Source organism: Ochlerotatus camptorhynchus, unplaced genomic scaffold (genome assembly GCF_037179485.1).
Source record: "Ochlerotatus camptorhynchus isolate MF236.1 unplaced genomic scaffold, CSIRO-AGI_Acam_v1.1 ptg000324l, whole genome shotgun sequence".
In the NCBI taxonomy this organism is placed as follows: Eukaryota; Metazoa; Arthropoda; class Insecta; order Diptera; family Culicidae; genus Ochlerotatus; species Ochlerotatus camptorhynchus.
In genome coordinates, this window is record NW_027040812.1 from 5,220,050 (window position 1) to 5,364,228 (window position 144,179).

Below are 144,179 nucleotides of genomic sequence, written 5' to 3' on the forward strand. Positions count from 1 at the left end.
CGTGTAAATTTGTTATTCTAGTGTCAAAAGGACGATCAAGTACCATCCTCAGCACTCTATTCTGAGCGACCTGGATTTTGTTCCTGTGAGTCTGTGCACATGATTTCCACACCGGAGCTGCGTAGAGGATCGCAGGTGCTATGATTTGTTTGTAGACGGCCAGTTTGTTCACCCTTGAGAGGCGGGATCTGCGGCAAATCAGCGGAAACAGACACCTAACCAAGGCAGAACACTTGACTACTGTTTTCTCTACATGCGAACGGAAGAGGAGCTTTTCATCGAACAACATCCCGAGATAGGTTACTTCGGCGGACCACTCAACCCTTGTGCCATCCATGATTACAGTACAAGATGGAGCCGGTTTCAGTTTGGGCGATTGCCGATGGAGGAACATGATCGCTTGTGTTTTGGTGGCATTGATTTTGATTTTCCACGTGGTGGCATAATCAGCGAAGGCGTTCAGGCATCGTTGAAGTTTGTTCGTTATTTCGCGAGGCATCCTTCCTTTGACGGCTATTGCGGTATCATCTGCGAACAGGAAAAACACGCAACCGTCGCCGAGGGGAGGAATGTCGGAAGTGTAAATGCTGTAAAGCAAGGGGCCCAGCAGACTACCTTGCGGGACTCCTGCTGGGATCGAAAACGTGTCTGAGAGACAACCATTCAACGATACCTTAAACGACCTTTGCTGGAGGTAGTTACGGATGATTTTAACCAGATGTAAAGGAAAGTTGAAGTTACAAAGCTTGTACACAAGTCCATCATGCCAAACATTGTCAAACGCCTTTTCAACGTCTAACAAGGCCATGGCTGTGGACTTGGATACAGCTTTGTTACTTCGGATGTTATTCATCACCCGTACTAGCTGGTGATTGGTGGAGTGCCCCTTTCTGAACCCAAACTGTTCCGGAAGGAGAATGTTATTTTCCTCGACAAACTTGAGCAAACGATTGAGAATGAGTTTCTCGAACAATTTGCTCAGCGCTGAAAGGAGGCTGATTGGTCTGTAGCTTGAAGACAATGTTGGATCCTTACCGGGTTTGCGGATCGGTATGATTTTTGCTACTTTCCAGATGCTTGGAAAGTAGTGCAGTTCCAAACATCTGTTGAAGATAGCGGTTAGAAGAGACTGCACTTTCATGCTGAGTCTCTTCAAGATCAAGTTGAATATACCGTCAAACCCGGGAGCCTTCATGTTCTTGGTGCATTTCAGCGCTGAGCAAATTTGTTGTACTGTAATCATATCCGCCGGAGGCACGACACAAGGGGAGGCATCTAGGTTTTGAACGCATTGCGCAACCTGATCATCGAGCGGACTTTGGATAGTCGAGCCAAGCAAATGCGATGAAGCGACATGCTTGCCGATCGCATTTGCTTTCTCCTGTGGGGTAATTAAAAGCCGATCGTCATCATTTTCGACTTTGAGAGGTGGAACGGGTTTGGGATGATTTTTCAGGACCTTGGCTACCTTCCAGAATGGTCTGGAGCGGTCGTCCAGATTCTGGACAACACGCCCGAAACTTTCATTTCGGAGTGAGTCCATTCTGGAAGCAATCTGCCTGTTCAGATCGGCCATTTCACGTTTTTTGCCCAGGTCTCCAGTCCTCTGAAACTGGCGTCTACGCACATTTCTCAATCGAATCAATAATTGGGTGTGGGAATCAATAGCAACAAACTTACCCCTCACAGGAACTTGTCGAACGCATGTCTCGTCAGCCTCGGATATGGCCTGTTGGAGTCCTTCCAACGCCCGGTCGATGTCATCTACGGTGTCGAGCAGTGGATTTTCATCGATGTTGCTGTCTACCATTCGACCGTACTGCACCCAGTTGACATGGTGGTAGTCTTTACGCAGGCAGCCTCTAGCAGGAACCACGTTGACACCGACTTCAGTCACCACCGGTTGGTGGTCGGAGCTGAGATCGTTGTGCGCCTCCGGCTTGGATAGTCCGATGTTTGACAGGAAAAAGTCTAGCGTGGAGGGATTTCCCGCCGGAGAGATGAAAGTTGGTTCGTCCGGAAATTGCACTGTGTACAGTCCATGTTGTGCGTGGTCGAACAATAGACATCCGTTTCGGTTCCTCTGGTAGTTCCGCCAAGCTTCATGGCGGGCGTTCAGGTCGCCCCCAACGATGAATCGGGAGCTAGTACGGGTGATGGCGGTCAGGTCCTTCTTAAATTGGATTCCTAATCCGTTGCTTGCGGTACACTGGCGTGGGCAGTAAACAGCGATGAACCGGACGTTTCCAGTTGGTGATTCCACCTCCACACTAATGGCCTCGATGATAGAAGTGCGGATGTGGGGCAGAGTGCAAAACTTGATTCCCTTTCTGACGATGACCGCTACACCACCCCCCCTGGAGCTGGTGCGATCAAGCCGGATAATGTTGTGGTCAGGCAACCAGAAGCTGTCACCGAACTTTAGGTGGGTTTCGGTTAGAAGACCCACGTCGATGCTATGCTTGCGGAGGAAGTCGGCAAGCTCAATCTGTTTAGCTCTTACAGAGCAAGCGTTCCAGGTAGCGATGGTTAGCGGTTTAGACACCATATTGGATGATGAACTTACCGAGCACTTGGATCTGTTCGGGCTTATTGCGGCACTTACGTAGAGCACCGGTCATGTTGATAAAAATCTCCATCAGTTCGTCTGCTGAGAACAGATCGGGATTGTTTGTTTGAGCTGTTGGTTGCCTCCAGAATCCAGGGGGGGATGGAGAGCTTTGTCCAGCAGAAGATCCAGACGTTTCTTGAGGGGGCGTGGATCGCACCCTGGGATTCGCTTGTTCACGAAGAGGTGGAAAGTCCTCTGTCCTGAAAGCCGGGGCCTTGTCCTTCCTTCGTGCTGGTTGATTGTTGGTGGACGCTTGATTTCGGATGCGCTTGAAATCCTCGCGTTTAGGGCACTGCTTGTTGGATCCTTGGTGAGCACCACCACAGTTGGCGCATTTGGACGCCACAGCTTCATCCGCAGCACATTCGGAGGTGGCATGGTCTTGAGCGCAATTTCCGCAGCGTGGCTTAATGTTGCAGTTGCGGGTACCGTGTCCGAAGTTCAGACACCGCTGGCACTGAGTCACATCGCGATGGCCGCCACGGTATGGCTCCCAGCGAACGATGATGGAATTGATGGACCGGATGGCTTTCAGTGCGTTGAGCGTCACCGTTCCCTTCTGGAAGTGTACCAGGAAAAGGCTATCCGGATACGCCTTCACATTCTCGTCTCTTCTTGTCATTCGATACACGGCACTTGGGGCCAGCTTGTACCGGTCCCTGATTTCTGATTCGATAAACTTCGGGTCGAAGTTTGGTAGGCCCCTGATGACGACCTTGAACGGCTTCTCACCGGGAATGTCGTGGGTAAAGAATTCCACCTTGGAAGTCCTCAGGTGGGCGACGACCACGTCAAACTCCGTTTTGGTACGGAGCATCACTTTAGTGCCGACTCTGCCCAACTTGTATTCGGCTTTAACACCCAGCGTCGCTAGATCCGCAATGAGCACATTAAGATGGGCATTTTTCACTACCAATGGAGGTAGCTTCACTTTTGCCGAGCTCATTTCGGCAGTATTCACGGTTTCGGCAGCGTCACCGAAATCTCCAACATCGCTGTTGTTCGTCGCAGTGACATCGGACTGGCCTCGATTCTTCTTCCTCTTCTTACTGCGTTTTTCCAACACAGCTGGCTGGATATTCCCATCCATGGGGAGAACAGCAAACCTGTTCGAGGTAGGCACACCGGAGCTTCCTTCTCTGGGGTTCTGGACCTTCGCCGGGCTTCGCGACCGATGCTTCCCCATTACGGGGCACACACACACGCACGACAAACCGCGAAAGAGAGAGCGCGAACACTATCGCAATGAACTTTTCAAACAACTCGAGAGAGCGAGCTAACACCGAACTGAACTGCTTGACGATCAAGCAGAGAATCTCGACCGGACCCCACCACACACGGTGATTAAATGAGCACCGTTTAGTGAGGCAGGTTCGAATTCGATTTTTAAATCTGTGTTAGGGAATGCGCTGTTTGCAGGTAATCGGTGATAATTTTTATCACCATTGCAACAGGTGGACATTGTGTATTTTTCAATAGTGACTTATTGAAAGTTAATAAAGTGTTCATTGTAGCAATTTGCCAGATAAATTTCCAATCGTTTGGCTTGTTTAGAATTAAAATCCATCTGCTATTGACAGAGTTATATGTATGTAATCAACACCTGACCTCTTTTCGTAATGCGGTCGAATTTGATTTTCTGAAATTGGACCCCCAATATGTTGCCGAAAGACGTAATCCTACGTAAAAAATACTCTTTACCAAATTTATGATGGTCCTGAAAAGGACCGTTTTCTCGTGATGGTTGAGTAATGCTGATTTATTAGGGTGTTCAACACGGATAAGGCTGGCGAGCTGTATGTTATATGGAACTCACAAACAGGCTGCTTTTTCATGGTATACACAGTGTGATATTCAATAATCAATTAATTATCTCAACATTTAGTGGCAGACCATTCAAAAATTTTGGTAACATACACAAATTCTATAATTAATATTAATTTCCTATGCCGATCGAAACAAACATTATGAGCCACTACAAGGGTGACTGAGTAAACGAATCGTGCGAATCGAAATGAAAACCGAGTGAAAACGAATTGCACCAATACATTCAGGCCTACAATTCCACACCTTCTATAGACCAGGTTGAGCTTTGATATTTAGCTGCTTGCGGGAACTGACATCCGATTGATAACCTTTACAATATCCAAAACATACTCCTTAACAAATTTGTGGTGGTCCTGAAAAGGACCGTTTAGTCGTGATGGTTGAGTGATGCTGAGCTATTGGGTTGTGGTTGGCGAGCTGTTAATTGTTTGGAGCAAGGTTGACACGCTTGGCATAGATGACCCACAGCTACTCACGAGGAAACTGATTTCGATCCAGCGGCTTCTTCCTCCTTCTATGAGTGCTCATGTGGGTTCTGCAGCTCACTGCTTGCACGCTGCCTTTCGTGGGGTACGCCACACGCTAATTACTGCTGCTGCTGCTGACGTTGACGACCGGACACCACCACACACGGTGATTGAATGAGCACCGTTCAGTGAGACAGGATCGAATTCGATTTTTAAATCTGTGTTAGGGAATGCGCTGTTTGCAGGTAATCGGTGATAATTGTGATCACCATTGCAACAGTTGGACATTTGTGTATTTTTCAATAGTGACCTATTGAAAATTAATAAAGTATTCAATTTAGCAGATTGGAAGATAAATTCCCAATTCTTTGGCTTATTTAGAATTAAAATTCATCTGCTATTGACAGAGGTATATGTGGTCAAAACCCGACCTATTTTCGTCCCGCGGTCGATTTTGGTTTTTTGAAATTGCACCCCTAATATGTTGCCGAAAGACGTAATCCTACGTCAAAAAACTTTTTCAAAGTGTTACGTCTGTTTGTCTGTGATCATATCATCGCTAGTACCATTGAGTGGATTCAACGTTGCTTGATCGTTCCATCCAGCCAGAACATCATAGTCAATCAGATATTCTGCTTCTGGTTCATCCGTATCACCCAGGGTTTGTCCAGGAGAATCATCGCAGTCCATTTTCTTTCCGCTTCAATTGGAATTTACTATTTATGGGAGAAATCTTGAAAAAGAGAGACCTCCTTCAGTCTTTGGAATTTGTAGAAACAGATAACAGCGCCAAAAGGATTATGACGAGACAACATTGAACTGCAGCCTTGGAAGTTAACACGCACACCAACATCTATGCATTTACGAGCCCACACCACTGAGCGGACGGACGGTACAGCGCAAATCAAAACACGAAGCGGAGTCATCACTTATCGTCATCACTCAGCTTCGGCAGCTTCCGATTGCGTTTGTATTCGCAGGCGTTGACAAATATCTTCCTATGTTATACAATAGGAAAGTATTCATTATCCAACATATTTTTTTAATTGAATGTGTGCTGCGTTGACTAAGGAAGACGGCATTTCCAATGGCTTGTGTGTGTTATTCTTCATGGATAGTAAATGTTTTTCCATGTCTACTTATATGCTTATAAAGATTATATTGTGCAACAGCGTCGCAAATAATCAATCACTTTTAGAGATTTGCTTCTTACCGGTGATGATATTGGAAACTCTTTCACTCCAAAGCAAAACATATTACAAGCCCATCATGAAGCGAGTTTGCATGTGTGATTGTTTTCTCAAATGTTTCTGTTGCGTATAAACTGGTAGGGTTAACTACCCCATTTCCGGCCTATTAAGCACTACCCGCACTTAATCTTTCTTAATCTAGCGTAGTTTAGCACCAAACGAAATGTTATTATTACTTATGGCTTCCACATTTATTTACCTTTCCGTACGTGCCGTAAGATTTGATAAAGAGAAACGAATCGTTGAGATATTTTCAATAGTCTAACACTGCTTCTTGACGCCAAACTCGGCCTACGGATTCTAAACTCGGCCTAACGCATTGAAACGCCAATGAATTCACTTCGGCCTATCGGATGAAGATAAAAATTGATTCGGTCGGAGCGCTTCTTTTGTTTTTGGGAATAATGGGTGCAAACCTTCATATCACGCGTTCTCATTGACTTCGTTTGGTAGCTTATTAACTAAAGTATCGTACCAAACGCATAATAGACTTGTTAACTCTGAAATCATGGATTTATTTGAAGTTTTCTGCTCGATAGGCCCAAAATGGGCGATTAGGCCGAAGTAGTTCTCTACCCTAATGAATGAAAATCGGAGCAATCACAAAAGAGTGAGAGCCTTGCTATCGCAATATAATGATGATGACATCGAGGATGCTATCGTATAGCTACGCTTAATACCGTTAAACCCTACGCTTTGGTCAGATAGCGTATAGGGCGTCGTTGTGCCAATTTGGTCGTGGCACATGACTAGACCAACAATTGAAATACGCCGAACAACAAAACGTAAACAATGGCTTTAACCGAAAATTCCTCGATAATCAAAACACATCGAAGCAATCTAACACCATGATAGAGCAAACTTCCTTTATTGAATGGCATGGTTAGTTTGCGTGGAAGTGGTTTGATTCTCGAAGAATTTGCGTTTAAAGCCATTGTTTACGTTTGGTTGTTCCGCCTATTTCAATTGTTGGTCTAGATTTCGAGTATGAGAGAGTGATTGCAGTTTACTCAAAAGTGCCTGAGTAAAATTCAAGTACTTTCGATGATTACCCGTAGATGTTACAGTGAAGATATAGGGTAGAGAACTACCTCGGCCTAATCGCCCATTTTGGGCCTATCGAGCAGAAAACATCACATAAATCCATGGTTTCAGAGTTAACAAGTCAATTATGCGTTTGGTACGATACTTTAGTTAATAAGCTACGGAACGAAGTCAATGAGAACGCGTGATATGAAGGTTTGTACTCATTATTCCCAAAAACAAAAGAAGCGCTCCGACCGAATCAATTTTTATTTTCATCCGGAGCTAGAGAACATTTATTAGACGTCTAATAAAGCATTTTATTAAACCAATTGAAAACAGTCGAATTAAAGCGAATATGTATGTGCAAATTACACTTATTCAGTTTGTTATTGGATCAAACTTCTGGTTCTGAATCAGGAAGACAGTCAACGTTTATAAAACTTTTAATAAGTAAATTAATCATATCAGAGCAAACGGCGGAATAAAGGCGCATCTATCGATCTTAATGAGCTTTTTTCAGCACTTAATTCGACATCCTGTTTATTCTGCATTGTACAGTGTTATACAGCATCTATTCAATGTGTATGCTTATTTGTGACTTTGAATTGTTTGTTGGTGTAAGCTGATTCAAATAGTAAATGGTATTAACATTGAGCTGTCCAAAGTTGGGCGTTGTTGAACTTGTGGTACTTGCACAACATTTCATGTGAGTACCAAAGTAACCATATAATCACAAAATAGCTTAAAGGTGTGGGTTCAGAGTGGGACAATGTCACTGAGATATGGTTAGTTGGGTATTCAGATGAAACTATTAGTTTAAAAAAACTAATCCTGGTTGTATCTCTTTTTCGTTTGCATGTAACACTGTTTGATATTACTAACCGCACCGAGCCTTCATTCCGGGTGGTGAGCGAACCTGAAGAAGAAGAAGACAACAATGAGCCCCTTCTCGGAACGAGTGTTTTGTTAGTGGACTGGCTGCGATTCAAGGTTGGAATCTGTGATGATAAGTATCACATAAAAGGTAAAATAGGTAGCATCATCTTGATCGAAATGTAAGTATTAGTGACAATAATCATAACTAGATGATATGCAAATTTATATGATAGGTACCTGGAACAACGTTATTTAGACATGCGCATTCAATCACGACGGCATCTAATTCTGCATTTTAAACCTACCCAACCCTTTTCCTTTCTAAAATCCCTGAGCAGCTTTTTCGCAGAACTTTTTTAACCCCCATGGGTAAAGATGCTGTGTTGCTCACTCCTCTCCTCTTCCCTGGTGTACTTAGATGGTGTGAATATTCACATCGGTGACATGGCCCTGACCCCCTTGTACATCATAAAATGAAAACTCTACGCTTAATACTGTAAAATCTACCATGATTTCAGTACCGTTGACTATAAATATAATCAAATTCACTACCATTCTGTCAAAACTACTATGCTTACTCAAACGGCATAGTATTTGTGATAGAAAAAAATAGTAAAATTAAATGAATTTCGTGTCTGCAAAAATCTATTGGTGGGAGTATTTAATTTAAACCATCAATATAGTATTTTTGCCAATGGATTTTGTTTCTGTGTAGACAGAATTCAAACCTCTAATATGGTAATTTTGACAACAAAGTTATTTTCAGTGCAGCAAGGTGTGAGAATATTTTTGTGTGACTAAAATGTTTGAGCTAAAAGGAGTCTAAATGGGTGCAACATTTGCGAATCATACTTAATCCATATTTTAGTCACTGTATATTTTCAAATTATATCATATTTTTTTTTCATATTTTAACATGTATTTTTGTTAGAGGGACCTTATTGCCCTCATCTACTTAATTGGTTTTAGTTTACGGTGGAAAGTGATGAAATTACATGTGTATACACTCAGCGTGGAAAAATTTCTAGAACACCAATCTTCAAAACTGGTTATTTGCCGAGTAATGACCCGATTTTAACAGCCTCTTTTTTTTTTATATTTTCTAATGGTCTACGAAAACCATGCGCTGTTTCTTGCACCAAAGTATACCTTCTAACAGGTGACTTGAAGATGAATGAGAAAAGATTAGGAATTAAGGTTGTGAAATTATTGAAAAATAAAAGCCTGATGCGTGGAGGGGGTGACACAATCGGGTCAAATGCATGACGGATTTTTTGCCTTTTTACACCGAGTTATTCCAATAAATGGGGAGCTGAGTTGGTATGCTATCAAGCTTGATTTCTTGGACTTCCCGTTGGTTGGTTGTGCTTGTCCTGGAGAACTCCCATATCGTATGATACCGCGAGTGGATATGTATCTTTCTGCTGCCGCCATTTAAAAGAGATTTCGAAGGATTTTCTTTTGAAATTTTGGTTGCGAAAGCAAACACCAAAACCATGTTATTTTAATCGTATGATTTTTATTCCGTGATTCGTGATGTATCAGTTCCGATGAACACACCTGCATTAATGTCTACAAACATGTCTAAGGTGATAGTTATATATTAAGTGGCTCTCGAAGTTTAGTTAAACATTTACACAAACGCCATACTGATCAACGGACAGAAATAAACGCACAATGAAACATAGTTTTCCTTTTCTCGCTCCGCCAACGGTATCGCAATAATTGGAACTAAATTTTTAAAACCTCTTGCATACTTTTGGTTTACAATTACAATTTACGGGTGAGTTGAAAATGCCTAAATAAAATATAAACCTAACACGATGAGAAATTTCGCACAATGGTTCACTTGTTTCGATTTGAATCCTTTGTCGCGTGGCTTGAGCTTCCCAAGCAATAAACTTAAACTACGAAAAATTATCGTTTTTGTTTTCTAAAGCACGATTAAACCGATTTCCAAAAATATAAGGAAATTTTTTGTAAAAATACTGAAACAAAATCATCAAAATATATATATATAAAAAAAATCTAATCACATAATCTTATTTTTTTCCTCTCTCCGTAGTTTCTAAAACGTGATGATTGCTGACCCCAACCAGTCTTCTTAAATTCCGTTGCTTTGACTACATTCTACTTTTTCATCAGTTGGAGCTACTGCAGCAGCGGTAACACCATCGATGGGCTCGGTTTTTAACACACTTAAGCTGTCTTCGGTTCTAACAGGACCATCATTTGGTTTACTATCTGTCAAAGCCGAACTGTCTGATGGTTTACAGGTAGCTTTTTCCTCAGAACCTGCCAGTTCTTCGGTGACGCTGACTGTTGGATTATCTTCAACGAGCTGAGGCTGGGTTGTTTGTGATGTTGATGTATCTGGGCGGTCATCTTTGATATCTGTCAGTGAGGCTTTCTTAGAGTCTATTAGTTTCTCAGCCACAGTAATGGGATCAGAGTCCAATTCGGTTTGGGTTATTGGTGAAACATCGGAATCAAAACAACACGAAGGTTCCATTTTTATATCTATTATTGATTTCTTTTCAGAGTCCGCCAGTTCCTCAGTCACACCGCTTGTTGGATCAGTGTCCAATTCATGTTCGGCAGTTGGAGAATCATCTGCCTCAGTAAGACAGGCAGGTTCTTCTCTCGTATCTATGGGTGATTCTTCTGCAGAATCCTTGGGTTCCTCGACCATATCGATTAAGACAGATTGCGGCTCGTGTGCTGGAGAAGCACCAGGAGCGTTATTTACAACCGGTTCTTCCTTAATATCAACCAAGGATTCAAGTCCAGATATGTCCATGGCTTCTGCAATGGGCTGTTGTACAGATTCCTTGTCTGTATCATGCTTCAATACGGAATCTTCCGAAAGATCTAGAGGCTTCGGTTGCGGCTCGTGTGCTGGAGAAGCACCAGGAGCGTCACTTACAACCGGTTCTTCCTTCATATCAACCAAGGATTCAAGTTCAGATGTGTCCATGGCTTCTGCAATGGGCTGTTGTACAGATTCCTTGTCTGTATCATGCTTCAATACGGAATCTTCCGAAAGGTCTAGAGGTTTAGGTTGCGGCTCGTGTGCTGGAGAAGCACCAGGAGCGTCACTTACAACCAGTTCTTCCTTAATATCAACCAGGGATTCAAATCCAGATGTGTCCATGGGTTTTGCAATGGGCTGTTGTACAGATTCCATGTCTGTATCATGCTTCAATACGGAATCTTCCGAAAGATCTAGAGGCTTAGGTTGCGGCACGTGTGCTGGAGAAGCACCAGGAGCGTCATTTACAACCGGTTCTTCCTTAATATCAACCAAGGATTCAAGTCCAGATGTGTCCATGGCTTCTGCAATGGGCTGTTGTACAGATTCCTTGTCTGTATCATGCTTCAATACGGAATCTTCCGAAAGATCTAGATGCTTAGGTTGCGGCTCGTGTGCTGGAGAACCACCAGGAGCGTCACTTACAACCGGTTCTTCCTTAATATCAACCGAGAATTGAAGTCGAGATGTGTCCATGGGTTCTGCAATGGGCTGTTGTACAGATTCATTGTCTGTACCATGCTTCAAGACGGAGTCTTCCGAAAGATCTAGAGGCATCGGTTGCGGCTCGTATTTTGGAGAAGCACCAGGAGCGTCATTCACAACCGGTTCTTCCTTCATATCAACCGAGGATTGAAGTCGAGATGTATCCATGGGTTCTGCAATGGACTGTTGTACAGATTCATTGTCTGTACCACGCTTTAATGCGGCATCTTCCGAAAGATCTAAAGGTTTAGGTTCCTCTATAATGAAATTATCAGGCCATTTCGGTTCATGCTTGAAGGTTATGGTTTCCAACGAATTTAAATCACCATTCAATTCAGTGTTACATACTGTATCTGTGGGTTCTGTAGTGGATTGTACAGATTTATCTTCTGTAGCATTTGGTTCCTCTACGACGACTTTTGCAGTATCCTTAGAACTGGCTTCCTCTGTCAAATCATCTGTCCAGATCGGTTCGTCTTTGATTTTCATGGCTTGTGAAATATTAAAATCACCATTTGGATTAATGTGATGTAATGCTTCAAGTGCTCGTGTTAAAATCTTAGAAGGAATGGATAGATCTATGATGTCTGTTGAAGGAAGAATGGAGTTTCCACCAATCAATTCTAATGCAGGGTATGCGGAAGTTGTATCTTCCGGGGAAGCTGGCTCATCTTTAACAGCTACAAGCGACGGAGTAGCATTGCTGTAGTCCATAACATTCTCGCCGCGATGGAGGTCTTCGTCGGCTCCGGACAAGGCTCGGATAGCATCGCTGATCATTTCCAGTTCCGATTTTTCCATAACCGTTTGTTCCACAACCTGGGTAGGTTCCATTTTCAGATCCAAATGAACTGGTGATGTATTGCCTATCGGTTGCAAACCGGAAGTATCCATTGGTTCGCTTTCTCTCCAAATAGGTTCGTTTTTTATTTTCATCATCGAATCATTCATGTTGCCATCGGGATTATCTGGGTCAGGCTTGATTTTCTTCCATCTGGAGCGACGGTTTTGGAACCACACTTGCACCTGTGTAGATAACATAAAAAGAAATTTATAGTTCCGTGTCGGAAACATCAACCTTATAGACAAAGGGTGGGACAAAATTCAAATTCCAGTTCCAGTATGATTTCCGGGGGCCTTCTGGGTCCTAGAAAAACTGTGTAAAATTTCAGGTCGGTCGGTGGAACTATATTTTAGCGCCAGCGATTTTAATTTTACATAGGATTTTCTATGGAAAAACTTACTTTTTCAAATAAAAATCTGGTGAGATCACCCATTGTCCACTAAAAATAGATCAACCCGACCATACCCTAGGAAATTTTACAAGGAAACTTTTCTACGAAGACCGCAAAACGATCCGACGCTTATGGAAAAAGTCATTTAACCATTACTGATTGCTAACCAAACGAACTGCTCATTATTCTTTTTTCTAGCAGCACTGCCAGCTGCCGCCTGCTACTGTCTACACAAAGCAGTTCAGTCAGCATGGCGGAAAGCCGATATCATGCGCAAAGAATCTTCGATTTTGATGAAACTTTACACCGGTTTCCGGTATAGTACAACAATTATGTTTCACGGGGGTCATTTGAAAACAAGCGTGATTTTTCACAAGGGTTTATTTGCTTTGGCGCACAATTCATTCAAACCTTATCAGTCGATGTACTGCGGCAACTGGCAGTGCTGCTAGAAAAAAAAGAATAAAGAGCAGTTCGTTTGGTTAGCAAAACGTAATGGTTAAGGGGGTATTCCCGATCTTTTTTTTCAAAAAATCAAATTTTTGTTTTTCACGTTTTTTTGTACTTTAGACTATATACTTTCATCCCCCCAAGCCGTTTTCCGATCAGCGAATTCGGTGTCCAGGCATAGCTGACTAATGGTAAGAACCCCCAAATGGTTTTAACTAAAGTCAAAACTTTAAACGCGTTTTTCTCGGAACCACATTTTTTTTTATCGGGCGAAGATTTTTCTCAGAAACTATAAGAGATATTGACTTGAATCTTTGCGCATTTTGTTCCTTATTAAATTCTTTGGAGCTTCTCCCACTTTCAGCCAAAAATATTAACATTTAACATTGTTTGAAGCACCTTAAAGCTGCAAAAAAGCGGGCTAAAAATCGCCTGTTTTTTCATATGGCCGCCATTTTGTTAATTTGCAAGATTTTTTGCTGCCAACGGGAGAAGCTCCAGAGAATCTTATGCAGATTATTAATTTCATCACGAAATCTGTTTCAGATGAAGCCGTTCCAGAGAAAAGTCTTCGCATGTCCAGGCGTTTGCGGCGAACAGGGGTCTGTTTGCCGCCATTTTGTGACGTCAATAATGTCTTTTTTTATGTCGAAAAAAATTTATTTGTAAACTTTAATGTTCAATAAACAATAATCCCAAAGAGTTAGGCGCATTACTATTCATTTTCCTTGAAAAAAAATTAATTGAAAAACAGGCCGAAAAAAGGCAAAAGATTGGGAATACCCCCTTAAATAACTTTTTCCACAAGCGTCGGATCGTTTTGCGGTCTGGAAAAAAAAAAGTTTCCTTGTAAAATTTCCTAGGGATTAGTTGTGTTGATTTATTTTTAGAGGACAATGGGTGACCTCACCAGATTTTTATTTGAAAAAGTAAGTTTTCCCATAGAAAATCCTGTACAAAATTAAAACCGCTGGCGCTAAAATATAGTTCCACCAACCGACCTGAAATTTTACAATGTTATTCTAGGACCCATGAGGCGCCCGGAAATCATACTGGAACGAGAATTATTATTTATTTTTTTCATACATCCGTGTCCCAGCCAGACAGCCGCCATACCAACCTGTGTTTCAGTGAGCTTCAATTGTGACGCCAGCTGGCATCGTTCGAGAAAGCTAAGGTACTTTTTATCGGTAAATTCCCGCTCCAATGTCTCCAGTTGCTCGGTTGAGAAGTTAGTACGTTTTTGTCGGAATTTCCCGTTTTCGCATTGGATGAGTTCCACTTTCACGTGCCCGTCTGCGATCGGTACGTCTGGATCTAGAAGAAAATGGAAAGATTTGTTGGAGTTGTTGGATATTAGGGTGATGATCAAAACCAGGAGGATCGTGAGCCTCAAGACTTCTACCCATGCTTGGCATGCACAGTTGTACACACCAACTGCTCATTTGGTAATAACTTTTCACTCAGATGTTGAAATTTATTTTTCTTTAAAGTAATTGATAGATTAGGCTCATAGTTTACTGTAGATATACGAAGATTAGGTAAAGCTTAACATTTGAATCAACACTAATCAATTTAACACTTAAATTCCGAGATATGTAGTGAGCATTTCTCACCTCATTTTTACAACGCAAAAACAAATACAGTTTACTACTAGCATTAAAATCTACTTTTTTTACATATCTATAACAAGCTTGCACTCTATTCTATCTACTGCTTCAAAAAGAACTATGTTCCGTCAACTGTGTGTAAAGTTATTAGCAAATGAGCAGTTCGTGACCAAAACTGTGTATGCCAAGCATGCTTCTACCCACCCGAGATCCATCCGTTAAAATTCAATTCGATAGTGATTTTCTATAAGAGCCCAAGATGTAACGGTTAATAAAAATGACATCTTCCGTCCGGGGGTTTTTAAACTTTTTCATTGAAGGAGCACTTTTTTTTTTTTTTTTTTTTTTTTTTTTTTTTTTTTTTTTTTCCTTTTGGTTTGTTTTTTCCGTCGATCTTGTTTTCCGTGCTGAGCACCAATGCTACCGACGTGCCAGGAAGGCAGCTCCCACACCTGGTCCCTACCTATCGACCCATCAACTCATGAACCGGGGACCAACGGCTTTACTTCCCATCCGAAGGAAGGCGTGATCAGAGATGTTATGCCTCAGAACATCCCGGCGGCGCCGACTGGGATTGAACCCAGGCCTGCTGGGGTAAGAGGTAATCACGCTTACCACTACACCACCGGCGCCGTTGAGGAGCACTTTTAGACAAGCAAAATATTGATGGAGCACTGTATTTGGAATAGGGTAGGAGACAGTACTCATTTGACATAATGCCGTTTGGTCTTATGGTCTTCTTCTTCTTCTTCTTCTTCTTCGCATTTCAAGCTAATTGCATATCGCATATTAGCTTATTGTGTGCTCTCAACTTAGTGTTCTAGATGTACTTCCACAGTTATTAATTGAGAGCTTTTGATGCCTGTACCATTTTTGCATTGGTATAATTCTGTGGCAAATCCAATCATACTGCTATCCAGCATGGTCTTGCTTTGTAGCTGTGCCTTTACCGACTGAGCTAAGGGAGGCCCCATAATGGTCGTTAGGCTATAAATGGGGCGCAACGTAGCCTCACTACTTATTTAACAAAGCAAACTATCATTTGGTTTGCATTGAACCTGTGGATAGTGGCAAACAAATAAATTTATAAGTGTATTATCTAGGGTCTAGGGTCTTGCCCCGTGTCCCATTTTGCCCTACTTTACCGTATTTAGTATGTTGAACACAAGGAGGGAGAGTTAAAAATTAAAATAGTTGTGGACATCATTTTGAAATCACCGGTAACCATCAACACTAAAATTTCCATCCAATATTTGCCTTTTCAAGATATCGTTTTAAAAAGAGGTCGCAACATCGCAAAGATTTCACACATTCGCTCATTTAAACTACATCTAGAGGCTTACCGTCAGTTTTAGTCTCTGCATCGACTGTTGTGGTTGTTGTTGCTGTTGCTGTTGTTGTTGTTGTTGGCGTTGGAGTGGTCGCACCTGATTTATCATTCGATTTACGGGCGCCGTTACCGCTCTTTGAAACCCATCTAGTGGTAGACCATGGCGAGGTAAGACCAGCTTCAATCCGTTTATCCTTTGCTCTTCTATTTTGGAACCACACTTTAACCTATAGTTCGGAAGACAAAAAAAAATAACTAAACATACAACAACCAACGTGCCAAAACCCTCCTACTCGTACCTGTAATTCAGTCAACTGAAGTGTTGTGGCAATTTTACAACGTTCTTTGTAATTCACAAATTGTTGGATTTTGAAATCCTTTTCTAGTTCCAACAACTGATGCCGATTGTATGGGGTTCGTTTTCGGCGTTGCTTGAAGCGTTTAACCATGCCCTCGATTGTCATCTTTTGGTCATCTGGTTCCAATTTGATTTCCCTTTTGATATCCAGTTCATCGATAGGTTCCGTTTTGATCTCTCTGATGATATTCAACTCATCCAAGGGCTCGGCTTTGATTTCATCCTTAATGGTCAGTTCACCGTTTTCAATACGCTCCGGTTCAGGCTTATTCTCGTCTTCCGATTTGACTTCCTGTTTGATACCATCCGGATCTAAAAATGTATGTTTGTAAGTAAACCGTTTTCGAGCATGAATGAACGATATTCAACTAACACATGAACATAAAAAGTTTTAGTAACATGACAAATAATGAGAAATGCACAATATGAACGAAACTTACACAGTATTCTATTTTCCATGCTCGCAACGATTCCCAACTCCCAAGAAAAGGTTTTCTACGAAAGACTTGACGTATTGCGGCTAAAAATAGAATCTGTTTCCACTTTAATTTATCCAACTGTGATTACACAATTTGCTATGATCAACACAAATTTGTCACGGTACTAGTACTTAGAGTCGACACATTTCATCACACAATCTAATCAACCCTATATTTGAGATTTAGAAAATGTCTGACGTTTTATAAGAAAATCTGTCAGGGATGGTATTCAAATGTAAACCCTCTTGAAGGATACCACTATTTAAGGTGATGCATTTTAACAGATGAATAAACAAATATTATTTTATGTAGTGTTAAGATCTAATTTCCGTCATACTAAGCGAACAGGCACCTCTCTCTTATGTTCGGGTTTGAATAAATAATGGAAATGTTTCTATCAAAGATGACTTCTAAATGTATTTACCTTTCCATACATACCGTTAGACTTGATACAGTGTAACAAATTGTTGAGATATTGATAAAAATCTAACATTGCTTCTTGACTCCAATATTTCGTCACAACACATTGAAACGCCATTGAATTTTGTTCGGCATACGAATGAAGGGAGAAAAGATTGATTCGCTAGGAGAGCTTATTTTTTACTTTGTTTTTTTAGCATTTGAAGTGAACTATCGTACCGAACGTATGATATTTCTGTTCGATATGACGGAAATGGGCGCTTATGCCGAAGTAGTGCTCTAGCCTAGTAGTTATACCTATCAACAAAAAGCTTTGAAAGAATAACATTAAAACGACTACCGACTGGATGTGATATTCCGTCCAACGAATACGCCCGGATACATTATTTACTTTCTTTATTCGTATGTATCTCATTTAGTCTCGAATTATAACGCTTTGGAATTTATCAGGTGATGATCATACACTATCTATTATGTCGAAAGTCGTTTTAAAAGGTTTTGGTATGTTAGCAACGATTTTTCGCAGAATTTGAATTCTGTTTTCAACAGAATGTTATGTTTTTGTCCCCAATGCATAATTTCTCGCGCAAGAATAATTTAAAAAGTTCCAATCAATAGAGAAACCGATGCCTATATACCGAATGACCTTGAGTGACATAAACCAATTTCCAATGTAACGGAAAATTTTACATCCAATGTAATTACGAAGTCTCCTTCTCTGAGACCAAACCGACGCGAGGTCAAGAATCGTGTCAATCCTTCACTCGCGCGTATGAATACACTACAGAGCGATCCGCGCAGGACCGATTTTCGATATTGTTAACGCAATATGTTTTCACTCTTTTAACTGTACATTACCTACCACGTCAATGGAAAATTGATTTAAAACCGCCACGTGTTGATTTGCTTTCTATAATTCAAAATGGTCTCTCAAGCGTGGACCATTCACAACAACCGCGTATTTGACTAGCTTCTTCGTTCTTCACATATTCTCGTTTCTACCAAGCAGTATTTCGTTTCCAAACTACTTTCAACGTAGACCACGTACGCAACCCTGGACGGCGCCGGCTCCGTTTTCGCCAGGGCATTACATCTACAAGTAGAAAACCGAAGGAACGATGCATTCACACCGCCGGGAAAAGTTCGAATCAGCATTGTTTTAAACTGCCAAACAGTTGAAAGGCCACAAACTTATTAAAACACTTCGCTGCTTAAAGGTTGGAAAATAAAAAGGACATGCTACCACAGCGATGAACTACGTATTATCGTTAAAGTTTAAAAAATAATAATGTGCAAAAATGAGTGAGTAAAAAAAAACATGAACTAGGGATAAAGGGAATGAAAAATTGTAGCACTACAAAATCGACGACGGCATAAATAATTCAACATTCTTTCAACACTTCCAAGTTATATAAAAAAAAATATTAAAAGGCCTAATTAGCTTCAAACACCGAGTTATTGCAAACCAATCTTATGTGCTGTTGCCTGGTCGGTGCCTTTTTGCCAAAATTGAAATTTTCAGTGAACATGGCAGTTACCCATATTTTCATAATACTGGATAAACTGAACATCATAGGAAATGTTTATTTATAGTTTTGTCATCGATTTAACCGTAAACTACGTTACCTATTCTTAATCCTATTTTTAAAACATTCTTAGAAATCGTAGTCATAATGAACGCCAACATCGTTGAAGGCTTCCAGGCAAAAGTTTAGTGAGTTGTTCTGATCGTAGGCGGTCCTATGTGCAGATAGGGGAACTAGGGGCAAGAAGGTCACCCGCAGCAAGAGTGGCACCCTCAATATATTTTGAAAATGAAGCCATTTTTAATGCTAACTCACCATGAATCTATGCATGGTATCCTTATGAAGCATCATAGAAAGATCTGTTCGAAACGAACCCTTATAAAAAAAATACCATACCCGAACGATAACTCAACTGATTGAACTATTCCACAAATGGTTTGGATGATACCCTGAACGCCATTAAGCAAAATAACCATACAAATTTTATTAGGGAAGTCTTAAAACAAATACAAAAAATCATTTTGTGTTGGTGTGTTGAAAGGCGATGTTTTTATAAGAATAATGCATCTGATTTTCCTAATTCCCAATTTATTATTTTCACTATTTCTGCAATGAGACGTCACTATTGATGGTGGATTGAAACATTAATAACAATACATTATGAAATGTTCATTAATTGAAATTTTAAAATTAACTTTACACGGGGCAAGAGTGCCACCCCTACATTTATGCATAAAATTATCCAAAAATATTAAGAAAATAGCACAATTTGGCATTTATGATTCCGATATGCATTGTTATCGTGATTTTTTGCAAAACAAACTCTATAATATAGTAAAAAATGCTTTCCATTTGAATTCTTTGACAGCACATGGTTTTTATGTTTTGTATAATCTGTTTCACTTAATTTTAGGCGAATGGCCTTTTTTCTCCATAAGAGTGGCACTCTTTCCCCGTAGCATGTTTTAGAGCAGACGTGACATGAAATTTAAACAAAAAAAAATGAAAGGGTTGTGTCCTAGACACGACCGCAGTATGACGTAGAACCTATCTATCTATCTATCTATATCTATGATACATGATATATGCATTTAGGCTAACATCCGACGTCCCTCCTTTTTACATATTTTGCAGAAAAAATAGATCCAAAGTCCCTCCTTTTTTACATATTCTACATAAAACATACTTTCTAAGCCCCGCAACTGACAGGATTTCCCGCCATTTTATTATGAATGAGGGCGGGGCAGAAATTTTCTTTTGTGCAGAATATGTAAAAAAGGATGAACTTTGGATTATATTAACATCCATACATATATTGAGGTACCAGATATGTTTTACAGTCAGTTGTTGGTAATTCATCGAGTGTATGTCTCCTGTTAAGCAATATTTTTTTGAAAATGTTGGCTCTGCATGTAAAAAATTGTTTATCCATAATTGTGGTTGGCTTAAAATTTATTTCCCGGAAAAAATGATCGTCAAAGTTCATGTCTTTTTCGGGTTATGTTAAGGGGGAGGGGGAGAAGTTGTTAAGGGGGAGGGGGTATTACATGCACGTTTGTTCAAGTCTCATTCCTCATTGTGGTGGACACGCCGTGATCCACCTTTAGCCGCTGACTTAGTCCTGCTTGCTGCAGGACCTAGTGCCAAACCGTCCGAAGCGGTAATGAGCAGAGGCAGGAGAGCAGCGCTGATTTATATCTTTTCAGGTTCAAGCAGAATGATGTGCAACCAAGTGGTATTCGTTTATGATTACTGGGTTTGAGAAAAAGGCTTATTTCATGAAAACAGTGATAAAATTATCATTTGTACATTTTCTAAAGTTTAATTACAGAAAAATTGGAAAAATATTTATTTCAGCAGGTTCCTAATGTAATATCCTATCGATTAGCGTATTTGGATTTTAATTTCATCTATAAACGACAAAGTTACAAGCGTTCAAAACCTAACACTCCTTCACCACACATATTTTTTGATTTGCATCCCAGTATAGTCGACAAAGACGTAGTTCTACGTCAAAATCATTAACATTTTTTGTTGAGGTTTAATTTCAATTTCATGAAGACAATGTTATAAACTTACAATTCGGTGTACAAACTCGTATAAATATTCACAGGATCGCATATATCAACGGACAATCGTTAGGGTTACCTTCTTACCCCTAGTTCCCCAACAGCAACGAGGGGAGATCTCCTAATACTAGTTCCACGTGATCGTTAATTCTCAATTTGGAGTCAATCGTAACCCCCGGATTTTAATGTAGAGATAGTGACAGTAGGACCAACCGGTGAACACTCGTTTTTATTTCAGTTACCATGGAGACGTAATTTGTGATTAGCCCTAGTCCCTTTCAAATTGTATCATTATTTATGAACGGCCTTATGTTTGAAATGACGTTTCACATTCATCTAGTGATGTCCGATTTTCATTCGAATAATCGTTTAATCGATTAACGAACCGAAAAGTAAACTATTTATAATCGGTTAGATCATGCCGATATAAGCATTAACATCTCCACAGGATCATCACCGATCGTTTCAAACATGTGCTGCACTCTCATTGGTGGAAAAATGGCAGCACAGCGAACAAAAAATAATCGATTAGTTGTTAATCGAGTAATTAAAAAAGTGGGACATCTCTTATTTTGGTGTGATTGTTTTGATAAAAATGAGCGCAAAATTTCATCTCTTCCGAGGGGGCAGCAAAACCACAAAATTACCTTGAATACGGGGGGTTCTCATTGGATGAAAGGGACCGTGAAAAAAGACACTACAATAGAAAGTTTTTCTTCCGACAGTTTCATCTTAGTATTCATCTTTGGTAGGACGCTCAAAAAGCAATAGGACGGCCTTGCCATGAACGACAGTAGAGCAGGAGTTAACTGAGGCTTCTGTTGAGTAGGAAGGCATTACTTCCCATTAGCCTAATTGGTCAAGACTAGGATCGGGCTGAAGACGGCGGATCCGACACGTACCGACATTTTTAGAAATCGTAATCAATTTCTTCCGCATTGATGGAGGAGGGGAGTCGAGCTTACTGTTACATAGGGGAGAATGGAGGGGGAGGTGTAATGGGAAATGTTACATAACAGATTTATTAAAGTGAAAAATAAAATTCAAAATTCAAATTTACTGTTAAGTCCAGGCACTTGTATGAAAGCTTTGTTTCCATGCACGGGAAAAAATCCGAACTCCGAAATGAGAAAAATAACTCATGATTTCATGAACACAGCGTATTTTCATGTTATGAAAATACACCATGAATAATATTCATGATATCATGAGCAACTTTTGCGTAACGCAGCAAACATTCCCAAAATTATGAATCATCAGAGTTGAAATCATGTGCTAAATTCATGGGTTAAACTGTTAAGCAAAAAATGTAAAAAGAACTAAATAAAGCATCAGACTGGATTCGAACCAAGAACCTTGAGATCCCTAGACCCATACTTTGACCACTAGACTATCAGTTCTGGTATAAGATGGGAGGCAAAAGGCGTATAAAAGATACCTATGTAGTGCGGTTTATGAACACGGTTTGCCAAGTACGTGTAACGCTTGTAGCGGTCTTATTTCCTCTGCATTATGAAATCATGAATTTACATCCCGAAATCAGGAGTCATTGTGACGATTTCATGGGATGGCAAGCTTTTTCATTTCATGATTTTTTATTCATGAAAATGGAATCGGATTTGTTTCCGTGTGAACTTGATACACGCAAACCAAAAATCTATTACAATGAATGTTAGTTCCATTTCCTATCATCCTCTGTATATGAACATCGCAGCGAATGTTAGAAGTTGACCTTGCAGGCGATGTAATGGTTTTTTGCCTTTTTTATTTCGTGTTCTGTCTGTGCTTTCACCTACACAAGCAAGCATTTGCCTTGATTTTTATGTATAACATGGTAGAACGACGCACACCCTTGCCTCGAATCTCTCCAGCAGAAAAAGCATACGAAGTCGAGTGTGAGAGGAAATGAGCGCTTCTTGTTTGCTTTTAGGCTATCCTTATTCAGAAGCATGGAGAGAGCAGTGGAGAAAGCACAGGTCTGATATACGCAACGTTCGTTGTTCGAGTCCAGTCGGCAACCTTTTTCCTATTTTTTTTCGACATAATTAATTTACCTCACTAATACTTAATACACTCTACATTTTTCGGTCTCCAATTTTCTTGCATTGGACCGCAGCTAGGTATATCGCATCCTCGGTTCATGCGGTCTCCACTTACATCCTCTGATTATGAATCCCACATAATTGTAAGCGAATCTTACATCCACCGGTTGGGTGTATGATAAAATAAACTATCTGTTCCCGGTAACCGCAAAATACCCAACAATGACTACAAAGTAAGCATTTTCGGGGGAAACTGGGACTATCCATTAAATCTATATATATATATATATATAGTAAAATGTTACCCATATATGAGTAATTACAACATCAAAAATAAGCTAATAGTATTCATTTGTGAGTAACAAATACTCATAAATAGGTAATTTTTTAACTCATTCAATGGGTAGTCCCAGTCTCCCTCGAAAATGCTTACTTTGTAGTCAATATCGAGTATTTTATAAACATTTTCGGGTATTTTGCGGTTACCGTTTGAGTGCGATTTTTTTTACTATCTTGAAATGGTTCGAATAATATCTGTAGAAGACTTCTATCTTCTCAACTTAGTACTCAAAATGATGATTTGAGGGCGTGAGTTCCAAAGTTGGAACGTCATAACCCTATAAACAACAAAAAAAGACTTTTATTTTGGTGACTCTAAACCAATAGATCTATATAAGCTTAAAAATACTTAAAACCGTATAAAAAATCTGAACCAGTAAAGGGTGATACGGTCAAAATTTGGTCAATATCAACTTGACGTATTTCTTTCAATTTTGCATTTAAAAAACCTGAACACCCCTCATTTTGAAGGTGTGTGTGTGTAGAATGTTGCTCCCATTTTGATTTTGGAATTCACTCTTCAGTTGTCAAAATGCCGTCCAAGCAAGAAGAGCAGCGTATCAAAATTTTGCTCGCGCATCGCGAAAATCCGAGCTACTCGCACGCAAAGTTGGCAAAATCGCTAAAAGTTGCCAAATCAACCGTTACAAATGTAATTATGGGGAACGTTTGTCGACAGCCAGGAAGTCTGGATCGGGGGGAAATCGAAAACCGGAAGCCGCTGAGACGACAAAGAGAGTTGCCGGTAGTTTCAAGCGACACCCTAACCTCTCTCTCCGAGATGCCGCAAATAAGCTGGGTGTATCGTCTACAACCGTGCATCGAGCCAAAAAACGAGCCGGACTATCGACTTACAAGAAGGTAGTGACTCCAAATCGCGATGATAAACAAAATACGACGACCAAAGCGCGATCCCGGAGGCTGTACACGACGATGCTGACGAAGTTTGACTGCGTGGTAATGGACGACGAAACCTACGTCAAAGCCGACTACAAGCAGCTTCCGGGACAGGAGTTTTATACGGCAAAAGGAAGGGGAAAGGTAGCAGATGTTTTCAAGCACATGAAACTGTCAAAGTTCGCAAAGAAATATCTGGTTTGGCAAGCCATCTGTACCTGTGGCTTGAAAAGCAGCATTTTCATAGCTTCCGGGACTGTCAACCAAGAAATTTACGTGAAAGAGTGTTTGAATAAACGTCTGCTGCCTTTCCTGAAGAAACACGGTTGTTCCGTACTGTTTTGGCCGGATTTGGCATCTTGCCATTACGGTAAAAAGGCCATGGAGTGGTACGCCGCCAACAACGTGCAGGTGGTTCCCAAGGACAAGAACCCTCCCAACACGCCAGAGCTCCGCCCAATTGAGAAATACTGGGCTATTGTCAAGCGGAACCTAAAGAAGACCAAAAAAACTGCTAAGGGCGAGCAGCAGTTCAAGGCAAACTGGCTTTCTGCGGCGAAGAAGGTGGACAAGGTGGCTGTACAAAATCTGATGGCAGGGGTCAAGCGTAAGGCCCGGCAATTCGGATTTGGAAAAGCGGAAGCCTAACTGAATATTTTTCCTGAATTTTATACTAATTGAACTTGAAAAAGAAATTTAATTTGATTTTTTAAATAAACGATTTCACCGATTTACACGCGTTTTCCCTTGACCAAATTTTGACCGTATCACCCTTTAAATCCGTAGCTTACAACATGGCATCCTCGTCGGGTAGGGAAAAACTTTCCCTATCCGATGGTTAGGTTGGTCTGTGTGGACGTGCTTTGAATTCCTAGAAATCATCGATAGAAGTCATTGTTTACAAAAGTTGTTTCGCCCTAATTCCAGCTCTATCTAGGTTTCTGCTTTTTCAAACAATCACTTCAATCGACGATTTGTCTTAACTGCTAACTCACCAACGCAAACAAACACCATCATCAGGTAGAGGAACCTTTTCCCTACTAGCTGGTGTTGTTAGTTTCTGTGAGTGAGCTAGCAGTTGCCACAAATCGTCGATTAGTGATTGTTTACAAAATCAGATACGTCGATTTGAATAGGTACGCTTGAGTTACTACATTTATTGCTTCTGAATGTTGTCTGTCTCCTCTTCCTCTTAGTTTTTCACATAGTCACTGACAGACTTGATCCTCAAAAAACCTTCGTCAAAATCTCATTCATTTTTTCGTCAATGACAAAGATTCACCTGGTAACAAAAACTGTAATTTCGTGCATTCTTTGTCAGTTGAAGGCGTAGATGATTGTTCACTTTAACGACTCCATGTAATTGTTTTGATCAAGTCATTTAATTGGCGTTGACGGCACCGCCAAAAAATCGTCTGTTCTAGCAAATATTGACAGTTTATTATGGGAATTTTCAGTGGAGTGAAAGAATAGTACGAAGTCCGCCATGTTTCACGCACAGTCTGACGTTTGCTTATGGATTTTACTAGAGTCGGTGTATAATGAGTCACGCCAAGAGAAAAAACAGTTGAACTCGCATCACGGTTTTCGAAAGAATCCCTTTCTTTTAACTTGGCAACAGAGGACTTCTGCATCAACTTCAATGACTTCTAGCAAGGAAAAAAAATAACGGCTGTAGTAAATCATTATATCAGTGATTTTGTCGAATTATCTTAAGGCAAAATAGTAGAAATTGTCATTACTGATCATTACAAAACGTATCGCATGACAAATGTAATGCTCACTGCGTGTATATGATCATTTCTTCGGTTATATTTAATATTTAATTGCAATACCTTTCGTGGACCTTTCATAGCATCGTAATGCTTGTTTACTTTGCACGATAGGTAGCCGGTTTGACAGTTCAATAGGTAGACTTGGCTTCACTCTTGGCGTGACTCATTATACACCGACTCTAGATTTTACCATTGGAGTAAAGAGCTACAGAGTCGCCGTCAACGCCAATTTCGATACAATTTTAGTTAATAAAAAAATCTACACATATTCGTCACTGACACCATTGTTACTAACAAATGACATGGTTTGCCTTGACTAGGCATAAACAATCAAATACATTCATTTGCTTCTAACTTTTTTCATAAACAAAATTGTGTAGAATGATGTATGAAGCCTTTGTAGGTTTTGATATTAGCTAAAACTTTTGTCAAAAACTCAAATCTGTATCTCTTATGCATGACGAACTAGAACGGGTAGAACTTGTTATTGGTTTTCAGTCAATGTAATTTACATTCACTGAAAAACAAAGATGGGCTCTGTTCGCTCTGGTTCATTATGCATAAGCGATACAGATTTGAGATAATGACAAAAGTTGTAGCTGATACCAAAACCTACAAAAAAGTAATTCTCATTGAAACCAGGCCGTCATTGACACATGGTCTTTAAATGTGTATTTAAATATATTCGCTTGATTGGTCGAAACTGAGGTAGAAACAGGTATAATTTGCATTACATTGCTGATGTATGAAGTCAATAATATGAAGTTGCAATACGGTATAGAAACGCCTATAAATATCCACTATTTGGAATATATAGAACGTACAATTGTTAAGGTGGCACTCTTGCCCCACTCGACCCTACTATCGGACCTATGCGCCTTATACAAAGGTGACACACAAGGAAGAAGTGTTAGTTTGCTTACTAAAATGAACTATAACGATTGTATATGGCAAGTTTTGCTATTATCAATGCTCCTCGTGTTTATTCACTAAATTCACATCAAAGATTGATCACTTGGGTAGCTAATCAATTTGGCCAGACATTTGTGACCAGCATACACTTTCCAGTCGTATGAAACAGGTCCAAACCAAGGAGTGTTTATTATAGCTATTTACCATATACAACAAACTAACACTGCTTTCTTCTGTGGCACCTTTGATTATCCGCCTTAGACATGGACAGCTTCGTCGTCCGAATACTTATGGCAGCAAAACAAGCAGCCCACGCATAAGCGGGAAAATTGGTCCCAAGGCGGTACCATGGTGGTGCCCTGAGGTAAAGGCGGCTACCAAACAACGAAGGAAAATTACACCTTTTTGACGATAATCCGAGAAAAAAAAACTTGAGGCATTACAAGCTTTCCAGGAAGCTCGAACGAAAATTAGTGACGCCAAAAGGCAATCATGGAAAACCGTCGTTGTCGAAATCTCTCAAATCGACGACGGAATTATGCTCACTTACCTTACCTTACTTACCAGCCTGCTAAGGTCTGGATGTCCACTGCTGTACAAAGAAGTCGTCTCCATTCAACTCGATCCATGGCTGCACGTTGCTCGTAGATGCACCTTGCCCGCTGCGCGCCTCTTCATCTCGTTTCAGTCAATTCGTCAACCGTAGATGGTACACTACACCTTCCGTTCAAAAACACCGTTTGTCCTCCGCAAGCCGTAGCCGTAGGGGCCTACCGGTCTAATCAGTGTTTTGTAGATAGTCAACTTCGTGGTGCGGCGACGGAATTATGGTAGTCCGTTTATACATTGCGAAGCAAGCGCCACCATAACACCAAGGTAATCATGGGTTTATCTGGTCTAACCGATGACCCTGCAGTAGCTGAAATATTGGCCCTACACTACAACGAAAAGTCGGCAACCTTCAGTTACTCAACAACATTCCAAAAGGTGGAGGGCAAAGTGAAACGTAACTTCTCTATCCCATCGATAGAGTCATTGTTTAGAAAAGCTGTTAAGCAAACCCCACACGCATCAATATATTGACGCGAAGGGGAATTATTGATATTAATATTGATGATGTGAATTCAGAAATATTGTCAATCTCGATATATTGACGTCAATATAGGATGTATTGACAATACGATTATTGTCAATAAAAGTAATCGTGTGGGGTCCACTTTAGGCCCTAATTCCAGCCCTATCTAGATATATCATACATATAATAATTATTCAATGGGTATTTTCCAACAGATCATAATAAAAAAGCAGTAATAGGGTTAACTACTCCATTTCCGGCCTATTAAGCACAACCCACACTTAGCCTTTCTTAATCTAGCGTAGTTTAGCACCAAACGGAATGTTATTATTACTGATGGCTTCCAAATTTATTTACCTTTCCGTATGTACCGTAAGATTTGATAAAGAGATATTATCAAAAGTCTAACACTGTTTCTTGACGCCAAACTCGGCCTACGGATTCTAAACTCGGCCTAAAGCATTGAAACACCAATGAATTCACTTCGGCCTATCGGATGAAGATAAAAAGTGATTCGGTCGGACCGCTTCTTTTGTTTCTGGGAATTATGGGTGCAAACCTTCATATCACGCTGTTTGATTGACTTCGTTCCGTAGCTCATTAACTAAAGTATCGTATCAAACGCATAATTGAGTTTTTAACTCTGAAATCATGGATTTATTTGAAGTTTTCTGCTCAATAGGCCCAAAATGGGCGATAAGGCCGAAGTAGTTCTCTACCCTATTCCAAAACGACCATAAAATGCATTTTCCCAATTACGGTGTCCATTCAAATCCAATTTTTCAATTCCAGGGTTTTTCCCGGTTATTAAAAAAAACAACTCATACATCGCCCCTGCTTTAAACAGAAAAGGCGGGAAAAAATAACACGAAAAAGTAGAAAAAAATATCACTTCAAATCATCAAAAACGTTTCTTCTTACATGGCGTATTTCCAACTTTCAACTCTATGATGCATCTGGTTGTTACACCTTGCACCAGAACTACGAATTATATCGTTTTAATATGCCAAACGTATTGAGCCTGTAGTATCTAGTCACGCCCGATTCATTTGAAATGCATCCGATTGATAGTTCACGTGTAAACAACGAACAAAAAGAAGACCAAAAAATCTCCGGGCGTAATTCTACTCTCACAAAATTTGCGAACGAAGAACCAAGGCGGAACAACAAACATAAAATCCCGAGGGTGTACTTCCACGGCGTATCACCAGTGTTGGCAGTTCAAAGGGTGGAAGATCCGGGGGGTAATAACATGTATGAAATTATCAGGGCGTATGATGTTTTCTTCTCGATTTCACGACAAAGAAAACTTTTTTTGAGTTTTTAGTGATGCTTGATGATAGATTACACTATTAACTATATGTCAAGCTTATAAAATCATCCAGAAAATGGAAAGTCGTGAAATAGGATTAATTTTTAGGTCATCAAAATTCAGAAGCGATTTTCTCGATATGGTCATTTTGGAATTACGCCCTTTTCAAATGTTAGTCTAGAGTTGCTCTACAATACGTCTTCTTTGTTGCCAAGCAGGGCTGGAAAACAGCTCAGAGCGTTAGCAAGGAAACTTTGTGCATGCATCTCACAACACTCGACAAAGAGCGTGTGGTTCTCCCATTAAGGGGGGAAATACAAGTACATTTTTTTTATCGTTTTTTTTTTATATTTTACTTGTTCAAGAAATCATGTTTTTACACAAACCAAAACTTTAAACGCATTTTCCTCGAAACGGTGTTTTCCAAATTGGCGGGAAAGATCACTCAAAAAGTTCGAATCCAAATGACTTGAACCCTGGCGCATCTTAAAGGAAATAGATTTTTACTCTATGTGAACCACTGATATCATGAAAAAAATAACAATAAATAATTTTCAGGTCTGCCTAAAGTGGAAAAAAAAAAACAGTGAAAAATCAACTTTTTTTTCAGATATTTTTTTCTAAATTTTTAAATTGTTTTTTTTTTTTTTTGGTTTTAGAGGTTTACATAGAACAAAAACTTTTCTGAATAAGGTCCAATTGATAAAAGTAAGTTTTGTCCATTTTTAAGGTCTCTAGAACGGCCGCCAATTACCAATCCCCACTGGAGGCGACTTCCTTCCGATGTGACCCCAAGGAGCCACAGAGGTCACACACCAATGAAAAAAATCTCAAATGTAGAGGAAGATTTAAGCAATTTAATGCAAAAAAAACCCCAAACGTTTGCGTTGTTTCATTTGCTTACAAAAAAAATCCGAAAATCGTCGAGTTTTTGACGTGTTACTTGTATACCCCTTTAACATATGCAAAAACATCTTTGAACAAACTATATCCCCTCAATGTTTGAGAAGCTATTAAAAAAGCGCATGTAAGAACATGTAAGAAATTATCAGGGCATATGATGTTTTCTTCTCAATTTCACGACAAAGAAAACTTTTTTTGAATTTTTAGTGATGCATGATGATAGATTACACTATTAACTATATGTCAAGCTTATAAATTCATCCAGAAAATGGAAAGTCGTGAAATAGGATTAATTTTTGGGTCATCAAAATTCGGAAGCGATTTTCTCGATATGGTAATTTTGGAGTTCCGCCCTTTTCAAATGTTAGTCTAGAAATCTCATCAACTTCGATTTTGAGCTGATTGAAACTCTATCTCTGTCTCGTTCATACCGTTTGTTTAAGCTGTCTCGCTAAAAAAGTAGCTTCGTAACATGATATATCTCGCTCACTACTACACTCGGAAAACTGTAGCAACATATTTCAAACCCAGTTCTTCCAATGACACGAAAAGAAAAAAAAATACTCTGTAAGCTATCGTGGTAGGAACAACGGCAAAATTGTTGTTTGGCCGTGCGCGAACAGATTGCGAGTGAAAAATAAGAATAGATTTTATTTTTAATTTGAGGATTTTTGATACTTTACCGAATATAGTTAAGCAGGGTTAATATCCCTAATGTCGTCCAAAGTGTCTCTAATATTGCACCCATACATACATTTCGAAGGAAATCACGTTTTGCCAATTTTTCACTAGCAACCACCATTTGTGTATTGTCCAGATGACGCATTGTTCTAAGAAAAATTGAAGAACAGGAGATTTTCATCTATGAGCCTAATGTTTAGATCCATAGCCCAACATTAGAGCCCTTTCCCCTATACGATATAAAATTGATTGATTCCAAGTTTTATAAAGATTTAAAGGATTCTTCAAGACCAAAGTATGGCCAACAAAAGACTATAATAAAACCAAAATTGGTGCTTGGGGGATGGGTATATATGATCTTTCCCGGTGAAATTTGGGTTTTCTCGCATTTTTCCCGGTAAATCCGAATTCCCGGTTTTTTTTTTCCGGTTGAATCGACACCCTGCAATTATGCTAAATGGCAGTTATGCCAAATGGGCGGAAAGGGCTAATATCCAGGGTTCATTCTATATTATACAAAACGGACTTACATATTTTGTAAGATCAGTTTGCACACTGAAACCCATATAAAGCAGGGGAAATGGCTCTAATGTTGGCCTATGGATCTAAGATTGGGCTCATCACTAAAAATCTGCTATTTATCAATTTTATCTAGATGAACGCGTCATTGGGACGGTATTTATGGATATTTTTGGTAGCTATTGAAAATTTAGTCGATTGCTGAATTCATGTATGGGCCCAAATTAGGGGCATTTAGGCCGTCATTACATCCATTTCCCCTGCCACTCGAAACACATATTTTGTATTTCAAGATAACTGCTTTCCATTGCTCAAGAAAATTGTTCTATGTTATACAGGTCTAAGATTATTTAGAAATGGTTCATGCTGGTAAACGTTATAGAATCGCTGGCATCCAGGGAAATGTTATCGCAGACCGTCCTGCGGATGAAGCTAGAAATAACGACGCACATGAAATCCCAATACCAGCCATGGACGCGATAAGAGAAGTCAAACGTACCAGCGATGTGTCCACCGTTGGCTTTGGTAAACTTTACGGAACGTTAAGCTCCGCTAGGTACAAGTAGCATAACATACACACTTAGATTTTTTTGCCTAGATGGGCACCACCGAGCAGCTCGGCAATCTATTTTGCTGGATCTCAGTGAAAAATTTGCCGAAATTCAGTTAACAAACGGAAATTTTGCCAAGATCTCGGCTAAAAAACATAAATTTTGCTGAGATCTCAGTAAAAATAAATGCCGAGACTGCTCGGTGGTTCCAATCTCGGCAAAAATCTAAGTGTGTAGCATATGCGATTGCACAAATCGTGTGTGTGGGGGGGGGGCTATGTAATACATCTTGCAGAAAATATCGTGTGTTGCCGTGAAAAAACACTTGGGATTAGTGCAGCGTGGTCAGTGAATTTTCATTTTGAAAATCCCGATTTTTTCCCGGTTTTTCCCGGTTCAAATCTTAAAACTTCCCGGTTGTTAATATGCAACAAAAAAAAATGAAATTTACTGAACGGATAAAAAAAATGTGATTTAAAAAGATTCCCAATATTCTGGAGCTTGAAGTTTGTGTAGAGTCTAAAACTAGAACTTTTCTTCAAAATTTGTGATTAATAACATGCTTTGTGATGCAAGATTTGGAGAAACAATAATTAAAATGTGAAATTTTGAATTTTTTTTCAAGATCACAGATTTGAAAAAAAAAACATATATATGAGCCGTGGAGTCATAATTGTCACGCTCTGAGACTTGGAAGCATTTTAAGGGTTATAGCAAATTACATAACAATCTGTAGAAACTAGCTGACAAACCCTCGATTTTTTAGTAAAATTTAAAATAAATCAAAGTGTTGATTACAAACAAGTATTGAGAATGATTCCCACACAGTTTTCGAAGGAGAAGAGCAGATTTTCAGAATTATTCTGACATGAAATCCTTAGAAATTGTTAGTTGAATTTGGAAGGATTTCTTTGGAGAAGAATGCAAGTTCTAAATTAAACTGTTAGGTAATTAGTATATTTAAAAAAGAGTTGTGAAAAACAAAACTGTGCAGAAAATTCCTACGTGATTCTGATGAGATTTGTATGGGGATCGTGAGGAAAATGACAGATAAATTTTAAGAATAATTCCAAGAGAATTATGATCAGAATTCAACAAGAAACAGAGTTCTTAGAAATTTCTGGCAATAATTTTAACCCTAGTGCGAAAGATTCATCACATAACTCAAACAAAATTGATAGCAACAAAATTGCTGATAATTAGAAAGAAATTCTTTAAAATACTCCAAGGGGTTTCTAAATTAATCTTCGAAAGATTTCTGCTGTTTTGAATAGAGTTAAACAAATGTTTGAAGAGATTTTCAAAGGAATCAAAGTCTCCGGATAGGCTCAAGGAAATTATATGAAGGATTCCAATTAAATTCTTAGAAGGGGTTGGAAGGAAATTCCTAAAAGAATTCAACGGTAATTATTGCGCGGAGTGGTTTCTGGTTTATTTCAGAACAATTTCAAGATAATTCAGAGCAGAATTCCAAGTTAATTCTGGAATTCATATCATGAGAATTTTGAACAACGAAAAATTAAAACCCCGGAAAAGAATAATTCAGTTTCGGTTTTTACAAACATTTGTTTTCAAACTACAGCATCTTTAAAAAAAATTTCTTTTAAGGACCATGCACTTTACATCTGAAATTGAAACGACAAAAATCAATTTGCAATATTGCTGAGTGATTAAATTCTAAAAATAATAAGACGGTAAACTGAAGAAAATTATGCAGCAAATAGAGTAAGACATTCATTTGCTAAAGGATCACTCTGTTTTAATGGTTTATTCTGAAATTCTGATGTAAAAATTTGTTCCTATGATATGATTAATTTATTTTTCCCGATTCTCTTGCAGAATTCCCGGGTGTTTCCCGGTTACTTTTCAAATTCCCGGATATTTCCCGGTATTCCCGGTTTGCTGACCACCCTGTTAGTGGTTTTTCCCACACATCAAAATTTCCAAAACAAGCACCGCATTGTACACCTGGCCACATCCTTACAATAGCAGAGGATAGGAAGGAAAATTAGTCCAACATCTGCTTAAGAAGGTGCAGGGAACCCATACTACCGTAATAGATGTCTCAAGAGGGAACATTTGTGTTAATAGCAATGCTGAGATTTATCATTGACATTGACAGACTTTCGCGCGATATTGACAAAATTTGTCGTCACATAGTCACTAACAGACTTGATCCTCGAAAAAACTTTCGTCAAAATCTCATTAATTTTTTCGTCAATGACAAAGATTCACCTGGTAACAAAAAGTATAATTTCGTACATTCTGTGTTACATTATTGTTATCCAAGCAGTTCAAGACGTAGATGCTTGTTCACATTAACGGCTCCATGTAATAGTGTTGCTCAAGCTATTTAATTTCGTTACAATTTTAGTTAATATAAAAATCCACTCATGTTCGTCACTGACAGCATTGTCATTGACAATTGACATGGTTTGCCTTAATTGTCAATATCACCGTGTGTTGTCGAGATTTTGCAGCACTAGTTAATAGGGAGTGGATTGTATTTAGGAATCTCTATTCGGCAATAAAGTAAAGATTATGTGAAAATGGAAATTAAATTAAATAAATACAAAAGGAAAGATCTCACCATAATTATCTTCATTAATCCTGTTTCCATGTTTTCGAAGCTGTTTCATGCATCATTCTTGCCACTACTCTACAGCACGCATTTTTTTTATACCGAAGCATTGAGGCCATTAACCACTCTTTTCGCCTGCGTTCCTTAATTGTAAGCTAACTGCAGGATTCGCATTAGAATGCGCTGACCCAAGACGGTTTTATGACAGGTGGGCAGGAACTCACAGTCTCCCAGTGTTGGTGAGTTCTTTGCCGTTAATGTTCACGAAAAGTTCACTATTTTGCTATACAGAAATTCAAAACAAAAATTTTTATCTGCGGATTTGAACAGTTTTTGACCTGTTTCATACTACCGGAAGGTGTATGCTGGTCACAAATGCCGTGCCAAACTGATTTCCTACTCAATTAATCAATCTTTGATGTGAAATTCGCTAATAAACACGAGGCGCATTTCTTATAGCAAACATGCCATAACAAAATGGGCATGGTTCATTTAAGTAAACAAACTAACAGTTCTTCCGACTGTGGCACCTATGTATTAGCCGTCTCGGCGCTGACCCTCCTGCGCTGAGTATATCTTATCACCAATACCAACTATTAGAAAACATTGCACCTCCGACGCAGGCATTGAGCGCTTCTGCTCACAAACACAGTCAAAAGAGAGAAAGGTACAAGGTACCACTAATCCATGGATTGACAGCGGGAACCCAAACAGGCCCTAACCCAGCTGAGAATTGTTATCCTGGTCAAAGGAACAGGTCCACCTGAGGCGAATGCTGTGACACCGTAATCAACGTTCGCCATATCTTACTAAACTGCAGCAATTACCAAGGTTATCGATCAAAATCCAACATTAACTCTTCAAAGTCTTCAAACAGTGTTCCGAAACAAGATACAAGAAGACAAAGAAAAAAAACTTATAGCTTTCTTGGAAGAAACTAATATGTACGGTAAACTGCAATTATCTTCTTAGGGGTTGTTCATAAACTACGTAGACAGTTTTTTGGGATTCTTGGCCCTTCTCCCTGCGTAGACAATTGTCGTAGATAATTTTCAACAAATTTCTAGTAAAAGGGAGAGTAGGCTGTGCGTGTGTTCGATCTGGCCATAACCAGGCCAAGGAGACAATTTCTAGTTCCTCATTCTAGATCCCTATTAACAATGTGTTATTGCTCAAAGAGTTAATGTTCCGGAAATTTTAGAAAATATAAATTTTTATGCTCCCACTCGCTCTCTGAGGATTAGGAATTTGTTTTACATTAACAATCAAAGAACAAACTATGCTAAAAATGGGCCTTTGAATAGAATTATGACCTGCTATAACGCATATTCCCAATCAATTGATGTAACAATGAATAAAATAACACTAAAAAAAGCATTCTTTTCAAGGTTAGCCAGGCAATAATATTTAAGACATAGTTAATAAGCATTCATTGTAATTGGTCTACGATTGATTGACGACATAAATAAATAAATAAACCTGAGAAGCTGTTCCAAAGCAAAGTAGAACCTCCACGAGGCATTCCATCATTAGTTCCATCATTCGTTGAGTCGCAGCGTTGAACCTGACTATTGGCCACGAAAAGATTTGCCAATGCACATCAAAAATGGTCCAAACATTTGTTTATCTCAAATCGAAGGAAGACATAACGCGCAACTACCATAAACCGGACTAGTTCATGTTGATCTTCGTCAAGCTTCGTCAACAATTTGGACTTCTACATGTCAGGCAGCCTTCAGGTTCAATTGGCTGAACTTGGTGAGTTCGTTCCATTTTGTAAATTTTTATTTTTTCAAACCAGTAACGGGAGATCACCTTTTTGTGGTGCGTTACTGGTATAAGATCTACCACCGAACCCTAGTCGTGACAACTTCAAATTTGGGAATCAAGATTTTCCAGTAATCAAAGGATCACATTTTAGTCTTGATAATAGTGACAAGACTCGGGTAGTGTCCACTGCGCCGTTCTGCATTTCTATATTGTATATTTCAAATCAAAAATATTGTTTATGTTCATAGATTTCGCATAATTCTTTTCCCTTTGTTCTTCTCCTTTTCCTTTCCCTCTTCTTTTTTTCAGAAAGCGAGTAATCGCGCAATAGCCATAAAAGGCTAGGAGAAGAGTTAGTGCTCATGACCAGAGTTGGTAACGGTCAGTTTGGTCAGTGACGTTTGACGAAAACCAAAAATAAATTGTCGCGCTGCAAAAACCATCATTTCCATACATCCTTCGTCATTGACGAAGAGAAGCCGACAGTAATCCCTTTGAACAAATCCTATCGCATTTTTTACCATTAGTTCTCTTTTTTGTATCATGCATGGACAAAAAAGTAAATACCATCGAACGTGCATGTGAGCAGACTAATAACCACACTATGAGCGCTTCTTCTTTTCCTGTTTGACAGATAAAACGAGGGGTTAGTGGATTTTCCTATGTTTCAAGGGGTGAATCGATTAGCTTGGGATCTTTCTTGCCACTACTCTCCAGCACGCATTTTCTTTTTATACCGAAGCATTGAGGCTATTAACCACTCTTGTCTTAGAGTTACCTCTATGCATAAATGCTGCACAGTAGGCCTGGCCGTTTTGATATGTGTGACGCATCTTCGATGTGAAACATATATCAAATAGACAAGAAAAATGATGTAGGTATATATATATATATCATTTTCCAGGATGCTTTCAAGCACTGGTTATATTGGTGTTTGATTAGATAAAATTAAGAAGTGTCTCTAGTAAAAAAAAATATCAAAAATGTGATAATTATTCTCATCCGAATAATCCTAATCTGACATGGGATTCAAAGGTCGTCGAATTAAAATGTGTGAGGGAAATTAATTCAGAGCTTAAAGAGCCATTAATTCAGAATTTATTATCAATATTACGAAAAAAAAAACAGATTCCTTCAACTAATGTCTTCGTCTTCTGCTTGTTTTCTTCAGCTTCTTTAGTTTGTGTTTATTCTGATTTCCTTCTGGAAAAGTAGGTACAGAAAGTTTATATACTTTGGAACACATTTTTGAATGAAACTTGAGCAAATATTCAAATCGGCGTACTTTTGCAAATAATGGCTCGGGAGGTCCATAATTTATTGAAACTGATAACTCGCCCACGCAAACCAATGCCACCGTCAGGAAGGAGACATTTTCATCTACCTGATGGTGACGTTAGTTTGCGTGGGCGAACTACCAGTTTTGATAAAGTGACGTTTGAGGCCATTGTACTTCCGTCGATTTAAGTATATTGCCGAGAAATGAAATATTAGATATGTTAATAACTATCGGGTTAAAGTAAGAACTTGCCTATTAACCAAACTGCTGGCAAGCAAAGTTCTCATCTCAACTTCACATCTCTGCAAAACTGACATTTTGTTCAAACGTCATATATATATGCAACTACCTTACTCGCTGTGCTGTTCACCACACAGAGAAGATGCATATATTATGTTACGCTCTAAGGACTGTGCAAGATTCATTATCGCTTGTGTTGTCAATAATTAATATTCGTCTTCATTTTGGTGGCGATTATTTTGAGAGTAAAATACAAAATGATTATTATCATTTAAAATAAATATAACGCTGAAGAACGTGTCGTGTGGGTTTTTAAACACAGATCGATGGAAAATTACCTAATGCTGAATTGATGATAATATCGAGGTTTTAGGCTCTGGGGTCGACAATAATAATTTTGTCCAAAATGAATTTGATTATTTTGCTTTTGAGGATCGCTTCTCTAATCAAGCACAATCATTGATGTATAATGAACTCATTTGTTCATTTCGCTCGTACGTGACAGTGAAGATTTTCACAAACGCAATGCATCTACCCTGGGTTGAAGCTGTGCTCCTTGCGTATGATAGTAAATGATAAAAACAGACACAACGCTGAAACATAATTCACACAAAAATAGTTATTGAGTGCAACAACCTTTGTTCATCTCAACAAATCAAACAAACAACTGGCTTCGTACGAGAGAATACATCGCAAAAAAAAATACTGGAAGTAATCAAACGACTCGAACGAAAATATTGAAACTTTACAAATCATTTTAACATTAGAAAATATTGTAGCTTGAATTTGACTAAAAAGTATAATTAGTAGCTTTATGGAGACCGGTTTAAAAAAAGTGAACAAGACACTAGAAAGGAACCTGCTACCAGCCATGGATTGTTCATGTGCAAGAGGCTTGAAATGTTGAAATTATGCATTCGATTGGAAATGAATAAATACGGGTGCCACACTTTCCATCCCTTTCCAAACCCTCATGGACAACAATGCTTAGTCTGTGATGATCTTAGATGACGGAACAAAAAAAGAACAACTTTTACAAGCTGGGAAAGTAATGCGAGGGCTATATGGAAAGATGGAATTCTTCCAAATTGCATCGATTAATAACAAAATTTGGTGTCTTGTAGAAACAATCGCTTTAATACTAAAACAGGGTAGCATTTCTGATCTCTCACGATTTTCAATGGTATGGAACATACCCGGGAAACGTGTCGCATTTAGAAGATTTAATTCAAACGCTTACGTCACCGCAAATGGTACATGTACATTTAGATGCTACAATCACTTCATCATAGTTTGTCATTCTTTCATCGAAAGAAAACTAACTTCTATATAGGCTTAAGCTAACCGATAGTTACAACTGGTTTTTCAGAAGCCAGTCAATCTGCAGTCTACTAATTAGTTGAAGAATAACATAACTTGCAAACGAACAAACAAACGTGTGTAGATTTAAATAGTTTAAAGATAGGATGGAAGGGTAAGATTGGTAGGTTAAAAAATTGAAAACACTGACAAAATATATGGCGTAACCAACCAACTAGTCTAATGGTTGTACTCTACTAATCGTTCATTCAGATAAATGTTAGGATTATTTGACCAAACGAAGCCGGTGCCGATGTTGTTAATGACTGGTTGCAGCTGTTCATGGGTACTATTAAAGGAGGTCAGCATCGTCGTGGTGGTTTCGCACTCGGTCGAGATCATTGGGGAACTTTGGATCACTGTTTCCTCATAAACAAGTGATGGCTGGCATGGACCTGGTATTTCGTTGCCTGCCGCGTCAAAGTACCGGAATTGTTGCATCTCTTCGAAAGGTACTAGCTGAGGTGGTTCTTCCGGCGGTTGAAGCAATTGCTCCGGTGGCTGATGTTGAATATTTAGAAAACTATTTGGCGTAATCACGACTGACGACAGTACCGGAACATTTTTTGTTTCACGAACGTTTGTCGGCGGTTCTGGTTCCGGATGTTTTCGAACAACGATCTGTATCGGTCCAGCAGAAGTCTCGATCGTTCGACATTTCACAGTCTGTTCACTTTGGATAGGTAGCACTGTGTTTGCAACGACTGAAGAAGGCCTTAGCGGTGGCATCGACAGTTCGTCGTTGTATCGATTTGATTTCGGCTGCTTTGGAGCTTGTTCGACATTTACCAATGGTTTTCTTTTACACGTCACTGGAGTCGGTATATCCAACCGCCGTTGATTATTACTTTGCAGGAAGGCATTGAACGCACTCATATAGTCAGTACTTGGTTTGACCAGAGTAGGAGGCTTGGGCACTTTTACCGGAGGAGGAATGTACGTCGATGTTTGGTACGGCAGCTTTTCTACCTTGCGTTCACTTGTTTCGCATTCCATTGCGAAAGGTTTCGTGGTAGACGTTACATTTCGTGAAATAAACGAAGGATGCTTCTTCACCTCACTCTTATCGATTTGCTTCACCACCAAATTGGGAATACTGCTGATTTTCCTTGCCAAACTACTGTCTGATAGAGGCAAATTAAACGGCATCGAATTCTGCAATACATTATATGGTTCCCGCTTCGAAACTTCACCCGGACGATTTATCACAGTCAAAGTTGTGGACTTTGGCAGAGACAACTTAGTGTCACTACTGCTGACCTTTGTACTTCCACTGCTTTGACCACCGTCGCCATTGACATTCTCGGCACCGGCCTTTTTGAGATGCGGAATCTTACCTTCGAATTTTTTGTGGTGCTCCAGAATTTTCAACTGCGGCGGGAGTTCTCTCATCAGCTGGCTCTTAATCTTTTTCATTGCCGGCGACGTTCCATTGCTTGACTTTTTGGGCGATCGATTTCCGCTGCTCATGCGATCTTTAATCCTGTCGATTGCTTTCTTTTTCGTGTCCGGAGGGTTTCTTTCGCGTTGTTCTATCTTTTCCAGGCGATCGCGTTCCTTCTTCTCCATTCGCTCATTCTTTTCCCGTTCACGTACCTCATCGCGAGCTTTCTTTTCCTCTTCACGGCTTTTGCGTTTCTCTTCGAGCGTGGCTCGCCGCTCCAAGCGTTGCTTTTCTCGCTCAGTCTTGGCTGCCTGTTGCTCTTTAGACAGCCTTTTTCTAGGAGATGATACTCGTCGGGATTTGCTTTGTGACGAGTACCAATCGTCATCGTAGTCGCTACCTGCTCGCTTCTTCTTCTTCCGTTTCTTGCTTTTAGAACTAAATTCTTCACCTTCGTCATCATCTTCGGAATCGAACGGATCGTACGAGGAGGACTTGAAACTATCCGAGCCGGCATCGGATTTACTTGGTGACGCATCTTCTACTTCTTCTTCTACCTCATCGGCCACCAGTGCACCACTCAGGACCATCTTCACGTCGTCTGGAATGTGTGGATTGTTCTGTATGTCATTTAAATCCAAGTCCGGATTCTTTTCCTTGAACGACATCTTCCGGATATTTGTAGTTGCAATGTTGCAGGCTTTCTTCATTGGCGTGTGCTCACCTTCTTCCGTGAACGATTCGATTCCTTCGTCTTTGTCGCAATCTATTACGCGTGGTGGTGGACCCACTATGTGCGTGGAGTCCTCCGGATGAGGACCGAAGTCCGTCCCATTCATCCACGCTTCGTACTTGTCCGGTTGGAAACGTTGAACAAACGTATCCATTGAGATCTTCACCATGTCAGAACTACAGTAGCACTGAGTAGCTCGCTTTCCGTATTCAATCCACCGCGGTAGCGCAAAGTTGGTCGATTCGGCACAGTTGAATCCATGATTGAAGCCAGCATGGTACCCGAAAGGAAAGGTTATCATGATTTCGTTCTCTTCCTGGGTAATTTTATCGAATGGGATGTTGTGCTGCTTCAGGATCTGCGGACTGATGAGGGTCATTTTGTGGCGCAGGTACGCCGCACATGTTTTGAAACTCGCCGGAAAGCAACTGTTGGCTAGTTTCTCCAGCCTACGTCCATGTTCCGGCGGGACTGCGTACCACGTCTTCGGTGCACCAAAGTGAAGATAGTTGATCGAGTACAGATCCATGTCCTCGGTATGCCATGCAAAGGTTGTCTTCCACATGCCAAAGTACAGGTAGGCAGTATTGACGCCATCGATCGAGATACCATAGTCCTGATTGACATAATCGAGGATGGTTCCGAGCCGGTTGATGTTCCAGATCTGGACAATAAGGAAAAGATTATATTAGAGGTGAGTGTTACTAAGAATGGGAGTTGTAATAATCTTACATTGCAGTCTTCATCAGTGACGCTTCCGCAGACATCGGCACCATAGATCGGAGCGACGTACGTAATGTTTTTCCAATATTTACGTTCCAGATCCTCAAAGTCGAAGTGTTTTGGAGTAGCATACCTGGGATTGTTGATAAATGCGGTTACACATATGCATCGGAGAAATTTGTTTGAACATGCGATAGAACTTACCGTTCCGTATTGGCCAGTTCAGAAAACTGTTTCACAGTAAGTGCATTTTTCTGAATGTTGATTTGCTGATAGAGGCCTTGCTTTCCAGCAACCACCTGACAGATGGGAGCCGGGATGGTTATATTGAGTTCATCGAGATCGTAGCCGGACTTCCGAGGTTTCCATTCCGGTGGTGGAATAATCTGATAAAAAGGCAAAGAAAAACAAAAGGAAAATATTTAAAAATCAAAACCAATGGGTCGGTGGAGCCATCGATAACAGTGGAATTAAAAAGCCGGGATTTATTGATAAAACAAATACATGTTCCAAATACAAGTTGTACACATCACTCAATTGCTTTATTACTTTTGTCTTTTACTGGACTTAAAATGTGATTATTTTTTTTAGAAAACTTGTCGTTCATTAATAGGAATACTGCTCATGCTAATAAGAACAATAATTTAATTTTTCAGGATGCTACACAAAAATAACTGCCATATTAAAAAAGAGTGCCGCGAAGAACCATAATTTCACACGTCATCTAGCTCCGCGCATTTTTTCAAATTTGTAGTGTATTGTGATATTTTTTAAATTTATATTTTTCATATACACTAATACAATAATAATCAACTGCTAACTATCTAAGTTTCTAGCTTGAGCTAGAAACTCAAAACATCCTCATTAAGATATGGTTCAGAATATTTCAAAAAGGCGCGAAATTAGGGCCTTAGCGGCTGTCATAAGCTACGTAGACAATCGTTCATAAATATTTTTTTAATTTGTATGAACCGTAGACACCGGCGCTTTAGGGATCAGAAAAGGTGAATTGTCATATTCATATTTACCCATAAAGCATGGTTAAAAAAACTGGAGACAGATATATGTTATGAGTTCGTGTTGCCAAAAACGAGAAGGCACTGTATTGCAAAAAAAGTTGAACGCAAAAAAAATTAAAAATATGGGGCTTTCCTGTAGCCTACTGCGTTACCTGACTCATAACGAATATTCTATTTGCGGGAATGTACATACAAAATTTTGAAATCATGTTCCAGCTAAATGAATTGGTTAATCGCGTCCAGCAAAACTAAGCTTAACTAAAAAATCAGTAATATGAAATATTTTGCTAACTGTAATGAAATGTGTTTTGTAAACTGTATGATACTTCAAAATCAGGCCAAGATCTATCTTTCGCTCTTTCACGATTTTTGATTATTGTAATGTTCAAGAAGTGTTCGGCTATCAAAATATCAAGGAAATTACGTAAAGTGCTTTTATCCCTCACCCAGGATAACCCATCACAGATTTTTCAAGACATGTTTTTTTTATGTAATTGTTTAAGAAGTGCAGTCAAATTTAACGAATAACTATATGTATTATTTATGCCTATCACTATTCTATATGGAAGAGTAATAAAATATGCGTTCCAAACATGAGATGTAAGTTTCTTAAAAAAAAAGAAAACAATCGACATTTGCTGGCCTTTGGCATTGGCCTTCCGTTTTGCTGGATCATCAGAAAGGTATTGTCAATTTGGCATTGGTCTAAATTGTATATTTTGCTGGATGGATTGCTGAACTTTCAGCTCGGCAAAATCCACCAAAATATTGCTAGTTTCCAGTGATCAAAAATGGGTGTGTATACCTCGTCTAATTTAACACAGCATAATGAACGTTAAATTAGACGAGTTTTGGTTTTCCCCGGATAATACGTATATTCGATACAAGTGAGTAACACAGTACTGCCGTGTGACAGCAATGTGACGTAATCGCCAAACTATTCATATTATGGTTAAGCAGTTAAGCAGTTTACTTTAAATCAATATTAATAAACCTATCATGCAGGAAACTGTCGTGAAAAAAAAAATATGTTTTTTATTTAATGGTGTTGTACGAACGTCACTTTGCTGCAAAAACAAGATTTCAAATCGATATTTTGCAACTTAGAGACGTTCGTAGAAACAAACTTCTCCATGATGAATAATGCAAATGATGCTTTAAATATGAAAATCAAAAAAAAAATCAAAATTGGTCACAGTGGCGTATACGTCACTTTGCTTTTACTCGACAGAGTAGCCAATAAAGACACAGCATATCATGTTCGATTCCAGGTCCGGACAAAATTATTCTGTGAGTAAGAGTATGTATCATTGGCCAGCCATAGAATATAATAAAGAACACTAAGATGATTGATGAGAGGTGTAAAGTTCCAATTGGGACGTAATAGCCAAAGAAAGCGCTACGCAATGATGCAACTTGATCAGTGCGCGCAAAACTTAACATTATTACACCATTTTGAATACCGTTATTTCATGATCACAAAGATAATCGATCAAGTGTAGTGGTAAGCGTTCTGAGGCATAACATCTCTGATCACGAAGTAAAGCCGTTGGTCCCCGATTCATGAGTTGATTGGTCGATAGGTTGGGTCCAGGTGTGAGAGCGGCCTCCCTGGCGTCGGTAGCATTGGTGCTCAGCACGGAAAACAAGATCGACGAAAAACAAATCAAGGAAAAAAAAAAGATAATCGATCACGGATAATAAATATCGTCGTCATCGAAAATATTTGTGTGATTTAAAAAAAAATCCGCCGCATTTTGCTTCCAATGAAACAAATAGGCGAGAATGGAAGCCAAAACAAACACAACAAAAATGTAAAATGCCAGAGTTAGCAATCAATGCGAAGACAATTAGGTTATGTTCCGTGCACTGAATGCCGGCACTAACAAAAACAATGACACAAATAATATTGTCAGTTTCATCCATAGGTATATCAAAATGTAAAAAAGTAACATTTACATTTTGTTTATGTAAACAAACAAACCGCATGTTGGTCCATCAACACTGACATTCTTGATAAAATAAAATGGTATTGTAAAAACAAACAAACACTACCATGGGTTTGTTTACATTGGTCTTCACACCTAATTATGCAATAAAACCTATACAAGCACCTTGCCTGCTTGTATTGGTGCAAACGACATCAGCTACTGTCAAAATCAGCTGATCGAACCCATTTTGATAGTGTACAACGTTCATTTTACATTATAGTGACAACATCCAAATTTAAATGCGACAAACCGGTAGCTATTTCAAAATGGCATAAAATCAATAAAACCAACTAGGCATTCATGAACAAGCCATGCGCCCATCATTGGTGGTGGCTATTACACGTTTATAAATACACATCTACACGTTTGAAAACGTTGCACTCTCTATCTGCCGTCATCCATTATTGTAGGTACAGTTTGTACACCATCAGAAGCGATTCAGTGATCGTAAAGGAGAAACAAAAAAAAACAGGTTGAGACGAAGTACACAATCCACGCGTCGGTATAGGCTTTTTCGTCCGGAGAAACCATTCCTCGCACTGTGTGTTAAAATATATATACCGCCGTGTTCCGGATAGCCAAAGAAAAATAATGTACAAAAACAGGTTAATGTAAACACAAACGGAGAGACAGAGGCCATGTGCTCAGTCGGCAATTTTCGTATATGAACCCGAAGCGAGATGGCGTCTTGGTTCGTGTTTAGCCTGTGTGAGCTTATTATGAATACGGTAACAAGATGAAATTGATACAAGCGATCGAGCGACTGGCGAGCAATGTAGGTACGATTGACGATTGATACCCAAGTAGCTACGTCGAATGGCCGTTTCGCATAAAATTTCAATAGCTAACCTCACTTTTGCCTTTGCTTTTATTCTTCTTTCTTCAAGCGAGTAAAGTAAATAGAACCGAATGGGGGTCAACACAAACCTGCCAGAACTGTCAACGGTCGTTAGGTGCTGTGAAATTTGGGTTATATTCAGGGAACGGAATTCAAAAACTGTTGAGGGTTCAGGACATTCGCTGTAGCCATTCAGAATCATGCAAAAATGGAATACAGTAAAAGGTGAACACGAAATGACACACATAAACAACTGCAACTTTTTAACCACGTTACCAAATGATGTGACATTTTCAGTGATGATTTATTAGTCCATATTGCACAAGTAGTGTAATTTTTATGATGGTCTAGGAGATTTTTTTTAACCCGGATAACAGTCGAGTGAACTGGCAGCTCTCAAGAAAAATTGTAGTCCCAAATTTGGCAAAATTAGGCGAATATTATATCTCTAAATAGTGTGCAGTTATTCAGATATAACACTTCCCAATTTAAATAAGTTGAACAAAGAATATGCCAAATTAGTCAAAATTAGTTTTAAAAAATGTACTTTTTCGCAACTGGACGTCACATATGAAAAGGGCCTATGTCCAAAATGTAATAAAAACAAAAAAAGGAATTTAAAATTTTTCCGCCACTATTCAATTCATTTATATTGTTCACAATAACAATAGTAACTGTATCTCAGTATACAACATCTAAATATGCGATAAGTTTTCAAAAATATATGAAAATCGATAGCAATTTAATTTCATAACTTAACATGCCTTTTTGTTAATCTTTCAATGGATAGGCCCTTTTTGTTAAGCCGTTGGGCTTGTCATCAGAAATGGTACGCCATTTGCTAAACTTTTTCGCAACGTCAAATAAATCCAAAAATAAATTATCGGCCCTACCTCAAGCAGCAGGGCCTAGCCTTTCAATCATCTACGTCATTAGGCTTATCAATGAAATGAAAAAAATGAATAGTTCAAGACCAACAATTAAAATGGCCTCAACTCCATTTTGTAAACAAACCATGTAAGGCCATTTTCTCACAAACCGAAACCTACATTCGCAAACCTAAACCACAATCGGGTAGAGGATAAATTCCTCTACCTGTTCATTATGTTGGATTCCTTTGGCGGACTTCGGTTCGCGAGAAAATGGCCTTACAAGGTTTGTTTACAAAATTGAGTTGAGGCCTTTTCAATTGTTGGTCTTGAGTTGGCCGTTTTAGTCAAGCCCCCGGCAAGGTGACGGATAACCTTTGTTTTACGTACCCACTTGCAAATAGTAGATGTCGCCATGCTTGGCATACACAGTTTTGGTCACGAACTGCTCATTTGCTAATAACTTTGCACACAGTTGACAAAACATAGTTCTGTTTGAAGTAGTAGATAGAATAATGTTTAAGCTTGTAATATGTACGTAAGAAAAAGAAGATTTTAATTCTAGTAATAAACTGTATTTGTTTTTGCGTTGAAAAAATCAAGTGAGAAATGCGCGCTGCACATCTCGGACTTTAAGTGTAAAAATTCATTGGTTTTGATTCAAATGTTAAGGTTTACCTACACTTTGCATATCTATAGTAAGCTATGATCCTAATCTATCAATTACTTTATAGAAAATCAATTTTCAAAAACTGAGTGAAAAGTTATTAACAAATGAGCAGTTGGTGTGTACAACTGTGCATGCCAAGCATGTATCCCGACCAACCATTTCGTTACATTTCTTTAATTTTCGATATATCGATCTTCAAAGACATTCATATGAAAAATCGATAGCGATCGTCACCATTTAATGAATAAATGTAAAGATACTAAAAGCCTGATCGTGAATTATTTATAAACATCTTTATCAAAATGTTGCTACTAATCGTTACCTATGTAAAAATATCGACTCGTGTTGCCAGATCAAAATATCGATTTCTCTTGTCAGATCAAAATAACAATACACGGTACTGATATTTTTGGGGTATTTTTTTTGTTTATCTGCATAATTGCTAGGTTTCGATCCCGTGCCATCTAGGGTGTGCTGATTTCTTTGTTGGTAGCTAATCCTCGGGTCTATAGCTGCTGATGATGTATATGGTGTTTTGAAATAGATGTACAATTTTTTCAAGCAAAAATTCAAAATTTATTTGTCATATCCATAACCAAAGTATCAAGTTCCCTCATTCGGTTCAAAATGCCGAGAATTCTACCACGCTTGCTATCGCTGATTCTTAAGAAATGGCCGAGAGCGTATCGAAGTAAACTTAAAGAACTATAATGGCAAACATTTGTATCCTCGTGGCCATCGATCAGTCTTCCCATTAATTTTCCGGCAGATCATGCTTCTCTCGATGAAGAACCAAATTTGTCGATAACTAATATAAACATTGCCATCTGTCATCTGGTGTATCAAACTCTCTTTACCCAGCGATGCAAATCGATAACAAGGAGATTATAAATGTGCATCGATGGCAATCTTTATTGTTCTTTGCCAAAGTTCAACGTTACGATGGTATCAGTATTCAAATATGTTTAGATGAATATTTATAAAGAAAACTATAGTCCTTGTGACACATCGAAATTATAAGAAATTTAGTATGGCATCTTTATACATTACTATCATGCGACCTATAGAGAAATTATCTTAAATAAATGTAAGTATCGATCAATAAAGTTTTTTAAATATATTCATCGAAATCAAAGAAACTTGAAAGTAAAGAATTACCGACATTAATCTTTATTTTTGTGTAAAGAACTTTGAAGAAGTTTCACGAATGGCTGGTCGGGATGTCGCTACACAACGTAAATGAAGGGATTGTCCTTCTCTGCCGCAACGGTATTTCTCTATATGAATCCATAATTTTGTTTCACCATGTGTGGATTTCAAACAACATGCAATAATGCCATTTGAAAAGAGTACGATTTTCAAGGTGAAATGAAATAAATCCAGACGAATTGAAACCGATTGATGGTGGTTCGTTTTCATATATAATAAAATGGCAATACTTTGCATTTGCATTTAAGACCTTCGACAGATGTACACAGAACACTGTTGTACCATAGAGGAAACTTTAAGACCAGAAGAAGGCCCCGAAGAAACGTGCTTATCTTTTTGGATCAGCCCTGGTACTATCTTCGGTCCCAAGCTAATCGATGCACCCCTCGAAACATAGGAGAATCCACCAACCCCTAATTTTATCGGTCAAAATTTCATAGCGAATCAAAACAAACATTGTGTAGTACTAGAATTTTGACTGGAATGGGGTACGTTAATCGTTTTGCTTGGGACCAATAGGCAAAAAAAGTTTCATAAACGATTATGAATTATGATTATGTGTATATGAATGAAAATCAAAACGACATTTCTCGCTGGCATCACTAGCCTTCCTATGTCACTAATGTTAATTTTGACGTCGGACGTTACGCGTCCCACACGTTAGGCACGTGTTAGGCACGCGACAATAAGATGAAATTTGAACTAAAATGTTATTTCCACATTCGCCCTATTCAGATAACACTTCTGAAATTCGTGAGTTTGACAGAACCACCAGCACCAAATTTTCGGGGTACACAGGAAATATACTGGATTTGTCAAGTTGCCCCCGAGTTGGTTTTAGCGTACGGACATATTAATGAATCGGCAAATTTCTTTGATCGGCCCATTCGAAAATCGAGTTATTTTTAATGATTTCTATCGATTATTAACTTTCCTCCACGATTAGTGCTATCAAGCGGTGCTATAGAATGATATCAAAACACGATTTGTTTACGTTTTGAACATAGGTTTATTTCAAATTTTACTCTAGAACTTTTTGTTTTCCTGATTGGAGAATGGGTATAAGCATATATAGACTAACACTAAGACCAGGGGGTCCCAAAGAAACTTGCTCAATATTTTGGCTCAGGAAGTACCAGACTTTCAGTGCCGTTCTACGCATAACTGTCCCATGTTCAAAATGTTGTAAAAGAGAAAAGCGCAAAGGTAAATGCTTCGAACGAATTTGATAACAAAGATTAAATCCTCAGAAGAAAGATTTGTGTATTTGCTCATTTTTCTATGCGTTGCTTCCACCTGAATCAGTCAAGCGCAGCGCTATTGAATCTGTCGCTTGGATTCTGGCAAAGTTGTCAGTCTTCTTGATATGATGTCTTCGATAATATGTTATATCACCGAAAAATATGACAACTCGAAAAGCAGAACTGTAGCTTCATCCCTGGACGATTGAATTTAAGCATGGGACTGATATGCGTTTACTTTGCTTGATTGGACAAACGGACTTGATGTTGGTTTCACATTTGTCATGATCAAAGTCCGTAATTTTATCACGTAGATACCAATTGATAGTGGATAGCGTTGTTATCTCAAAATTGACGAAAATCCATATGAGCATTTCCAGCTAAAAACGCAAACCGGTTGGACATGAGTGTTTCCGATTTCAACGAAACATTACTCATATGTTTGCTGCTGCCAATTGTTGTATTTTTCATTTAAATATGATTTGTTTTTCTTCACAGTAACTTTTGAAAAGGGTGTATTAAAAAAAATTATTGTATTTTTTTCAAAAAATCATAACACGAAAACTATTGATCTGATCAAAATGACATCTGGAAAGAAGTTATAGGTAGTATAATCTTTATGAATAAAATACACTGAAATAAAAAAAAAACTTGGTAAATTAATATTAAAAAAAAACAACGTAAAACGTTGATTATATCAAAACAACCCCCCTTTCAATCATAATACATTTTTTATCAAGAAAACTGCAGAAATGTTCTAAAACTTTGTGAAAAATGTTACATGCTTTTAAAAAATCTATATTTTTTAAATTTTTTGTTAATTTTTAAAGTTTATGAAATTGCGTTATTTTTTTTTGGGTTGGCCTGGAAATGCTCATATGAAACTGGTATGCAATTATAGGCAGTTTACTACCTTTAAAACCCTGGAAAACCGGGAGCCATCATGTAATTTTATTTCGCCTGAATATCATCATTACTCAGGGAATTTAAAATTATTCTTACTAAGGATATTTTAAAGAAAGCAATGCATTTTAAAATACAAACATTAAATTTTCTTCGATGTTTTCATTCACACATTGAACTCTATAGATCAAGAATGGATTATTCTTCAATAACAAATACATTTTAAATATTCACAGGCTCGAAATGGTTTTTTCTTTCGGTTCTGCAGGGCTGATAGCAGTGCTAAGCAATAATAATAGTGAATTAGTGACTAAAATCATTTAAAAAAGTTAAAAAGTGTTAAAAATCATTTTAAAAAGATACCAAAATGTGACTTAAACATGATCAGATAACTTCCAGAAATAGAATCATGCGAATTGATTTGTCAGTCATCCAAAAAAGGTAGACATTGATTTCATCTCTGTACGCATTCGTCAAAAATTTAAAGACCTTGCACAACTAGATTAAAAACTAACAACACTGTGTAACACGACGTTCAATAACAGAGATATATTTTTTTTTTTTTCCTTTGGTTTGTTTTTTTCCGACGATCTTGTTTTCCGTGCTGAGCACCAATGCTACCGACGTGCCAGGAAGGCAGCTCCCACACCTGGACTCTACCTATCGACCCATCAACTCATGAACCGGGGACCAACGGCTTTACTTCCCATCCGAAGGAAGGCGTGATCAGAGATGATATGCCTAAGAACATCCCGGCGGCGCCGACTGGTATTGAACCCAGGCCTGCTGGGATGAGATATTTTACCATAGTTGAAATTATTATGGTCTCCGGAATTAAAGTCTAGAATAAATCTATTTTCTAACACGTCACGAAAACTATTTTAATTTACTCTGCAATGCTTATTAAATTATTAATAATTCTTGCTAGGAATTGCCATTTCAAAATTCTCCTGAAAATTCACTTGGAGTTCACCTCAGCATTTACTTAATACTATCCAGAAATTCCCATGGAATTATCTTAGGAATATTTTTTGTAGTTCTGCTAGGAAATTCCGAAAATTCTTCGAAATACTGCTGGGATTCTCCTTGGAATGATTTGGAAAAATAACACCGGAATATCGTTAGAATACTCCTCGAAATCTACTTGAAGTTTAGCCCAGAATTTTCTAATGATATTCCTAAGAAATCCGTTGGAAGTATTCTCAAAATTCTAATCGAATATATGTTGGAATTACCGTTGAATTTTGCTCCTTTCCTTGGTATTCAACTCACAACTATGAAATTCTCACCTGAAAAATTACTTGCAGTTTTGCTTAGATTTCACCACAACATTTGTCAGAACCCTCTTGAAATTTTTGACCGAATTCATTTGAGGTTCGATAGTAATCATACTCATATTCAGTTCTCATCCTATGATTTCTCCGGAAAGTCACATGGAAATATGCTTCGGATTCTTTTTGTCCCAGAATCTTCTTTAAATTATCCTCAGAATGTCCTCTTTTGTATTATCTTGAAGTTTTCCTCAGAATCAGTGGCGTTTCCTTAACCTCAATCTACCTGTGCACCAACTCTCAAACCATAAACAATTATCAAAATATTGCTTGCAATCGATAGATATCGAGTAAACTAGAAGATTAAGTGTATTTTTCAGTCGATTCGAGTATGAATATGGTATTAAATCTGGCTTTGAAAGCTAGTGCACAGGTAAAAAGTGAGGTTACGGAACGCCACTGCTCAGAATGATCATGGTGTAATTCTCCTTCTCAACCAAAGTTTCTCATAATTCCTCAAGAATTATAGTCAAAAGCTGTTATGAATTTTCATTAAAATTTGTATTGAATTCTACTCAAGGTTGCCTTGGAGTTCTACTCAGAATTACCTACAAAACTAGAGTTCTAGGACATTGAAAATGATCCAAGGGTTATTTTATGGACATTGACAAGAATAAAAAATTAAACTCATCAGGTAGGTACATGAACTTGGTGAAAGGTGAAATTTTAGAGATGTGGATTCAAATTTAACTTAAACCAATCAGTAAATCAATTATCTATAACACCAAAAGCTACTTATTGATGAAGTGTTCGATTTTAGTTACAATAAAGTTTTTATGTATTGTAACGAAATAAATATTTCACATGGGAATTTGAGACTGTTCAGTTATGGGTAACAATTTAAATTCCAACTTGCCGTATTTCATTCAAAAGAATTTATTTTTATAGAGTTCATCTAAAATAAATTCGAGTTTATCGCTGGGAGTGCCTGAAATTTTCTTTATAACAGTGCAGAAATTCTCTGCAGAACACTAAAACAATCATCAAATTCGTCCTTAGATTCTTTTTGAATTATAAACTTTTTAAAGGAATCCGCCTCCTTAGAAATTCCCATACTGTTCACCTCTGAGTTCTTATAAATTTTTAATCTAAATTGTCTCGGAGTTCTCCTCTAAGTTCTACTGAAAATTCACATGGAGTTCTCCTTAAAATTATCTGAAACTGCTTTCCAAGTAGTTCCTAGTCCAAGTTGTACCCAAGAAATTGTTCACATGGCTACTTTAAAAAAAACACTGATCTCACACAATTGACTTGGAGTCATCCCTAAACTCGCTAGAACTTTTGGTCCGAAGTACCTTGGTAATACAATTCTCTAGAATCTATTCTAAAATCTGTTCAAAACTGCTTTGGAAAAAAGTTCTTTTAATAGTTCTTCAAACTAACTGTATCCTGAAAATCTAATCTTGAGATTTTTTAAAGAAGAAGCACTTTTTTTTCAATTTGGCATCGAAGTTCACGAGTTTTTCCCGGTGACATCGAATTTCCGGTATTTTCCTAATCCCGATTTCCCGGTCACCCTAAATAATGCAGTTGAATCTGGACTCCTCAAAGGTGCGAAACGCAAATAAAAGTGTGCTTTGATGATGTATCGTCTTGGTTTCTTCTGCGTACTTTTTCGTTCGTTAGTTTAATGAACTTTCAACTAAGAATAGTGCAGTACTGTTACAATTTTTTAAACGATTTTTACATTGCAATTCAAGCGGGAATGGCGAAAAAAGTGACTTTAGTGACGTTTTGTCGAAAATAGGGACTTTTTAGTGACCACCTTCAAAAAAGTGACAAAGTCACTAAAAAGTGACCCGCTATCAGCCCTGGGTTTTGAGATATGCACATTTCCCACAAGTTTTGAAATTGCACAGATTTCATGGAGTTTTATTATAATTTTTGAGAACCTCATTCCAAGGGAGTTCTAGGAAGAAAATCTTTGAGAAAAACATCAAGTGGAAGCTGCTTTCAAGGTAGTTCTGAGAAATTTTAGATTTCATGTGAAGCCTGAGATAATTTTGAGTAGAATTTCAAGAAAACCGTAAATGGAATTCGAAGCTAATTTTAATGAAAACTTAGGACATTCTAAAAGTTGCTGCCACCACCGCTCAGGATTTATGCCGCCTTTTTTCCGACAAGTTTGCCTATGTATTCATTAATGAGATACTAACTGACGACCATATTACTATATTACCCTGGCTGCCGAGAACGTTCCAGAAAATGATCAAACGCAGGGTGCAATTGATATTAACGCTGAGATGATTTCCAAGCACGCGACTCTATTCAAGTCTTCCTTCAATCCTGTACCTGATAGAGTTTCATCTGTATTTTTGAAGAGACATATTGTTAGCTTGTTAATTCCGCTCCATAGCCTGTTCCGCATGTCTCTTTCCAGTGGCATATTTCCATCCTGCTGAAAATTTGCGCACATGTTTCCCGTCCACAAAAAGGGAAGGAAACGATCTGTGGATAACTATCGAGGAATTACATCGTTCAGTGCCGTTACGAAGATATTCGAGCTAGTGATTATGTTGCCGTTGCTGTCCCATTGAAAGCAGTATTTGAGTGCTGATCAACATGGGTTTACTGTCGGCCGCTTTAGATAGAGCTGGAATTAGGGCGTAACAGCTTTTGTAAACGATGACTTCCCTCGATGATTTCTAGAAATTCAAGGCTCACTCAAGCAAATCAATGTCACCATCAGGTAGGGGAAGTCCTTCCCTACCCGATGGTTATGTTGGTATGCGTGGGCGCGCCTTGATTTTTTATAAATCATCGAGAGAAGCCATTGTTTACATAAGTTGTTAGGCCCTAATTCCAGCTCTACCTAGATCTTACCGGTCGCCAACTAAAGGTTGCCATAGGAGATTGCAGATCAGCTAGCTTCTTCGGCACATCAGGTATACCTCAGGGAAGTCATCTGGGACCGTTGATTTTTATACTGTACTTCAACCACGTGCATCTGGTCATCGAAGCTCTTCGGTTATCATATGCAGATGACCAAAAAATCTTCCTACGAATCCGCTCGATTGCTGACTGTCACTTTCTTCAACGTCAGCTGAATGTATTCGTTAGTTGGTGCAATTTAAACAGAATGGTAGTGAACCCAGCCAAATGCTGCGCTATTACGTTCTCACGAAAACAACAATCGATAATATTTAGCTATGACCTGGTTGGCTCGACAATCGAACGCTCGAATCAGGTGAAAGACTTGGGTGTGATCTTGGATTTGCAGCTATGATTCAAGCAACAAATTGCATACGTTGTCGATAAGGCGTCAAGAACTTTAGGGTTCTGTTTTAGGATAGCTAAAAATTTGCCGACATCTTCTGTCTAAAATCTCTCTATTGTTCGCTTGTTCGATCGACGCTTGAGTATTGTTCAGCGGTTTGGAACCCAACTACAACAACAGTGCCAAGAGAATCGAATCTGTTCAACGTCGCTTTCTTCATTTTGCGCTACGTAGATAGCATTGAAATGATCCGTTTCGATTACCCAGTTACGACCTAGCCGTTGTCAACTTATCGACCTAGAACTTCTCCGGACTAGAAGAGACATAAGCTGAGCCCTAATCGTGGCCGATATCCTGCAGGGAAGGACAGATTGCGAGGCTATCCTGAAGACAAATTGACCTGAATGTTCAACCCCGACCGCTTCATAACAACCGTATGCTAAGGCTGCCTCTACGACGCACAAATTATGGAGCAAACGGAGCGATTTGCGGACTGCAGACTTTCATCTCACCCATGATGCGCTTCGTCGAAAATTGTCTTCCGTTTTTCGCCGGTAGGAGTAACGGACTAAAGATGTTTTTCATGTTATGACAAAGCTTGAATGTATATTTTGCGTACTATAATTGATAAGGTTAATATCATTGGGGCTTCATCCAGTTGATGTAGTACAACAATAAAACATCATTTCGACTAAATGAGTCTTTTTCGTAATATGAAATATTAAAAACTATCGAATAGGTCAAAATGTCCGAATTCCAACACAAACTTGGTTCATTGCTTCTAGCGAACAATTATGCGAAGTTTCATGGAATTCTGAGAGGTAAAATCTAAAATTTGTTTATTTTTTCGCTATTTTGCGTACAACTGCACTTTTAATTTTGATGTTTTTCAGCGATTATGCGTCTAGGTCCATATTATTATTTTTTTCTTTTTATTCAATAAAAAAAACACTTCTTTCGTATTTCGCAACTTGCTTCCTAGCGCTAGCAATTACCCACGGCCCATACAAATTTTAAAAATTGTGTATGGACAATTGTCTACACAGGGGAAGAGTGGGGGGGGGGGTCAAGAATCCCAAAAAAAAACTGTCTACGTAGCGCCCCTTACTATAACTGAAAATAGTTTGACTTACTCAGAAGTAATTCAACTGCAGAAATGAGAAACTTGAGTTTGATATAAATAAATTGAATCACATCCAGCTGAATGTCGATTGTAAATTAACTTGTATGGAGAGGAACTTCAGACATAATTACATTTTATACAACTATTCTTGCGTATTGAAGATCGTTATAATATGGGCTGTCATCGGAAGGATGTGATGTATTGGGGGGGCAGAGAATAACCACTTACCTTAGCCAATCCAGCCCGGTGAGCACCCTGCGACTCGATGTATTCGACATACTTGGGGAAATTCTTGAACTCTTCCCACGTTGGTCGGAAAACCTGAATTTTCGCACGCAGATCTTCACCCATGGTACTTCTTCTTCTTCTTTTTCTTCTTTAATTTTTCACTGACGGTAGGTAACAGGTAGGGTTGTATGCTTCAGTTTACTTTCACCAATCACATCTACCAACACTAACACTAAGCTTGCAACCGAGCTCACTGGCGTTGCTGTCGGTTGCTTAAGGAAGCTAGTAAAGAATCATAGTCCTGGAAGATAAGACGAAAAAGATGATTTCAAATTAACTGCCCGTGCTCAACGGTAAGGTGTATAGGAAACAAATCGAAAATGGCTGCTTTTGTGCGTTTTACGTATTTGCAAGCTTTTGGGAACAGGTCCTAGAGACAGGTATGCACATGAATTCTCCTGAAGAATAGACAGAACTAGAAGATTGTTACACTTGGACACTTGGAAGGCATGTAGCGGGTAGCGTGCCTATAATTATGTTTTATTGTTTTGACACTTATGTTGCCATAAGTGGCGATGGAAACAGCTTGGACATAACACATTAGACAGCGAACGGGAGGAGGAAAAATCGACGTCCCAATTAAATTCAGATTTTTTTGCTTACAATGCGCTTCATCGTTTTTTTTTAATGATTGAAATGTCGGTGTTCGATTTGAAGTTTGTGATGCTTCTACTAGTTTCAGAACAATAACAAATTTCTGCAATGATTGTTTTCAGGGTGAATACATAAATACCAATTCCATACATCATTTTATTTTTTTATAATTTTTTAAATAAGTTACACAAAAATCGGATATCGCAAGATCAAAATACGAATAGAGAAAATCGCGTGTACTAACATGGAGTGTATGTTAACTACTTTTGATACAATGGCAAAATCTTTGGCATTGTTGTAAAAAATTGGCATTTTACATGTGTTTGTAAATTTTAGAGTTAAAGAATACTAGGACTCACCATTTACCGGTATAAAAATATAAATAGAAAAAAAACTAGCTCTAATCAAGCCTTGATTCAACTTCCTCTAGCTTGGTGACAGATAGAATCTTTGATCATCGGCGAAGCAATTATCACAGTTTACTTTGTTTTTCCAAGAAAGGGTTATGGACGGTTTCGGCCACCAAAGATCATATTCCGAGCACGGGTTAGCAAGCAAGCAAGTCTCGACAATAATAAAAGTGAAACGATTAAAAAAAAGATGCTCTGATGTAAGTAAATATCATACTGTAACAAATGAGCGTTGAGAGTTGTTGTTTACCATATGCTTATAGCGGATTCGTTTTTTTTACCGGAGTTGGAACCCAGAGCGAAACCGAACTTTTGTCAGTGTGAAAATCAACATGAGGTAGGTTTTAAAAACAAACGATCAAACTGACGTTTGTCATAAAACAAGCAGACCCGATTTTGATACTCGATCTAAGTTGGAACATTGCCTATCGATGACTAGGTAGGGTTAATGACTTCAATATCTTTTCCACAGAAGAAAACATTGTTTCAGATTTTTTTTTTTAATTTAATGATTCAATTTTTAGCCAGTTGGCTAGTTCATCTCATCGGTTTCAGAGCATCGTTTAGTCAAAACTGAGCGCTTATGGACTTTTTTTTTATCGCCTGACGATAATAGGTAAAAAATACTACCGAAGCCGTCATTTACTCTACCCGATTTACTTTTATGGGTACAAAACGGCACAAACCTTATCTATACCAAGACAATATTTATATGAAAACAGAGAATTGAGCCCAAAGATGTAGGTTTAACTGAGAATATCATTAAAATTACCGTTCAATAAATGGTACTTGCAAGAAACGTGAACAACTTATGCAGTAATCTCATGTTTAAACATGATGCGCCGAAAGCATGGAAAGGATGTTGATGTGAGCTCTTAGTTTTTCACAATGCATATCTTTAACAACTCAAATGATTACTCCATTTGGCGTATTCATTATAATAACCATGCCGACATTCAGTACTCACAATAAACATCCTTCAGTGATTAATTTTATAGACGCAATAGAAAGTGCTACTCCTTTAGCGACAGTTTAGCAGTAATTACGATACATATGCCAAAAATACAAACAAAAAGAGCACCATCAGCACAAATCAAAGTTACACTTTTCCTTCGCCGCCCTGCTGCACAAAAGCACTATATGTCAGCCAGAGCCGTGGCCTACGTGACTAAATAGCAGGGGCTGAAAGTCACTTTTTCACTCGCTTCTTCCGCGCCGTTATCCACTCCCAGAATCCAAATGCTTGCACCGCAACCTCCGCCCACGACAGAACATAAGCCAATTACGACACCTTCGCCAAAATCTGCTTCGGAGTTGCAATCGATCCCGGCCTGAATTTCACAATTTTGATAATAAATTACCACAGCACTACGGGATTTCGAACGAAAAAAATCACAAAAAAAAATAAACCCAAGCTGGTAGACACCGATCGCAGCTATAGAGCAGAGCAACAACACACGCACAAAATGGAGGAGCTTCAACACGAAACTCGCTTTTCGCTGAGCTCAACATGGCCTAGGTGGAAAAAATTAAAATTTCCCAAAATTACGCACCTTTTACGAAGTTTTACATATTCGACCGAAACTTAAGATATTCACCATGATTTTTTGCTATTTTTTAAACGTTTCAACGACAATTTAAGCTGTTTTAATCCATTTTCTTCACTACAGAAAAAACTTTCATTTCGAACAACACGACGAACGAATGACGGACCGTACCGTACGCGAGAGATTTTTCTTCTAATCTGCTCCGTTGCTGAACGGACGCTCGGCGGTGAACCAGGGGATTTTGCTGCCTCTCTCAGGGTGCGAGAGCAAGATGGCGATCCAGGGTGAAGCTACGCTCAGAAAGAGATGCAAAACGAAATCGACTGCACTATTGCATACGATGCAGCTAGCTGCAAGTGAACTTTTGGAAAATGTCAACACTGACATCTGGTCTAGATAACTTTAATGCGATATTTTTTCAGCCTGTATTTATATCACGGAGAAACGAAACAACTCAAAATTAGGCATTTTGAACTCGTCTTGACACCTACACTGAGCATAATTGTGTAGTAATTCGTGCAAAAACCTATATTTTTTCCATCAGCCCGAAAAAAAAAATTATTAGGATAAAACCTCGGATAAAACATCGATATCGTGACTGCCTTCAAAAACGCTGTACAGACTGGAGAGTTATAACATGTTATTTATAGGAAAGTTTGAACATACTGAGAGGTAAGCACATATTATCGGTAAGAGACGTGTGTGTGAGAAAATTTGCGAAAAAATCTAAGGGCACCGGTGGGATTTAGATTTTTTTTAGAATTGGCCCATAGATTTTTTCGCAAATTTTCTCACTCACACGTCTCTTACCGATGATATGTGCTTACCTCTCAGTATGTTCAAACTTTCCTATAAACAATTAAATTGACTGCAAAGTCGCTAAACCGTAAATCAAAAAATATAACATGTTATAACGGTTGTCAAATAATTGCAACACAGAAACCACCATCAAGATAGCGCTATAACATGTTATAACTCTGTAGTCTGAACGTACTATAACACCCCAATGGGTCTGGGTTCAATCCCAGCCGAGGTCGGTGGGATTTTTCTGAGGCATAAAAATCTCTGGTCACGTCTTCCTTCGGAAGGGAAGTAAAGCCGTTGGTCCCAGCCCATGTGTGTTGTGAATGGGTGCGATATCCTACGCAGGTGTGGAAGCTGCCTTCCTGCACATTCGATTGTCGTCAATGGATGGTAATCGATGTCCGTCGGTGATTGGCACTAGATTGCGGAACAGAGACCGACGTTATATAAAGGAAAGAAGAAAACATCGATATTACAATGATTTCTCGTTGTTCTCGTTGCTCCACGCACCGTTCAGGAGGAAAAGCACAACTTCATAATGAATGGGGATTTTGTGCATTTGTGATCGACCGCGCTGTGGTTGCACTTCATGATGGCGTTCGCCAGGGTTGCTTGAGAACTCGACCAATCCGGTGGAGGAACTTTACGATTTCAGCGGGAACATTCGCACTTGCTGTCCTTGGTGGTGAATGCAGTCAGCAGCAGATCCTCGGCCGGGATACGGGTGGGATATTGAAGAAGTGGAGAATGCGATTTTTGCTGGCCTGGGAAGCGATTGTTCTTGGAGGCGCTGTAGACCTTGAAGCTGATCGAATTGTCCATGTCCGGGTTGATGGACTCTGACAAGTAGTTCTGCTTGGAAAATGCAATTTGAATTTTGCTACCACCATTTCCATTTATTCGATGTTGTTCAAGTGCTGGATGCTGCGTTCGACTGGTTCAACTACGATGGCGTCTCCCATCTGGACCATGGCGGTACCCTCGTTGGTCTTCAAGAACTTTATCCTGACCGAGATCCTGACAACATTTCTATACAAGCAGAACAGATTGAACAGCTTATCGGTGTTGGCTGTGTTGTTATCGATTCCGTAGACCATCATCACTGCGCCCTGTTGCTGTGCCGGTTGAATGAAGTTGACTGGTCCGTTTCGAGTCAGCGGTGCGTCCTTCATCAGTCCGACGTGTGTTCCGGCCGGTGTTGGTTTCCAGTTTTCCGACCGATGATACTCGGGCGGTGCAAATCCGTTTCCTCCGCCGGCTCCCAGAAGGACTGGTTGACTACTGATTGACGTTCGTTGTGCGGGGTCGGCCTTCCGCCGAAGATGGAAGGATCGTGTAGCAACGGAGCTCGTCCGTTGCAGTGTATAGTCCCAACGGGAGTCCGTGTCGTTTTTGAAAACATTGAAAAACAAAACAAAAACAAGAGCTGTTAAAATACCGGGTTGCCAAGCAAGGCATTATTCACAAGCAAATAAAAGTCAGTTCAATGACTTCTTGGCACTGCCCATACAGCTGCGGCACACTGAGGTACACCGAAAAAAATGTTGGCGCAAAATTAGTGGGTAGAGTGACCACCCCTTGGGGAGAAAAAATAAATTTCGATTTTTAACGATGCAATGCTCAAACCGAGGGGCTGTCATCTTGAGTATTTTTGATTCATCTACCGGACTTGAAAAGGTGTATTTTGTATTTTTTTCGTATATACATATATATATATGTGTATTTTTAAGTTTTGTGTATTTTTGCCTCGATTTTTGCATTAAAGTGTATTCAATTCATTATGATATGTATTTCGCGTGTAAAAAGAATTTTCGAGGTATTTTTGAATATTTTTATTCGGGTGTTTTAATTTCAACGTGTACACATTCACGTATTTTTTGTGTATTTTCCAAAGTGTTTATTTACAATTCAGCTGATTTAGGAAGTCCTCGGCTCAAACAATCAAAATTAGTGTGATGAGATCAAATTTGTTCGGGAAAAATTACTTTCTTTATAGTTAAGATGCTTAACAACCCCCCTTATTTGCTGAAAATTTCTCAAATACCATGATTTTCATTGTTGTGAACCATGAATTTCGTTGTTACTTTATGGTATTTGTCAAATATTTTGACTGTAAATATCATGGTTACAATGACAATGTAAATCATTTTATTTTATTGAATTTTTTTAAGGGATGGCATAACCTCGGCATAAAATAGTTAAAATTACGACAGTTCCTACACAGCCAAAAAAAAATGTAATATCGATCAACGTAATTCAAGCTGATGTATGAAATAATGATGTAATAGCAAAACGCAGATACAATATTACATCAATGGATGCAATTTTGTTCGCAAAATCGATGTACATCGTACAATGTGATATTACACAACCGATGGATTGACCTGGTTGCAGCAGTTTCGATGTAATATTCAACAACTTTTTTTGCTGTGTAGATAATGGTTGAATCTTCCATAGGCATCTTCTAGGCATTGGTTGCCAAGGCAGTTTGTTTTGAATCCGCTTCGCTCTTATACTATACCCTCTCTAGTATTCTTCTTTAAATCTGAAAAGATGCAATGGAAAACATTAATTTGTACATAGAACAAAACGTTTATTTTACTTTTTTAATTGCATCTTCGATTATCGGTAATTTTTACCGATATCTAGGTATTTTTTACCGACTTTAAGGTATGTGCATCTTAGCGTGTATAAATTTTTAAAAGACATCGAAATGCGATGAAGCTGGGTACGCACGGCCAATGAGAATAACCCCTTTTCTGTGATACCCATTAGTAGAGTCGGTGTATAATGAGTCACGCCAAGAGAAAAACAGTTGAACTCGCATCACGGTTTTCGAAACATTCCCATTCTTTTCACTTGGCAATAGAGGACTTCTACAACAACTTCAAATGACTTCTAGCGAGAGAAAAAATATTGCGGCTGTAGTAAATCATGATATCAGTGATTTTGTCAAATTATCTTAACAAAAATAGTAGAAATTCTCATAACTAATCATTACCGAGCGTATCCCATAACAATTTAACGCTCACTGCGTGTTTATGCTCATTTCTTCGATTATATTTTATATATTATTGCAATACCTTTCGTGGACCTTTCATAGCATCGTAATGTTTATTTACTTACACCGACTCTACCCATTAGAAACATCCTGAGTAGAAGTTAATGTCCTTTATGGAGATTGCTAAAGTGTGATTGTGTCAGTGATTTGTTTTCATCAGGAAAATTTACCGCTATGAAGTTTTTTTTCTTGTTGAAAACATTGCCCTTTTCTCGCCACCCATATGACACCAACGCAAACCTTTAACATCACCGGGTAGGGGACACTTTCCTCTACACTGAAAAAAGTTTTCATATAGTTTCCATTGGAAACGCACATGATATTTTTCCAATAACAAAATTAATGATTTTTATCTGAAATTCAAATAACGTTCATACGATCACATGAATTGTATATGACAAATCACATAAACTTCATTGGACACATAAGGTTCATGTGATTTTGTGATGCTATTCCCAATTATGAGATCACATGAAAGTTAAGTGAAATTCTAATGGATATTTTCCATTGGAAATGTGATTTATTTTTTGAGTGTACCCTTTTGCGTGGGCAACACACTTAAACAGAGACCCTGAGTTCGGTAAATAAAATTACCGTCTTAGATCGGTAATCTTAAAAATTACAGATGTTTCGGTATTTTCTCGCTATATTGCTGAAAACTGTAAATAAAATTACCGAATTTCGGTGATTTCATTTCAATTCAACGAAAACGGTAAAAAAAAATACCGGCAGATCTGTAAATAAGCTTAATCACTGACTTCGGTAAAATATTTTACTGAAGTTTCGGTAAACAAAGCGTTCCAATACCGAATTCGGTAGCTTTCACAGCGAGAAACGTCAAATCCGCCGTAATGTGTTTTTGACCTTTAAAAAAAAGTGTGTAAGTGGAAACTGTTATGAAAAACAAAAAGTGAAATGATGTTACATTGTTTTGATACAGCGCTCCGTTGACAAAATTGCAATATCTATTACTTGTTTTCCTTAGATTGTACATATTTTTAATTATTTCAGACAGCACATCTTCGGTTTCGAGAAATTTTCTGATTTGAAACTCTAAGTTCATTAAGATTAAATGTGTAGTTTTGATGTTCGTGTCACTTCCTGCTTCATCGATACTACCGTTTTTAGCAATAAATACTCTCGGTTTACTGAAAAGGTCCGCCTCTATAAGAAACTTAAAGAACTTGTGCTCTGTATCAATGCAATTAAACATTGAAGACACGTTTTGTAGATAAACGTCTGTAATATACTGTGTTTGTGGGTCTCATGCCTGCAAAGGTACTATGGAGCGGATCAGGTTTTCAAGGTGACTATATAATTTCTTGACGCTAGTCTGGACATCAAAAACATCCTTCCGTGTTATGTTGCGTCGCTTGTGGAGGTCAAGCACGAAGTTCAGTGCCATGGGGTCAATGTTTTGTAATGACTGAAGAATCTCACAGCTAGCGGAAGTCATTGGTCTCCTTGGGAAGGTACTCCTGCATCTGATTCCTAGGATTGGAAAGATATATATTATTAGTGATGTTCAATAACTTGAGGAAAAGTGGAGTCGGTCGAAATATTTCGTGGGGGGTTTTGGAACAGTTTTTTTTTCTCGATGTTTTCCATTAAAAAAAAACTCGCCATAGATGGTTCCATCGTGATATCTACCACAAACAAAAAGATCATCATCGCTTACCGGTCTCCTGGCTGGTCTTCCCGTCCACCGGATAGTGTTATTCCGAATTCTTCGGTGGTCTCTCGTCCTACAACAGTTCCTTTCCGACAGAAAAAAAAACCCACACCACACCTTGCACCGGACAACAATTCAGCAGCAGCATCAAGGCAGGATCAGCCAGCGCCAGCTTCTACGGGGCAGCCATGGCAGGCGGACAATTTTATTCTTCGCTCCCTGTCCGTCCGTACCCTAGCTGTTCACTTTGCAATCGGAATTGCTTGTTAGCTTCTAGCTGCTTTTTATCTTGTTCTGTCCGTCCGTCGGACGAAACCCCACGCACACCACACACACTCTCGGAAGCTCACGGATAGGAAAAAAATAACCAGCCAAAAAGCAGCGGAGAAAGGCTAGCACTGCGGTGCACTAAAATGCACCTTTTCTGCGGTCACACTTGGCACCAGCTGCTTCCCGCGGCTTCCGGCAGTAATTTTGCACCACTTTGCGACAGTTTTTCACTAATTTTCACCAATTTTTCGATCACTGGGAGCCACCAAAAACTGCGAATGTTGCCCCTTTGCTCAGTGCGCGTTCATCCAGCTGCGAATATAAAATGGCGAAGCCAAAACGCAACGGGAAACTGGAACGATATGAATCGCATGACAGTTGTTGTATGATTTTCGTCATGGGGCTAACTTGGATGATTTTACTTCATTTCTGTTCTTGAATTCATTTTTTGTTAATACCTTTCAAAATTTGAACGGTACTTCATTAAGTGGTTGATGTTAGTTTCTTTTATGATATTTATGATGAATCATCCCATTTAATGTCAATTATCAGTCAATCGGGTATCTCATATTATTTTCGATGTTAATGAAATCGGATAGCTCTGAATGATTAATCATGCAATGACGACATGGTAAATTTGCTCAGTGTATAAACGTCATTGAGTAGAAGTGACTCTCCCTCTCTCTCTGAGCTATTCTCATTGGCCGTGCAACATATTTTTGTTTACTTTTTTTTGTCCGGATTGATATTATTTCATGGTGGTGTTTCCTTTGGTATTTTTTTTTTTGTCTGCTAAAGCAGAAATTTTATAATGAGTATACAAAACTCCTCAAAAATAGAATTGTGTCGATTGTGCTTAACAGATGAAGGTGTCACTTGTCCTATTTTTGCGGTAGGGGCTTCAAATCTCGTCAAAATAATCCTCGAGTGCACCTGCATTGAGGTAACTTTGTTGACAAAACATTCACCCGAAGTTCAAATAGAAACACGATTCACACATTTGTGTTCCATAATATGTTTCGGATTTCAGATAGAACCAATCGATGGAGTACCATCAAACATCTGTGAGGTTTGCAAATCAAAGTTAGTAATTTGTTCACAATTTATCAGGCAATGCCAGAAAACTCAGGAGAAAATTCGAAAGCTCTACGAGAGACACTTTGAGTCACAGAAGTGCCATGATCCAAACCAGGAACTGGAAATTGAGGAAATCGAACTAATCGAATATGCACCAGACCAGGAAGATTTGCAAAATGAAACTAATAATGCCGGTTGGGCCAAAACACCTGAGGCTGAGGAAGTTTATTTGGTTGAGATTGTTAAACAACCACATCAAAAAGGTACTGAAAAGGTCGTTTCTGATGAAAAAAAGATTCAGGTTTTTAAAAACGACTGTAGTGAAGAATCGGATAAACCTGATGATACCATTCCCGAAGAAGTCCCATTGAACAGTAAACAGAATTTACCAACGTCCACACATACTTCCAAAAACCAGAATGATTCACTGCCTATTGATACGGTTTCACAAAGTTCATGTGAAGGATTTAATCTTGACCAAATGAAGGATAATTCGGTCATTATAAATGAAGGAGGTATCAAAAAATACAAAAAGAAATGCCCCATTTGTGGAGTCTTGCAACAAAATTTGAAGCAGCACATGAACGTACATTCTGGAGCTAGAAAACATGTTTGCGCATTTTGTGGCAAAGCATTTTCCCAAAGGGGCAATCTGACTTGCCACCTCAACATCCACACAGGATATAAACCCCACAAATGTGATCAGTGTAGTAAAAGCTTCGGGGACCCAACAGCGCTTAAAATGCACAAAGTAATCTAATCTTATCAATTTTTCTTTTATCATGAATCATAATTTTATGATTTTGAGTTTCAGATTAATCACTCAGATGAGCCCAACTTCGAGTGTGATTTGTGTCAAACTACGTTCAGGTTCAAGCATTCCCTACAAACCCATTTGCGAAGTCACAGAAACGAACGAAATCATGCTTGCAGCTATTGTGATATGGCTTTCGTCACTAGGTATGTCATTTGTCTATTATAAAGTTAGCAAATTTGGCCTAATCCCGGGAAACATTTCAGCTCCTCTTTGAAGAAACACATACGCACCCATACGGGTGAAAGACCGTACAAGTGCGATCTCTGTACGAAATCCTTTATCTGCGGTGGCCATCTACAACAGCATAAGAAAACTCATTTTCGAGATAATGCGTACCAATGCGAGAAATGTAAAACTGCTTTTAAAACTAAAGCAACACTGAAGCACCATATGGAGATTCATGACATAATTTCATGCGCATTGTAATTTATCAATGAAAATTAAATGCTTGAAGCATTCTTTCACACGGATCTGTGTTTTTTTTCATATGATTACCCTTAACCATAACAGTTATAATGAGCAATAAAGAGCCTGAATTTATAAAGAGACATCTTATCCATTTGACAGGTCTTCTGCACGATTGGAATGACTTTTCCTATGACTTTGACAGACAATCGATTGTTCCAATTTTGACATGTCGCCTCTTTATAAATTTAGGCTTTTTAATGAGCAATATCAGCGCCGGCCGCATCCAAATGCAGGTCAAGGAATGTATTGACGTGATACTTGCTTCGCTGGATTTCGAGAAACCCTCTGCATTTGCACGAGAAATCACTGGGATATTGGGTAAAGGCGTCAGGATTGTAGCATTGTTCGTTTTGGCAAACAGTACGCTGAACTAAAGTAATTTGATGAAAACAAAAAAGCAACTAACGAATGTTGAATGCGAAGGGGCTGGAGATTAAACCCATGATCTGCTCAGTAAGCACTCCATTTATGATCGAATTGTTGTAGTAACTATTCCAAGCCGGCAACGACGACGAAAAGCACGACAAAACTCTCAGAAGTGCCATGTGGCGCACATTAGGATCGAAAACTGTAAGATTCTAATTACGGTATACTGGACACTACAGGGCTGACAGGGGCAGCAGTACTATGTCAAGCACCTCAACGGTAATACAGCAGAAAACGAAGGTGGCACGGCAACAGACCTTGGAGCACGCGCAGAAGACGACAGACTACCGGCCCCTGATCTTCAAGAAGTTGAGGAGGAGATCGGTCGACTGAAGAACAACAAATCAACTGGTGTAGATCAACTTTCAAATGAGCTATTAAAATGCGGTGGTGAAGCACTGGCTAGAGCGCTGCACTAGGTAATTGCCAAGATTTGGGAGGAGGAGATATTACCGGAGGAATGGATGGAAGGTGTCGTATGCCTAATTTCCAAAAAGGGCGACAAGTTGGATTGCTGCAACTACCGCACGATCACACTGCTGAGCGCTGCCTACAAGGTACTCTCCCAAATTGTATGCCGCTGTTCATGTGACAGGAAAAGATGAAGGCCCCAGCCCAGGTTTCGAAAACATCTTGAAAAAACCTCATACATATGAGTTCTAGATTCTATGATTACCTGGTACTGATTTTCAATCAGTGCCTTAGGCTTGGTTACTTCTCTAGTGCTGATAGTTGCTCAGTCCAAAGTCTCCTTCCAGCTACAGACCTATCAGCCTGCTCTCAGGGTTATCAAAGCTCATTTAAAAAGCGATTTACCGATTTATTCTGACATCTGCCGATAAAAAAAAAAAAACATCTTACTCGAGTCAGTTGGTTTTCGACAAGGTCGGACGACTACTCACCAACTGACTCGAGTAAGCAATACTCTCAGACGGAACAAACCCCACACACATCAATATATTGACGCGAAGGGGAATTATTGACAATAATATTGATGATGTGAATTCAGAAATATTGTCAATCTCGATGTATTGACGTCAATATATTATGTATTGACAATACGATTATTGTCAATAAAAGCAATCGTGTAGGGTCCACTTAAGACATCTGCCAAGGCATTGTTGGACGTTGAAAAAGCGTTCGAAAATGTCTGACATGATGGGCTACTACAACGAAGATCATCCAAAATTACCTATCAGGCAGGACATCTCAACGGCATCACTTCTTATGCCTTCAACATTGGCGGGAGCGTTGCGCAAGAAAGTATCCTTGCGCCCATCCTCTTCAACTTGTTCATCTCCGACATTCTGGCTCTCCCAAACATGGAACATTGTCTCTATTTACATCATCAGTGTTGACGAGGAAAACAGTTTTTTTTTTTATTAAATAGCAGGCGGCACAATCGTCATCTACACGAAACGAAAATCAATTATTTTATTCATGTGTTTCACTTATAGTACGTTCAGACTACAGAGTTATAACATGTTATAGCGCTATCTTGATGGTGGTTTCTGTGTTGAAATTATTTGACAACCGTTATAACATGTTATAACTCTCCAGTCTGGACAGCGTTTTAAACGCTGTACAGACTGGAGAGTTATAACATGTTATAACGGTTGTCAAATAATTGCAACACAGAAGCCACCATCAAGATAGCGCTATAACATGTTATAACTCTGTAGTCTGAACGTACTATTATACATTTTTGCCAAAACATCAGCCTTATACATTCCATAGAGTTCTCTACCACCGTGAGCAGTTTCACTAATACAAGCGTTTTACTGGTTGAAAATAAAACAAACCGCTGTCAAGTCGAACACTTTCACAGCTGATTTCGTGGTTGAAAATAATAATAAACAAATCGATTTTACAGGGCTACACTAGCAACGTTGTATTGGTGAAATCTTGCGGCAAGAAGTCAATAAGACAAACCACCCAATCGCCAAAACTTAAACCGTCTCCCTTCTGTACCGTAATAATGAATGGTACAAGGGTCGAGTGGTCCGCTGTTGTTACTTATCTCGAGATGTTGTTCGATGAGAAGCTCCTGTTCCGCTCGCACATAGAGAAAACGCTAATTAAGTGCTCCGCCTTGGTTAGGTGTTTGTATCCGCTTATTTGCCACAGATCCCGCCTCTCAAGGCAAAACAAACTGGCTGTCTACAAACAGATCATAGGCCCCGTGATCTTCTATGCCGCCCCGGTGTGGGAATCGTGCGCTCAGACCCACAGGAACAAAATCCAGGTTGCACAGAATAGAGCGCTGAGGATGATCCTGGATCGTCCATTCGACACAAGAATAGCAGACCTCCATCAAGAGGCAGAAATTCCCAAAGTAGATTCCAAAATTGAGGATATGACAACCAAATTTATCCAAAAATGCAATCTTTCTGAACATGCTTTAATAAGCAATTTGTACATATAGTAGGTTAAGTTTATATAGTAGAGTAGGTTAGTTTTAAGCTGTAAATAGGAGTATTAAGTAGTTTCTATTCAAATTCTAAAAACAAAACGAACCAATCCCACCAAGGTGGTCGACCGTGTACTAAGTCTAAGACAGAATTTTGCCCATACCTAAAGATGAAGAAAGCAATTAAATCACGTAGAAAAATGTATATGGTAATCATCCAAGTTGAACTGAAATAAAGATCATTTAAACCGAAAAAAACGGAAAAGCAAGCCTCAGCAGATAGGTGCTGACCATCGGTAGGGGAGAACAGTCCATTATGCACCCCCGGGGTAAAATAGCGCCATGCGGGTTTTCGTTGCTTTCCCATTACTAATTCTGGAAATATCATGTGCCAGAATGTTAGTTCAAGCACTAAACTAGCAATGCTGATTGTTAAATTCACGAATTGACAATCGGAAAGCTATGAAAAACAGCGCAGGGCCATTTTACCCCAGGGTTGCGTTTTGAACCATCCTACCGTAACTTTTAACACCAAGGCTGAAACGGGGCGATGTGCGGTTTCTATAGGTGAGGAGGATGTAAGCAAGTCGACTCTTTCGTTCTCTCGGTTTCGAATGCGTTACGTCACGTCTGTTGCTGTATAAGAACGCGATGAGAATGAAAGAGTCGACTAGTTTCCTTGCACCTTACCTGTAAATAGCGCACATTTGACTCGGTATGTCAACACGGTGAACTGTTTCTTTCTTTTTCACTCCACCGAAAGGACCAATGCCGCCAACGCAAATACATGCGTCTTTCCTAATTCACAGACTGAAAAAAGCAAAAAAAAAAAACACGATCATTATGACAATGATCATGATCTGATCACGGTTGTTCATCAGTTGTACATAATCCGAACAACACTTATTAGGTTTTGCACCGTCGGGGTTAACCTCAATCTGATGACAGTTTAGTGGTACTGTTTACGTGGACTTAGCGGATTTTTTCTTGGGTGGATTTTCTCGATAATTTTTCAGACTGCAGTGAGATGTAAACCACACTTCTGCACTGTCCACGAGCAACATCCTTTCACCGCGCTGTTCCTCGACAATTTTCAAGTTAAAATTCGGAAATTTTAGAATTTGTTTTTTCGAAAAAACGACTAAGTGCTTGTAAACAGTACCACTGAACTGTCAAAAAGGTTCAGCCTATTAACACTGAGTTCATTTGTGACGTCACGCTGCAGAACCTAATTATACTTTATACTCTTCTTCTTCTTCTTCTTCTTCTTTCCTTCACGGAGAAAAAATACTACCCAAAATTTGAGTTCCTTTTACTTAATATTGACTTCAGCCTCTCACTTGCACTCGTTATTGTTGTCAAAAAAGGAACGAGAGATTCGACCCAACGATATAGTTCAGCCCAATAAGTTACTTGTGAGTAAATTGCATATTCTTAAATTTGCGTGAATTAAACTTAATTTTGGGTAGAATATACTTAAGAGTAGGTAATTTTTTTGCTGGTGTTAAATGGAAACTACTATATGCGATTTACTCAAATTTGGGTTATTGGGCTGAACCCCGGAATTGAGGGAAAAGTACTTAATTTTGGGTTGTTTTTCATCTCCGTGTTTATTTAACGTCGGTCTCTGTTCCGCAATCTAGTGCCAATCACCGACGGACATCGATTGCCATCCATTGACGGCAATCGAATGTGCAGGGAGGCAGCTTCCACACCTGGGTACACGGAAACGAATTTTGTTCATTTAAATCAAAAATATAAATGTTCGTTCCTTAAACATATTAATCATTCAAAGTAAATTAAAAACATGTTTGCATAATGTATTTTTGAAATAAAGTCAAAAGCATTTTTATTTCAACAATATATAATATGAGTAAACTAGTTTTACCGTGTCATTACTCAATTTTTTCTTCTTGTTTACATTTGGCAGAATTTAGCTCCAGCTATTGACGAGTGCACGGATGGATTTGAGTTCACTCACTCGACAAAAAGTGACACAACAGCGGGGCCCTGTTTACTAAAAATGAACATATATGTGTTCATTTTTAGTAAACAGGGCCCCGCTGTTGTGTCACTTTTTGTCGAGTGAGTGAACTCAAATTCATCCGTGCACTCGTCAATTCCTCGGAACTCAACCGAAAACGACCGGCAGGCGGCGAAACCGAAGTCATCGATCTGGAAACCCATTTAGGCAAGCATCCAAATAATGTTCCAGCTCGACAAAATCAGCGGAACCCGAGGCGGAACAATTCAACGTCACTCCATCATTTTGCCGATCGGCATATGAACCACCCCCAGACATCGAAAAAAAAAAACGAAAGCCCGAAATGGATTCTGATGCTGTGAACCATTTGCCGAGTTAAATTTAACTCGTGGTTAAAAGTGACATTTCAAAAGTTATTTTCTATGTTCGAAAATCCCCGTGCTGTCGTTCGACCGGTTTTCGACCCACGGTTGTCAAAATTTAACTTTTTGTCTGTCAGAAATAACAATGCTCGAATAGGGTTCATCGATAACTTTCCATCTGTCAAATTTTAACCAAAAGTTAAAAAAAAAATCGCCAAATGGTTCAGAGCCTGAATCTATTCCGGTTCCTTTCCCGTAGAAATAAGCCGATACCGTGGAGGCACCATATTTGATCCCGGACCAAGATGCCACCACTCAAAGACCAACCTTAATCGACTCCGAAAAATAGCTGGAATTTAGATGTCCTGTCTGCAGATATTTTTTCGAAATGTTTTGTTTTATAGCGCATTCAAATACCTTTTAAAATAATTCAAAAACAGGTATGCTTGTTTTAAAAATGAACAGCATGTTTAAAATAAATACATATATTTTTGTTCCCATAGTTGTCAAATCATTCAAAAATATTCACGTTTATATTCAACAAGAATATTTTTTAAATAAACGTAGCATTATTTTTATTTTAAACATCGATATCACATGACTTCTAACATGAAATACGTTTGAAATGAACCTAGTTTATTTTTGTGGCCAGAACAAACTGAGTTTACGTTTAAATTTAACTCAAATATGTTTGTTTCAACGATTAATTTTTCTGCGTGTTATATGCTTCATTTTGATTTGGAATAAATGTTTGAACTATGGCTCGAGATTTCCACTGTGGCGTGCTTCTACATATTGTGACATACCCATACGTATTTTTGTGTTGCGACATAGTGGAAACGTTTGAGCATAGTTGGAGCATATACCCTATATAATTTAAAAATCAGCTAGGAATCTAACTTAAAAGTGAAGCATTTTAGTCACTTGAAGGTGTCACCTGGGTCGAACTAAGATATAATAAATAGGTATAGGTCAAAATCAAAAGTACTTGAAACACGTTTAATTTTAGATTACAAGCACAAGTGCAGGTACTTAATAAAGCATGGGTTATGATTGATTAGGTGCATTAGAGATTTCAATAATTTATTGAGATATCATAATCATCAAATGAACTTAAATAAGAAACTCCAGAAAGTCTAATAACATTAAGTTGATTAACAAAAGAACTATGATCCGGGGGTTCGCTTACGGAGGCAACTAACCTTTAAAGTTGTAGAATAAATTATCCTAATTAGTCTTTAACTTCAATAAGAAAACGCAAGCAGACCAACAGCATTAAGCAGATTAAAAAGGAGAGGAATAGTTTAGGAAATAAGTAAAAGTTGAGATATGTGACAATTAATAACTTTTAATCTTTTGTAGGTATTGTTTTCCTCTGAGTTTATTGTACTCGATTACTATATTATTCTCTCAATACGCGATTTCAATAGATTTCTGATATATGCGGTTAAAGCATTTGAGTTAACTTATTTCTTAGTGTTCAAGTACTTACATGTGTAAACATCAGTCAATGTTAATCTATGAACTAAACCCTACGTGACTGTAAAATCGATCTTTTCTAATGTGGTATTGATGCATGTATAACTTTTCGCGGCTGTCGGATTCAACGCGCCTACGTCTACGGAGCTTACGCAGAAGTGATTCGCAATTCGGTAGAGTTCTTCAGAAGTTTTTTTGAGCTTATGTAGTTTAGAATTTATTCGGTACGGTCGCAAATTTTGAAATGATTGATTCGTGCGGTAAAATAATTAAATTGAAACAAAGCTCAATAGTAAAATAAATAGAATATCTAGGGAGGAAACCAAAATTAATCAACATGCGAACATAGGCAATCACATTTATTTTGGTGGCATTCCTTAAGTGATAATAAGCTGTTTTTTCTCTACGATTGTCTCGCGCGGCGTTCGCAATTTACGCGATTTTCGTATCTTAGATATATAATTTAGATATTTAGCTCTAAACGGTTTTACTGACTCGAGGTCGTTCCTTAAGCGGTTTTGGTGTAGGTTAAACCTTTGGCGGCTGTCGGAATCAACGCGCCTTCGTCTACGGAGCTTACCCAGAAATGATACGCAATTCGGTAGAGCTTGTCAAACGCTTTTGAGCTTATGTAGTATAGAACTTAATGGGTACGGTCGCGAAATCTGGAAATGATTGATACATTCTTTAAATTAACTAATTTGATACAACGCTCAATAGTAAATAAGTAGAATATCTAGGGAAGAAACCAAAATTAATTAACTTGCCAACATAGGCTATCACATTTATTTTGGTGGCACTCTTTAAATGACAATAAGCATTTTTTTCTCGCTTCGGTTGTCTCGCACGGCTTTCGAAATTCGCGCGGTTTTCGTAACTTACATCATTTAGATATTTCGTCCGAAACGGCGCGGATGTATCTACGTGCACACGTCACAGCATTTTTCCATAACTATCTTGAAACAATACATACGGAATCCAGTGTTCAACTGCCAACATAGGCTAGTTCTTCTGCTGTATTGTCAAAGATAGATGCTAAATTTATTCATATGGGTCAAGTCTTGAAAACTAAGCTGTCACGCAGCTCCAGCTTGATACCCAATAATAAAAAAAGATAGGTTATGATTTCACTGGCAGTAGGGTAGAGAACTACTTCGGCCTAATCGCCTATTTTGGGCCTATCGAGCAGAAAACTTCAAATAAATCCATGATTTCAGAGTTAACAAGTCAATTATGCGTTTGGTACGATACTTTAGTTTATAAGCTATGGAACGAAGTCACTGAGAACGCGTGATATGAAGGTTTGCAACCATTATTTCCAAAAACAAATGAAGCGCTCCGACCGAATCATTTTTATCATCATCTAATAGGCCGAAGTGAATACATTGGCGTTTCAATGGCGTTTCAATGCGTTAGGCCCAGCTGGGTGATATGCCGCCATGTTATTGAAACCAACATCTGAAACGTCACAATTAAAGTGTGAACTTTAAAAATGACGTGACTTTTATGCCATATAAATGGTTGACTTCGTGGTAAAAAATCAGAAAATAATATTTTATGAGTTCTTAGTTTATTTTTCACAAAAAGTAAGCAAAAATATTAAGAATATCTAAAATATCAGTCACACCTTTTTTGAAATTCTGGCTTGAATCTTCTATTTGTTTACAAATTATGAGCTGTCAGTGGGGCCCACAATTCGCGGGCCCGCAGCGATGTTAGCTCTGGTCAAGGCAAGGCAAACAAGATAGGGCTGCCACCTAGCTGGTTAGGCCGAGTTTAGAATCCGTAGGCCGAGTTTGGCGTAAAGAAGCAGTGTTAGACTTTTGACAATATCTCAACGATTGGTTGCTCTTTATGAAATCTTACTGTACGTACGGAAAGGTAAATAAATTTGGAAGCCATCAGTAATAATAACATTCCGTGTGGTGCTAAACTGCGCTAGATTAAGAAAGACTAAGTGCGGGTTGTGCTTAATAGGCTGGAAATGGGGTAGTTAACCCTATATGTTTTCATTTAGCGAACAAGCGCAAAACAAGCTCCAAATGAATGCTACCATGGTCTCTTAGAACGCCACTGAGTATCTTTGGACCCGATCCAGTGGTTGCGCATGTTCTGGTGAGCGCACGTATCTTATGACCAGAATTGTTCAAAAACGTGCCAAACCCATCATGACCACATGAAAAATCAAAATCATGATCAATGGAGATAAACCAGAACCGAATCCAGTCTCATGAGAATTGAAAATCAATCCAATTGGCAGTCTCGCTGAATATAATACCCAGGGTATATTTTGTGGTATTCTTTTCGAAATACACGCGCAATTTTTCCAGAGGTCGCCCAGATTACGAATTGGTTGTCGAAATTTCCCATTTAGTCATCATGCAGAGCAAATCCGAGTAGCGAATCTTCCTGTATTGTTTGCCCGTACAACTATATGCCACTTATAGTGTATGTTTGTCTAATTTGTTTCGTAAATCATTCCTCAACAAAGCCCGCACGCTCTCGTATGTGGGTGGCCGGAAGCAAGCAAGCACACCCTGTCATGTCATATCACTCGCACTTATTTCGAGTTGATGGATTGATGGCTAATTTTGCAACGGTTTTGACCTTCTCCTTCCAATAGGCATTCATGTTTTAAAAATAAGCATAACTGCGGTTTGCAGAACTTTAAACGGGCTGGATGACAATACCCATTAAAAGGCTCATTAATGCACACCGGTGAGTGTGTTTTGGTAATACCTATATCGTCAGTACGTAAATGAGCTTTTTATGAAGCGCAAATATTTATCGCTTGTTTGCTGAGGTGTGAAATGTTTGTATATGTCTTATTACAGTATATTTACAGTTAATAATCAACTCGTTTCCGACCATCGTCTTTTATAGTCAAGCATTGTTCCTGAAAGCGAAGGATTGAGATGCATTTTGATAGTGTCTTCTTGTGCTCCTTTCGTTTTGCGAATGGGAGAGTTCAGGGTCAACAGTAGTCTCAGTGGTGGCACTGAGAAGATGATCGTGTTGACTTGCGTGGTCTTCTGCAGAAGTCATATGAGTCTTTCGAGCTTGTTTACCTCAGTAGTTTTATTCAAGTGGTAATGTGTTAAGTGAATTATCCATGATAGTCCATGGTTTTGCACGTACCAAAGGTACATGACCTGATACAAGATTTATGAAGAATATCTTTTAGCATTTTCGATTTAGATAAATCAGACAAAATATAGAAACAAATAGCATTTTTTTATAGATACAATTATTGCAATTGAAACTATTGCCTTCACAAGTATTAACATTAGTATCAAAAGTATAGAACTTCCAGTAGCAATTTTCACGAGAAAATTTGTGTTACAAGTTGCATCTATACATAATTAGGGTTTTTGGTCTAATTTTTGCCCCACTAAGCAAAACCCAAGTATCAATTTTGGTTTTATTAGGGTTCTTTTTTTTTTTCCTTTGGTTTGTTTTTTCCGTCGATCTTGTTTTCCGTGCTGAGCACCAATGCTACCGACGTGCCAGGAAGGCAGCTCCCACACCTGGACCCTACCTATCGACCCATCAACTCATGAACCGGGGACCAACGGCTTTCTTCCCATCCGAAGGAAGGCGTGATCAGAGATGTTATGCCTCAGAACATCCCGGCGGCGCCGACTGGGATTGAACCCAGGCCTTCTGGGGTGAGAGGTAATCACGCTTACCACTACACCACCGGCGCCGTTATATATTATTAGGGTTCTGTAGACCATGATTTTAACTTGTTGCATGCTTGGGAAGCAAGCTCTCTGTTTTAAACGGATATAAACAAAAAATGGTATCATTCTACTATAGCTGACTCCTAAATTTATTTACGTTTCTACGAGCCTTTCTATACGTACCGTTGGATTTGGTAAAAAGACACACATCAATTATTCGTCCTGCGCGTTTAAATTCCGTTCAAACGCATTGAAACGCCATTTAATTTTCTTCGTTCTACGGATGAATTCGCTAGGAGCGCTTCTATTGTTTTTGAGAACAATGAGTGTAAATATTCACATTATGCGCTTTAACAGGCTTTGTGTTGTAGCTTAAGGTGATGCCTTGAAAAGTTCCAAAATGGCCGTCATGATGGTTGATATGCCATAGTCTAGAGCACAAATCTCGGACATTGTTGTGACATCGCTCATGAAACTATTTGCCAGTTCCATTGTTGTATGCTTTGTGAGTTGATATTTATGCTCTTCGATATTACTGATGTTTTCTGCTCGATACAACGAAAATGAACGATTACGACGAAGTAGCGCTCCACCCTACCGTATAACAAGCGAGGAAATGAGTTCCGCCATACGAAACGCGGGAGGGTAAAAGACAACAACGCGCGGGATTCTCCACTCTCGTTGATCGCCCGAAGGTGACGTGATTTGAATAGCCGACGTGAAGTTCGTCACCGGTTGCGTTCGGTCTCGCGGTCGCGTCGGTGCGATATATTGTGTATTCGCACCTGTAGAAAGGTATAAAAGTTTATGCTTATCGCCAAACATCAGTTAGTTTGGATATCGGTACGGTGTCGGTGACAGTAACGTTTAGTAATACTTCAGTGTTCGGTTCAGTTGCATTGTTGTAATTTCTCCCGAAGTATTTAGTGTTTTGAGTGGTTCTATTTGCCAGCTACGATTACAATTCTGAAATGTTGCTGAAGGTCGTCCCAGTAGCTGTTTTGCTATGTTCTGCGGTTGCGTTTTGTAACGGTAATTGAAAACACAAGCGGAATGCCAATTAATTTGCGGAACAGAACAATCTGTGATGATCTGTGACGAAATGTGTTAACAGTGGAGTTTGTCAGATGTGATTTGGGTTCATCGAAGAGTTATCGTGAAGGCGACATTAATATTCGTATTCTTGAACTTGAAATGTGTTAATGAAATTCTACGCGGTAAGGTGGCGTCGTTGATATTTACCGAAAAGGTAATGAGTCGGAGCTATCAATCAGCAATCGCTGCTTATCTGTTTGTCGGTTTTGTTTATTGAAATGCAAATATGGATGGTGGAATAGTAATGTTTGAATTTCATTATCTTTTGAACTGGGAACAAATTTAAGCATGTGGAATTGATTGTTAATGGAAAGTGCCATTTTCTTTTAACTTGATTTTCATTTATACTGGTTTTAACCAGGTCAGCTGCGTTTGCGAATATAATATAATATATTATAATATAATACACATACATGGGAATTAGCTTGAATCGATATATTATGAGGATGCCAAGCCAATCCAGAAGGATGATAGGGTGTGGCACCATTTAAGCATATCTCGCTTAACTTCAGAGTACCCCAAATAAATCAGTTTTCCGATAGCCCTGAAACTTTTTTTTCACAGCATTCGTAATTTAACTCGTGAGAAAAGAATTTGAGACGTGAATGATGCATGTAGCTGTTAGTCTTCGTTGTTTTGATGCATATGACGGAAAAGGGTTCCATATGCCGAAATAGTGCTCCACCCTATTTGTCTATATCGTAACAACTCTGCATATAAAAAAACACTAAAAGTATTCAATCGCCAATTAGGGTTTGTTTGTTTACAATTTGAAATGTGATTGCTTAAATTTGTCAATGGTTCAAATTTTATAAAATAAAGAATACCAATAATCTCTGTCACTCTGGTCTCTCTTCAATTGTCGAATAATCGCTGTCTGTAATCCATGATTTATTGGTATAGTGTTGTGCTTGATTGGCTGAGCATGTATGATGATTGCACAATTTAAATGCACCTTTTTCTCCAAACATTATAATTCTTGAAGTACAATGAAATACATTCTCTGAAATTTTGCTCATATGTATGTAGTCAATATCTAGATTTTTTTTCGCCGCACATTTTACTAAAATCCGTCAGTCTACGAAAAAGCTACAACACGAGCGTTTTTCTAAAATCCCTCAAACTTCATACACACTATGCCAATCAAGCCCAAACTAAACTGGTAAATCAATCATCCAGTAAAGATATAAGAAATCTATCTATATACAGCAGGCAGGTGGGCCAGACCTGGTCTCTGAATCTCAACGTTGAGATCATTCTAGCCCAATTTTCTTCAACAATATGAATTTTAGACCAGAATGTTCAACCTTCTTAATGCAATAGGAAAAATTTACAGTGTTTCCAGGCCAAAAATGACCCCAATGCACTAGGAAGGTTAAAACATAATCAAAATGCAGCTTAAAACATGTTCATGGAGCATATGTAGGGGAAGGAAGGGCATTATGCTGATGCAAAATTTGAAATTTTCGCTCCACAGTGCTCAAACGGTTAAAAATCAGGTCCTGATTAGCCTCCCAAAATTTTAACTCATTTGGTAAGAAACTGATTTGGCACAAACTTTTCGAAGTTTATATGGAAATTACTATGGGAAAACCAAACTTTTTGTTCATTTTCTTCTGCCCATTTTCCATATTGCTTTTTTCAAAAATTTCTATAACTATTCTTACGGGAAATTATCTAAGCTAAAACTTTGCGAAAATCGTTTTTCAGTCAAATGTCAAATTCCATTGTTGTTAATTGTTTAAGATATTGATAATCTTATGGCATGATCAAGCAGCTGTTCTGTGGGCAACACTGTATTCTGCAGCGTGACATAGTAGTGATGATATTTGTACCCTATTCATCGCACCAGAAACACCAATGTTGCCTGCTGAACAGTTGAATGAGCATAATCATAAGACATCAGCGACTTGAATCATTAATAACTTTTGTTCCTTACATTTGATTGAAACGAGGGTTTCAACAAAGTTGTAGCTGAGAATTACTACAATCACTGCTATCATTTTTGAAAGCATAGGGTAGAGCACTACTTCGGCCTTCTCGCCCGTTTTGGGCCTATCGAGCAGAAAACATCAAATATATCTATGATTGCGGCGTGAACGTTTCAAACATACGTTTTGTACGATGCTTCTATTCAATAGCTGCAAGACGAAGTTGAAGAACGCAAAATAAGATCTTGAAAACAAAAGGCACACTTGAAGTGTACAAAAGACGCACGCGAATTCGCTTTTCTTTCCGTTTGATAGGCCAAAGAGAATCCCAATGGCGTTTCAATGGCTAATAGGCCCAAGAAAATCCGTAGGCCCAGTTGAGACGCCAGAAACAGTTTTGCATTTTCAACAATAAACAAATATTTTGCGACCCCTTATCAGAACTAACGGTACTTATGGAAAGCTAAGCAAATTTGGAAGTCATCTGTAATAATAACATTCCGTTTGATGCTAAACTCAGCTAAATTCGAGGGGCACGCAATAGCCTTTTTGACTGCGTTGGATTTAAAGTACAAGGTGTACAAATATGTAATTAAATAATTAAAAATGAAAATTAAGTATTTCATGTAATTAAATTTAATTTCGCGTAATCAAAGCAGTGCCAGTGTAATTAACACGTACTTCAATTTGATTACGTAATTAATGTAATTATAAATTTATTTTCTGTAATTAATGTAATTAAAATTACACAAATGTAATTAAAAACGTACCCCATTCTTTATTCTTAAACTATTAAAAAAAAAGAAAACCCTTAACACATACTCGAATGAATCAATTTATTCAAAAACACTTCTTACACCCCGAAATACGCCCATTAATGTTTTACTAGACTACAAACATGACCAATTCTGCGAATACTTATACTAAATTTCTTGAAAACTGAAATAATCCACTCGCGACAATCGATTTCACTCTCGTTTTGTACGTTCAACATAATGTCGTATCTAGTGCACTGTATTCGTTAAATAATGCGCTTTAATGCAGAACTAGAATAAAATCGATTGTCACGAGTAGGTTATATCAGTCTACAACTCTAGCGACAATATACAGTGAAAAGGAAGTGATACGCATAATGAGGGCCATGATTGCCGTACAAATGAAATGGGAATCACTTAGTTGTGACGACAAGTCTTCAAATTTTACATTTCCTTAATTCAAGCAATTCCTCGAGCACATTTCCTTCCTATTAAAAAATGTTCGAATTTTAAGCCATGCTCGCAGCACAGTTCGACAGATGATGATATTAGCCTGTGCCTGAATTAACAGATTCAATGGAACATGTATTTGCATTTGCATTAATTTTCTGGTGTTACGCGTGAATTGTTCGATTATTTTAATATTTCTTTCAAACTTAATATTATTATACTAATAATAATTAACAGATTTATTGCAGAGTTCATTAACAAAAAAAAATATTATCAGGTTTTGGTTGCAGACACTAAGATGATTCAAACCAATTGTGTGCTTTTATTTGTATTATCGCCATTATATGATCACATCCATATTCAGAATTGACGCGATAGCACTTATGAAATGCGCCTCCCCATTATTCGTCTTTCCATGGGTCAACTAAACAATACTATGGGTAGAACTCCAAATCGATAGGAAACGATGAGTCCCATGTGCACAGGACACGAAATGATCGTTACCGATCAACTTGACACGCTCAAGTTATCGGTGCCGGGAAGACAATTGCATACTAGCTGCGATTTTTTCCCGGAAGTAGCGCAGCGTGTGAATGTCCAAAGTATTCACCAGCTCCAGTGTCCGTTCAGCTCTTTCTCTTAGGGGTTGTTCATAAACTACGTAGACAGTTTAGGGGGGGTTGACAATTATGCACGGCCCATACAAATTTAAACATTTTTGTATGGACAATTGTCTACGCAGGGGGAGGGGGGTCAATAATCCAGTCAAACACAGACACATCGGTGACTGATGCTTTCAAATACGATTGATTTCTATATTGCTAAAAAAAACATGCTTTTGAATTTAATTCAAAATACATATTTTAGTTTTAAACATGTTTTCAATTTACTTTGAATCATTCATATGTTTAGAGTATAAACAGATTTATTTTTGATTTGAATGAACGAAATTCGTATCCGTGGAGAAATAAATAATATTTTTACATGTAAATTTTGTTAATAATCTGAGAAAAAACTAATTTTCTTGAATTTTTGATAATTTTTCCCATTATTAAAAAAAAAACCGTGTCGAAAAAACTATATTTTCGGGGCAGTAAACTTCCCCTTAACCATACATTTTGGGGTTAAATACAAAGTGGCAAAACGTGCTTAACATAATTTTCTATTGTTATTCTGTTTTCGTTCACATCCACCAAATTAAATCCGTTATTTCTTAGGTTGAACCAGTTAGCACAAACAAACATTCCTTTCATTGTCGCATTCTTCGGCGCTATAACAGGGGCGTGCTCCAGGGTATAGGTTTTTGCCCTGCCTACACCTCGGCAGTATTGAAATCCGACTACATTTCCCATCACGAACCGATCGTTGCATGTGATTTGGCGCCAATCACCAACGTAGATTTCCTCGTAAGTCCCAGAAGATGTATGTTTATAGGATCTATTCTGAAGTCATAACAGCGGTAGCGATACAATCTATCAGAGCTGACATTATCCTTAACGTAGCAAAAGGGCCTGTGAAATTTTTGTTTCACGGGCCAATAACGAAAGGGTCTAACGGTACGCTGGGGGTAATTTAAATACATTTGTCGCTGTACATTAATGGAGTTAATGTACTTAATTTATGCGACTTGTAATTAAAGCTGAAATTTGTACTTAAAAGTAATTAAATCAAAAAAAATCCGACGCTCGTAATTAAAGTAATTAATCATGTAGTTAACTGTAATTATTGTACTTAAAAAAGGCTTGCGTAGGAGTTAAAGGTTATTGCGTGCCCCTCGGCTAAATTAAGAAAGACTAAGTATGGGTTGTGCTCAATAGGCCGGGAATGGGGTAGTAAACCCTACTAATGTAGTGAATTGTTAGATAGATATGAACAAAAACATAAATTTTCCCATAGTAATTCCCATATAAACTTGAAATGGTATGTGCCAAGTCAGTTTTTTTTTTTACTAAAGTAGTTCAAATTTTGGGAGACTAAGCAGGACCCAATTTGGAACCGTTTAAGCACTGTGGAGCGAAAATTTCAAATTTTGCATCAGTCTAATGGGCTAAGGTGGGGCATATTGAACTTGCTGTGCATTAGCCTTGGATTTCTTATGGTTGGAAACAAATTAGTTGGTCATTAATCATTGCAATGGTGATATTGAACCTACTCCCAATTAATTTGCTTCAAACAATTAGAGGTTTGGGCCTGGATTAGGGATGTTTAATAAGCCCCACCTGCTCACTATGCCCCTCTTATCACTACAACCATTTAAAGCAAGTTAAAAAAAAGTTGATCATGCTTGATCTAGGGTATATGTACCAATTATGTCTATAGTTTGTCAGTAGAAATCAATTAGATCAATGTTTTGCATTAATTTGTAAGACTCCATATAGCATACCAATAAGTGAAGCTTAACGCCTCATTATTCCCCCTTATTCTGCGCCGCGAGTGAGGTGAGATGAGTCGCTGTCATTTGTGAGGTGACAAAAGTCACTGGGAGTGAGGTGACTCTCCATTTGATTTCCACAGAGAGTCACCTCACTGGCGGTAACTTTTGTCACCTCACTAGTGAAGTGTAAAGAATTGATGGATAAAACTGACTGATAATAAAGAAAATTCTGCTTATTCAGGGTACCGATTATAGCCACATAGTTCCTTTATTCGCTTCATATTATAGTTATACTGAGGTTGTTCAGTCATACTGAATAGTAAATGAAGCTGATATATGGCCAAAACTTCGAATTTATTTGGTTGAATGATAATGATTATTAATTTACATACGTCTCTAACAAAAAAAAAGCCGAATACTAGATAGAGCTGGAATTAGGGCGTAACAGCTTTTGTAAACAATTACTTCTTTCGATGATTTCTAGAAAGTTAAGGCTCACCAACGCAAATCAACAATACCATCTGGTAGAGGAAGACTTCCCCTACCTGACGGTTATGTTGGTTTGCGTTGGCGTGCCTTGAGTTCCTAGAAATCATCGATAGAAGTCATTGCTTACAAAGGCTGTTACGCCCTAATACCAGCTCTATCTAGAATAGTCAAAATGCATTTGTGTATTGTTCTGGAGATCACTCAAAGTTGCGATTTTTGCAAAAATTTAAATAGGCAAATTAAATAAAAAATGTGTGCTATAAACATAAAACTACATATTTTCAACTATTCGTTAAACCCAATTTCATACACATTTCAACAGAGCTGTGCTCATATGTTATATTTAATAATTATTTAAAATGTATATTGGGGTGAAACGATGTTTTCAATATTGTCGGTCAAGTTGGACACCGAAAACCCCACACACGAAATTCGATTTTCTCTCGTTCTGTACGTTAAACATAACGTCGGACATAGTGCGCATTATAGCGCATGATTGTGCGAATACAGCGCACTATGTTCGACTCCATTAGCTAATTTGTTTATTATCGGTGTTGGAACCAGTTCCAACCCAGGTTGGAACTGAATAATAAACCTATTCGTTATATGGTAGAGCGCTACTTTGTCGTAATCGCCCATTTTCGTTGTATCGATCAGAAAAATCAATAATATCAATGATTTCACCGTGCACAAATCAATAATAGGTTTGTTCCGATGCGTTAGTTCATTAGCTACAACATATATCGTATTAGAGCGCATGTATGAATATTTACGCTCATTGTTCTCAAAACAAAAGAAGCGCTCTTAGTGAATCACCTTTTCTACGTTTATCCGTAGGACGAAGAAAATCTAATGGCGTTTCAATGCCGGAATTGAAACTCGTACGACGAATTTAGAATCAATAAGCAGTATTAGATTTTAAACAGTATCTCAACAATTTGTGACTCTTTAGCAAATCCAACGGTACGTATGGAAAGGTGAATACATTTAGAAGTCGTCTTTGACAGAAATATTCAATTTTTTGATCAAACCCGTTCAAAAAAGAGAGGTTAAACGCGGGCTGTGTTTAGTAGGATGAAAATTAGATCAAAACCCCATAAATATTTAGCGTACAGAAGGAGAGTAAAATCTATTGTCGCGTGTGGGGTTTTTCGGTTTTCAACTGTACTGATAATACTCGTGTCGGATCCTCCAGGGCAGTCAAATTTCGCTCGTTGGGCTATGTTTAAGTGGACTACGTTTTAGTTGGGCTCCCGTTAATTGGGCTGTAGCCCACCTAAATAATATTTTTATCAGCTTTTATTGATGAGATAACGATGTTTTAGACCATCTAAATTTGCTGAAATTGCATAAGAGCATTGTCAGTCAAAAAATGTCACTTTTGACACGATTGTCTCCTTCTGATTTGAATGAAACATTGCTCATATGTTCGCTGTAACTAATGGTTATGATTTTTTTTCTCATGAGTATCCCTTTGAAAAGGGCGTTACTTGCAGTTTGTTTTTTTTTCAAAAATGCATTTTATTAAAAACAAAAATCATGACATGAAAATAATTGATCTGATTAAAATAACACATGAAAAAAAATAGTAGTTAATTAAATGTTTTTTGAGAAAAAAAATATTGAAAAAAAAAACAGTAAATTCATAGCTAAATAAATAAAACGTTGATTCGCTCGAAAAATTCCCCTTTGATTGTTATCTCTTAAATAACGATTGAAAAAAAAAACATACTCTTTTATATTTTTTGGTAAAAAACTGATGTAATGCCCTAAAAATTGGCAAAGAGGCTAAGCTGGTTACTTGCTTAAAAAAAATCTATATTGTAATCTTTTATTGATATTTAGAATTAATGAAATTGCATATTTCTTAGAAAAATAATACACATCATTTTTGATAAATTTGCATATCAAGGCTTTTTCCTAGGTCCAGCCGTTCCGAGGGGGACGACTCTACCTGCGTGCACGCTGAGTAGATAGAAAGAAGATTGATGACGATTCTGAAGATTTACTGCAAAAAGATGATGCGCGACGCAAGAAATGAAAGAAGATTTTTCGTAGATTTGAGATTTAAATGTGACGCCCCCATCGAGCCATTCTGTAGTTAATACGAATTTAGAAAATTATAGTTATGTATTCTCAATAGTTTAGACCATTTTCAAATGTTAGTCGCGATGTTCAGCAACAAATGTTTTTTCCATGATTGTATATTAAATAACAAACAATTTATTCTCAGATATGGTGACAGTCAGACTAACCCGTTTCTATCTAGGCGCAGCGGAAGATAAACAAGTTGATGTTGTCAATTGAAAGATAGGTATTGGTGAGATAAGAAACAGTATTTTTGTATCATTCATTAGAGATTATTTTTACTACACAGCAAAAAAATAATTTTGATATCACATCAAAGTGGATGCACTACAATCATGTCGAAAATTTCATGTAATTTTTATGACCACATAAATAAACAAATGCAGTAAAAGTAGCGTAATGTCAGTTCATGCATTGTATTAATGATTATTTTGTCCTTTTTAGAAAGTAATATTACACCATATTTTCGACATGATTGTAGTGCATCCACTTTGACGTGATATCAAAATTATTTTTTTGCTGTGTACAGTTTGTTTGTTTGGGAGATTGACGCGCCCTTCTTAACCGAGGGGGGGGGCGACACATCTAAATCTCAAGTTTAGATGCTCAACAAATCTCACACTAGCGAACCAACCTTCATCATCTTTTTGCAGGAAATCTTCAGAATCGTCATCAATCTTCTTTCTATCTACTCAGCGTGCGCGCAGCTAGCCACAGCAAAACACAATCTTTTTTGCATCGTAGATAGAGTCGTCCCCCTCGCTCTTAACAAACCATCCTGTAGGAAGCTTAATAAGAATTGCGAATTACGTTATTCGATTTGTTGGATCGTATCGTTGGAAGGAGATTCTTAAATTCCCGTGGATTTCGCGTAAGTGCCTTTGCTTACGGGTCCACCCCTCCGTTTTGGCCCTTCATACAGCGATATTGTAAATTCAGATCGATAGCTCAAATTGATCTTGCTATTAAGTGGAGCTGCATACAAGACAAGATCTTCGAAGGGATGGTGGCTACCCTACATACATTCATACATTACAATTTGGTTGTTTGCAACTGGAACATAACAATTATATAACGTTGTACGATATACATCGATTTTGCGAACAAAATTACATCCATCGATGTAATATTGTATCTGCTTTTTGCTATTACATCATTATTTCATATATCAGCTTGAATTACATTGATCGATATCACATTTTTTTTTGCTGTGTTATAGAGGCCTGAAAAAGGCACATTAGCGGATTTGTTGATTAATTGGGTATATCGGAGAGTGTTTACTTATAAACTTGTTTCTCTTCCGCTGCGCCTAGATAGAGATGGGCAAGTCTGACAGCCACAGTATCTGTGAATGAATATAAACTATAGACGACTAACTATATAACTAGCTTACTTACTGTACTCTTCATTATAGATACTATAGATTCCATAGATAAGCGGAGGCTCAAAAAGTTGCTTTGGCAACCATGACAAATTAATTATCTTACTGGTATCCGTGAAAAATGTTCATGCCATCCCGATTGCCATCCAAGAGCTTTTCGTTGTGCAGTTTTGGTTTGTTCCTAACTTTGCTCAAATATTACAATACTTCCCGGAAAAAAAGGCCACGATGACGTCATGTTCGTTTGGCTACACTAACTGACAGTTCATTCAAAGAATAATACTAAGAAGAAACTGTCGGAAGAAAAGTTTTCTATTTTAGTGTCCTCTTTCACGGTCCCTGTCATCCAATGAATACCCCCCGTATGCAAGGTAATTTTGTGGATTTGCTGCCCCCACGGTAGAGATGAAATTTTGCGCACTTCTTTTAATCAAAACCAGAGACGTTGAACGTCTCTGATCAAAACAATAACACCAAAATTAGAGATGTCCCATTTTTTAATTATTCGATTTACAACTAATCCATTATTTTGTGTTTGCTGTGCTGTCATTTTTCTACCAATGAGAGTGCAGCACATGTGCCTCTGGAGAAGTTAATGCTTATATCGGCATGATATAACCGATTACAAATATTTTACTTTTCGGTTCGTTAATGTTTTAATCGAATAATGAAAATCGGCCATCACTAGATGAATGTGAAACGTCATTTCAAATATAAGGATCGTACATAAATAATGATACAATTTGAAAGGGGCTGGGGCTAATCACAAATTACGTCCCCACGGTAACTGAAATAAATACATTTTACTTCGCTTCCGCTTATCTATGAAATCTATTGTATCTATACTATTCATCACATTTAGAGCATTTTCAAAAGTTAATGTTGAGAAAAAAAAATCACATTTAAACGGAAAATGCATTGGTAGCAGCGAAATTCGATCGGAAACACTAATGTCCAACCGGTTTGCGTTTTGGGCTCGAAATGCTCATGAGTCATTTGTTTTTGATTTTGTACGCTTGTCTCTTCCGTAATTGGGGAGTTGCGTTGTTTCTAGACAATAAACGTCTAATAAATATTTTAGTTTTGTCATTATCGAGTTTCCGGTAATTTACCTTTGTCAACAGACAATCAATTAGAGATATGATAAGAACATCTGGTAGTATTATTCCGTTTACAAAAGATTAGTTTTGATTTTGTGCCACTCACATCAACAATTTATCGCATTGCTAAAGCGAACTTTTTATCAGTGCGAACCTCAACCTGAGGTAGGCGACTCAAACTCAAACGATCAAACTGACGTTTTTCAGAAAACAAGCAGATCCAATCTTGATACCCGATCCAGTTTGGAACTGAATAATAAACAAATTCGCTATTAATTTCGTTAGGTTTTTAACGGAGGATTTCGAAGATTGCTGCATGGTCACTGAGCATAACTCAGAGATAGAGACAGAGCAGGGGTAAGTCACTCTGCCACTTTGTGTATGTGCTTATTGTGTTTCATGTGTGTTTTTTGGCGTCGAAAGGTATTTCCAAAGAAGAATACTAAGATGAAACAGTCGGAAGAAAAACTTTCTATTTTAGTGTCCTCTTTCACGGTCCCTTTCATCCAATGAATACCCCCCGTAGGCAATTTTGTGGTTTTGCTGCCCCCTCGGTAGAGATGAAATTTTGCGCTCTTTTTTTTATCAAAACAATATCAGAGATGTCCCATGTTTTAAATTATTCGATTAACATCTAATCGATTATTTTTTGTTCACTGTGCTGTCATTTTTCCACCAATGAGAGTGCAGCATATGTTTGAAACGATGGGTGATGATCCTCTGGAGAAGTTAATGCTTATATCAGCATTATATAACCGATTACAAATATTTTACTTTTCGGTTCGTTAATCGATTAATCGATTATTCGAATGACAATCGACCATCACTAGACCAGAGATTTTTAAGCCTCAGAAAAATTTCTTTTCCGGCAGGACCGTACGACGGTGTTTTCAAATATATCATATTAACAATATGATCCATTCATGCCTTTTCCAAATGTTGCAATGGCGACCCGTAAAATATTGCTTTACGCACCATCTAGCGTTGAAAAAGGTCAGCAACAATCATTCAATTACAATCGAGGGGTGCGAATATAGCACTTATTACAAAAGTAAGAGTAAAATTATTTTCATTAATTACATTGTGTATATTACTTTACAATTTGTCTGACATGTCACTGTTTTCATCAAATAAAATAAAATGCTGAAATACATTCATTTGAAATATTAAACAAGTTTTCATTTGGTTTACCCCTCGTGACGATAAACAAATACATTGGTAGCCTTTTTGGCCACATAGGTGCTTTCATCGCTAAAAATTCGGTTCGCCAGCTAAGCGAAAGAGTGGATCATATTGTTAATATAATATATTTGGTGTTTTGCTCGATTTTTTTTCAAAACAATAATACAACAATCGAATCTAAACATTGTTTCTACTGTGTTACCTGACTTATAACGAATATACGTTCTATTCGAGTACCCCGAATACAAAGTATGACTCGTCTAATTTTGCATAGCATTTGCAATGTAAAATTAGACGAACTATAGACCTTTTTGACGTTTAATCGTCTTTCTCTATCTAGCACATGGATGAATGGATGGTTTGTTTTCCCACTAACCTGTTTCCCTCTTGCTCGCACTCGTTCGATTTAAATGGTGCAAATCTCTATACGTTGTATTCGGGGCACTCGTATAGAACGTATATTCGTTATAAGTCAGGCAACACAGTATAGTGGTGCCAGAATTGATTAAACAATTTGCTAATCCTGCGACGGAAGGGTGTTTGAAGTGTGTTTCTGTAGGTGTTAGCACAATGTGGCAGAATGGGTACAAATCTTTCGATGCCTTCAAAAAGCATCTACGTCAGTGCCACTTTTATTTTATCAATGGATGACATCAATTTCGTGAAATGAAGGACCATTATTTTAACAAAAAAAATCTACGAAGACCCGAACACATTCAAATAATCAGAAACGGAGTAAGCAGCTTTTTCCCGCTAAATTGCCCTTTCGGATTACAGTTCAATGTAAATCGCTAATGATCGAGGATTTAAACATATTAACATAAAAACAAACTCTACTTGATTAATTCACATTTTCGTCAATCGTTTAGCTAGCCAAGGTTAAATGAAATCTCCATAAATTCAATTCATATATCAGCATTTCCTCGTATAAAAGATATATCGGTGAACCGATTTCTCTCAAACGTTGTGCATGTGTTCCTTATTAAAAAATATTATATCTGTTTTTTTTTTTATTTCGCCATTAGGGTGCACCTTAGTAAGTTAGGGTGGGTAAAAAAATTGTCATTTTCGACTGTACATCCAAATTTAAAAATTAATAACTTTTTAACTACTTGGCCGATTTTAGTTCTTTATTCAGCAAAATAAAGGAATTGTGCTATCTACAAAAAATACGAACAAGATGATTAAACAAGTTCAAATGAACCAAAACATGAAGTAAAATGTTTTTTTTTTGTGGTTTTCACAGTATTGAGATCAAAGAAACACACCTTTTCATATTTTTATTGAAAAGCTTACACTTTTTGTAAATGTAAAAGCATATTAAAAATGCATTTTTTTTTCGTTTTTGAAACATAATTTTTTTTAAACATCATGTCACATGGAGATCTTATGTTTATGCATTTAAAGTACAATGCGTCTCCATTGAGTCATTGAGATTATTCAATTGCTTTGACTCAATGGAGACGAATTGTACTTAAAATGCATAAACATGAGATCTCGATGTGACATGTTTAAAAAAAATTATATCTAAAAAACGGAAAATAATATATTTTTAATATGCTGGTGAATTATGTAAAAAAGTATGAGCTTTCCATTAAAAATATAAAAGAGCAGTCTTTAACACTGTGAAAACCAAAAAAAAAACTTCATTTTTGGGTGATTTTAAACATGGCGAAATAAAAAATACCGTACTAATATTTTTTAATAAGGAACAAATGCACAACGTTTGAGTGAAATCGGTTTCCCGATAGGTGTTTTTTACGTGGAGTTGCTGATATAGAGTAGGTATATATTAATAAACGAACTTTTTCTTGTTTGTAGCGCAAGATGCTGAACCATGTCCTCCACCACCGAAGCACTACTCGGAGCTGGGATGCAAACCCATTGTAGATGAAGGCCACAAATGTCCGAATAGGTGAGTCAAAATTGATGGCAAACCAAAATAATCTATTATCTATCAATCATTGCAAAATAGCACGGACAACAAGTCATTGTAACAATGTGATTGTTTTTCGCCTGCAGATATGAATGCCCCGTATTAACGGATCGTGATGGCCAGAAGTGCTACTTCAACGGACACGTTTATGACGTCGATACTTCACTGTCTATGGCTGACCAGGAGCTGGTCTCGTGCTCTCCTGCTTGCCGCTGTAACAAGTATGTAACAATGCTTTTAAATTTTAAATTTGCTTTATCTATTAAAAATAATTTATTTGCAGTTACACGTCACCATCGTCGTTTATGTGTGCACATATTGATTGTCCAGAGTTCTTCGGTCGGGAGGAATCATGCATCTACCAATACAGCCCACGTGATTGTTGTGCGTCAAATAAGGTTTGTGGCACGGAAGTTGAGAAACTGGGCGAATGTCATCTAGACGGAGAACGGTATATGGAAGGCCAAAAGATATATCCAAAAGAAGAAAGTTGCTACTCGTGTCACTGCCAGAAGGGTTTCGATAACAGTACCATCGTGGGAAATCCTAATTGCCACGAAATCAATTGCGGAATTGAAGTGCATAATGTTGGCAGACTGATGGATGGTTGCATTCCGATTTACTTTGGAAATGATAGATGCTGTCCTATCTCGTGGAGATGCCGTAAGTGTTGAGCTAACTTTGACAATGCAAGTAGTTGATTTTACAAAACATGAATTTACAGCTGAAGACAAAGACTCCGTCATCGTTGAGGGACGTCTAGATATCGATGAGGAGGCCGATCCGAAGATGCAGTGTACGTTCGGTAAACTGCAGTTGAACCTTGGGGATTCCATCTCATCCGACGATAAGTGTGTTTCATGCAAGTGCACCGTTCCTCCAATGCCTCATTGTATTCAGAGCAGGGACTGTTGAAGAGTAATATTAAAGAAAACTAATTTATACAAAATTCGATGTACAAAACTATACAGAAATTCAAAGTGTGTTAATAGAATAAAGTCATAAGTGAAAATCGGCCACTTTTTCATTTATTTCAAATCGTAAATGTTTTTATTAGGGCGTCGAAAACTGTAAGTGGAAACCAATCGGTCATTGAGAACATAATGGTGGCGGCGGGTTTATTTCCGAAACGTATCTGTTTTTAAGGCGTAGGACAACTGGGTGTTTTATGCGGCTGTACCTTTTTCTCGTACTTTCATGCATCAATTAATATGGAAATTTCACCAAATGATTCATTAACTAGAAATTCTAGATGAAAAACCATTGCATTTATCTACCAGGTAGATAGGTACTTGAACAATTGGGTTGTTTAATTTCGAAAAACATATCGGTTTTTAAACAATATCTGTCACAGTTTTGTTTTCTGAACACGGCGATATTTTTGTCGATCCCATAGACATTCATCTTGATTTGTAAATCAAGATTTAAATATTTAATTGTTGACACTCAATCTATTCGTTGACAGCTCGCTCCCATAAAATCCCACCGAGGGGCGCTAAGATGGGGACTTTGGCTTGTTTTCCGTCGATCTTGTTTTCCGTGCTGAGCACCAATGCTACCAACGCTAGGGAGGCAGCTCCCACACCTGAACTCTACCTACCTATCGAACCGGGGACCAATGGCTTTACTTCCCTTCCGAAGGAAGGCGTGATCAAACATGTTATGCCTCAGAACATCCCGGCGGCGCCGACTGGGATTGAACCCAGGTCGGCTGGGGAGAGGTAATCATGTTTACCACTACCGGCACCGCTAAGATGGGGATTTTTTGCTCATGTAATCGCACTTATTTAAAATAGTTCCAGTGCACCACAATTTATGAAATTTTGGACTTAGTTTCCATTTTTAATGCAGTTTCCGAATATGTATTTACCTCAATACCCCTAAACTACCCAATTACATAGTAGTGAAATTATTTAAAACAACACTAAACCGAGAGCAAAAGCATAGGGGAAGTACAACTTGATCTGAAGTTATATTTGGTGTAAAAATTGTTCAAATTGGTAGTTATTATAGTTTTTAGTGTAAATTTTAATGATATTAACTGTCAAGTGGAAAACTACAAAGTAAAAAAAATAACAGTGTAACTTTAAGGTAAACACTAAATGACGTTTCACCGTTAATATTTAAGTTTACTGCAGCTTTCTGTTTGTCATCATTTTTGCAAAGATTTTCATTTTACTATATCCTGGCAACGGAAGTGCGGCCCATTATGCGCACTGAGTAACCGGAGTAAATGATCAATTTTTCGGCAGGAATTTTATACCTCGGTTGACCGTAAGAGTACCCCGGAAGAATATAAAATCAAAAAGAAGTCGAAATTCCCCAATAAGTTCCTGGAATGGCAAGCAATTGTGGGATGGGACCATAAACCAGCAAATTTAGCAGAAGGAGCGCCTTCTCTGGAGCAGTATGAGGTGGATTGCCTATTATGGCTGGAATTGGCAAGCTGCAATTACCCAAATTTCACCAAACAGTGGTACAGCAAAAATGGCGTCGCATTGGTTTCCAAGGAGATAAATCCGGTCAATACTCCGGAATTAAATCCAATTGAGGAATACTGGTAAATTGTGAAGCACATACTGAAGAAAAATGGTAGAACTGCAACTTACCTGAAGAATTTCCAGCGGAACATGTGTGAACAGGGCTCGTGCAAAAGATGATGGACCATGTACGAAGATAAGTTTGAGCAATGGCCTATGGTAAGAATAAAGGGTGATACGGTCAAAATTTGGTCAAGGGAAAACGCGTGTAAATCGATGAAATCGTTTATTTAAAAAATCAAATTAAATTTCTTTTTCAAGTTCAATTAGTATAAAATTCAGGAAAAATATTCAGTTAAGCTTCCGCTTTTCCAAATCCGAATTGTCGGGCCTTACGCTTGACCCCTGCCATCAGATTTTGTACAGCCACCTTGTCCACCTTCTTCGCCGCAGAAAGCCAGTTTGCCTTGAACTGCTGCTCGCCCTTAGCAGTTTTTTTGGTCTTCTTTAGGTTCCGCTTGACAATAGCCCAGTATTTCTCAATTGGGCGGAGCTCTGGCGTGTTGGGAGGGTTCTTGTCCTTGGGAACCACCTGCACGTTGTTGGCGGCGTACTACTCCATGGCCTTTTTACCGTAATGGCAAGATGCCAAATCCGGCCAAAACAGTACGGAACAACCGTGTTTCTTCAGGAAAGGCAGTTTATTCAAACACTCTTTCACGTAAATTTCTTGGTTGACAGTCCCGGAAGCTATGAAAATGCTGCTTTTCAAGCCACAGGTACAGATGGCTTGCCAAACCAGATATTTCTTTGCGAACTTTGACAGTTTCATGTGCTTGAAAACATCTGCTACCTTTCCCCTTCCTTTTGCCGTATAAAACTCCTGTCCCGGAAGCTGCTTGTAGTCGGCTTTGACGTAGGTTTCGTCGTCCATTACCACGCAGTCAAACTTCGTCAGCATCGTCGTGTACAGCCTCCGGGATCGCGCTTTGGCCGTCGTATTTTGTTTATCATCGCGATTTGGAGTCACTACCTTCTTGTAAGTCGATAGTCCGGCTCGTTTTTTGGCTCGATGCACGGTTGTAGACGATACACCCAGCTTATTTGCGGCATCTCGGAGAGAGAGATTAGGGTTTCGCTTGAAACTACCGGCAACTCTCTTTGTCGTCTCAGCGGCTTCCGGTTTTCGATTTCCCCCCGATCCAGACTTCCTGGCTGTCGACAAACGTTCCCCAAACACTTTAATTACATTTGTAACGGTTGATTTGGCAACTTTTAGCGATTTTGCCAACTTTGCGTGCGAGTAGCTCGGATTTTCGCGATGCGCGTGCAAAATTTTGATACGCTGCTCTTCTTGCTTGGACGGCATTTTGACAACTCAAGAGTGAATTCCAAAATCAAAATAGGAGCAACATTCTATACACACACACCTTCAAAATGAGGGGTGTTCAGGTTTTTTAAATGCAAAATTGAAAGAAATACGTCAAGTTGATATTGACCAAATTTTGACCGTATCACCCTTTAAAGACTGAAACAATGATCTTACAATAAGCATAATACATACTAATGTATAGCTGTTACATTGAACTATGAAAAATAAAACGCATATTTAAACACAACAAGATTTTCATGCCGGATTTTTTCATGTTCAACCTTTATTAGAGCTGTGCAAATCATACACGGTAAAAAGTTGTCACATCTAATCCAAATCATCTTGCACTTGACTTAGTCGTCATGCGGAAACTACGAATCGAATTAATTTATCATTGATTTTCAAGTGATTTGCGTTTTGAAGCAAAATGATTTGTCGTTGAAAAATATGTACTGTATAACACCTTTAAATCAAAATGATCAACATTTGAATTGGCACCATACATTGAATTTGATTTGTTTTGCTTTTGGAAGCAAATGTCAAAAAAGCACATGCTAAACATTACTCGCGAAGATGGCAAGTCAACAACAAGAGAAGCGATAATTTTTCATTTCCACCCGAAATAATTTGCATTCTAGAGCGTAAGTATTATGAAATTGATGCTGTATTCAATGATAGTGTATATTAGAACCTGTATTACAAAACTTCGTCAAACTTATCAAATTTATTGCTGAATGTCTCGTCTTGCTTCTACTACAAACCTTGCAATGGTGCTCAATATCACTTGGAAACATGTGATCTGGGTAGTAACATAGAGGCAACTCTAAGACCAGAAGGTCCCGAAGAAACGTGCTCAACTTTTAGGCTCAGCTCTGTTACTCTCTTCGGCCCCAAGCTAATCGATGCACCCTTCGAAACATAGGAAAATCCACGAGCCCCTCATTTTATCTGTCAATCTTTCATAGCTAATCAAAACAAATATAGTGTAGTACTATAATTTCAAATACAATGGGGTACGTTAATTGATGTACTTGGGACCGATAGGCTAGTGCAGTGTAAGCCAATTTAAAATCGTTAGTTTCCACCGGTTGGTAGTAATATGATACATGTTCTGTGGTCATATTCTGAATATCATATAACAAGGCTTAGAGATGAACTAGCCTTTGACTAAAAATCTCTTAAATAAAGATTAAAAAAAAAAAAAAAAAAAATATATATATATATATATATATATATAACAAGGCTTGCAGTATGAACAAGACAATATCAGGGCCAAAATTTCAAAGGGGCGTAATTGCATTTGTAAACAATAGCTTTAGCCATCGATTTCTCGCGAATAAAAGCTCACTCATGAAAAATAATGACACCAACAGGTAGACGAATGTTTCCTCTACCAGCTAGCCTTGTTATTTTGGAAGGGTGAGGTTTTATTCGCGAGAAATTTATGGCTAAAGTCATTGTTTACAAAACCAATTACGCCCCTTTGAAATGTTGGCACTGATATATTTATTTATATATTAGATAAATTAGTTGAACTTAACATAGATTGTTAATATCAGTATGGTTGATATTTCGAAGTCAAAGCACAGCACATCAACAACGATGTGCAATACAATCTAAAATGAAGTGATTTGCTGTTGATTTCATCGTGTATGTATTTATGTATATACAACCTTACTTCCACTGTGCGGCAGTGTTTTTATGGAAGAAAAATGTTTGCAATATAATCTATTATTATCTTATACTGATCCCATTGCAAACAATTTTAGCCCGGAAGTTGAAAGGTGATAGCTCTGTTGAGATTCAGTAACCCATTTCAAAATGCCTGGTCACTCACGTCCATTCCGAGGTTACTTTCACTTACAGCAAGCCCCGCATACACGTAGTACCGATAAAAAAATTCCTGCTTTGTAGATGGCACGTATTTAGTAGGATGCATTTCATATTTTTATATCTAGTTGTAATCAGTTAGATCTCACCGCTTATGTATTGTGTCCTTGCTTCTGAATCTTTGTCATCTCGATTCTCGTTGAGTCCTGTTGAATAATTGGCATCTGTAGTGGAATACTCTTCTCTCTCTTTCTCTATCACTTTCCGATGTTTTTCGTATCTCTTCTTGAATCCCCGTATTCGATTTCAGTTCATTAAAATTGTTTCAAAAATTGTATAGAAATCCAAATGGAAAAGTCTCACCAGAACCAGACTCCACCAGTTGCTCAATATTATCCAAAGCCGTCACCAAACTTCCTTCTCTCATTTATTGCGAGTATGCGCTATTTTCACTCTTCTTCTAAAATTTCTTAAGGCACTTCACCCAGGTTTTTCAAGCACTCTAGAGCTTTTTGAAGTTTAATCGGCGCACACTACTGTACCATTTAAAGCGAACGAGTGCGAGCAAGAGGGAAACAGATTAGTGGGAAAACAAACCCTCCATTCATCCATGTGTGCTAGATAGAGAAAAATGATTAAACGTCAAAAAAGTCTCTAGAGGTACCCGTTTTTCCCGCGAATCGGACCGAAAAATTCCCTCAGAGAAATAACGTTTTCTCCTCGACAAACACAAGCAGCATGCCTTAAAAATTATTTTTTCGGAACGGGTTCCCCTCGACAAGAACACGTTTTAAAAGATTTTTGTCTGAATCACGAACACCTAAAAATGATCTCATCCAAGGGATCAGCACATCTAATTGTTATGCAAATCCCTTTACATGAACATGGTGTTTTTTTTTTAATATAGTTTTATCGTTATCGCGTTTGATTTCAATATCGGTAGGGGAAACAGGACACACCTAATCCCACCTCCCTTGTTTTCTCGAAATCCAAAGGCGATTTTCTCGGGTAAGTTCGCAAAAAGTTTTGTCAAGACGGAAGGAAATGTTATACTGTCCTTAGCGTCAGTTTTTGGATCGTTTGTATTTTTTAAAGCAGTTCTTATGTTTTCACTCCGTAAGACATTTTTTGAACAGAAACATTTTTGAATATTTAATAATACGCATAAAATTATCTCAGCTCAAAGCTTTGAAGTAGAATCAATTGAGTAATACTTTTCACCATCAAATCCGACAGATGTCGCCCTGCCAGTGGTGGATAATCCAGTTTTGCGGTATGAAGAATAACGAAAAATCGTCAATTTCTCTTCAAACTTTGTTTCTAGCTGTGAGAAAATTACCACATTTTGTTGTTTTTTATCAATAGTGACATTATGTAGAAATAATGTATCGGGAAAATTACACTGTTATTGATATTTTTAATTTAAAAAACCACCCAAACGTTAAAACAATCATAAACTGTCTCCAATGGTTCAATTCAAATAGCTTTACGTATATCAACAGTTACTTCGACAGCATTTCAGATTTTAAAAACGTTCGTACAATAAAAGGTGTTCTCAGAATTACCGGCAGAAATCATCCACCACTATATAAATTTCTCACGCTTACAAGAACTGGTTTAAAAAATTCACCAAATAAAAGGTAGATGGTTCAAAATTCAGTAACTTTATCAGTATTCGATTCAGTTCTGATGTAACTTCTCTTTAAATAAATATTTGATTGACACTTTGGATTTAATCACTAGTAGCGATTACTCTTGTTAAATATTCCTGATTGTATTTCTAACAACGGCATTATTGTGCTCGGTGGTTGTGTTTTGTAACGCTAATGAATATGCAAGTGGAATACTAATTTTGACTATAGAACAGATCAATAGTTTACATCTGGCAGGAAGTGATCAAAGGGCTACATATGCATGCAGTTTTATCGCCACAGATGCACGTTTCATTACGTATATATTAAGAAGCAACCTTGATGCATTTAAAAAAAAAAACATTATCATTACCCTCATTGTAAATTACAGAATGAATGTCATGACGACTGTTTTTGCAGATGAGTCGAAAAAAAAAATGGATTTGAAATTTTCTTAATCACCCCTAAACAAATTGCCCCTGTGTGTTGTGACATACTTCCCAAAAAGCCACTGATCAATCAGTGCTGTTATTATTTTTACTGAAATACAAACAAACACGATGATTGAGAGTGTTATATGGTGTTATCTTCTGAATTGATAAACTGTTATGCAAGCACCATTCGTAATGTTTGGTTTCAGAAGATTTGTATTGGTGTTTGAGTGGGGCACAGTGGTTCGACTCATAACAAAACCTGGAAAAAGTTCAGCCAAATGGGTCACCAAATGTTCCATTCGAGCAGTTTAGGGCTAAGAATTTTTTTTAACCTTATTGGACAAATTCAGAAATGGTAAAAGAACGGGTATGCCGGAAATCTATTTTCAAATAAAAATTTAGCTTGCTTCTTCTTTCTTCTTCTTCGCATTTCAAGCTTAATGCTGAACGCATATTAGCTTATTGCGTGCTCTCAACTTAGTGTTCTAAATGCATTTCCACAGTTATTAATTGAGAGCTATGCCAATACCAATGCATGAATTTGTAAATTGTGTGGCAAGTACAATGATACTCTATGCCCAGGGAAGTCGAGAAAATTTCCAACCTGATAGATTCCCTCGACCGGACCAGGAATCTAACCCGTTGCCTTCGACTTGGTAATACCGCGCCTTTACTGACTAGGCTATGAGGCCCCCGCTATTGTCTGTTATCATAGTTTAAAAAAGTTTGCTTACGTTTGCCAAGCAACACGCAAGTTACATTACAGTGTATATAAGCTTTATATAACTGAAATTAGCTGTAAAGAAGTTTACTTGACATAATTGCATAGAGTTGTGTTACCTGTGTGAACTGATTTGGTCATAGAATATGTGGTTAATCAAAAGCTGATGACATTTCCTTTTTGATAGAGCCTAATTTATTTAGGCGATATTGGTCGATATTTTTATATTTATGATTGACTGTGACTAAAGAAAAAAAAAATCAATTTTATCCATCGAAAATATAACGGTAGTGGCGCCGGTGGTGTAGTGGTAAGCGTGATTACCTCTCACCTCAGCAGGCCTGGTTTCAATCCCAGTCGGCGCCGCCGGGATGTTCTGAGGCATAACATCTCTGAATATGCCTTTCTTCGGAAGGGAAGTAAAGCCGTTGGTCCCTGGTTCATGAGTTGACGAGTCAATAGGTAGGGTCCAGGTGTGGGAGCTGCCTCCCTGGCGTCGGTAGCATTGGTACTCAGCACGGACAAACAAGATCGAAAAACAAATCAATTAAAAAAAAGGTTATGCATGATGGATTTTAACCCTGCTAGAAACTGGGTTGGGGGTTCCCCCCAGTATAATCCTGTTAACAACGACAGGTGCGGATGAAATCTTCAATGGAGAGATTGTTTATAAATAAATGAATTCAATCAAATTAACTTTCTGCTAATTTATATCGTCCCCACCATGTCGAAATATCCACACAAGAGCCAGTTATAGGTTTGGGTTATGCATATTCTCGCTTTGTGCTACTTATGACTCATTTAAATAAATTTACATGGACTGCCCAACTTACGGGAATATGAATATAGTACCTTTCATATGGTTTCCAGGTAGATTGATCTTAGGGGTTGTTCACAAAGCACTTGGGCAGTTTTTGAGAAATTTGAGACGTCTCCTCTTCTTCCTCCGTGGATAACAATTCAAACGATTTTTTTTATTGGCTGCACTATGGTTACATTTTACTTCTTCGCCTCCGCTTATCTATGGAATCTATAGTACCGTAATGTACCGAATACCGGACAATGTATTAATCTGGACGTTCAATTTTTAATTAAATATGACACCCATTTGGCAACGTAATAGATATGTAGATAAACATGGACGACACTACAGGATCCTAATAAAATTTTCGTGTCATTTGAATCGTATTTGGGCTTATTAATCATCTTTTTAAAGTGTCCGGATTTTTAAACTAGGTGTCCGGATTTCGATGCATTACGGTATCTATAGTGATACCGTTTTTTTGTCCTATTAAACATGTGTTGTGAGGATCGGAGTTAAATAGGAATCACGCACCTTCATAACAAAAAAGGTTCGTAAGCGACTGTAGTAGCTGGAACATCAATGTTAAAACATGAATGTTAATTGATTTGAATTTGGAATAAATAAAGAGTTAAATAAACGCACATTCCGACCTACCATTTTGTAGCACAATGTGTGTGGGAGGGTGAGCCACATAATACATAGGGGAAATGGCTCTAAAGCTGACCTATGGATCTAAGATTGGGCCAATCGCTAAAAATCTGCTATTAATCAATTTTATCTAGATGAACGCGTCATTGGGACGGTACTAATGGATATTTTTGGTCGCTATTGAAAATTTAGTCGTTTGATGAATTTATGTATGGGCCGAAATTAGAGACATTTACGCCGACGTTACATCCATTTCCCCTATGTGGTATCATTTTTTAAAGATCCCCGTCTTCCTACTGCGTCATCTATGCTAGTCCCCAAAAACATTTAAAATTATGTTGGCCCATGCCTTGGTTTGCGAGTTGTTTCGATTATGTTTACATGTTATTTTTTAGCCTCGATTACATTAATGACGAATGGTTTAGAACCAAGAACGAAGTTCAGATGTACACACTATAGCAAAGGCGAAGAAGAAACAATGTTGTTAAGTCTTTTTACATCGCACATTGACCTGCCATTCCCAAACCACTAAAACACTTTTCGAATCTAAAATTCGAATGCGAATCAATAAATAATTATATGCACGATAGACAAAACCGTTGGTACCTGCTATTAATCGATTGTGAATTGTCTAAATAATTTGGTATTCATATCGCGAAGCACAACCTGATGATATGTGAATATAAAGAAACATTAACGAGCTGGGCACAAATCTATGCAGAACGGATCAGGATTTAATTTTTTGTCGTGTAGCGTGTCTGTGAAAGAAATACTTATTATTAAAATAAATCCGTATCGATGAAACACCCACCAACGTTCAGCTTATTTATTTATTTATTTATTTCATCAATCGATTTAGGTTCATAATATCTAATAATACAGACATAAACTTTTTCCACAGACTAACAGACATAACACATTGAATATTTTTTCAATATAAAACATCGTCGCTAAAACACTACCGCCATTTGTTGAGTATACTGTGATGGGCTGTACGCTGAACTGATGGCGATAGTGGGTAATCATCAAACGCAAGGGAATTGACTATGCGCGCCACAGGGGGCGGTACACCATCTAAAAAACATTCAAATTGTCCGTTAAATGCTTGTTCGATGAACAACTTGCGAGTGTTATGTCTGTTTGTCTGTGCTTTTTCTTTCTGTATGGAAAAATTACCCCTAGAAAGAATATTTTGACACTAGGTTTAAATGAAAGGAACATTTAAGATTTCGTTTGGTAAGTGTTTCAGCGATACTGATTTTTTTATAATATTTTTATTGTACCAAAGAAACCGTGATCGTACCATAAAATGGAGTCAAATTGATCCCGAATTTGATAAATTAATGGGCGCAGTCGTACGTCCATAAACAGATAGTATTTAACCTAGAGGTTGAAGTTGTCTTCCGTTTTTCTGTTTTTTTCTTCCAATAATTAGTCAGCCCTTGCGGCGCCGGTGGTGTAGTGTTAAGCGTGACTACCGCTCGCTCCAAAGGGCCTAGTTTCAATCCCAGTCGGTGCCGTCAGGATTTTCTTATGCATACAATTTCTTATCACGCCTTCCTTCGAGGGAAGGGAAGTAAAGCCGTTGGTCCCCGGTCCATGAGTTGAGGGGTCGATAGGTCCTACCTACCCTTTCCAGGTGTGGGAGCTGCCTCCCTGGCGTCGGCAACATTGGTATTCAGTACGGAAAACAAGATCGACGGAAAACAAATCAAAGAAAAAAATTGCCATTTAATTATTTACAGGCTGGATTGGGTTCCTTTTTGTGATGACTATACAGGTCAGACTTTCTTATCCGGGGGTTCGATTATCCGAGGGTTCGATTATCTGGGGCTCGATTATCCGGAGGCTTAATTTTTTTTGTAGTGTTGGATTTGAGTTTGTAAAAACAAGAATCTTATGACAAATGGCTGAATGGACGAATGGCCGAATCGACGAATGGCCGAATGAACGAATTTAAATTGATCGGAACGGTGGATTATTAAAATTTATTCCCTTAATGAACTTGACAATTGCTGAAGATACATTTGATTAAAATGTTTCACAAATTAGCAATAAGATCAATAAATAAGGAAACAGTCTTAACAACAACTGAAAAATATAATCTTAGATCTTAATAAATAAATCAATAAAATGTATTTTAAATAGAGATTATTACTTCTTTTAAACATGAGCTGTTGTTCCGAAATATTATTTTGAAGTCATTTTAAGCGCTTTCGAATAAATATTTTTTATATAGATATTTAGCTGTGAAGGACCTCATTGTATAGTTGAAAATTTGTTTTGAACTGTTGCTTAGTTGAAAATTCAATACTTTAATAATATAATTTAATACAGAACAATACTTGATCTACCAGAAGCCCCGTAAACAAAGATTATTGTTCATCTGATAGTCTTTGGAATATATTTGGAGCTACCTTACATCATGAAACAATATCCGAGAGCTGTGATTTCAATTGATGAGCAGTTTGAGATCTTCTGTTCAATAGTACCTTATCAACCTGAAGTCGTGAAAAATATATCTAGACGACTTTATGGAGATCTTAAAACACATGAAGAACTTGGAATAGCTTCTAAGTTGCCGTGTTTCATATGAGAGAAAATATGTCGGGTGCGATATGGATAATGGATATCTACATATTAAGAAAAAATCATGTAAATTTAGGTGCTCTGAGAGTAACATATACTAGCGTCAATTTGGCATAAATTTAAGTCATAACAGACGCGAAATATAGCTCAATCAAACGTACTTGTCGTTGAGCAACGAACTTTTCAGTCTCGGAGCACTTAATATTAGATGACATGTTTGTTTACGTCTCATCTTTTATGTCAAAGATGGATTCCATCACGTGTAACATTAGTTATTTCTAAGTGTTTATTAAATAAAATTGCTTGTATATGCAGACGACATGAATCTCTTTATGGAAATAAGTAATTCTAGCGATGCAGAGGAATTCCAGAATGAAATCAATATATTCCACCCCTTGTGTAGTATAAAAGTCTACTTCAACTGAACGTAAAAAAATGTACCGCAAAAGCATTTAGCAGAAAAATTTAAACACTGCATATTGAAATATCATTAGGCAACCAAATAGTAGAAAAATGCAAAATTGTATGAGATCTACCGTATGCGTGATAATGTTTGCACCATTGAACTATGTCAAAATTAAAAAAATTCTCAAAAATTTCGTTTTCGATTTTTTTTTTTATTTATTCAAAGGGGGAATGTTTCTCAGAGTCTTCAACTATGTTTATCATCGATCGAGTTTCCACTTGCTGCTATTACGGCCTCCACACACTTCCGGAATACACGGCAGATTCTAATAATGTAGTCTGGATCCATTTCTCTCCAGGTACGGGTCAATGTTTGTTTGAGGCTTGCTGTACTCGGGTGGCGTTTAGAACAGGCTTTGGCCTTCATGACGCGCCATATTGAGTAATCCAGCGGATTGAGATCGGGGCTGGATGGTGGCCACATATCCTTCGTCCAGAACGGAAGATGTTCCTGCAACCACTTCTGAGTGCGGTTCGAGGTGTGGCACGGAGCCCCATCTTGTTGAAATACAACATTTGGCTTCGGACCATACTGTTTTTTGATCCACGGAAGAACATACTTACTTAAAATCCCGATGTAGACCTCCGTGTTGACCTTTTCGCCTTCTGGAATGAACACCGGGTTCATTTTTTTTGCCATCGGAAGCCACCAATCCAAACACCATAATGCTAGCAGGATGCTTGGTCAGATACACGTTCTTGTGCTCGTCGGCCACGTCTTTTACCGGAAGAGAACTAATATACCGGTCGGTTCTGGAATTTGATACGAGATCGATGGTAAACATGCAGGATTACCGGATTTTTTCGCTTAAGGAAGCAGAGTTGCAACGTATCACAATAACCATCATCAAACAGCTGATGGTAGTAACGCTTTGTACATTCCTATCAATGTACTCGTCGAAGCTCTCTCCATGACCATCCATCAAGTTGACGAAAGAAGTAAGAAGCAACTGGTAAATCTGGTCTTCTGTTGTGAATCTTGTGATCCATCACCGATCTGGTCATTCCTGACAATCACGACACTCATCTGTGCTCGTTTTGAAGCAGTTGCTGCTTTGCTTGCTTATGTGAGTGTGTTGGTGAGTGAGCCCAATAGCTTCCGTTTAATGTTACCTGCTTTGTTTGTAACTCACACACTCGCGCCTGCCAAAACGAACTTGGAATGCGTAGGCATTGTTTTCATTTGCTTCTGTCGTTTCGCTTTTTCTCATGATCGTACTGCAAAAGTCTTCACTGTTTTTGTTGTGCTTTTCATTATCAGCAGCGCGTGTAACGTTTTGCTTGTGAGCTAGCGACCATTACTGGTGATTGTTGTTTGCCATGGCTCTAACTCTCACTGCGTGACAAAACGATCTGTCAGCGATAGTCGGTTGATGCGAAGACGAGTGTCACGCGAGTGTCATGATATTTTGCATCACTGTAAGGAAGTTCAAGATTTTCTTGCATCGTTCGACTCGTAGCTCCCAGATGCGGTTAGTAATCATGTGAGTTTTTTTTTCCGTGCCCTCGACTTCGCCCCGCAATCTTCCTTAAAGGAAGTTCCTTTACCACCTTCCGCACCGTAAAGTCACTATTCCCGTGTTCCTTTGACATTTTCCTTATTGAACGCACTGGATTCACCCGAATCTTCCTTTTGATAGCAGCGATAACCCTCGGAACCCGAGCTGACCTCGAACGACTTGTGGCCACCTTCCCGGATAGTTGTCTTTTCTTTTCTCGGTCTAAAACCCTTTTGACGGTCCACCGGGACATTCTCAAGGCGATTGAAATGTCTTTTTGCGACATTTGCGCGTGAGACAAATCACGAATACGCTGCCACTTCGTCATGGTGCAACTGTCAAACTGAGTAAATCATTTTCTTTTAAACACAGCCTACTACGGTATGACGTATTGGCTACGTGCATGCACAGAAAACCAAGGCATTGTATGCATAGGTGAAACGGAAACCTTATTTGTACGATGGTGCCAACATTATCACGCATACGGTAGGTGTATTTTTTTTTCTTTATTTAAGAGGTTCAGCCTAAAGGCGGATTCACCTCTGATATATACGGTAGGTGTAATCCTAGACTCCAAACTAGGATTAATTTCCATACACGAAAAACGCATAGAATCTGTCCAAAAACAATTCCTTTTATATGCTTTACGTAAATTGAATTGGCCTGCATTTCCATTACCATCTTATGAAGTGCGCTGCATGCTCATCAATATACAAAGAAGCGCCGCCTGCAATGCTTTTCTTCATTAGCGGCATTATTTCACTGCGAACAGATTCGGCAGAAATACTCGCACAATTAAACTTCTACACACCTTTTTGACATCTTGTATTGCCTAGTTTGAGATGACCAGTTTTGACACATTGAGGATGATTGCAAGGCCCAAGCATCGTCTATTGGTTCTCTGTGTAAGTACAGATGATCTGGCATTAACAGAGTAACAACAGAGTGGAATACTGCCAGCAAGTATGGATTACATACATATTCATACACGAAGAACGCATAGAATCTGTCCAAAACCAATTCCTTTTATATGATTTACGTAAATTGAATTGGACTACATTTCCATTACCATCTTATGAAGTGCGCTGCATGCTCATCAATATACAAACACTTAAGGAGCGCCGTCAATTTGCAATGCTTTTCTTCATCAACGACATTATTTCAATGCGCATGGATTCGGCAGAAATTGTCGCACAATTAAACTTTTACACACATTGTCGATATCTTAGAACACGGAATTTATTTTCTGAAAAATCGTACAGAACAAACTATTATTATTTAGCTTTATTAAGGAGGCTTTCAGCCTTGGGCTGGTTCGCCTCCACTCAGAACAAACTATGCAAAAAATAGCCCAATCAATGGAATAATGCGTCTGTATAATTTGCATTGCGGAACTATTGACATCACTACACTCTAAGAAAATCAATTATTTTGTTCATAAGAATAGACTTATACTTCTCATTACCTTAAACTAAATGTTATTCTTTATTTCACTCACATTAAATTGATGCAGGCACACAAAGTAACCAAGAGATATTTTATTGAAAAGCATTAATCATGTGTTATGACCAAAAACTATAAATGTTCACTTATTCTTTTTACATAGCACTGCTTTGAAAAATAACAGTTGTTTTTGACTGAATCGGAAAAGGATGTCAGCTACGTGAGTAGAAAATTTACAGCTTATATAATAATCATCATTCCATTAACAGATTTTAAAATCATCAACGCAGAGATACTCGATACGACAGGTGCTCTCGGTATGCAGAAGGATCAACGGCATGAGGACAATTTCGGATCCCAATCATAAAGCAGTGAGAAATTCATCTTCAGTTGCACACTATACTTTCCAGATCTATGCTCGAAAGCTCGGTGCTGTAAATAATTCGGGTTCCAGTATGCACGATGCACGAGATGATGCATGAAGTTAGTACCACTCATATATAAACAATTATTAATAAAAAAAAACTATTCACACCAATTCGTTTTTTATGCTTTTTTCTAATGAAATATAAAAGTAAACAGTATTGAAAAGGGACCTCATCAATACTATATCGAATTCAATGATTCTTATGCTTCAAAGTTCATAAAAAGTATTAATCAGCCTTATACGTTTCATTTAAGCACGATTCATTGCATGCTTATGTTTAATTACTTATCCTTATACTTTTTATGAGCGGATGGCAAGAGCAAAAACCTTTGTGGTTTGCTTAATATATTCAATATGAATAATTCTTTTTGTGTATGTCCAAGCGGCAAATAAAAACTAAGCTAAAACAAAATAGAATTAATGCATAGTATGTAAGTAAACATTGTTATAATCATTGTATGTAGTCTAAACTGGCTTGACGAAATAAATAAATGAAATAAATAAATGGATCGATCTAAAATATTGAAAAACATCCTGAGGTTTTCAATATGATCTCTTATTATTTGGTATTATGTTGAATAATTTCTGAGCAACCGGGAATCCTTGAGAATATCATGGAGATGTGATTTTGATTGTTGGGTAGTTGAAGTTCTTCGGAATGATACCTGATCAAGCTGAAATCTTGAACAATTATTTTGAGGACTTTTTGGAGATATGTGACCACCGGGAAGATCTCCAGGATGAATTGGATTAATTTCTGAGCCATTAAGTATTTGAGAGAATAACTGGGAAATGTGATTTGAATTGTTGGGTAGTTGGAGATCTGCAGAATAATACATGATCAAGCTGAAGTATATACCTTGAGGATTTTTTGGAGATCTATGATCACCTGGAGATCTTTTGAATAATTTATGAGCAACATAGTACCTTGCATAATACCTGAGTTATGTAAGTTGAATTTTTGGGTAGTTGAAGAACTTCAGTATGATAAAGCTGAAGTATAAAAAAAAATATCCTGAGGAGTTTTTGGGCATCTATGATATGATTGGAATAATTTCTGAGTAACCTAGTATCTTGAGAGGATATCTAGGATATGATTTGAATTGATATGCAGTTGAAGATCTTCTGAATAATACCTGACAAAACTGAAATCTAGAAAAATATTTTTAGGATTTTTTGGAGAATTATGAAATAAGGTCTTTGAGATAATGCAGAATATCTGAGAGATGTAGTTCGGTTTTTGGAGATATATGACCACATTGAGTAATAATTTATGAGCAATTTGCTATTTGAGAGAATATCTGGGAGATGTGATGTAAATTGATGGGCAGTTGAAGATCTTCAGAGTGATACCTGATCAAGCTGAAGTCCAAAACATATATCTTGAGGATTTTCTGGAGATATATGATCACCTGGAGGACTTTTGTAAATGTTTTGAGCAATTTGGCATTTCAGAGAATACCTTTGAGTAATTTTTAAAAGATCTTCGGGTGATCTAAGATCTCCATGAAATCCTCTGGTTGTTTGCTCAAGACTTCAGGATCACCAGGTACTATTTTGAAGATCCTTATCAGCCCTAAAATTTTTATCTTTATTTATTTCATTTATTTATTTCATTTCGTCAAGCCAGTGTAGACTACATACAATGATTATTACAATGTTTACTTACATACTATGCATTAATTCTATTCTGTTTTAGCTTAGTTTGTATTTGCTGCTTGGACATAGTGATGTCAATAGTTCCGCAATGCAAATTATATAGGCGCATCATTCGATTGATTGGGCTATTTTTTGCATAGTTTGTTCTGTACGATGTTTCTGAAAATAAATTCCGTGTTCTAAGATATCGACAAGGTGTGTAAAAATTTAATTGTGCGAGAATTTCTGCCGAATCTATGTGCATTTAAATAATGTCGTTGATGAAGAAAAGCATTGCAAATTGGCGGCGCTCCTTAAGGGGGTATTCCCAATCTTTTGCCTTTTTTCGGCCTGTTTTTCAATTATTTTTTTTTCAAGGAAAATGAATAGTAATGCGCCTAAATCTTTGGGATTCTTGTTTATTTAACATTAAAGTTTACAAATAAATTTTTTTCGACATAAAAAAAGACATTATTGACGTCACAAAATGGCGGCAAACAGACCCCTGTTCGCCGCAAACGCCTGGACGGGCGAAGACTTTTCTCTGGAACGGCTTCATCTGAAACAGATTTCGTGATGAAATAATAATCTGCATAAGATTCTCTGGAGCTTCTCCCGTTGGCAGCAAAAAATCTAGCAAATTAACAAAATGGCGGCCATATGAAAAAACAGGCGATTTTTAGCCCGCTTTTTTGCAGCTTTAAGGTGCTTCAAACAATGTTAAATGTTAATATTTTTGGCTGAAAGTAGGAGAAGCTCCAAAGAATTTAATAAGGAACAAAATGCGCAAAGATTCAAGTCAATATCTCTTATAGTTTCTGAGAAAAATCTTCGCCCGATAAAAAAAATGTGGTTTCGAGAAAAACGCGTTTAAAGTTTTGACTTTAGTTAAAACCATTTGGGGGTTCTTACCATTAGTCAGCTATGCCTGGACACCGAATTCGCTGATCGGAAAACGGCTTGGGGGGATGAAAGTATATAGTCTAAAGTACAAAAAAACGTGAAAAAAAAAAATTTGATTTTTTGAAAAAAAAGATCGGGAATACCCCCTTAAGTGTTTGTATATTGATGAGCATGCAGCGCGCTTCATAAGATGGTAATGGAAATGCAGTCCAATTCAATTTACGTAAAGCATATAAAAGGAATTGTTTTTGGACAGATTCTATGCGTTCTTCGTGTATGGAAATGTATGGATTCTATACTAGGTGGCAGTATTCCAGAATTGGCCTTACATATGTGGTATATAAAAGCTTAATAGTGTATGGGTCTTCGAAATTATGACTGAACCTTTTGATGAAGCCTAGCATTCTGTTTGCTTTACTAATGATAGTATTATAATGTTCTATAAAAGTTAGTTTGGAGTCTAGGATTACACCTAGATCTCTTACAATTTTGCTTTTTTCTACTATTTGGTTGCCTAATGATATTTCAATATGCGGTGTTTCAATTTTTCTGCTAAATGCTATTGCAGTACATTTTTTACGTTCAGTTTAAGTAGACTTTTACTACACCAGGTGTGGAATATATTGATTTCATTCTGGAATTCTTCTGCATCGCTAGAATTACTTATTTCCATAAAGAGCTTCATGTCGTCTGCATATACAAGCAATTTTATTTTTTTAAGTATGTAGGAAATGTCGTTTATGTACAAAATAAAAAGAAGTGGGCCTAAATGAGAACCCTGGGGTACCCCAGAGGTGACTGAAATTGGTTCTGAAAGTTTATTTTGAAAGCGAACTATTTGTTTACGATGTGTTAGGTATGATTGAAGCCAATGCAAAAGTCCAGGCTCCATTCCTATTTTCTGCAATTTGAGGATTAATAATGGTATGTCGATGCGGTCAAGGTGAAGTCGGTGTATAGCGCTTAAACGTGCTTGCCACTGTTCAACGCTTTAATAATGAAAGATACATATTCTAGAAGATTAGAGGTAGTTGAGCGACCTTTAAAAAAGCCGTGCTGTTTACTTGTAATTAGATTTTTCACCTGCTGAAAAATATTGCCGTTTACGATTGATTCAAAAAGTTTTGGAATGCAAGAAATAATAGCAATTCCCCGATAATTTCGAATGTCTGATTTTGCTCCTGATTTGAAAATAGGTACCAAATAAGATGATTTCCAAATTTCAGGGAATTTTACATTTTTCAGAGACATGCTGAAAAGACGCTCTAGAGGAAATGCGAGTTCTTCAGAAAGGTTTTTCAAAAATATGGGTGCGATGCCTTATTTCAGAAGAATTCTCACCTACATTTGCATCCAAATTCATTCGCGAAGGAAAATTGCTGCTTTTTAATTTCGTGTTTACATAATTAAAAAAGTTCTTAGGACATGATTTGCCTTCATTTTCGACTTTGCGGTTATAGTCCTCATATGCAGAGTTGGTGGCTGTATATAATTGGTTGCATAAGTTGTGATAGTTTCGCAAATTGGTTTCAGTTTTTTCTTTTTTGTATAGTTTATGAGCTTTCTGTTTTTTATTCTTCAAATTTTTCAGTTGTGGATTGAACCATGCGGGTAGTTTATTGTTTTGTGTTCGTCTTCTTTTTTTTGATGGTACAGTTTCTAAGATTAGGTTTTGTAGAATTAAGTGAAATTTTTCTACTTCAGTATCGACATTTCCTTCAATACTTATTAAATTTTGCCAATTTATTGTACATAGTCTACGTTTGGCTTCTTCGTAATTTGCTTTATGGTATTCCGGCACTTCCTCGTATTCCCAGTCGCTGGAGGAGGAAGAATTTTGTACGAAGATTGAGTATTCAATTGCTGTGTGAAACACTTCATTTTTCCATAAAGGTGCTAATGATGTATCCACACAGAAGTCTTCAGTACAATTTGTAAATAAAAGGTCTAAATATGAGTTTTGTTGATTTTTTACATGGTTTATTTGATTAAGACCAAAATAAGATATTTTGTCGAATAATAATTGTAATGCTTCGTCTTCACCTACGACCGGGAGTAAAAATGATTCATTTTCAATGTCTGTAATAAAGTCTGCGTTTCGTTGATTGAAGTCACCATAAATATGCAGTTTTACTTCTGGTTCCATATTTGACATTATAGTTTCAACAATTTGAAAAAATAGTTCAAATGTTTAGGTGGAAAATACACAGAAGAAAAAATGTGTAATTCACCGGCAATAAGTGCTTTGACCCAGACATTTTCGAATTCCTTGTGCTTATTTGTTATGATTTCTTCAGAAGTAAAGTCAGCATTGATGGCAATGAGCACTCCACCACCAGACTTTTTATTACAGAGTTGAAAATTCCTGTCGTGCCGGAATACATTAAAATTGTTTCCAAACATTTCTTCGCTTCTGACGCTTTCGTCCCAGCTTGTTTCAGTTCCAAGAATTATTTGAAAAGAAGAAGATAGAATGTTCTGGTGGATTTCTTTCATTTTGGCTGGGCTTTTCATGCGATTGAAATTTTAGCAATACACCAAAATTTCAGTCGCATTCTGTTGAGGAAGTGAAGAGATTTTTGGAGGGTCAGTATTACTTACATTAGTAGGGTCTACCTCATGTAGAGTGTCGTCATTCGATAATAATAATTCCCTTGCATGGGAATAGTCGTCGTTACTTCCTTTAGTAGAGTGCGTCAGTGCCGTTGAAAATTTGGAGGACTGTAAAATTTGCGAGCGGCCTCCCTAGTTTGCTGCAGTCGTTGTGTGCGTTCACTAAGTAGGAACGCGCGGTGTGAATTCAGGTCTGCCAAAGCGTCGGTGCGTGGAATTCCGAGTTCTTCGTGAACGTCCAGGAAAATTTCGCGTAAAAGGGCTGTTTCCGTTGGTAGTCCTTCTGCTGCCAGCATTAAAGTTGCACTAGTTTTAGTGATTCCGCGAATACATACTGAAGGTGGCTGGTCGTGCAAGTATGAAAGATAAGTCCGCACAATGTCCATAATTTTGGGGTCCCGCAGCCGTGCCTTCAAAAAGCGTCGGTCGCCAATTGCAGACTGTTCCGTGAGTCTGACTATAGGCGGACGCATTGGGTCCAGGATTGGAGGGTGTTCATGTCCGGTTGGCCTTTCGGCGCGATAAGGGTGAATAGTTTCCCCTTTTTCGAAGTTAATGAACTTTAGTCCATTGTCTGTGCTTGGTGGACGAGAAAATTGTATACGTGCAGCAGCCAAAAGCTCTTTGTCCAGAGGTAATGCCGTATGTGCATGTGTGGAGTTAATAAGTGTCGACGTTCTTATTCCATTGCTATGATTGTTGTTGTTGTTGTTGTTGTTGTTGTTGTTGTTGTTGTTGTTGTTGTTGTTGTTGTTGTTGTTGTTGTTGTTGTTGTTGTTGTTGTTGTTGTTGTTGTTGTTGTTGTTGTTGTTGTTGTTGTTGTTGTTGTTGTTGTTGTTGTTGTTGTTGTTGTTGTTGTTGTTGTTGTTGTTGTTGTTGTTGTTGTTGTTGTTGTTGTTGTTGTTGTTGTTGTTGTTGTTGTTGTTGTTGTTGTTGTTGTTGTTGTTGTTGTTGTTGTTGTTGTTGTTGTTGTTGTTGTTGTTGTTGTTGTTGTTGTTGTTGTTGTTGTTGTTGTTGTTGTTGTTGTTGTTGTTGTTGTTGTTGTTGTTGTTGTTGTTGTTGTTGTTGTTGTTGTTGTTGTTGTTGTTGTTGTTGTTGTTGTTGTTGTTGTTGTTGTTGTTGTTGTTGTTGTTGTTGTTGTTGTTGTTGTTGTTGTTGTTGTTGTTGTTGTTGTTGTTGTTGTTGTTGTTGTTGTTGTTGTTGTTGTTGTTGTTGTTGTTGTTGTTGTTGTTGTTGTTGTTGTTGTTGTTGTTGTTGTTGTTGTTGTTGTTGTTGTTGTTGTTGTTGTTGTTGTTGTTGTTGTTGTTGTTGTTGTTGTTGTTGTTGTTGTTGTTGTTGTTGTTGTTGTTGTTGTTGTTGTTGTTGTTGTTGTTGTTGTTGTTGTTGTTGTTGTTGTTGTTGTTGTTGTTGTTGTTGTTGTTGTTGTTGTTGTTGTTGTTGTTGTTGTTGTTGTTGTTGTTGTTGTTGTTGTTGTTGTTGTTGTTGTTGTTGTTGTTGTTGTTGTTGTTGTTGTTGTTGTTGTTGTTGTTGTTGTTGTTGTTGTTGTTGTTGTTGTTGTTGTTGTTGTTGTTGTTGTTGTTGTTGTTGTTGTTGTTGTTGTTGTTGTTGTTGTTGTTGTTGTTGTTGTTGTTGTTGTTGTTGTTGTTGTTGTTGTTGTTGTTGTTGTTGTTGTTGTTGTTGTTGTTGTTGTTGTTGTTGTTGTTGTTGTTGTTGTTGTTGTTGTTGTTGTTGTTGTTGTTGTTGTTGTTGTTGTTGTTGTTGTTGTTGTTGTTGTTGTTGTTGTTGTTGTTGTTGTTGTTGTTGTTGTTGTTGTTGTTGTTGTTGTTGTTGTTGTTGTTGTTGTTGTTGTTGTTGTTGTTGTTGTTGTTGTTGTTGTTGTTGTTGTTGTTGTTGTTGTTGTTGTTGTTGTTGTTGTTGTTGTTGTTGTTGTTGTTGTTGTTGTTGTTGTTGTTGTTGTTGTTGTTGTTGTTGTTGTTGTTGTTGTTGTTGTTGTTGTTGTTGTTGTTGTTGTTGTTGTTGTTGTTGTTGTTGTTGTTGTTGTTGTTGTTGTTGTTGTTGTTGTTGTTGTTGTTGTTGTTGTTGTTGTTGTTGTTGTTGTTGTTGTTGTTGTTGTTGTTGTTGTTGTTGTTGTTGTTGTTGTTGTTGTTGTTGTTGTTGTTGTTGTTGTTGTTGTTGTTGTTGTTGTTGTTGTTGTTGTTGTTGTTGTTGTTGTTGTTGTTGTTGTTGTTGTTGTTGTTGTTGTTGTTGTTGTTGTTGTTGTTGTTGTTGTTGTTGTTGTTGTTGTTGTTGTTGTTGTTGTTGTTGTTGTTGTTGTTGTTGTTGTTGTTGTTGTTGTTGTTGTTGTTGTTGTTGTTGTTGTTGTTGTTGTTGTTGTTGTTGTTGTTGTTGTTGTTGTTGTTGTTGTTGTTGTTGTTGTTGTTGTTGTTGTTGTTGTTGTTGTTGTTGTTGTTGTTGTTGTTGTTGTTGTTGTTGTTGTTGTTGTTGTTGTTGTTGTTGTTGTTGTTGTTGTTGTTGTTGTTGTTGTTGTTGTTGTTGTTGTTGTTGTTGTTGTTGTTGTTGTTGTTGTTGTTGTTGTTGTTGTTGTTGTTGTTGTTGTTGTTGTTGTTGTTGTTGTTGTTGTTGTTGTTGTTGTTGTTGTTGTTGTTGGTGGTGGTGGTGTTATTATTGCTGTTGTTGTTATTGTTGTTCTTGTTATTGTTGTAGTTGTCTGTTTTGTTCTTGTTGTTGTACTGATATGAATTTTCCTGGTGATGTTCCTTTCGTTGCTTTCGCCTACGTCTGGCTTTTTCCTTTTATTTTTCCTGAAGGCGACGGGAACGCTGTTTGGTGTCAAATGCAGTCCAGTCGCGTTTCCATATTTTTTTTATTTCCTAGCATTCGCCAGCTGGGGGCTGGTTCGGCACCGACGTTCTGCATTTCAATTTCTATGTTGTTACATGCAATTGGATTGCCAGTATGTGCTGCTTCAGGTTTTTGCCATTTCTTCTATATGTGCTTTTACATCGGAAGCTAGAATAGCATTTGAGTCCGCTAAGTCGTTCTTAATTTCCATAATTAATTGTGGAATTAGGTCAATTGAGTGCACTGTTGCTGTTGTTGTTGATGTGATGGCTTCTACTGCTGCTGTTGCTGCCGAGTTGACGAGCGATACAGGCGTCTGCTGGAGGTGTGTCCAAAAGTGCTGACAGTTTACTTTTTATTTTAGTGGAACTAGTCTTGCTGCTGCTGGCGAGGTTTGAAATGGCTTGTTTTACGTCGACAAGCATTTTCTCAATGTGGTCGAGCGTTTCGTCATGAGTCGCTCTTAGGCTTTTGAAATTCATGAGGAGTTTGTGGTTTGCTGCCAATGTATGTCCGATGTTTTCCGTGATATTTTGGAAAGACTTGGACAGTTCCTTCATGTTAAGTTCAGCGGTGAACTTTTCCTGACAGTCTTGGCAAAGAGGCAGCATGAAGGTCAGCAAAATTTCTTCATGATTCCGCTGTGCGCCTACGCAAGCTGCGTGGAAAGTCCGATTGCAGGCACCATGGCAGCGCCATAGGAAACGATTGTCATTTTGCACGCAATTCACGATACCGCACTTCATTGCACTCGCGTCGGGTGATAAAAAAAAGTAAAAATTTGCTACTTGAAAATGCTAACGCGGGGCTCGCGCACGGGTCAGTTATTAAAAGGTATGAAAAATAAATAAAGTTTGAATGGTAAAATATATACAAGAACGCTGTGAACGCGCGTCCGAACTCAAAGGTGGTTCGTGGTGAAGTTATCTCATCTGTCATAAATTCTCTCATAGTATCATCTTGCTCATAAACTATTTAAAAAATCTGTAGGTGCTTAAACATCTCTTTAAAATCCTCTGGATGTTTTATTTTAAAGATTTAAGGATCATCTGCATTTAATGACTAGCAGTTCCGATATTTTCTCCTTGATATCATAAGTTCAGCAGCCACTGTCGGTAAATATTATCTTGCTAAAAATGTACGACGCCCATAACTGTACTCACCGATACCGTCTAGAATATGACATTGGATGGCTTTCCCTCCCTCGTCAAGAGGCCTGCACACGCCTATGGAAGCCACCCACAATTTTAAGTGGAATCAAGAACATTAGGGTGGGTCATGTTTGTATGGCGGATCACAACCCCCTGCTTGGCACTGCTCTTTAGATATGAATTGAGGTCCCGACCAACTGCCAAATTTGAACGAATTTGGTTATGATCTGGATTAGCGTCGAATTTTAAATTTTGCATGGGAAATTGTATGGAAAACAGCGGTTGTTAAGCTGACACACCGTAGTGCTTATGGATTCATTCAACAATGCGGGTGACTAAAGTATCAGCTGAGCGCATGGAGTGTTCATGCATCCACTCAAAATGGTGGGTGGCTTCAGCCATTGCACAGTGGTCCAGAATGCAGATTTAGCTGGAATGATATGTTTTGAGCATGAAATTGAAACTTTAGACTATAAGTCTCTTCTACAATGTTATTCCTTATAGTTAGGCCGTCATTTTTATGACAATGAATTCTAGGGTGGTTCCTATTATCATTAAAATCAAAAATCTATCTTTTTTTTTGATTAAATTAAGGTATACATTTTTCGGCAAAGTTATAGCTGAGCTAATTTCAAGCAACTTTGTTCCAAATAACTTTTTTGCATCTCATAAATTGGCCGATTTAGAGCTTTTTTCTTGAATTCAGTTAGGGTGGCTCTTAAAAAAACAGTTTTTTGCTCTAGTTTTCTTATTTCGAATTTCTCAGCAAAGATGTCTTCGAATAACTTTTAGATCTTAAGAAGGCGCAAATTTTTGTTGCACAAAATTTGTCAATATCTTTTGCCGATCAAGAGTTATTGACGTTTATATACTAAAAATATGCTCATTTCAAATGTTAATATCTCTGGTTGGGGCAAACAAAAAAAAAGTTTTTTTACGGCATTTGAAAGGGGGTTGTGTTTAGCATGACGGAAATCACAAATTCTATGCACCCGCGGTATGAGCAACCACACGGAAACAAAGCCGATTCCATTTTCATGAATAAAAAATCATGAAATGAAAAAACTTGCCATCCCATGAAATCGTAACAATGATTCATGATTTCGTCATGGAAAATCATGATTTCATAATGCAGCGGAATCAAGACCGCTACAAGCGTTACACGTACTTGGCAAACCATGTTCATAAACCACACTACATAGGTATCTATTATACGCCTTTTGTCTTCAATCCTATACAAGTACTGATAGTCTAGTGGTCAAAGTATGAGACTAATAATATCAGGGCTCTGGTTCGAATCCAGTCTGATGCTTTATTTTATTCTTTTTACATTTTTTGGTTAAAAGTTAAACCCATGAATTTAGCTCATGTTTTCAACTCGGATGATTCATGATTTTGGGAATGTTTGCTGCGTTACGCAAAAGTTGCTCATGATATCATGAATATTACACAGCAAAAAAATAATTTTGATATCACATCAAAGTGGATGCACTACAATCATGTCGAAAATTTCATGTAATTTTTATGACCACATAAATAAACAAATGCAGTAAAAGCAGCGTAATGTCAGTTCATGCATTGTATTAATGATAATTTTGTCCTTTTTAGCAAGTAATATTACACCATATTTTCGACATGATTGTAGTGCATCCACTTTGACGTGATATCAAAATTATTTTTTTGCTGTGTATTCATGGTGTATTTTCATAACATGAAAATACGCTTTGTTCATGAAATCATGAGTCATTATTCCCATTTCGGAGATCGGATTTTTTCCCGTGCACACTTTACACTTTTGTAATCCCCTTTGCTGTAGTTGTCTTATTGATAGTGCCTTGTTGATCTCTCTCAGCTCATTATAAATCTCATCTTCCGAATAATCACTAATTTAGTTATTCAGAGCGCTTCGTACCGTTTGCATCGTTTCTCTGTTTTGATGTACTTTTCGAACATTATTTGGGTAACCTTTATCTCGGCAAAATAATGTTGAGGGCTATTTTCATGTGCTTGGCTACTGCGGGTAAGATTAATCATAGGAAAATCACGACGAATTATTGATCAAATTCCTTCCTAAACCGTAGTATCCATCGCCATTGGTTGTGATGTACCAACAACACATTACACAACCATGAAATGTACTCCGATCGGAGCCAATGGCTCAGGCTGTCCGACAAGGTAAAATTAAAGCAAGCTCCTTGTTTTCTGTTATTATACTGATATGAATATTTCATTCCCCAGGTTTGATTGCCCGAGTTTGACCCAGCATGACAACTCCAAGTGCTATTTCAACGGTAAAACCTATGCCCTGAATGAACAGGTTCCGAACGAGCTGGTGTACCCGTTTTGTTCGGCTTTGTGCTACTGTCGAAGGTGATTAAAAGATTTATTATTCCAAACAACTTATCACTAATTGTGCATTCACGATGATTTTTCATTTCAGTGGTTCCCCGTTTGCTCAATTTCGATGCACGCATGTAGATTGTGCTGAGTTCTTCCAGCGTTTTGATTTTGAAAATTGTATTCGTACCTACAAACCAAATAGCTGCTGTTCAGCGGGTTCGGTATGCGGCGATGATAAGAAGAAGCTTGCCGAATGCGCGATCAAAGACGAAATATACCTGGCTGGTCAACGAATGTATCCCACTTCTAACAAATGTCTAGCCTGTATCTGCCATAAAGGGTTCAATGAGTCAAATATCGCAAATGATCCCAACTGCTACGAGTCCGTTTGTGGTTTTGAGCTGTTTTATTCTAAGCATGTATACAACGGAGGGATTCCAGTGTATTATGAAGACCGTTGCTGTCCCTGGGAATGGAGGATGCGTAGGTTTCAAAATTTATGATGATTGCATCGAATGTTCAAAACTTGATTTTTATTTGTTTGTTTGTTTTTATTTCATAGCAAAGGATTCGGACCGGTTGGTTGAGATTGCTGCAAATAAAGAAGGGAAAGATTCTGCTTCGCAGTGTAGATATGGCAAGCTAACACTGAACGTTGGTGACTCGTTGGTACCTGAGGTTACGGATCAATATACCTACAAGTGTTCATGCCAGATCCCACCGTTGGCGCAGTGTACGATGACGAAAAATAAGAAGGATTGAATCAAACTGAAAATAATGATGGGTTAATAAACAATTTTATGAATAATACGTGAAATAATTAAAGAGCGTTGGTAACATCCCCATATAGATTCGTTTTAAAGAGAAATTTACCTTGAAATGCCAATTTTGCTACGATGGAAACATCTATATGTTGAATTAAACATGTAAAATTGGTTTATGACCTTCTGGATAATCCTTAGAATATTTAAAAATGTTCTATAATATCTAAATTATATTTTTATCTTCTTAAAAATCAAATTGTTGGTCAAGCATAACGTTACTATATTTTATGGATTTAAGTATTCAAAACATCATCTAACATATTTGCGATTGCATGAATGAAAACACATAAACAATTATTAATAAAAAAAATATTTCTCATTTTGCACCAAAGTATACTAATAAATCAAATTTCTCGGGCCAGAAAAATTAAAATGATTGAGTTTCAATGTTTTAGGTACCACAGATATTCCCATATTATATTGTAAAATGTAGTGCTGTTATATTCTAGTTTAGTGTCTACTTTGGTGGAAAATACGCAATAACGTTTTTTGTAATTTTCAATCTATAAAGCTATTTATGGAGAGGTTTGCTTTAAAATTTTGTGATACACGAACATGAACGAAAGTTGAGATCTCAAGCAATATGTATACCATTCTTCAGTTTAAAAAGATTTTTTTTTTCATACTTTATTATAGAGATTTTTAGCCGTATTCTAGTTCATCTCTTAAGTTTAAGAAAGGTAAAACAGTCTGCTGATGGTTTTTAATAAACTGTGTCATTAGTGAACGATGTGGAATACATCGGAACATTGTTAACTTTTCTTCTCCAGATGAAATAAAACGGCAGTGTCCTCTACAGCATTCATTCAGTTCATTCAGTGATGATGAGACAAACGTTTGTGTTGCTTACCTTCGCGAGTTTCGGTGAGTTGGAGTTTCTGTTTGTTTTTTTTTGTTTCTGTTGAAATACACTTATTTCTATCATTGTTGGAACCAACATTCAAATGTTTACTGTATTCAAGCATCTTTTCTGCTGGCATGTGACCATCCCATTAAACACTACATCACCATGGGGTGTATTCCGAGCGAGCAAAAGACAGATAAGGGATGCCCATTGAGCTATGATTGTCCAAATCTAACAAACCGTCAGAAGGATAAGTGCTACCTTCTCGGGAAAGTATATGATATCAACGAAAATGTTCCTTCTGAGGAGACATCAGAGTTTTGCACAGCATTAGTGTCATGTAATGTGTAAGTGTAAATAGCACTGTGACAATATCCAAAATTAAACCAAATAAATCCCTTTTCTACTTAGTGGCAACGAAGGTCGACCAGCAGCCTTTATTCATGCACACATTGATTGCCCGGAATTTTTCCGCCCTCGTGAACCGGATTGCGTCCATCAATTTCAACCAAGCAGCTGTTGTTCTTCAGGAAAAGTTTGCGGAGATGATAGAGCAAAATTAGCAACATGTTCAATCGGTGACAAATCGTTCCGCGAAGGTGAGCAAATGCATATATCTGACAAACCGTGTCAGACTTGTATTTGTTCAGCTGAATTTGATCTAACCAAAACTGAAGAGAACGCTAATTGCTATGAAAATAGGTGTAGCTTTGAAATTCATGAAGTAGATAAACTTTATGGAGGCGGTGCACCGGTGTACAAAGACGGCTACTGTTGTCCTTGGTTCTGGAGATTGCGTATGTTTAGTTTAATGTATCGTGATTGAAGACATATTAATAACATTTCTGCGTATTTACAGCAAAGGAAACTGACAAAGTGAAGGTGGAATCCAACAACTTAAATAGATCGGATCACGCTTGCAAGTATGGAAACCTCACACTGGGAATAGGAGATTCGTTGGAAACTATCAAAGACAATCAAGAGACTATCCAATGTACTTGCGCTATTCCACCTCTAGTATACTGTCGAACAGACTAATGTGTTGAAACATGTCCTACATCGTCATTTTTCTGGTAATCATGTTCAATGCCTCAAATAAAACATATTTTTATTCCACGATTCAGAACTCGCTCGGGCCTAACTGTAAAATCTTCGAATTCTCGGTTTCTAAATGCTTCGTGGAAGATTGTTAACTTTGCAAAGGGCAACGACGCCGGTGGTGTAGTGGTAAGTGTGATTGCCTCTCACTCCAAAGGGCCTGGGTTCAATCCCAGATGGCGCCGCCGGGATCTCTGATCACACGACGCCTTCCTTTGGGAGGGAAGTAAAGCCGTTGGACCCCGGTCCTATGAATTGATGGGGGTCAAATATGTGTGGGAGCTGCCTCCCTGGCGTCGGTAGCATTGGTACTCAGTACGGAAAACAAGATCGACGAAAAACAAATCGAAGAAAACAAAAACTTAGTAATGTAATGGTCTGGGATGAAACCTCAGATGAAACCTCGCATGAAACCCAGGGTCTTCTGCTCAGTAAGCAAATCGCAAACCGCCGGCATGAAGCTATTCAAATGGAATAATGTCCCGCATCATGCATTCTACATATATTACCGAGAAACGTGTGTCGATTAAACGTAAAAAGCTCTATAGCTTTGTTTATATATAAATCTTGCATCGGCAACACAGCTTTTGACGTAGGACTACGTCTTTTAATTCTATATGGGGGTACACTTTGTGAAAACCGAAAATGGAACATGTAACAAAATTATGGAAGATTTTGAACATTAATAGCTCAGCAGCCCTTGGACCAATTTCAATAATTTTATCAACAATCAATCAAAAATATTTCTACGTATCAATAGCAATGCTTCCGACTGATGATTTTGAAACAAAAAATTATTAAAAAGTGGAAATGTCAAGCATTTTCCAATATACAAATAAAAAGTGATAAATGTATCACTTTTTTCATGAAATAAACGTTCTTCCGAAACCCATTCGTCATAATCGAGTGCTATTTGGTTGCACATCAACCTGAAAAGATTTAAAAGAGCGCTGCTGTCTAGCCTCAACTCATGTTCGCTTCGGACGGCGTGGTGAGCAGGCAGCAGAAGCAGCAATAAGAGCAGTAGGACGGTGGTGGCAGGTTAGGTAGTCCACTATTCTACCTAACAAGCAACAATGACTGGTCGTGGCAAAGGAGGAAAAGATCTTGGTAAAGAAGGTGCCAAGCGTCATCGCAAGGTTCTTCGTGATAACCGCCATCCGTCGTCTGGTTCGCCGTGGTCAAATGTATCTCTGGTCTGATCTACGAGAAAACACGAGTTGTGCTGAAGGTTTTCCTGAAAAATGTGAGCCGTGATGCTGTCACCTACTCTGAACACGCCAACCGATGTCGTCTACGTTTTGAAGTGACAGGCGCACTCTGTACGATTTCGGAGATTAAATCATCACCAATTTTGGCAACAAAACGGCCATATGCAGAGCTAACAAGCTTATTACAGTAAAGAGTTGGAATAAAATTTATCTGTACCTGTTTGTCCATATTCAGAACCACACGCCCCCAACGACCACACAAAATGCTCTCCAGAGTTGTAATCTTATAACCAAACTTGGAAGCAGGGGTACAAGTGATTTTGATCGATTCTCTTCATCCTTCATTAATAACTCGTTAATTGCCCTTTGCTTTCAAGGTATTGACATTGGCAAACTACGCAAAAGAAGAGTGTCGCTACTTGATAGCAAACTACTCATGATGGAAGCAGTCTGTGTAGCTTACCGGCGTGTGCAAAAAGAAAGGCAATCAAAATTTCATTTTGTGATTGTTTCCCAAACACAGACATCATATTGAAACACCATCGTGATTATGCATTGTAGCATTCTGTAAATTCCAATTGGTACAGTAAGTGCTTCAGTGTTTACACTACGCGTTGGATAGAGTCAATATTCGAAGTGAAACAAGTGTTTGTTGAGAAATTCTGTAAAAATCTTCAAAATGTCTCACACATGGCTGCTAAATATCTCCGCGATTATCGGAAGCGCGTGAGAGACCAGGAGGCAGGGAAACATGCGAAACAGACGCGGGCGGTTGCTGAACGCTTTGGATTGTGTCGAGCCAACAAGAAAGCGGCCAAAGGTAATCCTAATTTTAGGATTTATTCAATAACTACCCAGTTTAAAAAAATTGAATGATGAATTGTTCATTTTTGAGTTAAGTTTTTAAACCTAATATATTAATAACAATTCATATTGTTATTAATATATTAGTGAATGGAGCACCAAAAACAATCTCGTAGTTCTACGTCAACAATGCAGTCGTGCTTTGGAAACAACCCTTAACTTTTTTTTAGTAGTCAGGTCAACTGCAAAGCAGCTCATGGATCACCTTATTGTCTATGTACCGGCAACGATTATCACAAAATTCTCGATAACGATCGCGAAATTCGTTCTCTCCACCAAAACGGATCATGTTTAAGCACAAACATATTCTTAATAAATTCACACCCACCGCAAACCGGGCAACACAGTAAGGCTGTGTTCCATTTAATGAATTTTCACTTGAATTTGACAGATGGATAATTTTTAAATAAATCTGCTATTCTACCAGACTTATTTCTGCCAGACAAGGAATCAATTTAGACAAACACCTTTTCGAGAATCGGACGATCAACAACAGATGGATTTTCGAACATAATAATTTATTTACGCTGTGTCAAATTTAAGTGAAAATTTACCAAATGGAGCACAGCCTAAACGTAGTAAACGCGTAATAACAGCAATGGAAAAAAAAATCAAAAGAACGCACTCATTATTCAACTCATGATCAGCGTCCTGTGACGGGCTAGACAGATGCTTCCACGCACACCCTCTGCACGATATTATCATCACTTCTTCCGTGTCACTTTCCCTCCAGCTCCGCTCAAACACTGCAAGATCGAATGTGTTTCCGGTATCTATTCTTCTTCGAACACACCACACTCGCGTAGCCAAAAAACTAACCCACTGCATCAAACAATAGATCAACCGTGAGCAAGGCCATATCGTATTACAAGAGAATGTGAGAGCAGCACACAAAGCACTACATATGCAGCAGCAATTCCGGAACAAAACGTTTGCAAAAACAAAATCTATTAGATCGAATTAAACTACAGTGCACTGGGGAAGGAACTAATAAAATCCAATCACCTGTTCACATTTTTTTTGTTAAATTAATTTATTTGATAAGGCTCAACCGAATTAACTTTACAGAGCCGAGGATTCTTGTTCACTATACAATATATCTTAAAACTATAGTCAAAAGGTACAACACAATAAACATTTTATCTTCCGCTGTCCAATAAGCCTCCTCCATCAGAACGGGAATCGCTTCCAGTGGTTTCATTCTATGGCAGATTCGCCAACGAGGGTCAGAGCGCTTCCATTGTAGCATTGTTGCTTTCCAAAGTCGACGACGCATCGACTGAAAGAACTGCTGATGAAGAATAATGAGGAGGACAACACAATGGTTGTTGCCGAGTATTTAAACAGACGATCGCGTGACACACATTGAGAGTGGTCTATTTCTGTCCACAGCCGAGTGAACACTGGGGTTCACAATATCACAACCAAAAAACTCACTCGAGACCAATACGTATGCGAAAAATTAATTTCATCAAATTATCAAACGAGAAAACATGATATTGCTCTGTTCGGCTGCCCTCGCAGTACTTATTTTAGTGTCTACCTACACTATAACACAAATTTATTTATTTATTTATTTATTTATTTATTTATTTATTTATTTCGTCAACCAACGTAGACTAGAATAATTCGAATACATTTTTGTTTTCTTAAATTTATTTATTTATTTATTTCGTCAACTTTGGAAAATAGGTTAAAAGTATAATTTTGTCTTTAATAAAAATTAAGCAGTGTCAGCGTTCCTATTTTTTATGAGTCATAATGCGTTATGGAGTAAAAATATTGTTTTAGTTTATGCCGAGACATTGTAAAGTCAATGGTTTCGCAGTATTGATTGTAAGAGGCCATCATGCGGTTTAATGGCCAAATTTTTGGATAATTTGTATAGCTTTTAAAGTAGCCATAAAGTTCTGTTTGAACTATCTATGCACTTTATGAAACTTGAAAGTGGGTTTTGTCGTGCAATGCAGAATTTTTGTTTGGTTGTGACCGGGCCAAATTAAAAAAAAATGTGCATTGATGCAAATATCTTGAATATTCAGAAAAAGATGACTAGAATATGTTTCTTGTACTGCTGGAGTGAAGAGTAGATAATATTAACCAGTTGTTTTATATAAATAGTGCTGTAAAGTTAAGTGTCGTAAAGTAGCAAAAACGCATTTTTAAAAATGTCTACTGGCAAACAAAAGTTTGAACACACTTTCACACCACCAAAATCGAATCGGTAGGATAAAGAAAATGATAGTGCTTTGACTATTGTTTAGTATTACTTCTGCGTGAAGTCAATGATTTACATAGTTGAAGATGCTAATTTCAAATAACAGACTAAAGTGGTAATTTTTATACGATAGACGAGGAGGAGAAAGTATAGATTTGATAGTTCCGTTTAGAGTACGGCAGTATGAAAATTGCATATAGAGAGTAGGTAGCGAGCTAGGACAACTTTTTAGGAAGGTACAAATCGGTTTTATCATCTCTCTTTACCAAACTCCCCCTTTAGAGGTGGATGTCACCCCCCCCCCCCGCCACCACTGGCAAAAAGAGATGAACGCCGACCACTCAAGTACCAACGGTGTGTTTGAAACAGTTCTACCGATTTTTACCGCACTTCAGTTGTTATTTGAAAGAAGGCATCCAGTCGTAGGTTTGGAAATTGCAGCTATTGTTGATAGTGTTTATTCTCTCCTAGACTCACCTTAAAATTTATGTAATGGAGAAATGAAATATATCAGAACATTAAATATGAAATAATGAATATAAACTTATACAGATAAAATAGTTGATATTTTGAAATGAAAATAACAAATATTTTACATATAATAAAATGCAGCTCTATGTTTCCTCAGCTCACAATATTAAGTGGATGTAATACTGAAATTTCAAGGTTATATTAAGCGAATAAATATTTTATCTCTAATTATACTTGATATTATCTCCTTACAATAAGGTAAGGATTGTTGTTGCCAATGCTTCATCCGCTTAATTTTAATTTCGATGAGTAATGCAATACAATATATAATATTGTTCCAGCTAATATTGGTTAGGTAGATCTTGCAGTAGTCTGCAGAAGGTTAATTATTTTAATGTTTGTCTTTTTATGATTTATCAACGAAGAGCTGAAATAAACATGAATAATTGATGTCGATGAATCCAGTACTTCAGATATGTTTTGGATTTCTATTGAATGGATAGATTATCCTTGTTTTATTTGAAATTCAACATTGCTTGGCCCACAAAAAAGTATGCTGTTGAAGTGAACAATAAAATGAAAATCATTAAGTTCAATATGTGCCTTCCTTAGATCAGCCGGTAAGGTATAGTTATCACTCAACAGTTAGTTGAATCAACGCCTAGCGCGTTTCAGAAACATTACAGGTCGTAAAACAGTATAACGAAGTATGTAGTAATAGTTAGGATCCACATCTAGGGCAACTCATGAACCTGTATTATGCAAGTTGATAATTCAATCGAAAGATTCGATCCTATACTACAGAAGCATGAATTAAGTTAGTGAGATAATACGTTCTTCTTCTACGTATTCGAAGGAATTCAAGGAAAAAAAACGATTTTTCACCATAAAAGCTCAAAACTACCTCTCACTCATCTGGTCATATCTCAAAAACTATTTGAGAAAGCCCTTGGAAATACATCTAGTAGAAGAGTTTTCCAAAGTGTGGTGACATTTTGAGCCCACAATATGAAGAAATTAAAAATCCCGCCCAAGGTGAAAATAGGCGAATTTTTGACAATTTAGATACCTATAACAAAAACACCTATAAGAATCTTCATTAAAAAAAATCTTCAAATTGACGTTTTTGAATAGCTTATTTGGTTGTGGAGTGATCTCTTCTGAAAGATTATTATTTTTAATCTCAAAAATCCAGGGTTGTAGCCGAGAGGGTTCAAGACACCTCAGTGCAACATAAAAAAAGGTGTTTATTCAACCAAAATAAGCGTTTTGGACAAGTTTGGCTCAAATCATCCATCACAGGTGGTGTACCCGTTTGAGCTGGAATGACCCATATGTATGTATGTATGTAAGGTAGCCACCATCCCTTCGAAGATCTTGTCTTGTATGCAGCTCCACTTAATAGCAAGATCAATTTGAGCTACCGATCTGAATTCACAATATCGCTGTATGAAGGGCCAAAAACGGTGGGGTGGACCCGTAAGCAGAGGCACTTACGCGAAATCCACGGGAATTTAAGAATCTCCTTCCAACGATACGCTCCAACAAATCGAATAACACAATTCGCAATACTTATTAAGCTTCCTACAGGATGGTTTGTTAAGAAGGGCGCGTCAATCTCCATGAAACTGTTGGAGTAGAATTCACACCATCACAATCGAATCGGTAGGATAAAGAAAATGATAGTGTTTATTCCCTCCTAGACTCCGGTTGTCATACCACTCCAATCGTCCAGTTCCATGTCAAATGATACCCTGATGCTCCCTCCCAACCCAGTATTTATTTATATATATAGTAAACATATGTAATGGAGAAATGAAATATATCAGAACATTAAAATACGTAATAATGAAAATACATTTATATGGATAAAAAAACTGGTATTCCGCAATGAAAATAATAATTATTTTACATACAATATGATGCAGCTCTATGTCTCCTCAGCTCCCAATAAGGAAGATGTAACCCTAAAATTTCCAGGTTATATTATGCAAATAAATATTTTTAGCTAGAATGTTTGTGTTGTGTTATGTTGTGGGAGAGCTTGGGATTAAACCCATGATGTTCTGCTCATTAAGCAAAACCGATCCCTCTAAGGTTATCTAGCATCTCAAAACCAAAACACTAGATGGCAAAACATGATTAAGCCCTCACCTGGTATGTAATGAACAACAGAAATACGCGATAATTCATATATTTTCAGCATATGATGCAATATCACAACTGTTGATAAAAGGAACGGATCCCATCTTATTTAAGACCTGGATGACCTGAAATGTGTGTAACCGGGTTAATACTTATTTAAATGTAATGTAATATTGAAAATGCGTTATAATGCCATGTAACAAGATACAATAAACACAAGATTTTTACAAAACAGATAATGAACGATTCAGATTTCTTTTCAAGCTGACACTATGCTTCCCTGGAGCCGCTCATAATAGCTAACATTAAGAATTAAGTATAATAAAATGTAATTTACAATAATATTAAATGATGTAAAGTCAATAATGAAAGATATGTAGTACTATAAACACTATACAAATAGGATAACCAATAGCTAGCTTAGATTAGATTGACTGCACTCCGTGATTGATCAGAATCAGTGAAATTGTACAATGAATCAACTGAATGGGGCTGGGAGTGACCGTCCATTCTCATTGTACAAGTTTCAGTGACTCTATATGTTGTAGATCAATAACGGCGCCGGCCACGTCCTTGCAATCAGGTGGGAGTAGGGAAGGAATATTAGAGTGACCTTTGTTGTTTGTGGGCCGTGTTAACCTCTGCACCCCAACAAAAGACACAGAAAAGGAGATTTTGTTAGTAAGTTGGGTTCGTTGGATCAGGATTCACCTTGATAAGTGATGCGACCATGGTTTTAAATGAATCAGTGTTATCATGCATTATACTTGCATTTGCCCGAAGCCAAAACCAAATGGTGTATCATTGGGCCTTATTACGGGTGTCACTACACGGTGATAAGAAAGTGATACTCAGAATAAGAGCCGTGATTACCGTACAAATCAAAGCTGGAATGACCCATATATTTAATTATTTTAGAACTTTTAAAACTTGTCATGTCACAACTTTTAGAGAATGTCCCCATTTTGGAGATACTGAATGCACATCCATAGAGGATTTTTCTCACATACATACCTTACTGTTAAACTTTGTTGAAATTACTAGCTCCATATTCATAAACAGTTTTTTTAAGACGAGGATCTTGATTTTTGATGAATATGATCATTTTTTTTCTTAATCCTGGATCTTGAATTTCAATGCAAGGAATATTGAAAAAACAAATCGAATTTACTAAATTGTTTCTCTACATCATCTCTGGATTTCTTTACAAATTTGTCAGTGGTTTGCTTAGGATCATCCCAAAAAGACTTGAGGAGTAATTTTACCTTTATTATTTCGCTGAGTAATCTTATGTCCAGAAAAATTCATGTTAATTTCTGCGATACATAGCGCACACTTTATGAACGCTAGATTTGGCATAAATTTACACGAAATGTCATGTAAATTGAAGCGCGATATCTCATAAATCAGCAATTTTGTATCGAAGCTTGTAAAACATTTCGTTGTTTAAGTGAACTAGGGGAAATGGATGTAATGTTGGCCTAAATGCTCCTAATTTGGGCCCATATATAATTTCAGCAATCGACTAAATTTTCAAAAGGGACCAAAATATCCATTAGTACTCTACCAATGACACATTCATCTAGATAAAATTGATAGATAGCAGGTTTTAAACGATGGGCCCAATCTTAGATCCATATACCAACATTAGAGCCGTTTCCCCTTTATCTCCAAATTAACCGAGAGGAGATTTTACACGGCAGTTAAAATTCACAATTTTTTACTGTGTAATAGTCCCCTGAGAACGTCCTTGGAACTCCCCTTTACTACTCTACTATATTTTTTTCCCCTTTGATTTGTTTTCCGTCGATCTTGTTTTTCGTGCTGAGCACCAATGCTACCGACGCCAGGGAGGCAGCACCCACACCTGGACCAACGGCTTTACTTCCCTTCCGAAGAAAGGCGTGATCAGAGATGTTATGCCTCAGAACATCCCTGCGGTGCCGACTGGGATTGAACCCAGGCCTGCTGGGGTGAGAGGTAATCACGCTTACCACTACACCACCGGCACCACTAGACTATTATCCTCAAAACAAATTTGGCATTATCATTATAATTGTCAATGCTTCATAGTGTCAGAATTCTAAAATTTTATCTTTCAAGAGTCATGATTTTGTTAAATCTGATATCATTAAAATACGCAATATTTAGAGTAATAAATTTCACAAAGTTCAAGAATGTAAAAAACTGGCCAAGCCTGATAATCTTGATAGTTTAGTTATGAAATTTTTGAACAAAATTTCAGACTGAGTATTCAAATGTGCGTAGATTGTTTTTTAAAAGTTTTTCCAAGCTCAATCGATCAGTTCAGCTTATAGTGTTTTTTTTCAAAAATTTACAGGTAACTAACACACTTATATTTTTTTGCCGTGATGGGCGCCACCGAGCAACTCGGCATTTTATTTTGCTGGATCTCGGTGAAAAACTTGCCGAGATTCAGCTAACAAACGTACATTTTGCTAAATCTCGATCAGTTTTTCACTGAGATCCAGCAAAATAAAATGCCGAGCAGCTCGGTAGTGTCCATCTCGGCAAAAAAATCTAAGAGAAATAATGCTGCACTATTTAGATACGCACACTTTTACACTTAGATTTTTTGCCGAGATGGACACTACCGAGCAACTCGGCATTTTATTTTGCTGGATCTCAGTGAATAAGTTTTTCACTGAGATCTAGCAAAATAAAATGCCGACCTGCTTGGTGGTGCCCCTCTCAGCAGAAATCTAAGTGGATAAGTGTGTGTATCAATTGTGCAGCATTATTTCACTCACTTAATTTTGATTGCCAAATATCGGACATTTTGCAGAAAATTTTGCTAAGATCACAGCATAAGTATCGGATGGTTGCTAAGTCCCGGAAAATGTTTCACTGAATCTCAGCAAAGAAACTTAATGTTTGCTGAGATCTCAGTAAAATAAGCTGCTGAACACTGGGCTGTGCGAATCTCGGCAAAATATATCTAGCTCGGTAAAATCTCATATCAAATCTGATTCATAGAGTAATCAAAAATGATCGGAGAGTGAGAGCGGGTAAGGGTAATCACTTTGCATTTGGCAGCATTGGCTTGCATTCCATTCATCTGACACCAGGATGACAATCGCTCTATATCAGCTTGTAGTGCGCAACAATCCACGATCGATTTGATCACACGGTACAGCTTAAGATCATCCGCATATAGTAACTTACAGGAACTTAGCATATCACACACGTCGTTAATAAACAGAACGAAAATGAGAGGTCCTAGGTGACTCCCTTGTGGAACCCCCGATGGTATATGGAATACCTCGGATCTGGAATCAAGTACCTTAACGAAAGCCTTCCTGGATGATAAGTATGATTTCAACCTTACCTTTCAACTTTACTTGTAGGAAATTTTCCCAGCTACAACTTTGCTGAAGACCACTTTTTGATTAAATGCTAGGATCGAAAGTTATTGATGGTTCAATGCACTGATGTCTTATGATCATGCTCAATCAACTGCTCAGCAGGCAACATTGGTGTTTCTGGGGCGATGAATAGGACACAAAAATTATGGCTACTATGTCACACTGCAAAATACAGTGTTGCCTACAGAGCAGTTCCGTGATCATGTCATAGTTTACCAATCTCTTAAATAATTAATAACTTTTTCCTGTCTCGTTTTACATAGAAACGATCTTTAGCAAAGTTGTAGCTGAGAAAATTTTCTATAAGAATAACTATCGAGCTGTTTTGCAGCTCAATATGGAAAAAGACTAGAAGGCAATAAACAAAAAGTTGAGATTTCCAATAGTAATTTACATGTAAACTTCAAATGGTTTGTGCGAAGTCTGTTTCTAACCAAATGAGTTGTAACTTTTGGAGGCTAATCACGGCCCGATTTGAAACCATTTAAGCACTGTGGAGCGAAAAAGTCAAATTTTGCATCAGTCTAGTGGCCAACGATGCTGCACAGTTCTTGACGAAAGACGGTGGAATACGGTCCGGGCCTGGACCTTTCGATGGATCGACTGAGCAAAGGGCTTTGAGAATAGCGTCTTGACTGAAGATGAGCTGCTGCAGGTGAATGTCGTATCTTGGTAGCTGATCAATGTATTGCTGCGGTGGAGGAGTTTGATCGGGTTCGAAAACACTTCGGAAAAAGTCAGCGAAAAGGTCAGCAGAAGCGGTGTCGGTGGTGGAGCTTCTACTATCGTAGGTGACGTCTACGGAAATACCAGCTAATCTTTTCCGAGAGTTGATAAAAGACCAGAACGACGATGGATTTTCCTTGAAACCCCTCTGGAGGTTGTCAATGTACTCACGAAAGCGAGCTTCCTGCAAACTATTATACACTGGAACCTCCATTTACGAACCAAAACGGGTGTTCGTAAATCGAATTAGTGCGTAAAAAAAAACCTCGTTTTTTGGGATTTAGGGTTAACTAGCCCATTTCCGGGTTATTAAGCACAACTCGCACTTAGTCTTTCTTAATCTAGCGCAGTTTAGCACCAAACGGAATGTTATTATTACTGATGGCTTCCAAATTTATTTACCTTTCTGTTCGTACCGTAAAATTTGATATAGAGAAACAAATTGTTTAGATATTGTTATAAGTCTAACACTGCTTCTTGACGCCAAACCCGAGTAGCACATTTTGTCAAAATAAGTTGCAGTAACTTGTTTATGACTGATATAAGTTGTATAGAAGTTGCCAAAACCGATTTGTGACAAGCGTGCTACTAGGGAACTCAGCCTATGGATTATAAACTCGGCCTTTCGCATTGAAACGCCAATGAATTCACTTCGGCCTATCTGATAAAGAAAAAAATTGATTCGGTCGGAGAACTTCTTTTGTTTGTGGGAATTATGGGTGCAAACCTTCATATCACGCGTTCTCATTGACTTTATTCGGTAGCTTATTAACTAAATTATCGTACCAAACGCCTAATTGACTTGTGAACTCTGAAATCATGGATTTATTTGAAGTTTTCTGCTCGATAGGCCCAAAATCGGCGATTAGTTCTCTACCCTACTTCGTAAAAAGAGGTTTTTGAAAATATTGTCAAATATGGGTATTTTTGGAATCCGGGTGACGTGTAGGGACCGGAAATCGATGTCTGACGGCATTTTGAAATTCAAGATGGCGGCTTCCGGTTACAGAAAAACTTGGAAATTCTGCCAAATACCCCACAATATGGGTATTTTTGGAATCGGAGTGACGTGTAGGGACTGGAAATCGATGTGTGAACAGAAAAAAATAATGTTAAATAACCCACAATATGGGTACCTTAAGCATCGGTGTGACATGCAGGGACCGGATATCGATGCCTTACGCCATTTTGAAATCCAAGATGGCGGCTTCCGGTTACATAAAAACAAAAAAATACCGTTAAATACACAACAATATGGATATTTTTGGAATCGGGGTGACCTGTGAGAACCGGGAATCCATGTCTGACGCCATTTCGAAATCCAAGATGATGACATCCGGTTACAGAAACACTGGAAAATACTATAAAATACCCCACAATATGGGTTTTTTGGAATCGGGGTGACTTATTAGGACTGAAAACCCATGTCTGACGCCATTTTGAAATTCAACATGGCGACTTCCGGTTACATAAAAACATAAAAATAATGTTAAATAACCAACAATATGGGTATCTTAAGAATCAGGGTGACGTGGTGGTGGTGGTTTTTATGTAACCGGAAGTCGCCACATTGGATTTAAAAATGGCGTCAGATATTGATTTTTGGTGTCTACACGTCACTCCGATTCCAAAAATACCCATATTGTGGGGTATTTGGCAGAATTTTCAAGTTTTTATGTAACCGGAAGTCACCATCTTGGATTTCAAAATGGCGTCAGACACCGATTTCCGGTCGATTCCAAAAATACCCATATTGTGGGGTATTTCACAATATATCCCAGTTTCCCAAAATCACAAAAAAAACTCGTTATTTGGAATTTACTTCGTAAAAAAAACTCGTTATTTGGGATTTACTTCGTAAAAAGAGGGACGTAAATTGAATACTGCGTAAAAAAAGACTACGTAAACGGAGGTTTCAGTGTACTCTGCTTCTACTAGCTGCACCGTATACTTGTTTGTTGTGGTCCGGGAACGAAAGTAACGTTTTCGAGCTTTACGCAGACGGTTACGCAGATTACGCAATTGCGGATTCCACCAAGGTTGTTGGAATTGCAAACAAGATTTTCGTGTCTTCACCGGAACAGTATCTTGGATTACTTTATAGATGTTGTCGTAGAATACGGAGACGGCGACATCAATGGTGGGTTGGTCAAGTATTTGTACCCAATGCAAGGCGGCAATCCTCGTGTTAACAACATCGAAATCACATTGTGCAAAATTATATTCACTGCGGGTTGCTGGGTACGGGAGCGGATGATCACTCGAACGGGAGTCAACTTTTAAAACCAACGGCTTCTGGTGACAATCAACTTTAATAATTGCAGAGGGTGGTTCAAACAGCTCGATGCAATCGGAGTCACTGACGAGAACCAGGTCAAGAAGCTTACCATTCGTGTTCACCAGATCGTTGATTTGCTTCAATCCAGCACACAGTATGGACTCCACTACAGCGAGTTCCTGTTCTGATGAAGCATTGAGAGGCAGAAATCCTCTGACGTCCTCATCGAAGTTTAAGTTAAATCGTATAGAATGCAAATTTCCGACCAATATGCGATGATTCATTTTTCCATCGTACTGTATCACAAATTAAATCGGATAACATCGTAAGACTTTTCAAAAAGAATTTGTTATTACAGATTAAATCGTATATGATGTTAAATCAACTCGTTTAAAATTAAATTAAAATATGCACGTATATGGCCTCCACTTTTGTACATATAAGCCATTTTTTTTGCATTATATACGAATTGTTTGTTTGTTTATATGTTTGTAAGAATCATAAAATCGCTGAATGTGACACTCGGAAAGTGAAATTGACAGCTTTCATGTTTATCCTTTAAATTTGTCGAACCTCTTAACGGAATTCCTTTATGAAGAGCTTTGAGTGGGTTGGTTTATTTCCTTTAAATTCCGTTAAAACTGCTTATCTTTTGACAGATACGCGTATTTCGTCTACTACTTGCAGACTTCATCAGTGCCAAGTACTCAACACCACCAACAACTCCACAGCAACAGGCACAGTGGTGTTGTGTACTTGGCACTGATGAAGTCTGCAAGTAGTAGACGAAATAAGCGTATCTTCTTTGAACTTACAAATACAAAATATCATTATAACTCTAATGATTCAAAAATTCCAAAATTCATTTTTTATAGCAAGTGAGTGGAAGCAACCCTGGTTTCTACTACAGATATATTCCAAATTTATTTACATTTCCATACATACCGTAAGATTTGAAAAAGAGTCACAAGTTGTTAAGTTATTGTAAATCTTCATCTAAACTAAACTATCGGCTTTTGAATGAAGGTAAAAATGTAGTGGCAAAATGTATTCGGTCCTATAGATATAGCACTTCTTTTGTTTTTGGGAAAAAGGGGTATAATCATTCATTCAGTACGTTCTTAATGATTTTGTTTAGTAACTTTGTATTTAATGTATCAAACCAAACATATAATTGACTCGTTTACACCGAAATCATAGATCAAGTATAATATAATATCAAATATTTTCTACCCGTTAGGCCCAAAATAGGCGATTAGGTGGAAATAGTTTTCTGCCCTATTTAATTCGATTTGTGAAAGGAATCTGTGCTTGATATATTTTGTCGAGTAGGATCATCACTTCTAGCTACAATGCACCATTGGCGGAATAGTACAGGTGCATCGATTAACATCATCCTTATCGTTTACTGAGTCTCCAACCTTCAATGTTATGTTGCCATACTTGCACTCGAGACTAGTATCCTTGGAGCTGTTTGGACCTTTTACTAGTTTATCGGTTTCTTCAGCTGCAATCAAAAAAAAATTAAATGTCAAATCTGATACGTATGAACTGCACATCACTTACGCAGTCTCCAACTACTAGGACAACAGAAACCATCCAGGTAAACTGGAGCAGCGCCCTTGGCCAACGAATCTGTCCAATGAATTTCGAAAGTGCACTTTTCTTCGTAGCAATTTTCGTTGCAATCCGTGTCACTTGCTTCGAAATCAACGGAACAAATACAATGCCTACAAGGATTGCTTGGAGTTCGCATGCGTTGGCCCTCGTGGTAAAACTTTCCGTCGATGTTACAAGTCGCCAGCTGTGCTATATCTTGCCCGCAGATTTTGCTAGTGGAGCAACAGACGTTTGGTTGGTACTGCAGAATGCAGTTTTCGTTTGGTGGTTGAATCATCTCAATACAGTCCATGTATGCGTAGATGAAATAGGCACGATCTTGACCGTCACTATGCAAGCGGGATAATCAATTGCGATAAGGGAACGAGAGTACGTTAAACATACGGATACTTACTCCACACAAGTATGCAGCGCTGTGCAAGTAGAAGCCGTTTCTTCACCAGGCACTTGTTCTCCGATGGAATAAACTTTTCCAAAAAGGTAACACTTGTCGTTTTGGCGGTCCTCCAGAGAATGGCAGTCATAACTTAAAGGACATCCCCTATCGTTCCTATGTTCACTTGCGATGCATCCCATCGTTGTGTAATGTTTGGTGGGTTGATCGCATGCTGTTGAGGTGGTCACTTAGGGATTGTAGAATAGAGGCAATTGTTATGAATACCTCTTATAAGATTATGTAACAAATCCTATTTGAAAGGATTCGTGAACGTACTAGTAGGAACCGAGACAATAGTACCAATGCTCGCAAGTACAATAAGCAAAAGCGTTCTCCCCATCTTGACTGATTCACATAAATGTTCTTGATTGAATAGAGGATTTCTACTTGTTACAATTATGTTTAAGTCGAAAAACAACTAAGGATGCATCCATCAATTATGTCACGCAAGAATGAGGAAAATATCCCGCTCATCTTCTTTCTGTGATGGTATTTCTTAACCTAACACATGACATAAGAAATATTTCTGAGAATCACCCTCCTGGATTCTCAAAACGTGAGATAATTAATGGATGGTCCCTGATAGATATATCAGCTGACATCATGGCTTGAGCTATTCGAACCATTCAAATGATAAGCACGTAAGATGAGATTTTTCACTATCTATAATACTACCAAAGAGGCACCAATCAAGAAGACTAGGGTTACCTTTGCTATAACTTAGTGCTAAATATTTAGTTTAGTCAATGGTTCAAAATACGAATTTTCGAATCAAACGTGAAATCTGTGCTACTAAATGTGCTGTGTATCAGCGTAGAATACTTAAAAACTGCTGATCTACATCAACCGATGCTTACAATATGGTATATAATTCATGTTTGTTGGTCTTACAATCTAGAATGTTGATCTCCATCGATGATGACATAAGGAATCGATATAAACAAAAATTCGAAAACATTAGCGTAGTTAGGTTTGCCACATACTGCGAAAGGTCGGATGCGAAATCTGTAGGCATGGACTTAATTGGAACCCGACATACCCAGGCGTTCATGGCAGTGGAGTCTGAACAAAGTAATTGATGCAGTCGACGGGACATGTTTCTTGTTGTGGATTGTGGTGAAAAGAAATAATTTTCGAGGCAGGGGACGGTCCTGGCGTAGTTAAATTACAAAAAAAAAGAATAAAAATTAGTCATTTCACTACAAAGCGAAACACCTAGGAGATTTATAAGTTCCAGCGTCTTGAATTCTAAAATGTCTTGGAGTCGTTAGTAAATGATTAACCCAACTCACCCCTTTCAATTGGTGTATGTTAAACATTTATTTTCAATAAATTAAAATTACATTGCGTGTCAACCTTGCATCTACATGGCTCGGCTCTCAGAATCTCTAAGTAACTCACAAACTTATACTGTTCACCAGTAACTCGTAGTAGCTATACTCAAGTACGCGCGAGTATCACTACACACCTCCACATTAACCATTTCCATTTTACACGGCGTATGATTACTCAACTACAAATCTACCATATGTACGTGAGAACATCTAACGTTTGGCTAATTATCGCAGAAAATACTAAAATTCTTAGCACTATTGTAGTCAGTTAAATCATGCACTTGGTGTATCTATACATTTAGACACTCATGTTCGCTGTATTATAAATTTTTTTGCAAAGCAGTACGATTAAATACTACACTATTCCTGCACTTTAAGATTTTGTATGCGACTAGACATGAATTCCATCTCGTGTGACGGCTGAGAACCGTCTATTGTTTTGATTGCTCGAACCAAATCCTCTAGAGATTTTGATTTCACTAGTGAACTACACTTTCCGGACCTGGACGACGGTGGATTGCCCGAAGTGTCCATCTGTGAGGTAGAGGGATCGTTAGTTTCCATAAGGGTCGTGGGTAGATTACTTTGAGCTGCATCGACGGCTCGGATCGTTTCCAAATACATCAAGCTCGATGGATCGGAGTTTTCACTTTTAGTTCTGGATCGTTGAGGTATGTAGTAAGGACGCATCCGGACATGTGGTAACGAACCACGAGTCCGTCGTGGGCAGCAGATCTAAAAAAAGTCGATTGAACATTGGCTCCATGCGTCATTAAATTAACATTTGCCTACGTGCATACCTGTGAAATGTATCGGCTATTGAGCTGCATTTGCAATTTGTTGTAGTTGTTTGCCAAAAAGCTGTCAGAGTATTGAATTGTGCCATTGAAGCGGTTGCCTTGTATCAAACTTTGCATTTCTTTCTGTTTCTGAACTTGTTCGTCTTCCTTTTGGTTTGCATCTTCAAGCATTTTGTACTCAACCAGTGCAAAGTTGTTGTTTTGTGTCATCCGTTTTGTATAGCGTGTATAGTATAGGATGACGTCCTATATTTTGCTCCCTGACGTTTTAGCACAGACGGAGAAAAATCGATCGCCACTCAATAAAAAAAAACACAACGCATTTGTTTTGAACCCGATAGAGCTCCACCTCTCCCCGTTGTTCAGTTATTGCTGGTGCCTCCTTTGTCACTTGTTCCGATTCCCTAGTTATTAAATACGCTTGTCTGCTGCCTTCGTTGCACCTGTATTAATAATCATAATAATAATAACATTATGATAGATAATAAACAAAACTGCGGGGTGCGACTTGGTTGCCACTGCTGTAGAATCATCAAAATCGATAGTAAGCTTTGATTTTGCAACATTTTCTCTACTTACGCTGTAAGCCGAAATTAGTTTAACTTTTATAAATAAATTTTGCGATGTACCGAAGCACTGGGAATCGGGCCAAGTGCTGTTTTTTCACATCCGTCACACGGAGATGTTTTGCCTTTCTGCGTGCTTGTGTGCAGAGGTTGGCTTGTTTTGTCGATGCGCTTTTTGCTGTCGTCGTTCGTTGATGCTGTCAGATCGACCAAATATGACAAACATGTGTATGTGTCAAGCTGAAGTTTGTTCACGAAAATGCTGTTTGTGGCGAGTGGTTTGAATATGTGATTGATCAGGTTGATATATCGGATCTTATTTCGAAAGGAGCTTCGTGCAGTCTATTTAGGCCGTTCGAAATGCTGTTGTATTTTATATGAACTACTGTTTCAATTTGAAACTAGAACAGAACCGCACCCCTCGCAATGCTGAGTTGCAGTTTCATTAATCGAGCACTACTTTGCACCAGATTTTGAACTGCTCGACTATTCGGTGTTATTTGTGAGCGGTTTTGAAATACGAATGGAAATCTGTTTCAAATTTATTTGGATGTATTTATTGATTTTTCTCGTAGATGTTCAGAGAACTTCATAGAAGGTGAGAAGATTCAATGGAAACTTGGGAATTTTACAGAAACTTTGAGAAATTCTGAGAAGTTTGAAGATATTTTATATAAGTTCGGAGAACTTCATTTAAATAACGAAGAGCTTTACGAAAAAATCGGAGAATTTCATAGAGAACCGTAAACTGTATGGAAATTGTATTTTATAAAAGTTCAGGGACCATCATCATTGGTCTAACAATTTCATAGTATATTATAGAACTTCATGGAAATCCATGGTTCTTCACAGAATTTCATGAAAGCGTTTGAGTTTTTTACACCAAGAAGATATTTTCTCACATGATACCAGGCTGCTCATAAATTATGCCAATGATCTGCAGGTGTTCTAAGATCTGAAGTCCTTTTGATATTTTTTTCAAGACTTAGAGTTGATCAGGTATTATTCTGAAAATATCCAACTTCTCTCATATGATACCAGGCAGCTAATAAATTATTCCATGTATTTTAAGATGTCTACAAAGTCCTCTGGATACTTTTTCAAGTCTTTACCCTAGTAGCACGCTTGTTATAAATCAATTGTAGAAACTTATATACGACTTATTTCAGTCATAAACAAGTTGCTGTAACTTATTGTGATGAAAGTGTGCTACTTGGGTAGGTTGATCAAGTACTATTCTGATGAAGATCTCAAACTATCCAACAATTCAAATCACATCTTCCAGATATTCCAAAGGCATTCAGGTGACCAAAGACACTTCATGTAAAACAAATAGAGAAAAAAGTAGCGGCTTTATGTGGCGTTTTGAGAAAGGTTTCTAGCTTTGTTCCGCAACATGTCTTACTTAAGTTTTACTATGCTCACATACATTCTCAATTACAATATATTATCATAGCTTGGGGCCTTGCATGTAAATCAAAATTAGTTAAACTACAAGTTTTGCAAAATAGGTGCTTGAAAATAATTTTCAACCTACCTCCGTTATATTCAACTTTTGAACTCCATGCAAGCAGAAATCATAATGTCCTTCCAATTTTAGGTTTATGTGAACTACAGACACTCTTATTGGTACACGATATTATTCATAATGATAGAACACATTCTAATCTTGTAATCAATATTGGCAACCGTTCTCACAGTACCAGGCAAGCCGGAAACTTAACAGTCATTAGAGCTTCCACAAGTCAAGGTCAAAAACGAATATCTTATATAGGTCCATTTAAATATAATGCTTTACCTAGTGAACTAAAACAAATCGTAAATCGAAATCAATTTAAACTCAAAGTTAAACACTACCTCAAAGGAAAAATCAATGAATTTCTTATGTAAACTGTATGAACCATTATAAACAGAAGTAGTAGTAAATTAGTTTATTTAACTTGGTGTTTTTAAGGATCCCTTAAAAGGAGAATAACTCCACTTGGAATCCATAGAAATAACTATTTCATATTATTCACTCTCTTTTTCTTAGATTTATTTAATTTAATTTGTAGCATATTTAAATTTCTCAGCTCGTTCTATAAAGTTCTTGTTTATTTTGTGTTGCCAATAGAGCTGAGAAAAGTTGCGTCCACTACCAGGGAGCTCACATCGAGCTTTTTGGTGTGGGGGAGAGTGGCGGGTGAAAAAAAAAGAAAAAAAAAAAAATCTCCATAAACTTCTCAGGATGTTCTCATGTCTTCAGGTTGATTTAGTATAATTCTGAAGATCTTCAACTGCCCAACAATATACATTACGTCTCTCAGATATTACCACACGAAACCAGGTTGCGCACAAATTGTTTCAAAGACATTTGATCAGCGATCTCCATAAATAATCATACTCTTTTTATATGTTTCGATAGCAGAATCGTCTGGGACCACTTCTTGTGGTTCAAACTCGTTACCTGATACAGGATTTCGAATCACCGAAGCAAACAAAATTTGCACACGCACACGTAGATATGTAGGGATACATACCAAACACCGTTTAAAACTGTGCGTTGCAGTTTCATTTTTGACAGTTTCAAATTTTAGAGCTGTCGAACAGGGTTGCTTCCACTCACTTGCTATAAAAAAATAATTTTCGGAATTATGCAATCATTAGATGTTATAATGATATGTTGTACTACTAAGTAACAAGAAAAGGGGGTAAAGTATGTGTTTGACTCATAAAATCTGTCAATTTCGCTTTCAGAGCGTCACAATCAGCGATCATATGATTCGTGAGCGTTCACTCAGAGTGAGCGCTCACGAGTCGTAAAATCGCTGATTGTGACGCACTGAAAGCAATATTGACAGATTTTATGTGTCAAACAT

At 38.0% G+C, this 144,179-nt stretch overlaps 7 protein-coding genes across 7 annotated transcripts; 4 read left to right on the forward strand and 3 right to left on the reverse strand.

Annotated features, from left to right (window-relative positions):
- Positions 1-9,556: 9,556 nt before the first annotated feature.
- LOC135707989 (uncharacterized) lies at positions 9,557-59,557 on the reverse strand. Its single transcript, XM_065229905.1, has 9 exons — positions 59,383-59,557; positions 56,766-57,066; positions 42,331-42,512; positions 42,136-42,259; positions 40,624-42,067; positions 16,499-16,869; positions 16,213-16,426; positions 14,380-14,576; positions 9,557-12,600 (listed from the first exon to the last, which is right to left on the reverse strand). The coding sequence occupies exons 2-9, from the start codon at positions 56,886-56,888 to the stop codon at positions 10,162-10,164; spliced, it is 5,094 nt and encodes a 1,697-aa protein (XP_065085977.1). The 5' UTR covers positions 56,889-57,066; positions 59,383-59,557; the 3' UTR covers positions 9,557-10,161.
- A 6,382-nt stretch (positions 59,558-65,939) lies between these two features.
- On the forward strand, positions 65,940-67,555 carry LOC135708045 (zinc finger protein 808-like). The gene is made up of 4 exons (XM_065229983.1): positions 65,940-66,126; positions 66,214-67,011; positions 67,075-67,220; positions 67,281-67,555. The coding sequence occupies exons 1-4, from the start codon at positions 65,995-65,997 to the stop codon at positions 67,501-67,503; spliced, it is 1,299 nt and encodes a 432-aa protein (XP_065086055.1). The 5' UTR covers positions 65,940-65,994; the 3' UTR covers positions 67,504-67,555.
- Positions 67,556-78,746: 11,191 nt separating this feature from the next.
- Positions 78,747-93,619, forward strand: LOC135708014 (uncharacterized). The gene is made up of 5 exons (XM_065229952.1): positions 78,747-78,921; positions 92,556-92,649; positions 92,757-92,891; positions 92,954-93,333; positions 93,395-93,619. Exons 1-5 carry the CDS (start codon positions 78,861-78,863, stop codon positions 93,583-93,585), a joined length of 861 nt encoding a protein of 286 aa, XP_065086024.1. The 5' UTR covers positions 78,747-78,860; the 3' UTR covers positions 93,586-93,619.
- Positions 93,620-120,094: 26,475 nt separating this feature from the next.
- LOC135708046 (uncharacterized) lies at positions 120,095-121,309 on the forward strand. Its single transcript, XM_065229984.1, has 5 exons — positions 120,095-120,180; positions 120,242-120,335; positions 120,399-120,530; positions 120,601-120,983; positions 121,063-121,309. Exons 1-5 carry the CDS (start codon positions 120,144-120,146, stop codon positions 121,260-121,262), a joined length of 846 nt encoding a protein of 281 aa, XP_065086056.1. The 5' UTR covers positions 120,095-120,143; the 3' UTR covers positions 121,263-121,309.
- Positions 121,310-122,077: 768 nt separating this feature from the next.
- LOC135708047 (uncharacterized) lies at positions 122,078-123,231 on the forward strand. Its single transcript, XM_065229985.1, has 4 exons — positions 122,078-122,188; positions 122,287-122,515; positions 122,580-122,965; positions 123,028-123,231. The coding sequence occupies exons 1-4, from the start codon at positions 122,146-122,148 to the stop codon at positions 123,204-123,206; spliced, it is 837 nt and encodes a 278-aa protein (XP_065086057.1). The 5' UTR covers positions 122,078-122,145; the 3' UTR covers positions 123,207-123,231.
- A 14,640-nt stretch (positions 123,232-137,871) lies between these two features.
- On the reverse strand, positions 137,872-138,961 carry LOC135708048 (uncharacterized). Its single transcript, XM_065229987.1, has 4 exons — positions 138,898-138,961; positions 138,580-138,808; positions 138,132-138,514; positions 137,872-138,072 (listed from the first exon to the last, which is right to left on the reverse strand). Exons 1-4 carry the CDS (start codon positions 138,959-138,961, stop codon positions 137,909-137,911), a joined length of 840 nt encoding a protein of 279 aa, XP_065086059.1. The 3' UTR covers positions 137,872-137,908.
- Positions 138,962-139,916: 955 nt separating this feature from the next.
- On the reverse strand, positions 139,917-141,457 carry LOC135708049 (uncharacterized). Its single transcript, XM_065229988.1, has 3 exons — positions 141,335-141,457; positions 140,756-141,198; positions 139,917-140,690 (listed from the first exon to the last, which is right to left on the reverse strand). The coding sequence occupies exons 2-3, from the start codon at positions 140,963-140,965 to the stop codon at positions 140,316-140,318; spliced, it is 585 nt and encodes a 194-aa protein (XP_065086060.1). The 5' UTR covers positions 140,966-141,198; positions 141,335-141,457; the 3' UTR covers positions 139,917-140,315.
- Positions 141,458-144,179: the final 2,722 nt, after the last annotated feature.

What these genes read in the sequence shown, in the direction of transcription:
- LOC135707989 (XM_065229905.1), bottom strand. Translation starts at nt 56,888, where the DNA reads ATGGGTGAAGATCTGCGTGCGAAAATTCAGGTTTTCCGACCAACGTGG. An exon ending in ACCGGGCTGGATTGGCTAAG is followed by an intron (nt 42,513 to 56,765) that starts GTAAGTGGTTAT and finishes CCTTTTTATCAG; the next exon opens with ATTATTCCACCACCGGAATG. An exon ending in GAACTGGCCAATACGGAACG is followed by an intron (nt 42,260 to 42,330) that starts GTAAGTTCTATC and finishes CAACAATCCCAG; the next exon opens with GTATGCTACTCCAAAACACT.
- LOC135708048 (XM_065229987.1), bottom strand. Translation starts at nt 138,961, where the DNA reads ATGGGGAGAACGCTTTTGCTTATTGTACTTGCGAGCATTGGTACTATT. An exon ending in TATTGTCTCGGTTCCTACTA is followed by an intron (nt 138,809 to 138,897) that starts GTACGTTCACGA and finishes ACAATCCCTAAG; the next exon opens with TGACCACCTCAACAGCATGC. An exon ending in GCGCTGCATACTTGTGTGGA is followed by an intron (nt 138,515 to 138,579) that starts GTAAGTATCCGT and finishes CCGCTTGCATAG; the next exon opens with TGACGGTCAAGATCGTGCCT.
- LOC135708047 (XM_065229985.1), top strand. Translation starts at nt 122,146, where the DNA reads ATGATGAGACAAACGTTTGTGTTGCTTACCTTCGCGAGTTTCG. An exon ending in GCTTACCTTCGCGAGTTTCG is followed by an intron (nt 122,189 to 122,286) that starts GTGAGTTGGAGT and finishes ACTGTATTCAAG; the next exon opens with CATCTTTTCTGCTGGCATGT. An exon ending in TCCTTGGTTCTGGAGATTGC is followed by an intron (nt 122,966 to 123,027) that starts GTATGTTTAGTT and finishes GCGTATTTACAG; the next exon opens with CAAAGGAAACTGACAAAGTG.
- LOC135708049 (XM_065229988.1), bottom strand. Translation starts at nt 140,965, where the DNA reads ATGACACAAAACAACAACTTTGCACTGGTTGAGTACAAAATGCTTGAA. An exon ending in ATAGCCGATACATTTCACAG is followed by an intron (nt 140,691 to 140,755) that starts GTATGCACGTAG and finishes GACTTTTTTTAG; the next exon opens with ATCTGCTGCCCACGACGGAC.
- LOC135708014 (XM_065229952.1), top strand. Translation starts at nt 78,861, where the DNA reads ATGTTGCTGAAGGTCGTCCCAGTAGCTGTTTTGCTATGTTCTGCGGTT. An exon ending in TGCGGTTGCGTTTTGTAACG is followed by an intron (nt 78,922 to 92,555) that starts GTAATTGAAAAC and finishes TCTTGTTTGTAG; the next exon opens with CGCAAGATGCTGAACCATGT. An exon ending in TCCTATCTCGTGGAGATGCC is followed by an intron (nt 93,334 to 93,394) that starts GTAAGTGTTGAG and finishes ATGAATTTACAG; the next exon opens with CTGAAGACAAAGACTCCGTC.
- LOC135708046 (XM_065229984.1), top strand. Translation starts at nt 120,144, where the DNA reads ATGTTGAGGGCTATTTTCATGTGCTTGGCTACTGCGG. An exon ending in CATGTGCTTGGCTACTGCGG is followed by an intron (nt 120,181 to 120,241) that starts GTAAGATTAATC and finishes CCTAAACCGTAG; the next exon opens with TATCCATCGCCATTGGTTGT. An exon ending in GCTTTGTGCTACTGTCGAAG is followed by an intron (nt 120,531 to 120,600) that starts GTGATTAAAAGA and finishes TTTTCATTTCAG; the next exon opens with TGGTTCCCCGTTTGCTCAAT.
- LOC135708045 (XM_065229983.1), top strand. Translation starts at nt 65,995, where the DNA reads ATGAGTATACAAAACTCCTCAAAAATAGAATTGTGTCGATTGTGCTTA. An exon ending in CAGCGCTTAAAATGCACAAA is followed by an intron (nt 67,012 to 67,074) that starts GTAATCTAATCT and finishes TTTGAGTTTCAG; the next exon opens with ATTAATCACTCAGATGAGCC. An exon ending in GATATGGCTTTCGTCACTAG is followed by an intron (nt 67,221 to 67,280) that starts GTATGTCATTTG and finishes GAAACATTTCAG; the next exon opens with CTCCTCTTTGAAGAAACACA.